The sequence below is a fragment of the Lemur catta genome, chromosome 1 (genome assembly GCF_020740605.2).
Source record: "Lemur catta isolate mLemCat1 chromosome 1, mLemCat1.pri, whole genome shotgun sequence".
In the NCBI taxonomy this organism is placed as follows: domain Eukaryota; kingdom Metazoa; phylum Chordata; class Mammalia; order Primates; family Lemuridae; genus Lemur; species Lemur catta.
Window position 1 is genome coordinate 126,605,652 of NC_059128.1, and position 125,120 is coordinate 126,730,771.

A 125,120-nucleotide genomic window follows, 5' to 3' on the forward strand; every position below is an offset into this window, starting at 1 on the left:
CAGACCAGAGCAAAAGAAGATGCCCGTGGCCGAACAGGCCAAGGTTTGGCTCTGAGAAAACATCAGCAGTCTGATTAAAGGCATTTGGCACAGAGAGCCCCAGCCTCAGTTTACCCACCCGGCACTCATCTCATGTCCTTGGTGCCCAGCCTGTCCTGGATGGATTGTGGGCAGGAGGGGGGACTCCCCTTTAGAACGGAGTCACGAACACCAGGCACATGGGGGAGGGAGCCCAGGTCACCCCTTGTGAAAGCAGGTTGATCTCATCCACGGGATGCCAGGTTAATCTGATTAGCCCACATTGAGCAATTCCATATAGAAAGAAAATATCCTAGCGGAAGTGGATTTAGTTTTTAAGGCTCTGGGCACCAGGCCCCTTGGCCCCCCCAGAGCCTTGGCCAGAATCCGTTCTTCACGCTGGGGAAGCCACACTTGAACCTCTGCTCCAGGCTGAAGACGGGAGAGCTGGGGCTACTGCCCGGCTTCAGCCGGCAACTCCGCACCTGGCGCCATCCCCACGGGTGCACTGCGGGGCTCCTTTGGGTACGAGAAAGGGAAGCAGAGGCCGGCATGGGCAGCTCCTCCCGTTTTTCATAAACAGAAATTCGATGTCCTCTTCCCCAGGGTGGCCCCGTCACTTCCGGCAAAGGAAGCGAAGGTCCCCTGGTGGAGCCAGTGCACGCCCCCTCTGCATGTCCTGACACAGTGCTCCCTCCCCACTCTGCCTCCTCACACTCTGCAAAGTTTGCCTTTTCCTGAAACATTCCAGACCAAACACTGTTCAGTTTGTTTAAAAAAAAAAAAAATGTATGTATGTAATCCACCACTCTTTTTGGGGGGGATACCTGGTCCTACGTTGGGGCTGCAGGTCTTGCCTGACTTTTGCAAAAGGTGGTCCAATCCCTTCGATTTTCAGAATTGAAAATGTGGAGCTAGAAAAGCTGAACTGGGGAAACAGGTTCCTAAAAGGGAGGGCTTATTTCCTGAAGACTCCAAGGAAATTCGTGTGCAGATGAGTTTGCTTAACAACCTCAGCTGGGGAGAGTGGGCAGTTTGGAGAAAGAGGGCAATACGGACCCATGCCCCACTCTCCCGGCACCTTGGTGGTCCCAGTGCATGGCGGTCCACAGCCCCGGTGTGTGCAGGAGCCCAGCCCCACCGTGAAGTCTGCCCTGCATGCTGGCCGAGGCCCAGCCACCTCCCGATGCCTCCAGATGCAGCAGGAAGGAGTCAGCCCTTCCTGGACTCCCCTGCCACCTCCAGCGGAGCAGCTCAGCTCGTGGCTCTGGGGGGGCTCTGCTTTTGCAAATCCAAAAAGGCTGTGCATTTGGAAGCCAAACGCTCAGCATGTGGCTGCCAAGTCTGGTCTTGTGGACAAAGCAAACTGTGGAATGGCTTCTCGGTGTCTGTGTCCTTCTACACCAAAGGGACAAGCCGTTGCACTCACCCCTTTGTACTAACGCCGCTTCTGCACTCGCCGTTCCGTTTCTAACCTCGTCGCCGGAGAACTTCTCATACGATGATTATGTCTTCTGATGATTTGCCATGTTATTTTACTTACAGGTGATTTGATTTTCTTATGGACAGGAAAAAACAAAAAAGAGAGGAGTGTTTGAGGCTTCAGTCTTAGAGATAAGACCTCAGCAGGGACTCACGAGCCCCAAACACTAGTTAAATTGCTTCTCCAAGGAAAATCTCAGCCTGGACTGAGATTCCCCGGGCCCCCTGGAAGCCCCGTAATTTGGGGTGCAAGGGTCCTGGGGCATGGTTGGCAGCCAGGCTGCAAGTGAGCTAAGAGGGAACAAGAACATCAGCTCGGATGTGTGTCCCGCAGCCCTGACGCCTGCCACTGTCCTCCGGACACTTGGCCCTGTCAGTGGCACAAGACGCTGTCCAGCTGGCCACAGACATGCTGTGACTTTGTAGCAGCCTCTTTGTTTTGAAAGATGGGGCGGCATGTTTCAGAGAACATTTGTCTTAGTCCCATATTAAGGTGAGAAGACATCCAAGGTACACTCTGTCCACAATAAACATTGGAACAGTTTCTAAATTGTCTGTAGTCGCTACACATAATGTAACAGCCCTTCTTTCTACTCCCCCAACAGCGAGCATGTTTTCCAAAAATTACAATGTCAAAACCAGGAATGTCCCCGTGTCTACTATTACCAGGCTTGCAATTGGTTCAATTTTTCCATAAAAACATATTTGTCCAAAAGAAGGGAAACTGTGCATTTATTTCCATGCATGTAATAAACTCTGCAAGAAGTTTAACCCACAATAGGTTTGCGGCACTGCTTAATTGTTCATGGGTCTATGTAGCAAATGATTCTCTGCCTTGACAATCATGTATACATATCAAGATTTCTATCATAATGATAACGAGATTGATGACTTCTTGTTTTCCTCCAATAAAGACAATTAATCACCTTCAAGTGTACGTGGCCCGTTTCTTCCAGAATGAGCAGGAATGTGGAGTTTCGATCTCTTTCTCTTTCCTCCTTTCTCTGATGTTTGGATTTGAAGGAAGGAGATTGAATTGAGACCCTGGAAGTTCATGGGGTCTTCTTGGCTAGTTCATACCTCCTGTCCAGCAAGCAGGAAGTGGCAGGGATGGGGGATGGTGCTGTCTTTTGTGGGGAGAGGGAGGCGGGGGAAGGAACCACTGTCCATAGATCATCAGATATATTGTGAGGCTCGGTCGGGTCTGATGACCAGACAATTCCTCCAATCCAAACAGTGATTGTACAGGGAGGGAAAAAATGCACTGGATGTGTGTTACAGAAATGTAAAGGTAAAACTGTCCCATGAAGCCAGCATCCAATGAAATGACAACAGCATGGGCCTTAGCAAAAACAAGGCTATGAGCCCAAAAGAAACGTATACCCTGTCCGATGTCTTGCTTGTCTTAGCCCAGGCCGTAGCGAGGTGCATCGATAAAAAGGGATCCTTCAGTGGGCGAGTAGGTGACATGGTTAATGCAAATGTTGTGGAACAAAACAATTTTGGTAGCCTAACCACTGTGAAAGGGCTCGCCAACCAACTGAAAATCTAGCCCAATGAAATGCACAAAAAACATGAAACTGACCCTACTAGAAAGCTGGTATTTACACTGCACTCAGCATACAGAGAGCTTGGTAGCAAAAATGGGGTCCAAATCGTGTGTGCTGCTCCCAGCAAAGCCCTCATCGCTTCATCTCAAGTCATTCAGGTCTTCATGTGTTGGAGCTGTGGGCACCATTGGAAGAGCCGGGGTCACGAGGCCATCGTCCAGCTTGAAGATTCTTTCCTGGTTGAAGAAGCAGCAAGTGAGCGTCTACCCTCCAGAAGCAGGGCTGTGCAGTGTGGCTTTTCCCAGATGGGCGACTCCACGTATCTGTTGCCATGGAGCCCGCACAGACGCCCAGGTCAGTGTGCACAGGAAAGTTCTGTTAAGACACTTTCTGGGGTCATCCAACTGCAGACATAATCCAGAAACTCCCTGTGTCCCTCGAGGTGCCCCTCCCCCACACCAAAGACCAAGGGAGAGTCTTCAGGCCCAAGGAGTGTCAGGAGACCCGGCAGTAGTTCTGGATATGCCACTAACGAGCTATGGGATCCTAGGTGGCTCATCCTGATCTCTGTCTCTGTGTCCCGTTTATCCAATGATGGGTTTGACGAGACCCCTCAGGTAACTTCTTGCTCTTTAAAGCTCTCTGACTCCCAGACACAGCCCACGTCCCATGTCCCCATTGCTCTGGGTTCCATCACCCCTCTTGGGTTTTGCCGTTTGCCTGGAAAAGGGTGTTGCCACACCCGGCGCACCTTGTTTGTTTCCTGAGAAACATGGAGAAAAGTCTCAGCTGAACCTGTGAATTCCAGGTTTTTTCAGACTTGGATCCCAGCCCAGAGCAGGGAAGAGCATGCGGTAAAATTGCTCGAGGAGCCCTGAAATGCACACTCCCTGCTGTTTCTTCCCAAGTCTGGTGTGAAATGAACAAGCTCCGTGTGAACATTAACAGGGATGACTCAAGCTTCAAGAATGTAAGTAGCAGGACACTGGCTGTAAATAATAGCAAGGAAAGGACTTCTCTGATCCATTAGTTGACAAAAGACAGGAAGAGATCATTAATCTTTGCTCAGTGATCTCTAAACAGTTTTAATGGTGCATCCTTACCATGAAATATTTTTGAGCGTGTGTGTGTGCTCCTGTATATGAATATTTATATTGTTGGGAATTATAGGCATGTAACACTATACCTACTTGTGAAACATCCACAGCGTTAGAAAATTAAAAGGACAAGATCACAATAAAAGAAACTCTTTCCAGCAGAACAAAGCTTTTATCTTTGCTACATTGTCATCTGGTGGGTCTGGTTATTTTTTAAATCGTGATTTAGAGTATGTAATACAGCAATTTGAAAGCCTGATTTCAAGTCTTGTTTACCCAAATTCTTAGTTTTTAAATGCTGTAGAAGTTAGAATGCCGAACTATGGAGATCTAAATGGAAGAAGTCTGTTGTTAGGGGTGCTTGTAATTAGGTACGTGACCACATGCAAATTGGAAACTGACAGGACAGAAGGCTTCTTTCTCATCTCCTCCTCCTCCCCTTCCTGCTAAGGATACTTGTATCCCTCTAAATCATGTTCGTGAACTTGGACCTATGACCCAGGTACAAACAGTTCCCCCAAAGACACTGTTTCTCTGTATCACAATAGGTTAATGTCTACATTTAACTCTTAAAGATTTAAATTTTTTGAAAACTCACAACGGAATGGAAAGTATATACCAATATCTTTCTCTTGGTTCACCATTCAAAGAGAGCTTGGAGCTTCAGACCAGTAGAAATGGTTCCCAAATTCTTGAAGAATGTGGCCCCTTTTACCAGAACCCAGCATTCCAGTGAATGGAATAGATTAAGAAAAGACACGGTGCAAAAAGCTTTTAAAATGAATTTGTATTCATAGTTTATTAATCAGAGTGGCATCTATGCCTTTGTAATAATTGAGGAATAGTGACACACGTATGAGATGTATTTCATCAATCCACAGGCAAGGCTTGGAGCGCTGAGGACTTAGGTGACCCTTGCAACCAGTTTACAACCCTAAACCATAGACAAAACCCCTGCAGACACTCCCCTAGTGGGACAGAATGTACTTAGGAATAGAATCTAGACTTCTTCATGATTGTCTTGAAAACCCAAATCTATCACTTGGTGACAACCTTATATTAACCCTGGTAACGCAGGCATCATGAAATTGGAAGTCCTTTTCCAGTCTGGTCTGTATGCCAACTGATGTTCATGAGCTCATGGGGACAAAAAGTAAAATGGAGAGAGAGGAAGATAAAATGCTTGCGGAGAAAGAGAACCAGCTGTAAGGATGTCCCCTAGTGCAGGGCTTCTCAAACCTGAACGTGCATGTTGTGAAGCACGGTGGGCATCTTGTTAAAATGCAAATGGTTCACTTGGTTTCGGGGTGGGGCTTGAGGTCTGGGGGTGGGGCCTGATGTCTGGGGGTGGGGCTTGAGGTCTGGGGGTGGGGCCTGATGTCTGGGGGTGGGGTCTGATGTCTGGGGGTGGGGCCTGAGGTCTGGGGTGGGGACTTAGGTCTGGGGGTGGGGCTTGAGGTGCTGCACTAGTAGCAAGCTCCCAGGAGCGGCCAACGCTGCTAGTGCAAGACCACATACCGAGTGACAAGGCTCTAGCCCAGGTGTGTCACCAGGCAGTCCAGTCTTTCATGAGCCTATCTCAGTTTGCTGACAGCAGCCAACAGGTGTGGAATCCAAGCGGAGGCTGGCTTGGGTGAGCTACGTACAAAGCGCAGGAGCTACAGGTAGTGAGCAGTCACCAGCAGGCTGGCTGTCCCACGGATCAACAACACCTCAGTACTACTTCCAGCCAAGTGGCACCCAAAGGAGTGGCACCTTTGAGTTAAACTTCTTTCCATCCCACCCCCTCCGAGCGGTGGATGCAGCGATCCAGGTGAGGGGAGCAGTGCTCCTGGGTACCACGGCGCCCCCTGCTGGCAGGAGGAAGCTCCGCAGGGAGACCGGACCCTCTTTAGGGAAGAGGCGGCAGCTGAGTCTCTGGCAGAAGGTGAGGGGGGCTAGAGCAGGTGAAGCGGGGGAGGAAGCCCCTCTGCTCGGCACACAGCCCGTTCACTGCGGCTCTCCATGCAGGCCCTCTGTGGCCTGGGCCACCAATGTCACAGCTCTGGCAGGAACCAGCAGCTCAGGAGCGTGGGCAGGACTACTTCCAGCATCACCCTGCACCTGGCAGGTAAGACCCTGCAGCCATGCAGCCCTTTCTTTCTCTGGGGACCAATGTGTCTTCTCCCATCATTTTCCTTTCTGGGAGACTCTACCCTTCCCCTGTGATTCCAAGGTGATCCCCTGGTACCCATCACAACTTGAAAGTAGTTGAAAATAGCCGGCAGCCTCTATGGTCTTAAAAAAAAAAAAAAAAAAGCCCACTTTCCAAAAGGAAGAGTGGGGATCCCCTCCCCTGCAGACATTGAACTTGGTTAAAGCACAGCAAGGTGCACCCGCACCCCACTTACTAGCTATGTGAGTCAAGGGAATTTAGCCTGTCTGACCTCTGTTTTCCTCATCTGTAAAATGGGGCTTCGTTTTATATTTGTAAAATTCTTGCTCCAGGCCAGTTGTGAAGATTCAATAAGACGACACAAGAAAAACACTTAACCCAGAGTCTGGTGCAGAGTAAATTCAGCCCAGGACCTCACATTGGTGGGGCTCCCTCCACATGGGTCAAAGCCATTAGACACGGTTCTGTAGTCATGACACTTGTCTGGCAGTCATTGAAGAGTCAGAGTGCAGCTCTTCAATGATGCTGAACATCTTTTCAATAACATGGGATTTAGACCGTGCCAACCTTATTCCAGCCTTCACTTTCTCCTACAGGACTCCTTTAAGGAAAGAACTACTTGGCAGTATCAAACAACCAGCTGCCCTAAATTAAGATTTTTAAACATTTAATTTAGTTCTGGTTTGAAAAGGACCAAATGTCTCCCAAGAGTTCTCTGATTGCAATGCCTGGGGGTTGGCTATTCATGAGATGTTGATTTTTGCTTAAATAATTGAAATCTAGGCTCTGTTCAGATGGTACAACAGGGATCCCTACTCCTTGTCTCTAAGATGACGTGTCTCCTTGGGATGTGAAGCCCATTTCTACTGAGAGTACCACATCTCCTGAGAAAGGAAATGAGTTTCAACTTCTGCTGTATTGGCATCATTTTTAAGGATAATTAATTCAATATAAGACATTGCTTTTGTGGTTCTAGGGAAAAGGCCTCTGATTTAGGACCTTCTGTCCATCCAGGTTCATTGGGATTGTCACGCAGAAATGCTAACACCTGGAGACCAATGAAGAGGGCTGAGGGAAATGGATGGGTTTGGAGTCAGCAAATGTGGCACAAGTGATCTGCAGACCCTCACCATGTAAAATTGATCCCGGTCACTATGGACCGAGTACCTACTAAAGGTCAGGTGCATGGGAGGTTCTTTCCATTCGTGACTAGGTAACTGGGCGGCTACCATCCTTTCTCTTTCACAGATTCCATTCTAGGGCTGTCTGATCCCACAGCCTTGCCCTTTGAGGGCAATCATGGAAGCCAGGGTATGTGTAGAAGGTTATTACACTAGTACAGATGTTAAATTTGGACCATGGCAGTGACCTCGGAGGAGGAGCAGAGCATATGGACCCTGAATACATGTTGGTGATCGAGTCAGCAGGGCTTGCCGATGTGAGAGAAGGGGGTGGAAGAATCAAGACTGACTCTGAGTGTTCTTGGCTTGTGCAACTGGGTAGATGTTGGTGCATTTGCTGAGGGAAGGGAGTCTCAGACAGGAAGCCAAGAGCTCTGTGTTTGACTTGCTAAATTTGACATGCCTGTGAGACAAGCATGTGCACATGTCATGTATGCAACTGGATGTAAGAGTCTGGAGCTCAGGAGCAAGATCAAGGCTGAAGATGTAAGGGAATGTCCACAGCAGTGTAAAGTGTACTGCTGTTACCTCTCTTTGCATAGTGGAGCCACCACTGCGCTCATCTCCCTCCAAGCTATTATATATAGTCCATTCTCCCTAGGTGCCTACAGGGGTTGGGGTGACGGGTGGGAGCCCAAGTGTGGGGGCAGGAAAGGGAGGCTAGCACAGGGGTGGCTTTCAGTAGGCATGACAGCCAATCACCATGCTCCAATGACGAGTTCCTTTTCCTGAGGGGTCATCTGTATTCACAGCTCCTTCTAACTCATTCTCATTGTTCAGTTTTCATCTTAAAGGCCACTTTCTCAGAGAGACCTTCTCTGGCCATCCTATCCAAAATGGGTCTCCTCCCTTGGTTTCCCCATCCATGGTAGCATTTCCTTGACCAGTGTGCTGTTGGTTTCATTCAAAGCACTCATTTATTATGATTAGTTCAAGTTCATTACTTCTCTCTTCCATTAGAGTCTGACTCCCTGCTGAAGGAATGATGCTTGTTGTGTTTACCATTGTCAGCCAGAGCTAACACAGTGCTTAGCACATAGTGGGTGCTCACTAAATATCTGTCAAAGCACTTAATGATCTTTCTCTGAGATATCAGGGTTCAGAGTGGATTAATTGATGCTCTAAGCATGGGCTTGTGGCAACCTTATTCCAGATCCACCAAGCCCTCAGCTCAAGACAGGGAATGGATTTTTAAAGACAGCACAGGGAACAATTATCATGGTGTGTGGGAGCCAAGACCATGGCAAATTTCCAAGCCCCACCGGGCACTGGGCGCCATTTGCATTAATCACCAAGCACCATGGCATATGCAACCCTGTTAGCAGAATCATGAGCCAGAGGTAGATGGATCTGCTCCAACCTCCTGTTAAGCTCCTGAAATGAAAGGTTTTTGTAAGCATTTTGAGTCGTTCTCATGAGATGTCATGGCCAGCAAGGTGAAAATCCATGTGGCTATTTGCCAGCTGCCTGGTTTTAAATCTAGTCCCTTCCATGGAAAATGGAATTGAGAAAGAATTTTAGATTTCTAATCAGTATCTGTCCGCTGCAGGGGAGAAGGCTACTTTTATGTTCCATCCCAGTACGCTGGAGAATTCCGGAAATACAGCATGTATTCAACTTCTGCGAGGGACGCTGAAATGAAAAGCTGAGTGCTAGCTCTCCACCGAAAGCGGAAGCCGAAAATATCACTCAGGTCTCTCGTTCTCAGCAAAGTTGATCCCCCCAATCTATTGAAAGATAGCAAGAAAGGATAGGATGGGTCAGTTAAGAAAGTTAGCAAGGAAGTGGCAGAAAAATTCCAAGGGGGACTTGAGATACTGAAGGCTTTTGTTATCTTGAAATATGGGCCCCCTTCCACTCTGAAGAGTATTAATTTATGCATGTGCATGAGCCAATAGGGAGGCACAAAGGCAAAGGGAAAATCTGGACAATTTCCATCACTGCAGAAGAGGTCAGAGTTCACACACCCGGAGAAGTCATGATGTATGTACGCAGGGAGATGCTAGAACTTGTTTCTCTTTGAAATATTATTTATGCCTCTTCTTAGTGAGATGAAAAATATGTCTCTCCCTCAGTAAACAGTTAGTGTGATAAAGTGCTGGTGACATCTGAATGTGTCAACCACAGTATTCTGGAAGGAGCAGCAGACAAGGGAGGAGTTAAATGTTTGCAGCCCAAGGAAACAGGAAAGAGAAGCTAGTGGTTGTCCCAGCCCCAAACCTCACTGATACAAGATTATTTGAAAGCCAGAAAAGAATGTGCACAACCCGTGGTCTGGTCAGTACTTGGTGTCTGACACCAAAACAGTCAAAATGAGTTGTGGCTAGAGCCCTGTGCTCAGAGATTTAGAACAGTTCTTTGTGAAATGCTGTGTAGTTAAAGTACTTTTTGAGTGCTCTGATTTGTGGGTTATAATGTTTCTATTTACTGTCACTACCCCAAAAATAAAGGACAACAATGTAATCTTTGCAAGTCTCACTGCAAAAGTTAAATGAAAAAGGGACCAATGGCATGGGTTGAAAACATGGAACCAAAAGCGACATAGGATTTTTAAAGCGGAAATAGGTCCTGTGTGGTGTAAGTCAGGACCGTGGGAGAATCCCGCCATTGCTTTATGCTCTTCCTAAGCTGAAAACCAGTGTAGCTTCCTCATATCCCCTGCCCCACCCGTGACCTGGTGCACGCCATGGGTGGGGGGGGACATCAGTCATGGCATGGAGGTGAGGAACGGGTATGGGAGCCCCTTGCTTGCTGGAGCAAAGGGTGGATGGGATGGAAATTCTGTAGTGAAGTCAGGACAAATGTTCTCCTACTCATCACCACCAGTGCTCATAGGTCAAAACAAGAAAAATTTATGGAAAGTCAAAAAACCTATTTTGCTCACATTGATGTGTTGCTTTCCTCTCTGACACCCCCTGTGCAGTATAAAAATAGATCTCGGCAGGTAGGCAGCCGGGGCGGATCTGTGCCTCTGGGACACTGATGGGGACACCCGGTCGAGAGCTGCGAAAGGGCCAGGCCAGCCCCTCCCTCCAGCTGACGCTTAGAAAACTTTGCACTTGGCCTTGGATTGTGTCACCCAAAGCTGTGTGACAACCCACCTCTTCCAAACCAAACACTTGCGTTGGAGTTATCAATTCCAACTAAAGGAATGGCCCTGGGAAATCCAAAGCAAGATGAAACTTACAAAGAAAACTGATTTTAAACACAGGGTGCAAATGACAATGTGGGATTTAGGTGAAGCTGCTCCTTGGAAGAGATCCGTGCACTTGAGCAAATGTTAAAAAAAAAAATCAATCTTCTCAAATTATTTTCAGGGGCCATGGAAAAACAACATAGACACAAAGATGATAAGTAGGTAGGTAGGTACGTAGGTAGATGGATTCATTTTAAATTTACTGGTGAGGAAACCAGTACAGACCAGTGGTCCCCAACCTTTTTGTCACCAGGGACCGTTTTCATGGAAGACAATTTTTCCATGGGCTGGGGACGGGGTGGGGGGATGGTTTCAGGGTGATTCAAACGCATTACTTTTATTGTACACTTTATTTCTATTATTATTACATTGTAACATATAACGAAATAATTATACAACTCACAATAGGTTGGAGACCCCTGAGCTGAATCATCTCCACAGCATCCTAGAGAAAGCGTTTCTGAGGAACAAGACTAAAACAGGAATAAAACTTCTGCTTGGAAGTATTTTTCCATCATTGGACATTTCCCCATGGAGCCTGGACAGCCAGCAGAGAGAGGGGTGCTGTAGTCTGCATGTTTGTGTCCCCCCCAGACTCCTATGATGAAGCCCTGAATCCCACTGTGATGGTATTGGAGGTGGGGTCTTTCGGAGGTGATTGGGTCATGAGAGTGGAGCCCTCCCACTGGGACCAGTGTCCTTAGAAGAAGAGACACAAGAAAGCTTGCTGCTTCCCCTCCGCCTGCTCAGTGTCACATGAAGACACAACGAGAAGATGCCATCTGCCAACCAGATCTTGGACTTATGGGCTCCAGATCTGTGCAAAATAAATGTTTGTCGTTGAAGCTCCCCAGCCTCTGGTGTTCTGTTATGGTGGTCTACACTGACCAAAACAGAGGGTTACTTAAAGGAGGGATTGGAGTTGGCCTACAGAATCTTTCGAGTTCTTTTTATTCCTGGATTGCTCTGTGCTTTTAATTGAGTTTTATAGACTGTGTGTTGGAGGTTGGACTACACCAAGGAGACGATGGGTGACATACCAGTGCTTCGGTGCCTCTCAGCTACCTCCAGGGTTGCCAGTTGTCCCCCATAAAAATACCAAGCTGCTAGTGGTGGTGGCATGGACATAGTGGAGACAGTGATCAAAATGTGTCTATAGGGATGTTCTCTTCTCACCACAGAACATGCTTTTATACTATCAAGTTGAATTCTGAAAGCCCCATTGTGGCCAACTCTAAGCTGCTCCCAGCGGTCCCCAATTCCTAGCATTCATGTCTTCATGTGTTGTCCTCCCTTTGGGTAGATATGGGACCTGTGACTTGCTTCTAACCAACAGAATATGGCCAAGGTGATGGGATGTCACTTCCCTCATTAGGTTACCTAAGATCGTGACTTACACCTTGTAGACTTTGTCTGTTGCCCTCTCAGTGGGCAAGCTCTGATGGGGCAGGTGGCCATGCTGGGGAGGCCCACCTGGCGAGGACCTGAGAGCAGCCAACAGCCAGCAAGGCACTGAGAGCTCCCATTCAACAGCCTGCAAGAAGCTAAACCCTGCCAGCAATCACGCAAGCTTGGAAATGGCTCCTTCCCAGTCAAGCCTTCAGATAAGACCCCAGCCGCCATGGCCAATACCTTGATTGCAGCCTTGAGACCGAGAACCAGATGCAGAGAACGCAGCTGAGCTGTGCCTAGCCTCCCAAACCACAGAAACCGTGAGATGATGACTGTGTATTGTTTTAAAACCACTGAGTTGGTAGTAATGTGTTCCATAGCAATAGATAATATATCCATCTAAAGAATTTGCATTTAGATCAGTGTACCAATATTCAGAGCTACTCCAAATACCTTAACTTAGATCTTCTTACCATGGGGACTCGCCAAAATGATTTCTCCTAGATAAAGTGTTTATTCCAAAAGGAAATAATGTCTTTTACCGTCAGAGTGGTGATTTTTCAACTTTGGCTATATATTATCATCATGTAGAAGGTGTTTTGTTCTGCATAGATTTGCTTTGTTTTGTTTTATTTTTTAATGCCTATGTTGGAGTCCCATGAAGATGGGGAGGGGTGGTGGCAGGTACCCTTTTATTATATCTACAGATCCCAGTTGTTCCTGATAGGCAGAGCCAGGGTTGAGAACCAGTGATTTAGAGTCACATTATGTAATAGTCTGGCTCTTTTACGGCAGCAGTTTTGTCTGTGTTTCCAGCACTCAAAAGTTCAGAAATATTGAAGTCCACTCCCAGAGTATCCAGCTACACAAGAAAGACATGTTTTTAATAAAAGAAAAGGACATTTCTCTGTCTGGTTTAAATATTCTCCCTTTGTTGGACAGGAAGACACGAAATGCCAGGCCATCCAGTTCATGCCCAACCGTCTGGCAACTGGAGAGTCATCTCACAGGAATACAGTAGTGCTGCCAACTCATAATCCCTTAATGGGAAGCAGGATTAATTGGGGGGAAAAAACCCAGGTAATCAAAAAAGTTTCATTTTAGTTCTCTTTTTCGGCTCTTCCCTTAGCCCTTAGCAAAAGCCAAGGAAGGCCGCAGACAAGCTAATTAGAGTTTTACCCCTTTGCTATGGGAAGGTTCCAGGGCCAAAGCCAACAAGCTCTGCAGACACCCCAGCGGTGGCAGCAGGAGGGCGAAGGGAGGACAAAGGCAAGGGGCTTTCTAACCCCCTCCCTAGAGAAATACCGTCTGGGCAACCAAGAAGTGACTTTACCACCTAGCCATCTTCTTGTGTGTTGGTGGTACGAGGTGGGCATCTTGGAGGATGCATGATCCTATAGTTGGAGAGAGTTGAAAGTTAAAAAGAGGTAGAATCTTTATAGACAGAACACATAGCTCTGAATCATGGCAGTTCAGCTGCTGGAGGACTCAGCCATGGGAGACACTGTTCTGGAGTAGGATTTGTCTTGAGACCAGCAACTGCTAAGACCCCAGAGCCTGAAGAGTAGTCCCCCTGGCCCCTGCTGTTGGCCAGGGCTGAGGCAGGATGCTAGGCCAGCATGCAGAGGAAGAGGAGGACATCTGAATGGTGAAGAAAGTCCATGCGAGCATCTTCCAAATGCCAAGAATGCGTGTTCTAACTACCTACTCAGAAGCTGGGGAAAATAGTCACAAAATGGGTTTACAGATCTATGAGATTTAATTTGAGGTGGGTTTGTGCCAGAACACAACTACCTGGCCCCCATGTGCATGCCCTCTGACTGTGTCCCAGGGCTAGCTCAGCAGCAGTCTCAGTAACCTCACAAACAGAAGGTCTTAGGATTTCCCTTGCTCTGGTGCACATTTACACTGGTGAGCACCTGAAGCTCGCTTTGTAAAAGTCTAGGGAGATTTACAACATCCTATAAGGGTCTCTCTTCAAGGGTTCCCTCCCTTTAATCAAGGGGCTCTATGAACTGTCTTGGGTCTTAGAATTTGTTGAAGGGTTATGACTCTCCCATAAATGGAAACTCAGGCTTCTGTTTGCCAGATCTAGATTTCTTTCTTTTTTTCCTTCTTTCTCTTTTGTTCTTCCTTTCTTTTTTTCTTTTTGTTTCTTTTCTTTTATTTTTCTTTTATTTTTTATTTATGTTTTTTTGAGGCTATCCTGCTCTGTTGCCTGGGCTATAGTGCAATGGCATTATCATAGCTCACTGCAACATTAAAGTCCTGGGCTCAAGTCATCCTCCTGCCTCAGCCTCTCGAGTAGCTGGGACTACAGGGGCACACCACCATGCCCAGCTAATTTCTCTATTTTTCTTAGAGACAGGGTCTTGCTATGTTGCTCAGGCTGGTCTCGAACTCCTGGCCTCAATTGATCCTCCCATCTCAGCCTCCCAAAGTGCTAGGAATTACAGATGTGAGTCACTGCACCTGTCCTCCCTCCCTCCCCTCTCTCTCCCTCTCTTTCTCCTTTCTTCTCTCTCTCCCATTTCTCTCTGCCACTCTTTTCCACCTCTCTTCCTTCTTTCCTTCTTTCCTTCCTTCCTTCCTTCCTTCCTTCCTTCCTTCCTTCCTTCCTTCTTCAAATCAGTCTGGTCTTTACTGTGATGTCCATCTATTTTTCAATCCTGGGGACCTCATGATCAATCATTTAGATGACTTCTTTTGCCCTACTTTCTATTACAGTTAACACACCCCCTTTGTCTGGAAGTTGAGCCCTACTACATGATGTTTGTACCCTGGGGCCCCATTATTCACAATGAGACCCATAAAATGGGACCCATTTTAATGGCAGCATCTCCCACATTCATCTGTGATTTTCAGAGGATGACTACCTCTGTGCTTTTCACGAATGCCAACACTTGACACTTTTAAAGTGCATGTGTTCCTGGTCTTCTCAGGGGCCACATTAGGAACTAGGTAACTAGACTACAATTTGAACCTTTTTATCTTCCTGCAATTTCTGGCATCTCATTTTAATTCATCCCAGGTTGCCAATGAGTCCATATTTCAAGTTACTGAGCAAACGTGTAGACCCACTTCCAGCTGCTCGAGTTTGCTAGCACACTGAATCCAGAAGCTCTCTCAAATGCACCCATATAAATACATTCTGCACAATCTAAAATTAGGTTTCCCCTTCTCTAATCTAGGAGAGACACTAAATGTCCATTCCCACCATATAATTCCTAGGCTTTAACCAATATAAATTAGCAAAATATTGAAATTATTTTGGTGAGCAGTCTTCTGACTGTGACTTGGTGATGTTTCCCTATGTGCAATTAATTATAGGTCCAAAGGTAAAGATGGAATGGTAGCGTGGGCAGGGCCAGTTTCATGGGCCTATAACCAGTGCAGACACCACAGCTTCATCCTTGGAAGGGTCCCACACTTTGTTTCATGCTCTGTTAAAAAGGGGTCATTTTGCACTGGGGTCCCACAAATCATGCAACTATACATGATGCTGAGATAGGGAACCAGCAGGCCTTACTCAATGAAAAGTCATAAGCTCTGAAACTAAGTCTCTGCTAAAACAGGAAACAGCAGAGAAACTGGTTGGTGACTTCAGGTCACCATCACTGCTTATTTTACACTAGTTATAATACATTAGCATACTAAAAGAAACTCCCACCAGCTCCATGACAGTTTACAAATGCCATGGCAACTCCCAGACATTGCCCTATATGGTTTAAATGGGAGGGGAACCTCTGGTCCCAGAAATTCTCTACCCCACTCCCAAGAAACTCAGGGACAATCCTCCCTTTGTTTAACACACAGCCAAAAAATAACCATAAAAACAGGCAGCTGGCAGCACACAAGTGCTGCTCTGTCTATGGGGCAGCCACTTTTTCTTTCTTTCCTCCTCAGTAAACTTGCTTTCGCCTTACTCTGTCGGGCTTGCTCTTGAATTCTTTCTTGTGCGAAACCAAGGACCCACTTGCCTTCAAGTGGATCCCAGTTTTGGGGTCCACTTTCCTGTATCAACGGTGAGCCATGAAGAGGAGAACTGGGCTCTTGGTGCAAAGTAACTGTCTCACCAAGGCCAGGAGCTTACGTATGGTCCTTAAGCAAAACAGGACCACCTTTATCGGACAGGGAAGAAATTGCTACTTCTGCTAGCAGGGAAGCTGGATAGCGTTTATGAGTTCTGGGTGATTGGACTTAATGTATCCATTAAGAATTTTGAGGTTCCCTTCATTTCTAATTACTAAGATTTTTGTGTGAGTTCTGGCAAGACTGTGACTTCAGCTGAAGTTTCTCTGGGTCTGATTTTTGGCTATGTCAGCTTTGTGATTAGATAAATGGAATTTCTTGTTGTTTGATCATGGTTTAGATCGAAAATTTGAAACCTTGAGCCTGTTCTTTGCTTTTTAAAAAACAAAACAAAACAAAACAAAAAAAACCTTTAGTACAGTTAGAAGAAACCATTCAGCCCCACAGTTTTTATATTCCTTGTGCTCTCTATTATGGTTTATCAGAATAGCAATGCAATCTACCAAAGCCCTGCCTTCAGTAGAAATTTCTTTCCAGGAACCCCACGTGGTAACTTACGTAAATGTTTTTTAGCATCATGTGTTGTGGACTTTTAACATCCTGCCCTCTAACGCTAACCAGAACTTAACTACTTCCAAAACCAAGTTAGAAACCACATGCTAAACTGCTTTGAAAGTATGTTATTTGCAACAACTTCTGGTTTCAATTACTGAATCATTAGTGACAGAGCCCAAAATAACAATGACTTAAACGGGGAAGAGGTTTTTCTCTCACAGATCATGGAGTTTGGAGGGAGGTGTTTTGAGGCTGGTAAGGCAGCTGCACATTGTCCCCACGGACCTAGCTCCTTCCTTTATCTTTCTTCTCTATCATACGTAGTATATAGTTCCTGCTGCCAAGGTTGCTTCATGTCACAATATGCCTGCTAGTGCTCCAGCCATCAAATGTAAGTTCCAGAAATAAAGAAAAAGGAAAAGAGAAAAGGGCACAAGGCATATCTCTCAACAGAGTAAATATGCTCTAAAGAGCTATCCTGTGACTATTACCTATGTCTTCCTAGATACCCAGTGAAAGGCTCAAAAATGTAGGCTGGGAAATGTAGTTCTATAACTGGGCCCATTGTCAACCACAGCATCACAGGGCTCCTGTTAGTAAAAAGAAGCAGAGAATAGATATTGAGAAAGAACTTAAAAGGTGAAAGCATTTTCTAGATCTGTACTACCCAGTGTGGCCATGAGCCTTATGTGGTTGTGTAAATTTAAAGTAATTAAAATAAAACTTTAGTTCTTCAGTCACACGAATCACATTTTAAGAGCCAGTAGCTCCCACAATGGACAGTGAATCTCCCTCATTGCAGAAAGTTCTATTGGCAACTGCTGGTCCAGACTTGCCATAACTACACACATGGCCATTTCGTGATTGGTGTTTTTATTATTTTTACAATTGGTAAATTTACGAATTGGATGAAGAAACCTGGTGAAGCATATTAACAGTGGCCAGGGAGATGGGAGGGAGGAGGAGGGATGGGAAAAGGGAAGAAGAGAGTTTTAATGGAAACTGATGAAGAGTGTCCAATGCTTCAGATTTGCAGATTGATAAGACTAGGGAGAAAGTGGATTTGGCAGTCTGAGCCCTTGAGAGCGGTGTGGACCAACACCCAGTTCCGATGGGCGAGGAGGCACAGTAGTATTACTGAGCAACAAGCTCACAGCCCAATGTGCATAGAAATCAATACTTGGTATCGGTTTTTGAAAAAAAGAAAAAGCTTTATTGCAAGATCGACCAGCAAGGAGACAGGAGGAAGGCTCAAATCTGCCTCCCTGATTTGGAGTCTGGGGCAAGTTTTAAGGGGTTGGAGAGCAAGGGAAAAAGTATTAGAGATGCTGGCTTGGCGGGGTCTGATCAGACCTCTCTGAATCAGTCCATTTATGGCATGCGGAGTGGTGGGTACCAGATCGTCCTCATTGTGGGAACTTTCCCTTTGGCATAGGCTCCAGTGGTGAAGTTCTGGTTATGTGTTGACTTCTTGGTTCCATGGAGAGGGAACATCAGTTCCAAGTGCTATTTGAGGTCAAAGTTTCTCTCCTCTGCGCATGCCTGGGCTATCTGATTTGCAGTTTCAGCCCTACCGGATCTGCAAAACAACTTAAGAAACATTAGGCAACAGGGTAGAATCTGTTTGAGCTGGTCCTGTGGTTATAGGAGGAGGTGAGAAAATGGAAGTCAGCGCTTAGCCATGATGCCTGAAGAATTTCTGTGGTAGATTAGGGAACGGGGCCAAGGCAGTAACCAGCAAGAATCAAGGGCAGTGGATGCCTGTTCTTGTGCTTGTGGTTTGTGTGTTTGCTTCTGGCTTTTTTCCCTGGGATGAGTAGATCAGAGTGTGGCTGGAGGATTATAACAGGGATCCCCAAAGAGGAAAAGGTTTATGATAAACGGGGAATATTGGGGAGCCCAGTTTGGTGGAAAGCAGTCTGAACTTGTAACAGGGAAAGATCATCCAGTTGACACTGGGTGTGGTCAGTGGGGACATGCTGTCCTTTGGCTTGGGGGCAGGAGAGAAGGAAGGGAAGGACAAGACTGGGTGAGTAGGCAAGGGAGTTTACGTTTCTGATGGACCATATTTTCTTGGTAAATGTGGAGGAACAGCTAACTGCTGAGTGTGAAAGACAAGGAGGTGGCTTGGGAATAAGGAACATGAAAAAGAGCTGGAAAAGTTGTACAGTAAATGGAAAAGAGGTCAGAGTTCCAGATAAAGATTGACAAGAAAATTTTATGAAATCCCACCAAATACTCTCGTATTCTGATATGCATTGTGCCTTTCTGGTGCACATTAATAATTGTAAGTAACATCTATATATGGAATACTTGCAGAGTGTCAGGTACCATGCTATGTATTTAATTGCATAGTTCCATTCAATCCTCCTAACAGCCTTTGGGGAAGGAGATTGCAATTATCATGCCCATTTTACAGATGAGTAAGTACAGAGAGAAACAAAGGCAGAGTTGGATCCCAGTTTGACCACCTGTAGAGTTGTGTACCTTGGACAATTTATGTGACCTCTCAAGGCCTCAGATTCCTCTTGGAGCATAGGGATTGAGGTCTCTATTTCATGAAATTATTAGGAATATTCAGTGAGATAGTATGTGTGAAAGAGCCTAATACACGCTGGGTGTTTGATTTTTTTTTAAGCCATCCTAGACTATGAATTGGCTGCTGAGCTGACAATTTGATTCAAAGTCATTGTGACAAGAGTTTGTATTCTCTCTTCCCAAAGAAAGACGTGGCCTTATAGCACAGAGGTGAGGATCCCTGTTAACTCCCTCTGCCAAGCAGGTATCAAAAAGGTGCGATGCAGACTGGTGTAAAAAATAATAATAATAATTTAAAAAAAAAACAGAAACAGTAGCAATAGAGGTGGTGGGCTGAACTGGAGCTCACCAAAGGTGTCATATTCAGACAGTGTAAAAAGTTCATCCCCATGCAAGTTGTGGTCCACAGCCTGCTGACTTCTGGGGACTATAGTTTAAAGATTCTAGATTCGAACAAGGTCTTGTTTACTATGTGACTTTGGAAGTCACTTGGCCTCCTTGTACCACGAAGGGAAACTGAACACTGGCCTGCATCTCAGAGAAAGTGCTCAGACAGGCTGGCGACTGTGTGTCATGAAAAAATTCCTACTAGTGCAATTAACAGGTGGCAAGGGCTGTGCGATTACAATGCATTAGATGATAACAGGGGCCCGGAGGGTTCCCCTTGGCAACAGATCTCCGTGAGCTCTGAGGACGCTGATTAACAGCACTGCTTGTCCCTTGCCAGGAGCAAGGCAGAACCCTGCTTTGCTGCAGGTGTGTTGAGAGCTGGAAACCCGGGCAGAGGCAGGGTCAGGCCACATCCAAGCAGAGCAGCTTGACCTCAAGTCTCCCGCATGCCCCAGCCACTCACAGGTGTTCCCCCAAAAGATCTAAATCCCTTTTCCAGGCCAAAGCTGGAAATCCTGAAATCTCCCTGACCCAAAAGAAACACTCATTGCCTCATTGTCGTGGTTGAAATCGCTGCTCGTATTTATTAGAAAAGCAGAACAAATGCATCTGTCCAAGCACTGGCTGTAAATCAGCCAGCCTAAGGCTCTCCATTCCCTTGGGTGGGAGCAACACTGCTTTAATGAAATGTCCCCAGGAAGCAAAAACTAGAAGATGCACCTTCTACTGTGCCATACTATGAAGAACAGCTAGCAAAGTGGTGGCAGAAGCTGGGCGGTGTGAGTGCCCGTGGGCAAAAGTCCCCATGTTGTCCAGGCCAGAGCATAGATGTCTTCCCCTCGGGCAGCAGACTGCCACCGGGACACAGCGACAGAAGATTCATCCCCAGACTGGCTGCCACACCTGGCTTCCCTAAAGGAGGAAGAGTGGAGATCTGACCGTACCAGCCGCTTGCAATGGAGAAGACAGCAACCAGGCCTTGCGGTGTCTGGGGGGCTGGGGGGTGTACCCCAACGAGGGGCCAGCAGCCACGGAACAGCAGGGAAGGCACTTGCTGGCCTGGGGGGCCACTGTCAGAAGATAACTAAGAGACCACTCAGCTGACTTCTTAATGTCACCACTGGGACTCAGTCACACGTGCCCCAGTGATAAGTACAGTGAATACTCACCCTTGACTTATACCATCTTACAGGGTTTCTTTCCAAAGAGTGCGGAGTGCTTTGATCATGTAGGAACCGATGTAACAAGTGCACTGATGTGCAAATATTCCCATTGGGGTATAGACAGGCCTCGTGTGTGTGTGTGTGTGTGTGTGTGTGTGTGTGTGTGTGTGTTAGGAAGGGATGTTTGCATAAAGCAACAGAGATTGGAATGCCTGGAACAAGCCCTGTGGGAGCCTGGATGGGAAGGAGGTCAAGTCACCTGATCCCAGCAGGTAGGGAGGTGTCTTTGCAGAAGCTGTTCGAGGAGTACTGGGGCAGCTCACCTCGAATTCAGACGTTAGAAGCAATCACCGAGCAAACAAGAAGTTAGAATTTAGCAGTGGCTGAGATATTGCTCAGGTTCTCCCAGTTTAGCGACACCCAGATGAAACATGGCGTGCCCATGAAGGCAGTGGCCCTCCATGTTAAAGAGGCCCATGGGTGACAGCGTTAACTCTGGGTAGCTGGTGTTGGAAATGAGGTGTAATTCATCCTGTTTAATTACCTGCTGCCCTGCTCCCGACTGAATTCCCTCACCTGTGATGAGCTTGTTAGGTCATAACCTGTTAGGAAGGAAATGCTGGCTGGCTGGGGACGCCCTGCACGTGTCTGCAGGCATCCTCCTTCCAAAGATGTGGATAAAAAGGCACCAGAAGGTTCTAGGACCCGGAAGCTGAGAACTGCACTGGCTCGCTTCTGAAATAAAGGCTGGGCCCCTTGATGTTTTTGCACCTAGAGATTCTAAAATGTCCCCTTCCCAATCAGGGAAGTTTCCAGGCTGCTCCCAGAGCCGAGGCTGGACCGCAGGTGCTCTGGAACCTCCCCCCTGTCCCCCGCCGCACAGTGTCTGGGGCCAGGCTGGGAGGGCAGCGCGTGGGGTCGGATGCCGCCGAGCCAGCCGGGTGAGCACCCAAGGAGAAAGCAAGGCTGGCCGTTGCATCCACTTAGACTCTACCAAATGCACGATGAGAGTGTCTCGTGCACGGTTTGGGGCCGGTGCACGCACCGAGCCCCCCGCAGGCCCCGCGCCTGCTACCCGCGCAAGTAGGGGGCGCGCGCGGGCTGGGGGCCCGGGGCGTTGAGGTGCGGCCGCGCGCCGCTCGCCAGCTTCTCGCTGAGCTTGCGGTTCGCCAGCTCCAGGTGGCGGCCGTTCTTGCGCGCCTGCCGCAGGGACCGCTTGACCTTCTTCACCCGCTCGCGGAGCTGCCGGTTCCGCTTCTCCAGGGCCGCCACTTTCTGCTGCAGTTTCTTCACGTGGTCCTCCTCCTCGAACAGGGCCCTCTGCACCGAGGAGCACATGAGCTGGGGACACAAACACCGCGGAGGGAGAGGCAGGTGAGTCGCACGCCGTGCCCCGGGTGCACGCAGGGGAGCTGCAGAAGCGTCCACAGCGTTGCCGGGCGCCGCCCCCCATCGCCCCGGCCCCACGGTGAGGATGAACCTCGGGGCGTCCTTGACCGTGACCCGTCTCTGCCCTCCACCCTGGAATCCCGCAAACAGAACCCCTCTTTTGCTTTCTGTACTTGGCTTCCTTGGAGGATTTAGTTTTAACAAGATACTCTGAATATTTATCACCCATAGTAAAAAGGAAAGAGCTCCTGTGAATCACTAAAAGACCAAAACCCCAAACAGAAAAATGCGCAAAGAACATGGATAGTTCATAGGAAATGGAAATATCTCTTAAATATATGGAAATGCCTCTAAAAGCAAACTAAAGCCACAGTGAATTACTATTTGTCACATATTCGATGGGCAAAATCATGGAAAAGACAAGATTTGGGGAAGCAGGCACTGTCGTAAACTGTACGTAGAGCGTAAACCTCTATAAAGAGCAATTTGGTTCTATCAAAATGAAAACTGCATATAGTGGCCGGACGCGGTGGCTCACACCTGTAATCCTAGCACTCTGGGAAGCCGAGGTGGGTGGATGGATTGTTTGAGCTCAGGAGATTGAGACCAGCCTGAGCAAGAGTGAGACCCCATCTCTACTAAAAATAGAAAGAAATGATCTGGACAACTAACTATATATATATAGAAAAAATTAGCCGGGCATGGTGGCGCATGCCTGTAGTCCCAGCCACTCGGGAGGCTGAGACAGGAGGATCGCTTGAGCCCAGGAGTTTGAGGTTGCTGTGAGCTAGGCTGACACCACGGCACTCTGGCCTGGGCAACAGAGTGAGACTCTATCTCAAAAAAAAAAAAAAGAAAGAAAGAAAACTGCATATACCTTTTGATCTCATAATTCTGAGACCTTCTCATAAATGCTCATGTACAAAGTGGGACTGCAATATGTGTACTAACATAGTACAGCATTATATGTTACATTAAAAGATTGGAAACAATCTAAAAATACTCACCAAGAGAGGTCTGCTTAAATAAATGGTAGTAAATCCATACAATAGAAAGGTTTTCTGTCTTTAAAAGAACAAGGCAGCGCCATGTGAATGGCATTGTAGCAATATTAAGTGGCATTCGTATTAAAAGCGCATTACATTGTGTGCTAACCAAGTATCTGTATGTATCTATGTTTAAATGGGAATACACAAGAAACTGGCAAGGATAGCTAATATCCAGGCAGCAGAGGAGACTGGAGAGGAAAATTTATTTTCATTTGTGCACTTTTTGAATTTTGTATTATATGCTGGTATTACCTTTATAGTTGTGTGTCTGTATATAAAGAGGTCTTCTTATCGCTAGTCTTTTTCTTCTCCCATCTAGTCTACACTATTAAGAGCTAAGCTCACACAGAGTTTCTTGAGCCTCGACATTTCCTCTGCTTACAATTATCCAGCCCGCACCACTATGGTGCACTGCGATATGGTGATGATGGGGTTAAATGCCTGGACTCTGAGGCCAAGGCTGCCTTGGATTCAAGTCCTGCCTCTTCCTTGGGCAAGCGATGTGACCTTGGGCAAGTGGCGTGACCTTGGGCAAGTTTCCTAAGCTCAGGGTAGTGGACTCTTGGTGGAATTAGCCAGCCCCCCACTTTGGGACTGCAGGATCTGTCCTCCCCCATCCCCCCCCCCCGTCCCCCACCCTTGGAGTGCTGCAGGCTGACAGCCCTCAGCTGGGTATCTCCCCAGAAACTGCCACTCAAGGTCACACCCTATTCCTTGGGCCACCTGTATTCCATGACTGGTTGACACAGGGTTTGACAGCCAGGGCCCCTCACCCCAACAGGGAAGATTCTGAAGGACCATCCCAGCCTCAGAGTGTCCCCTGGTGGGCTACAGCCTGGGTGGAGACAGCATCGCAGGCCACCTCCTGCCTCTGCGCAATCCTCCCCTCCCCTCCCCTCCCAGGTGCAGTCTGTAGACCCCCTGCACACCACTCTCACCTGAGTCCACCTCGCAGAGACTCTGCCTGGCAACACTCAGTCTCCCCATGTGCACGATGGGATAATTACGATGGTTGGGAGGGTTTCATGAGTTTGACTTGAAAAGTGCTTAGAACCGTGCCCTGGTGCATAGTAAACGTTCACTGTTAGTCATTTTAGGACAGAGTCAAATCTCCTGAAGCTCTTAACCTCTGAGATGGGACTCAGCGTATGTCTCTGGCCTTACTGTTAAGTCTTCTGTTCACACTCTTTGCACCCAGAGCAAACTGGCGCCTGGTCCTTCATCCAACATATCTGTGCTTGCTCAGCTCAGGGGCTCTTGCTTCTGCCTGGAGATCTCAGAAGCCGCTGCGGGTCCCCTTCCACGTTGCTTTGCGCAGGGTCTCCCTCTGCACCCAGCATGCCCCCTCCCCGTCTGCATCACCCCCCAAGGCTGTTCATAACTGCAATGGCCAAGCAGCGCCAGGGAGCACGCGTCTCGGCACCCTTGACAGATTGCAAGCTTCTTAAGCCCTAGATCGCGTCGGTTTTTGTGTCCTTGTTGCCCTGGCCATTTTAGGCATACAGTTAAAAAAAAAAAAAAAAAGAGTCAAGTGAAGTGTTCCAAGAATACCTGTCTTTTTTTTTTTTTTTTTTTTTTGAGACAGAGTCTCACTCCGTTGCCTGGGCTAGAATGAGTGCCGTGGCATCAGCTTAGCTCACAGCAACCTCAAACTCCTGGGCTCAAGCGATCCTCCTGCCTCAGCCTCCCGAGTAGCTGGGACTACAGGCATGCGCCACCATGCCCGGCTAATTTTTTCTATATATATTTTTAGCTGTCCATATAATTTCTTTCTATTTTTTAGTAGAGATGGGGTCTCGCTCTTGCTCAGGCTGGTCTCGAACTCGTGAGCTCCAACGATCCGCCCGCCTCGGCCTCCCAGAGTGCTAGGATTACAGGCATGAGCCACCGTGCCCGGCCCCCTGTCCTTTAATAAGGAGCTTTGGGTTCCTGGGAACGCCACTGTTAGAGGGGAGACCACGCGTGCAACACTGCCCTCTTCTGGCCAAAATGAGACCCCTCAATTTGAGAAGGTGGGCGCAGGAAACTCCTGGGAGAACGCATGGGTATTCATATTTCCGTTGCATATGGATGGATGTTAGCTATATAACTTACTGAAGGTGTAATCTAGCCAAGCACTCGACTTTCTGTCTACCTTCTCGTTAAGTCATGGGCTTTCTATAAGTTACGGTAGATTCTTCAACCAAGAACGAGATAAAAGAGTCCAAGTGAAGTCCATTAAAACAAGAGGATTGGGTTTTTGCATGGCTGCATGTTCAGAGTTTGAAAGGGAAGAATCCAGCAGTGTGCTGGAACACATCAAAGAGGAGTTGGACACATGGTTTGCAATATTTTTCAATAGCTGCATTTAAAAGTAATAATAAAAAAAATAATGGCATGGTGGGACATAAGTAATCACCTGTTAATAGAGCTCTTTCTAAGACATGAAGAGTCTTCCTAGCAGCCCTCTGACCATGGGGCCAGAGCCCGAGGATGAACTTCACCTCCAGCAAGACTAATAGCCCAACCAAGAGGAAGAGTTTGATGATGCCCTGAAGAAACCAAGATGGGCTAGAGGGATGTCACACATGTCTGTGTGTGTGTCTGCAGGGGGAGGTGTCATTAAGAGGGAAAGATACCTTCCCAAATCAAGGCTGAGTGTGGAAGGAAGGGAGGAATTGGTGGAGTTCCTCAGTGAGTATGGCATTCTCTGGCCCTCACCGCCTCTCTTTAATAAGGGCAGGGTTTGAGTAGGAGCAAAAGGACACTGAAGGACTTTAGTAACTTGTCCAATATAACAACAGCACAGCCATGACCCGGGACTCCCTACCAGGCAGAAGGTCAGTGTCTCTGCAGCAAAGTGGGCTATGCCTCCATGCACGGGGGGCCCAGGCCGTGGGGACGAGGCTAACACTATATAGTAACGGAGCTGCTGTCAACGGTGTCTACAGGAGGCCACCTGAATCCTAAGTATCACCTCCAAAAAAATTGTTTTTCTTTTTAAGAAAGCAAGAATTTCTCAAGGAGAGCTGTGCTTTCAAATCTGTGGGTTTCTTTAAGAAACCGCCCCTTTTCTGGAATGCTTTGCAAATGAAATCAATCTCTTAAAAACTACCTTAAAAAAAAAAAAGTCCAGACATGATATTTGCTCATTTAGCTTTGTGGGTTTTTTAGTTAACAGAGAAGAGGAGGAGAAAGGCCTGGCCAAGCTGAAACAGGTACAGCCACGTTTTCTTTGAAGAAGAACCAAAGAGCAACAGTTTTATGGGGCAGCCCTGAAGCAATGGTTTCCCACCAGGCAGGCCCCTCCTCAGGCCCCCACGGGCTGGAGGAGTCACTGGCCTGCCACACGCTTAGGTACCTCCGGCATTCTCCTGCCGCAGAGTTTTCTCTGGAAGTTTCCATGTGGCCAACAGGATGCCTGCCTCACTGCGGTTGGGAAGATTGCCATAGGAGAGCCTGCTCTTTTATTTTCAAAAAGACCAAAGTTAGGCTGGGATATCCATTCTTCCTTGTCTTTTAAAAACACCACTTTTTTAAAAAATCAAAAACACCACTTTTTAAAACTATAAAAGCAATGCATGCTGATTGTAAAATAAACCTTTTTTTTTTTTTAAAAAAAAAAAAGGGACCAAAAAAAAAAGAGAAATTGATATCTGTGATTCTATTGTACAGAAATAGCCACTGTTGACATTTTAATATATTTCTTCCTACTATTGTTTCTACAGGTATAGAGATATAAATGTTTTCAATGAGATTGGAGTCATGCTGTTATGAGATTTTCTGTTCGCATTTTTTTCCACTTGACATTTTATCATGGCTATTGCCAGACCCTGGTCTGCACACTTCCACATCAGTGGAAACGGAGCGTGGCTGTGCCTAGCCACCACGAACTGCAAGCGCGGGTCAACAGTTGTTAATCGTCCCTAGCCACAGGCCAAGGGGGAGGGATGGTGAGATCGGTGTTCATGTGTCCATGAGGCTGAGTGATCTCAATGTGGCCTTTTTGGGCACCTGTCTCCAATGACAGGACAAATCTATACAGAGTTCCTCACCTGTTCTTCTACCCAAAGCCTTCCCTAAGTTTTCCTGTTCCCCCAGACAGCTCAGGTGCTGTGACAAAGTTTCCCAATCAAGATCTTGAGGGGTGACAGAAATGTATTCATGTCACCATCTAGAATCATCTCTGCTATGTCTAAGTCATTTTGGCTTCCCTGTGTTTATTCATTCTGGCGAGAAGGATGGATCGATTCTATGTCTGGCACTGTGCGGGACAGAAAGTTATTCTGCAAGGTACCAGTCAGCTTTGTCTCTGGCTAAACAAAAAGACAGTGTATTTACAAATTACTATTTCATGGTAGCAGACATCCCAAATACTCACTGAGAGGCTGCTTGCCTTCACAGCTGCTTTCAATTTAAATAACCACCTATAAAGACAAGACAAAGTGTACTTTCTAAAATGTAAAATATGAGCAAAGGGCAAGCCAAAAGCAACAACATAAATAGCTTGCCCTTTTAACACTTTGTTCCTGTTGTCGGGATTCAAAAATAAGAAAGAAGAAAAAAGGAGAGGAAATCTAGAGCAAGGATCAGCAAAGTATGGCTCGTGCACCAAATCTGGCCCACCACTTATTGTTGTGAATAAAGTTTTATTAGAACACAGCTACACCGGTATGTGTATGTATCGTCCGTGGTGGCTTTTGTACTACAGTGGCAGAGCTGGGTTGCTATGACAGAGACTGTGTGGTCCACAAAGCCTAAAATACTTAGTCTTTTTCCTCTAGAGGAAAAATTCTGAACCCTGACCTCAAGGGAGGCTCCAGGCAAATGGAGCTCAAAAGCACAGCTGACAGTGGGACAGGTTTGCAGGGCAGGCAGTCCACAGCCAGAGACTGGATGGAGGGCAAAGGGATGGAAGAAACACCAAAGTCTCCCAAAACTCTAGAGGCTCACACCTCACCCTTTTCACACCCTGATTTGTGGTGACTGCTTTGGGCTCCCAGGTCATAGGTCAGGTTTCAAAGATCCTTGTCAAGGAGGCTTTTGACTCTAACTCAGTGGACTCCTGCCCATTGCAAACCTCCAGGTGGAATTCAACAAAGTAGCTCTTTCCAACAGCCTCCCCCAGCGACATTGGAAAGGTGAGCTTTCTAGAACCTACACCTGTGCCCTGCTGGGGAACGTCAACTCTCAGTGTGGAGAAGTGCTCTGAAGGGGCTCGCTCTGGGCATACAGTAGGCCAGTTAGTTCTGAAGAGTTTGCAGTGCCCCGTGTTTTCTGACCCAGTGGAAGGCAGAGGCTGAGATTCCTTTGCCATCCGTGTGACTCTGGAACTCAGGGGAGGTTGACGGTGAGCCCACGGGCTGCTACCCAAGCCCTCTGCAGTCCTTTTTGGCCCTTTCTGTAGATGGGCTGGAAATGCAGCTTTGTTCGACCATCGTCTGAAAGCCTTCGGAGACAGAGATACATGAGGAGGTGGGTGGGAGGGCCACGTCGGTGCACAACGGTTTCCTGCATGACTCGCCAGGACCAGCCTGGATGACACCCAGGGCTGCTGAACAAACTCCCAAGCCTGGGAAGTGACAACAGGGCAGTTCTTCTGAGGACTCTCTGGAGGAACAACCTGAGATTCCTATGACTGTATTTGGCTTGGCAGCTGGTTCTCTGCTCCACCCAAAGTCAAAAGCGCTGTCTCCCTGGTGCCAGGAGCCCGACAGAAGGGAAGGCGTATGCCGGGACAGGCTGCAGCCAGAAGGGGAGGTGAATGGAGAAGAGGCAGGAGGTCTCTTCCCACCTGGCCTGGCCGGGCATGACCCTCCCTCCCAGACCTGGCGTCCTCCCCCACTGCCTCTCCCCCATGCTGCCCAAGGAGGTGGTAGCAGAGCAGTGCGGGGAAGAAGGAGTTTTGGGGTCAAGCAATGCTGGGATTGAATTTTGGCTCAAAGGATTCCACACCCCATGTACCCAGATACTTGCTAGAGCTCATGGGGCATGGGGCCCACTCTGCCCCAAGACCCCAAGACAGCAGTGGGGACTTGCTTAAGTCAGTGACCTCGTCTTAGCTCAGTCTCCTCATTTATACAGTGGCCATAATAATGCCTCTGCCACAGAACTGCTCCAAAGATTAAATCAGATAATATACATAAAGCACATGACATGGCGCCTGGAGTAGAGTGAACAGTACACAAAGCTTTTGCTGTTATTGTTCTTCCAGAGTTTGAGCTTTACTGAGCAGATCGCTCCTGCCCAACCACAGTAGATCCTCTAAGTGTCTACCTTTGAACTTGCAGTTCCTTCCGCATACAAAAGTCTCCACTTCCCACCTGCCATGCCTTTAACCAATGGATGAGATTCTACTTATGCTCTAAGTCTCGGTTCCAGAGTCACCTCCTCCGTGAAGCCTTCCTGATTCCTCCAGGCAGAGCCCTGTCATCTCCCCCTGGTTCCATTGTCAAGTTTATCACGTTGTGCTCCAACCCCTGGCCACCGTGACTCTCCCAGACCGGGTGCCCCTTGGGCACAGGGCTCCAAACTTTTCAACCTTGCATCTAACACCTAGCATGCAGCAAGCACTTAAAAAATAAAGGAAGGAAGGAAGGAAGGAAGGGATGCAGCTTGAAATAGAAATAAGTCATCATCAGTGACCCCAAACAGGCAGCTAATGGAGATGCTGGAAGTACCTTTTGAACGTCGGTGATGGGTTCACCACCGTTCCCGCGAAGCCCTGCTTCCCAAGAACAAAGTTCGCTTTCACTGTGTGTCCTGGTGAGGTCTGGAGCTGGCTGTCAGGATCCCTGAAATCCGTGCATGTTCCTTTTCTGATCCCTGCCACCCCTCCTCCCCCGACGTTGACTCTGTTATTTTGTACATCCTCGAACCAAATCCCACCAGAGCTGCGGGACGTGATGCAGGCGAGAAAAGAAAGTCCATTTCATGGGGGAGCTGCTGGATGACAGAAGACCCGGGTAAATTTAGAAGGGATCACATTTCAGGAAATGGAGCCTGAGCCAGCGCTGCCATGCGCTGGGAGCAGCAACAGCCGGATGTGAGGACAGGCCGGACGGGGTCTTCCGTGGCTAGGGCTGAAGTCCCGAATTGCCCATGATTAAAACCAGGAAAGACTTCGCTGTCCTGCATGAATTCCCTGCCATCGGAGGGAAGGGGAGTTTACTGGCTAAGCTCAGTTACAGAGATCATAAAGCTATATCTTCAGATGCTGCCACTGCAAAGTGTTTCCCAAAGTGGGGTCTACGGAACCCTCATCTCAGGAGATGCTGGTGCGGTAATCAAAGGGCTTGTTCTAGTCAAATAAGAAATGCTGCAGAGTGTGTCATTGTCTTTGACATAATACTCGTTAGCATAGCCACGCACATCTCTAACTCTGTTTCACCCCAAATTTCATCTGCCTCTGGCAGAACTCGCCAGGATACAACAATAGAGTAACAAGAGTGAGTGGCCAGGCCACTGAGCTGTGAGCAGCCTTCTGCATTTCCCCGGGGAGTTTTGCAAATATTTTCTCTTGTTTATGATGTGAACAAGAAACCACTGGGGAACCTCTAGTGCTTCCTAGAACTTCCAAGGGGAGGAAATATTGAAACCACAGATTCTTGGGTAGGAAGGCTACTGCCAGCTCTCATTTAGTGTCCATAGTGAGTGAAGAAAAGGCTCCCAGGTGAAGTGGGAAGGGGGATGTTTTGCTTTTTTTTTTTTTTTTAGGGTCCCAGAAATTCACTCCAGAAAACCCGCCACGTCACAGTGGATGGGGCACTGTTCTAGGTGCAGTCGTGTTCTGTGAGTTACAGACTCTGGAAGACGTCTTCCAACCTTTGATGTCTCTGAATGTTTAGTCAAAGCCACCTTGGGTACCTTAGTCCTCGGGCACCATAGTCATAGTCGTTAATTCTCTTCCATGAAAACACTTAGGGGACAATAAACCCTCTACAACAGACTGGCTGGTGCAGGCACTCCTTTGGGAAGGAATGGTGCCATTCATGGTCACTGGAATCGCAGGTTTTTATGAAGGTCAAGAATCTGACTATTGGCATCCTGGGCTGCAGGGGAGGAAGGGTGAACAGACCTGATACTGTAGCCTCCTCCCCAAACCCCAGCAGTTGACAGGCTTTCTACCCCTGGGACACAGGGGACCATGCTCATTCCTGTCCCAGCCCTGGGGGTGCCCACCCTGGCTGAGCGACATGTGTTGAGATTCCAGTGGGTTCTTTAACTCCCTATCTTGGGTCATTGCTGTTGCCCAAGGAAGGAGTAGGTCATGAGCCCAGTCAAACTTACCTCTTGCCTCTGGACCTCTGAACTTGGTCCAGGAAGAGCTCAAGGCAGCCCCTCCTGGGCACAGCAGTGAGGCTGCTGACCATGAACCCAAGGTCCAGGGCACCAGGTCCACCCAGGAGGGGGCATTCTGGACAGACGCTGGCCCAGGGCCACAGTGGCCTGCTCTGCCTGACCCATCTCTGCTCCGATGCTGTGTCACAGTCAAGGGTATCACGTGATTAGGGCTCAGTCTCCAGCCCTTCGACTGAGACAGCAGCAAAGCGCCAGGCTCTACGGTTCCTCCCGACGGCTGGTGTGTGTGCCCGGTACCGTCAGTACTGGCTGAAAACCCCAAGGGCTCCTGACCACCCGCCCTCCCGGGGAATGTGCTGGAAATTTACGAGCTGTGAGCGCATTCGTGTTTACTTCTCAGAGCCTGATGGCTTGTCCACGCAGCCACATGCAGGCTCTGATTCAGCAAACAGTCTGTTTATCTGGGAGAGTTTATCAATCCCAGACACAGGCTTTTCTGCTACTGAACCAAGACAGGTGGCCCTAGAGCTCTCTCCTTGGACTGGAAGGGGCCGGGGTGCAATTTAGCAAGAACTTGCTTCAAACGTGGCTCCGCCACTCGCCAGCTACATAGCTGTTTTCCTTCTTTCTGAAAGTGGAGACACTGTAATAGTGTCGTGGAAAGGCACAGCATGTTTGGTGAGCCTTAAAGCCACAAATGTTGACTGTGGTTATTGTTACGTACCACCGGGCTCACGTCCCACAATCAATTCTCAGTTAATATTCTATCTGGTGAAAATATGATTGGAAACCTGTAAACAACACACGACAAATCCACACTGAAGCACAATGATACATATTTCTGCCAATTCAAGGGTTGTCCTTTCTGGCTTGGTATCTCACGTAAGTCCTTGCAAACTTGTAAGTTTAAATAACATAGGGCAAAATTTATGGGCAGAAGGCAGTAAATTGCAGAATCCTCCCCAGTGCATGGTGGTGGCCAGATCTTGTGACAAATAAAATACATTGTATGTGTAAAGAAATTTTACATATGCCTCAATTAACTGTTCCACTACACAAACAACCTAAGTTATTCCTAGCTACCTCTTCAACAATTTGCTGTTCCATCTTCCTAGAATGCTGTTCCATGACTCTGCAGGGCAGGTTCATTCTCATCCTGGTTCCTGTGTCACCTCCTCAGATATCTTCCCTTGCCACCCTGTAAACGGCCTCTATCTCATCACCCTGCTTGTGTGCCTAACAGCATTACTGGGGACTTATTAATGGTTAATTGATTCTTTCTTCCACAACAGTATACAAGGTCTGTATCTCTCACTTTTTACTGCCATAGCCATAGGGCTTAATACTGTGCCCTGACACACAGGAGGTCCTCAAGAGAGTGACTTTTGAATGAAATAATGAATTATAAAATTATTACATGCTCATTATTTTATAAAATTGGAAACTACTATTGAAAAATAGAAATCTTGTCACCTCACCGCTCAAAGACAACTTTCATTTCTTTTTTAGTGGCATGAATTTTTTAACCTGGTTATAAACAGACTATATTGACTTTTTAAAAATTTTTTAATGTTTGAAAAATATTTATTTAAATGAAATACACAGACAAAAATTGTTGATCATGTACAACATAATGTTCTGAAATAATACATTGTGGAATACCTAAACTGATCTAATTATCATATGTATTGTCTCACATGCTTATTTTTTTTGGTAAGAACACTTAAAATCTACTCTTATAGCAATTTTCAAATATACAATATCTTAATTTCTTTCTTTCCAATTTGGATGCCCTTTATTTCTTTCTCTTGCCTAACTGCTCTGGCCAGGACCAGTACTATGTTGAGTACAAGTGGTGAGAGTGAATATCCTTGTCTTATTCCTGGTCTTAGAGGAAGAGCTTTCAACTATTCATCGTTAAGTATGATGTTAGCTGTGGGTTTGTCAGTGGTGGCTTTTGTTGTGTTGAGGTGTATTCCTTTTATACCTGATTTGCTGAGAATTTTTATCATGAAAGGAAGCTGAATTTTGTCAAATGCTCTTTCTGCATCTACTGCAATGATTGTAAAGTTGTTGTACTTCCTTCTGTTAATGTGGTGTGTCTTACATATAGATGTGCGTATGTTGCACCATGCTTACATTTCTGTGACAAATCCCACTTGATTGTGGTTAATGATTCTTTTCATGTGCTGTTGGATCCTGTGTGCTAGGATTTTGTTGAGAATTTTTGCATCTATGTTCATCAGATTTTGGCCTATAATTTTTTTTTTTTGGTAGTGTTTTCATCTGGCTTTGGTAACAAGGTAATGCTAGCCATGTATAATGATTTTGGAAGTATTCCCACTTCTTCAATTTTTTTTGGAAGAATTTGGGAAGGACTGGTATTAATTCTTTTTAAAATGTTTGGTGGAATTCAGCAGTGACATCATCAGGTCCTGGGATTGTCTTTGATGGGAGACTTTTTATTGCCAATTCAATCTCCTTACTTAGTGGTCTCCGCAGATTTTCTGTTTCTTCATGGTAGTTTCTGTGTGTCCAGGATTTTATCCATTTCTTCTGGGTTATCCAATTTGTGGGCAAATGATTCTTCATGGTAGTCTCTTAGAGTTATTTGTGTTTCTGTGGTATCAGTGTAATGTCTCCTGTTTTTTGATTTTATGTATTTTGAGTCTTCTTTTTTTTTTTTAGTGTAGCTAAAAGTTTGTCAATTTTATCTTTTAAAAAAACAAACTGTCTTATTTTTTCATATTTTTCTGGTATCTCTTTCAATTATTTCTGCTCTGATTTTATTATTTCCTTTCTTCTAATAACTCTGAGCTTAGTTTGTTCTTTTTGTAGTTCCTTGAGAGGTAACATTTCTGCTTGAGCAATTCTGCTGTTGGTGTTTTCTACTGTATTTTTCATTTCCCTCATTGTATTTTTCAGCTCTAGAATTTGTGTTTGAATTTTTTAAATACAATTTGGATGTCAGTTAAATTTCTTCTTTTGGTCATTTATTGTTTTCCTGATTTATTCAATTGTTTCTCTGTAAGGGGTGGGGGTGGAGGGGTAGGTCACTGAACTTCCTTAAAACAATTATTTAAAATTCTTTGTCAGGCCGTTCATAAATCTTCATTTCTTTAAAGTCAGTTACTGGTGCTTTATTCTTTTGGTGGTGTCATGTTTCATTGATCCTTGATCCTTGTAGCCATGGGTTGGTATCTGCATATTTGAGGAACTAGAGACCTATTCCAGTCACTGCAGACTGGCTTTGTTTGGGGAAGCCCTTCAGCAGTAGCCTGCCCAGAGATTCTGGGCAGGCCAGGTGGTGTGGTCCATGGATGAGTTTGCTGCTGCAGTCATTGGGCAGGCTGGCCTGGTACTTGGTTCCATGGAGTTAAGCCTGGAACCTGAATCCACTAGGGTGGTTCTGTTCATTGGGTCTGTGGAAGCCGTCCTAAACCCTAGGTCTACAGGGACTGACTTGGCACTGGGGTGAATCTTGAGCCTGGGTCTTTAGGGGCTGACCAGGTACTGGGATGGGTGTTGAGCCTTGGTCCGTGGGAACCAGCCTGGTTCTGGGGCAGGTGTGAAGCCTGAGTCCATGAGGGCTGGCCTGTGTTTGGAGCCATAGGGACCAGCCTAGAGGCTGGTGTATGGGCACTTGTCTAGAGGTTAAGCACATGAGAGCTGGCCTGAAGCCCAGGTCTGTGAGGGCTGGCCCAGTGCTGGGACATGCCTAAACCCTGGGTCTGCTGGACCATAGCACTGTAGGTGCTAGCCTAGTGCCTGAGGCCTGGGGCTCTGTGGACCAACCTGACTCAAGTCTGGTCTAGAACCTGGGGTAAGCCTGGAGTCTGGGGCCATGAGGACTGGACTGGCCTAAAAGCTGGGTCTGTGGGTGCTGGCCTGCTGACTAGGGCTACAGGGGCCTCTCTGGTATTGGGGTGAACCCCAAGCCTGGAGCAGTGAGGGCTATCTCAGAGCTGGGGCTGGTCTAGAACCCGGGGCTACAGGAGCAGGCCTTTATGTTCAGTTCAGAGGTACCAGGCTGGAGTCCATGGGGCCCTGCATGGCACTGGGCTTTTCTGGGGGCAGGCCCAGGGTTAGGATCTGAGACAAAATCCAGTGCTCACTTCCCTCACCTTCCGCCAAATGGAGAGTATCTCTCTCCATGCTGTGCTGCCCGGAGGTGCGGGAGAGGTGATGTGGGTCACGTAAAACTGTTTTTCCTGCTCTCTTCAATGTGTCTTTTCTTATTTTTGTGCTACAACCTGATGCTGGGATTTCTCATCTGGTTTCCTAAGCTCTTGTGAAGGTGTTTTCATGGGTGGATAGTTGTTCAAATTGATTTTCTGCATAGGAGGTGAGTGCTGCAAAGCCCTATTTCCACCATCTTGCTGACATCTTATTTCTTAAACCACACCGTGTCTTTTATGGTGAATTTTGCTTTTTTTTTTTTTTTTTAATTGACATTGCATGAAAACATTACAACCCATGGGTTTCATTATTCCTTAATTTATTAGCCATATTCCTTTTGTTGAGTACTTGGGCTGTTTCTAAATTTTGTACTGTTTTAAAGGATGTTGAAGAATTTGACACAGCACATTTTTCTTTATCAGGATTATTTCTTTAGGATTGACACTTGAAAGTGAAATCATTAGATTGGAAGTAATGAATGTTTCTTAGAATTGTGCTTTATGTTGCCAACTTGCTTGCTAAAAATGTACTGATTTAAGGTTTAATTTTTTATATTTTATTGACCCAGAATGTACTTGGGTATAGTATGAAGTGAATATATAAATAAAACTTTTCCAAATAGCAAATCCATTATTCTCCCATATTGTATAAAAATACTCCTCTCTTCCCCTCACCCACCCCAATTTGTATTACTTCCTCCGTTAGAAGTGGACCTATTTATCTATGGGTTAGTACTCCAACACCATATGGTTTTTATTAAATTATAATATATTATGTGATAGGATATTCCCTTTTTTAAAAAAAAATTCTTGGCCAAAATTTTTAAAATAACAGAAGGAGGATTCTATAAAGATCTTAAAATAGAGTAAGTAACCAATGCAGTTCATATACATTTGAATGGATCAAAATCTATAGACTAATATTAGATTATTACAAAGTTATACTTTATTTATGTTTTTACACACGGTCTCGCTCTGTCACCTGGGCCAGAGTACAATGTTGTCATCATAGCTCACTACAGCCTTGAACTCCTGGGCTCAATTGAGCCTCTCTGCCCATTATTTTTCTTAAGTACATTCTTTTCTTTTTTTGCCTGCGTCTGCTTGCTAGGGAATTAAGTACACTCTTGATGTTATTTTTCTCTTATTCCTAATCGGGGAATAAAGCCATAAAATTGTATGCTTCATTCTGGATTTAACCTATTGCCTCTTCTCTTCTCATTACCTATGAAGAAAAATATGCACAGATGTTCACAAGGGGGATAAACAAGGCTGATCACTGTAGAATTGTTTATTATAAGAGTGAAAACGTAGGAATAACGTTAACGCCCATCCATAAGAGAACCGCTACACAAACTACAGCCCACCCACCCACCCTACGTAATACTATGTGCAATTGAAAAGATGAAGGGGGAAGATCTCCAACATCCCAAGTGGGGGTAAAAAAAAAACACTAAATTTTAGCACCATTAATATGATGCCATTCATAGCCCCAAAATGCCCCCATATCTATATTTTTAAGGGTCCATGTGTATGTGTATAAAGGCCTAGTCAGAGGTCTGGATGAATCTTTACTGTTAGCGTGGATGTCTCTGGGGAGGGGTCTGGAACTCGGCGTGTGAAGGAAGCTGTGTTTTTAAGAGTCACGCGCCGCGAAGGGGCCGTGTTTCTCCTGCGTTCACCTTGGTGCCGTAGCACCTTGCTGTTCCTTCCGAACACGCTTGGCACAAACTTGCTCTACAGAGGGCCCCGGGCACTAGCACGACATGGCATTCGGCTCCCAGGGAGATGTGCTAGGACTCAGTCCTCACCCTGCAGGGATCACAGAGACTTTGCTGATGCCATTTTAGGTAAGAGCTGTGCTCAGAGGAGAGGGCGTTTGACCAGAGATGGATAGTGACTTGGAAACCCTGTCACGAGTAGAATCCAGGCTTCCCTGGCTACAAGTCACAAGTTCCATCCGGTGGGCCAGGAAGGGTCCCCAGCAGTGGGTTCCGTCAGGTGAAAAGCATGGGAAGGCTCTGGGGCATCAAACTCGGACAGTGCAGGGCTTGTTTGTGGCTGTGGGCAGGCGCAGTTAATTTATGCAGGGCAGAAAGCTCACTAGCCTGGGGACTTGGTCTTCGCTGTGTTCTAGTGTGGGAGAAAGCATTTACTGAGCATTCGCTGTGTACCAGGCACTGTGCTAGGAGTTTTGGACACATTCTCTTACTAAATTCTGACCTTCAACCCATATGGGAGGTTGTCCTATTTGCCCTATGTATAGATTATAAAAATAAAGCTCAGAAAGCTGGAGTCACTTGCCTAAGGCCCTGTGACAAGTGATGGAGCTTGAGCTTGAACTTGAAATCAGACCATCTGTCTTAAAAGGTGGTGCTCCCCTGCTTGTTCCTCCATGCCAGCCTGACTATGTTACCTACAGGAATAGGTAAAATAAGGAGATTGAATTTGCAAAGCAGGGGCTCAGGGGCTGATTTGAGTGGCCCTGGGCTGCACGTGACAGCACTGTCCTTAGGGGACAGCCACCTCCCAACTGCTCTCAGGAAAAACACAGGCAAACTACATGCTACGATACTTGCCTGGGACAGAGTGGTTTTAGTTACCAAAAAAAAAAATCAAACTGAAAACCACAATTCCAGATGACTGCCTTCTTACCCGCTTCCATAATCCCACTTGCGAGCAGTCTGGGTATTCAATTTAAAATGAATTAAGGAGGCAACTTCAGGAGGACATCGGTCCCTGCTTTGAAAACCCACAGTTAATGAACATCAAATTCCATTCGAGTCTGTGAGAAGGTGACCCTTTGCGACTTGTAAACTTTATACACGCTCTGTGGCCAGAGTCTCCTCTGCACTGTGTCCACATCTGTGGGGAGGGTGTGCCCGGGGCTCAGAGTCCAGCCTGTGCAGCCTCAGCAGCTGCCCCCCCGCCCCCGTCATCCCAACAGTGCCCTCTGATGAACTTGAACCAGGGAGTCCTGCCCACTGCCAGACTACACTGACCAGTGGAAAAGCCAGGAACCAGGCCCTACTGGTTTTTTTAAGAATGATTCTTTTTATCATAGTAAAATACAAATAACATAAAACTTATCATCTTTATCAATTTTTATTTTTGAGACAAGGTCCCACTGTCGCCCAGGCTGCAGTGGCACAATCACAACTCACTGCAGCTCAAAATCCTGGGCTTCTGTGATCCTCCCACCTCAGCCTCCCGAGTAGCTAGGACTACAGGCACGCACCACCACCCCTGGCTGATGTTTTAAAACTATGTTTTGTAGACACAGCTCACTGTGTTGCCCAGGCTGGTCTTGAACTCCCGGGCTCAAGTGATCCTCCTGCCTCCCAAAGTGCTAGGACTACAGATGTGAGCCACCGTGCCCAGCCCACAGTAACTGCTTCCAAGCGTACACTTCAGTGGCACTAAGTGCGTTCACACTGTCACCACCATGCAGCTTTCCAGCCTTATCTCTGGCTCTCTAAGCATCTCCCCCCCACTCTAATTCCTGCTGTCATCTGTTCGGCTTCTGCCCTGACAAATCGCCTTCCACGTCTCCACGTGGTCCTTTGCTTTTGTGCAGAGCTGCCGTGTTTGTGAACGCAGCCTGCAGCGTGGCCTGGCTGGGAGCTCCCTGCTCAGAGGGGTCGAGAGCTGCCTTCTGTGCCAGCTCCTGAAGCCACCTGCTCCCCCGGGGCCCTGCTTTGCACCCTCCCATCAGTGTCAGGAGATGCTTGGAACCATAGGTCCTGGGTTAGAACCCAGCCAGCGCCTCCTTGGAAGCCATGTGTCCTTGAGCAGTTGACCAGACCTTAAGCAGCCTGTTCTGTCCTCCAAAAATGGGGCCACCAATGTCTGGTGGTTGTGAGGGCCTGGCCCTTGGAAGGCCGTGTTTGATGGTGACTGTCGTGCTCTGCTCTAGAAGATGCCCTGACCTGCCATCCCCCACCGCAGCCCCCTCCCCAAAGATCCTCTCCCCATCCGCCACCCTGTCACTTGTACCTGCAGCGGGACCCCAGGAAGTTTGTCATCCCAGCATGTGACACAACGTAGTCTGGACCCCAATAATCTTCAGTTTCCAACCTCTTCCCTTTGGCCAAGGCCGGCAGCAAATGCCCACTTAGATGTTGCATCTCATAGTACGAAATGTGCAGAAAGTGACTTCCCCAAGTGCCAGTTTAGTTCCCTGAACATGTCCCCAAGCATCGCTTCTGTGTCTTTATCCCTGATGCCGCTTCCGGCCACTCCATCCTCACCCCCAGCTGCCTACGTGGGGGGCCCTCTCCAAGGCCAGCTGGATGCCACCTTCTTCACAAAGCCATTCCCGGACCGCCTCAAATGCACGAAATCAACCCCCTCTGGCCTCCGTGGTGCTTGGAACCCCCCTTTTGCATTTACCTTGCAGAGGCAAGAAATTAGCACCAATTATATTTTGTTATAACATCCAGGGGTGGGTTTTCCTCTGGGACATGCATCACAGTCATTTATAGCCTCGATTTCTCTTTTCTGCACCAGGGTCAGCTCTATGAAGGCAGCATCCGTGTTTGACTCCCCTGACCCCAGCTCCACGCCTGGAACGCGGTGAGTACCCAGTAAACTGTAGTCTGTTACGCGTCACAGGTCAGTGCTGCCACTGTGGGCACGAGGCCTTGCACACAACCTCCTCGGCCCTGTGTATCTTTGCAAGTGTTGTAAGGACACCTTTGCAGTGAAACCAAGGGCGAGATTTTCCTTTTCTGGCAGATTAATAAAATGCTAGGTTTGCTGTGAGAATCATTTGTGAGCTCAGTTTTGTGCCTTGAAGCAGACTGGTTTCAGATGCTATAGAATTGCCAGGACCTCAATTTTGGCTTTAAGCCCCCCGCTTTCTAAGCGAAGCTCTGGGTTTGCAGGACCTTTCCCCAACTCCCGGCAAGCTGTAGCTGAGACTAAGAGCTGGACATTCCGCATTTCCAATTCTGTGTCCAGCCACCCTGCCGCGCGGTGTGCTTTAGGACCCAGAGAGCATCGCCCTGTTAGGCTGCCACCGTTTCCCAGCAGAAACGAGTTTGTCACATTCTTCTGTTATGTTTTGGGAAATTCTGCGCCTGTGGGTTGAGGGAGAAATCCTAGAATGCCTTCCGAAGAGAATGTTCGTTGCCAAAACAGAATTTATATCTGCGTTGCCATGGCAGCCAATATGTCACGTTTCCCTCAGCCTAAGAATATCTAAAGCCTGATGATGCTGAGAGTAGCCTAAGTGGAGCGGCCAGGTGTGCTCCACAGGGGGCTGGGATTAATACCCATCTTCTGGCTCCTAATCCACTGCCTTTCTATGGATCCCCGAAAATCCCTGACTCTCACTCAGAATGTCACCGTGGGGACACGGGCTTTCAGACTGGAGCATCCTGCTGCAACCCCCATTTTTTCCTCCCATCCAAGTACTAGCCAGGCCCGACCCTGCTTAGCTTCCAAGGTTAGAGGAGATCAGGCGTGTGCAGGGGGGTGTGGCCGTGGACTCCTTTCCTTCTGTGCTATATCTAGTGCATGTGAGACTCTCCAGGACACGTGGTCAGCTTGGGTCTCATGAGTTTGGGGGACAGTGAAAAAATGTAGGGAACATGGAATGGTTAGAGATTTTCAAGGAAGACCTGCAGTTCTGTAAAGCGAGAATGGCATGTGGCAGTGGTGAGCAGTCCTAGGTGACACTGAGCACAGCTGTAGATGGTGGATTGAGCCTGAAGTTCCAGAAGCTTCTGTGTGTTGAAGGAGAAGGAGCCACCAATATCCTTCAGGGGTGAAGGCAGAGATGTCCTGAATGAAGCATGTGGTCCTGGGAGAGCCCAATTGGGGGGCAACAACCCTGGATCACGGTGGGCCGCCCTTGGCAAGCAGGTGGGAGGAGGGGAGTCCAGAGAGAGGTGCCGCGAGGTCCAGCCCGTGGGACAGCTTGTTCAGGTCCCCAAACGGGGTGTACACTTGGCCTCTTTGGCTTATTATATCCAATAGGTAACCAATCATAGTCAAAAAATAATCAAGATCTCCTTAACATCCTTTGTGGCCGCTGTTCATCAAGAACACATTCAAAACCCAGACCTGCTGAGTCACTTTTTGAGGTGCTGTAGGCAGCCTGTCACCCAGTGAGGTCAAACCCTCTGCCACTCCTCCCGCTGGTCTGCTGCCACCTGAATCCCAGGGCAGGATGCTCTGACCACACCAGGCACCCGGTCATTTCTTTCCTTCCTTCCTTCATTTATATTTCAGCATATTATGGGGGTACAAATGTTTAGGTTGCGGATATTGCCTTTGCCCTGCCCGAGTCAGGGCTTCAAGTGTATCCATCCCCCCATTAGGTGTGAATATACCCATCCCCTCCTCCCTCTCCCACCTGCCTGACACCCGATGAATGTTAATTATATGTGCACATAAGTGTTGATCAGTTAATACCAATTTGATGGTGAATACATGTGGTTTGTTTTTTCCATTCTTGTGATACTTCACTTAGTCGAATGGGCTCCAGCTCTATCCAGGATAATACAAAGGTGCTAGATCACCCTTGTTGTTTGTGGCTGAGTGGTACTCCATGGTATACACATACCACATTTATTACTCCACTCATGTATTGATGGGCACTTGGGTGGTTTCCACATCTTTGCAATTGTGAATTGTGCTACTATAAATATTCTAGTGCAGATGTCTTTTTTATAGAATGTCTTTTGTTCTTTTGGGTAGATGCCCAGTAATGGGAATGCTGGATCAAATGGTAGATCTACTTGTAGCTCTTTGAGGTATCTCCATATTGCTTTCCACAGAGGTTGCACTAGTTTGCAGTCCCACCAGCAGTGTATGAGTGTTCCTATCTCTCTGCATCCACGCCAACATGTATTGTTTTGGGACTTTTTGATAAAGGCCATTCTCACTGGAGACAACTAATATCTCACTGTGGTTTTGATTTGCATTTCTCTGATGATTGGAGATGTTGAGCATTTTTTCATGTTTGTTGGCCATTCTTCCGTCGTCTTTTGAAAAGTTCATGTCCTTTGCCCCCTTTTTGATAGGGTTGTTTGATCTTTTCTTGCTGATTTTCTTGAGTTCTACATAGATTCTAGTTCTCAGCCCTTGCAGACAGGGCACCAGCCTCCCAGCTCCCTCAGGGCACCTCCTATTTTTTCCTTAAAGCACAACTGCCTATCCCCAAGATAAACCCATCTGTGTATCTTATTACAAGATGTAACTTACATGGTTTCTCTCTTGCCTCTGGAGTCACACAGAGTCAGTCCATTTCCTCTTTTATGGGGTGGCATGCCAAAGCCTCGAATGCAGCCATCGCATCTTCTCTAAGTCCTCTCTGTCCCAGGGTAGGCGTCGCTGGATCCTTGCTTATATTACATTCTTCCAAGACCCCTCCATGGTCTGTCCACAGCTCACAAAATTCTCCTGTCCACCCTATTGTGATGCCCAGGGCTGAGCCCTGTGCTGAGGGATGGTCTGACCAGGGCTGTTACAGCTCAAACTTTCTGTATGACGCAGAGGAAGAAGAGCTGGGGACTTGCATGTGGACAGCTCACCAGGTGGGACAGGTCTTACCAGACCACAGAGGTGGAATCTGTAGGGTAGAGGGGTATCTGAGGTGCTATGCCCAAGAGAAGAGGTTGGGCAGGAGCAGAGAAGGACGGCTGGCCACCTGCCAACCTCAGCTGGAGGGCAGGACCGTGGTACCAACCTGGATAGGGCCTAGGATGCCAGGTAGAGTGATAGATGGTCAGGGGGACAGTGAGAAGCAGAAACCAAACAAGAGCATCAGTGCATGGTGTGGCCTGGGAAACACAGGTGGGGTGTGAAGACAATGTGGATTTAGTGATAACTGGCTGGCCTCTACTCGGTGGACTTGGTTGTATGGAACTGGTTGTGATCTTCAAATTCTCAGCCACAGAGGATGCCATGCGTATAAGCCAATTATATATTTCTCAGGTCGGCCAAGAACTGTGGCTGTGCTGAACCTAAGGATGGCAGGCAACAGTGGCCTTAGCTATGAGGGCCAGAGACAAATGGGCAGGGCTGGCCTGATGCCCACCCTAGGGTGCCTTGTTCCTGATGTATTGGATTTGTGTCCTGGGAACATTATTTTCAAAGAATGTAATGGAATGATATATCTTAGAATTCTGCATTTATCCATACTGAGAGGGCCCGCTTTCCTTGCTGCTGGATCACGTGTGCTGCAAAAGGGCTCTTTTTGACTTAAAGCTCTGTTCTAGAAATGATTATGACCACTACATCAATAAAGAATAATGTAGAGGATTAGGAATAAATTCTCTGATACATGCTTGTCCCAAAACACTCCAAAGGGATTGTATCTCATTTCGCAATGACTATGAGGAACCTATTTAGGCTATTTAGCCACATCAGAGTCCCATGGGCCCTGCTGGAATCATCTGGAACAGAAACTTTTTCAATCGATTTCAAGCAAATTCAATCTGCATTTCAAAAGCACTAACAAGATGCATAGGTTCTATCCATCTCAAACTACACACGTAATCCAGAAAAAGAACTGCAGTGGGGAGAGGACTGCAGAAGCCCTCTAGGTCTGTAAGAAATGAACACTGCCAAGTCTAAGTAGCTAACCTAATTTTCTTCTAACCTCAAGGCGCGCTGGGGCGTATGGGAGTTGTCCAGGAATGCAGGTGTGCACACCCAGAGCCTCAGCATGTTAAGACACAGCTAAGCACACAGCATCGCAGTGCTATTCAAATAAAACTTAATATAGACATCCTCAGAGTTTAGAGGAGGTGGTTATGACAAGTGTGGCCCAAGGCAGAGGAGCTTAGTCAGCCAGTCCCACAGAAAGTCATTTCCAACTTTGCCCACACCAAACCCAGATCTTGCTATGCCTTAGAAAGCTTGGAAAGCTCACATTTGGGGAAGAAAAAGCTCAAAAAGCCCCAGGTACAAGAGAGAAGGCTACAATAAAAATACAATAAAAAGAAAAAGCATGAAATGATTCCTTTTGATCAGTGCTCTTCTGTGAAATTTCCCTCCTGCCCCTTTTAGGAATGACAATACTCGTCATCCTCATTAGGATGAAGGGGTTTGTTTTTGTTTTTTTTTTTAGTCTGTGTTCATGAGAGATGTGGGTCCATAATTTTGTTTTCTTGTCATGTCTTTGGTTTAGTTACTAGGGGAACGCTGGCCTTGAAGAATGAATTAGAAGCATTGCCTCTGCTTCTGTCGGGGCCTGGTGCTTATTAATTATTGGTTCCTTTAATAGTTATAGGCCTATTCCTATTTCTCTTCTTGTGTGAGTTTTGGCAAATTGTGCCTTTCGAGGAATTGGTCCATTGCATTGAGGTTATCAAAGTTGTGGGCATAGAGTTGTTCAGAACATTCCTTCGTCCTTTTACTGCGCATGGGCTCTGCAGTGATATCCTCTTTCATTTTTGATAGTAGTAGTTTGTACCCTCTTTTTCCTTAGTTAACCTGGGTAGAGGCTTGTAGATTTTAGTGATCTTTAGAAAGAACCAGTTTTTGGTTTTGTTGATTTTTCTCTATTGATTTCCTGTTTTCAATTGCATTGATTTCTGCTCTAATTTTTACTATTTTTCTTCTGCTTGCTTTGGATTTAATTTACCCTTGTTTTTGTAGTTTCCAAAGATGTAAGTTTCCCTCTAAGCACACTGCTTTCACTGCAGCCCATGAATTTTGATCAAAATATTTAATTTCTCTTGAGATTTCTTCTTTGACCTATGTGGTATTATTTAGAAATGTCTTGTATAATCACCACATATTTGGTGATTATTCAACTCTATTTCTGTTATTCATTTCTAGTTTAATTTCTTTCTGGACTGAGAATAAGTATCATATAATTTCTGTCCTTTTAATCTCGTTAAGGTGTTTTGTGGTTTAGAATGGTCTTTATCTTGGTAAATGCTCCATGTGAGCTTGAGAAGAAGACACGTTCTGCGGCTGTTGGATGATTCTACAGTTGACAGTTGGTTATGCTGAGGTCTAGGATGTCCTTATTGATTTTCTGCCTGCTGGATCTAGTGAATTAATCTATTTTCCTTGCCTCACATATCTTGATGCTCTGTTCAGCCCATAACAGCACGCTGCTCCCACTGCTGGGTGGAGCTTTCTCATCTCAGGGTTCTGAGGACTTCCCAAGTCACGGATCATTCTTTGCTCAAACTCTATTAAATTTAACAGTTTTTGGCATCAGAAATGTTATCCAAAGGAGACCTCCAGTGACCCTGTGCCTGTTGCTTTCTTGCCACAACTGGCAGTTATGGGTGAGTTTCCTCTCAAATGCAAGCTCTGTGAATTTGCATTTTGAGCTCTCAGACTTTATTTGAGCAATGTCTTTGACTGGACTTGGTCTAGAATTGGATTGGATCCAATAAAGAAACTAGACTGCGTCCAGCAGGTAAGGCTACTAGAAGACAGGGGATCATGGATTAATCTGGATCCAAGCTGCCTAGAACTCCAATTTCATTATAAGAACTATAGACCCAAATCCTGTGCTTTTTGAGAAATGGGCAAACCTTACCAAAAACAATTTAGAAGTACAGTGGCTGCAATGGGGAAACTCCTTACAAAAGGCAAACATGTGCATGAATTTACAGCTACAGGAACCAAGAGGGCCTTCCTGTATGTATTTTAAACCAAAACATAGGTGTCCCAAACTAAAAAAAAAAAAAAAAAAAAAAAATCACCCTGTGCCCCAAGATGTTTGCCTTTATTGTAAACAGCCAGAAATCATTCACTTTTACACACCAGCCATCTGATGGACCCACTCCCTTTGGCCTAGACTGTTTCCCCGTCAGAGGAAGCCCCCAAGGACTTGACTTTCTGGGCAGTACTCAACTAATCCCTCTGAGAAAGAGAACATTTATGTTGGGGGAGTTTCAAAGCACATCCCAAAGGTCCCCATGTCCAAACCTGTCCAACTGACATTTGGACCATTTTCAGAAAGACATTTGAGAATTAGTTGTGTTTTCTCTCTTCAATCCTGCTTCTCCCATGGGAACCTCTCAGTTGACCTTCAACACTTCTCAAACCCCTGCTGACAATACACACCGCCAGTTCCAGCTCCCTCTTTCTTGTTGTCATGATATTTGTTATGCCCCAGAACTCCTTGAGGTAGGAAAAAAAACTCCTGGTCTGTCATTTAATCTTGAAAACAAATTTGAAAAGAATGAACCAATCTCTGACTATAAGGTGAGATTAGAAGTATCCATGCTGTGTCTGGCCATAGAAAATGTCAATGTCCTATTCTTCACTGGTCTGCACCCTGAACTCAGTCATTAACTAAAAAACATAAACTGAGTTGGGAAACCAATCTAACCAGATTGGTCTCTAAAATATGCCTTTCTGGCATAAGAATTATTTTCAGCGGGTTATTTTGAGACCTCTTTGTAAGAGCAATTTCCATCTATAAAGGAAAGAAATCTCCATTTGTAAGAGCACCTCCCTCTCTGCATCAAGAGGAAAAGGAGCAATAAATCACTAAAGAAGGGAGAAGGCATTGAATTAAATCTACATCACAAAACTTACCTTTGCTCAAGGTGCTTTTCCTGGCCATCTTGTCCTTATAGGCCTTCACCTATACCTTCTTTCTTTGTTTCCACAAATGGTGGTAATTAAACCTGAAGTTTAACTGTGTAAATTTTCTACCCTGCCATCTCTAGGACCCGATAGCTATCCCTTTAAAGTGGAAATTTAGGGCAGACGGACTCGGAAGAAGAAAAGAGATATTTGGAAATATGGCCTGATGAAAAATCTTAAAAGTCTTTTCCACAAATATTAGTAAAAACCTCTGGCTACCTGTTCAAGTAATCTGAACGTGTTCCATCTGCCAGAACACAATTTGGATTCATACATTTTATAAACTAGTGAGATTGCTGTCACTGTACCCTAGTCCATGGCTAAATTTTAGAATGAAATCTGTAATATGCTTATGTCTATGTGTGTATATGTATGTGTGATATTTTTCTATCTCCAAATGGTATTACCAAAATTGCATTGTAAAAGAGCTCTATTTAAGTATTCCTTCAACTCTTAGAAAGATAGAAACTAACCCAACATGTTTTTCAAGTTCATGTGATCTGGGCTAATCTGCGGTAAATACTGCTGATTAAAGTTTGTGCATGTTATTAAAACAGGCGTGTCTTCAGAAACACAGACACAGCTTTTCCTGCCTATGATCATTCTAAAACAAGCTCATGTTATCTCTACATTACAAAGAAAAAAACTTAAGCAATCAAAGCATAATTCTTAAAAACAAGTTAGTTAAATAGACAAAGTAAAATTTCCATGTGAAATTCGTCCTCCCTGTACTAGAAAGGTTTTTGCATTCTTATCAAAGATGGAAGTTGAGGCTGAGAAAAATCTGAACAATTTGAATTCTCGGGTGTAGCCAAAGAATCCAAGGGGGATACAAATAAAATTCTGCCTTATTACAGAGATACTAAAGATAACTAGGTCTGATAGTAAACATGTTCTGTGTCACAGTGAAAATTATTCTATGAGAAAGTACATGCTTCTAGAAATTATGATTCACAGCTTTGCCACTCTATAGAATGCTGATATGATAGAGTTCACAATTGCTTGCTTCCTAATTTTTACTGGAAATTAAGGTTACTTAGGGTTAAGAATGCTAATAGATTAATATTAATATAATAACTAAAATTACAAGAAATAATGGTGAAGACAACTGTATATGAAAGTATATAGGTATGAAAAAAAAGTAATTTTTGGCCTAAAATAGAATGACTGGATGTTCCACCATAAGGAAGAAGAAAAGTATAGGAGAAAAAAGCAAAGGAATACAGGAAAGCTGTAGAAGGTTTGTGGAAACAGGATCTTGGGAGGGGAATCATATGTGTGCTTAAGCTGGTTAATATTTGAGGGCAATTAAGTTGGACTTTTAAAAAATTGAACATTAATATCAAAACTACACTGATGCAAAACTAGAACTTGGTCCTGTTAAAATAACAAAGTTTTCTTAGAGTATTGGTCTGCTCTTAAAGAAAAAATTTTCACAATTTCTTGTTATCTGCCTTTAGAAACAAAGACTCTGTTTTATCAAGGTAATTTCTCATGCTTCATGTTGTCTTTATTAAGAAAACTGAGTCTGTTCTATTAAGAGGTAAGGTTTTTTCTACAACTGTGTATTTGCCTTTGAAGTCTTTTAATTATCACTCTAGTTAAATGAATAAGTGACCTGTGATCCTATTTTAATCAAGTGTTTTAAACCTTTTGATATTTTGACAACTTCCCAAGATTGAATTCTTAAATCAGACTTTTTGACCTCAAACTAACGTTGCGAGTTTCCAGTTAGGCCCTTGGGATATCTCAAAAGAATGTCTTTCTCCTTATAGAAAAGAGAGTTCTTAAAATATTTAGGCTTATTTGATATGTTAAATTACATGGGAAGCATTGTCAATATGTGATGCTTAACCTTTTCAAGTCACATTGTATGCACGGTATGTTAATGTCTTGCAGAAATTGTATGAAATTCCTTGAAATCTGGTAGTCCTGGTATAACCCTATTAGTCATAATTCTAGTTATTATTTGAAAATATTGTATGCAGAAATATCAGTTTCCTTGCCAATTGCATTACAATGAATTCTCATCAGATCTTTAACCATGACCCTTTTCAGTCTTTTCATTCCTGACAGTTTGTTTTTTCACTCTGATACTTTCCTGAAAGCTATTGCAACCAACTATAAACCTACAGTGTTTTGTCTTTAAGGAGATTCATAGAAAGGACCCTGACAAGTACAGGTTTCTAATAACTGTAAGATCACCATTGGACTGGGTAAGAATTTCTGGAACTGTAATGAAGAAACATTAATCATAAAACTGCTAACCTAACATCAAGCAGGACAAGAATTTATTGAATAGCAAGGAAATGCCTTGGTGAATTTTAATGCTAAGTCCACTAGTACTGAAACATTTATGAAATTTGAATGAACTCCCTAAGATTGATTTGAGTCAAATTAACTTATTTAATAAACAGTACTGTGCACCTGAATTGGAGAAACTAAGCTGATGTTTAAAAAAATTTCAATTAAATATTAAGCATGGACTCATGGAGGGCCCAAGTGACCACCTGGTCCTTCCTGAGTCCTTAAAGCCCCATTTTAAAGCTCTATACTCTGTAGCTCATCATGGAGTAAAATGATATAAATTATGAAAAAATATTGGTATGCTAACTGTTCTAAAAATTGCTAAAATGGTCTATAACCAATGCTTTATTTGTCAAACCCATAATGCTAGTAAGACAAAAAGAAAAGGCCTCAGATATACATTTCTACCACCTGCTGGACCACGTGAACACTTACAGATGGATTTCATTGAATTGCCACCCTCTATGGAATATCAAAAAGTTCTTCTAAGGGTGTCTATGCACTCTGGTTAGATAGAAGCTTTCCCGTGCAGGAAGAACAGTGCTGTAACAGTAGCTGAAAGGTTATTCAGAACTGTGTTCCCATTCTGGGGCATTCCTAGAGAAATTTCTAGTTATAGAGATACTTACTTTATTGGACAAGTTGTAAACCAGGTAAATAAGGTGTTACAAACACGGCAGCAATGCTTTGACCAGAAATATTACCGTTGGCCTTGTTGGCAATCAGATCTACTCCTACTGGAAAACACAGATTGACCCCTTATGAAATAATTACTGAAGACCTATAACCCTAATAATAAAACTTCATGTATATTCTGCTATTATAAACTCTGATAGGACTTAATATTGCAAGGCTTTAGTGCATTATGCCAACGTATATTTGCACCAGGTAAATAAAGCCCTTTGTGGCTCACCATCTGATGACAAAAAGACCTTTCATAATCTAGAACCCAAAGATTGGTTCTTTTGGAAACACCACCAGAGCAGGAGTGCCCTTGAACTCTATTGGAAGGGATCATATCAAGTTCTTATGATCTATGATAAGGCAAAACTTCAGTACTTTGAGTCCACATCTCTCTAGAGCCCCCCTCCAGACACGTGGGACTGTACACCCATTGGAAACCTCAAAGTAAAACTGACCAGGGAGGTTTCTCATCAGAAGAAAACAACATCCTAGATGTGGATAGCTTTCCCAGGATCACAGATCAAGACTTCTCCTCGGTCACATCATGAAGCCTTTGTTCCTCTTCCCATTTCCCTCGGGCATCTTTCTGTTTACACATAGCAAGACAATGCTATCGTTAGCATTTTACAACAGATAGCTTCTGCAGGAAACTAAACCGAATGCTGATCTGTCATGTCAAACCTAAATCCCTACATGACCTTAGAGATCTAGTTCACCCTAAACAAATTTCACTGATATTGCAAGTGTGACTCCCTATTCAAATTGCACATCTGGTCCTTTCTATAGGGCGAGGCTTTTGGATTCATACATTCACATTCCTTGTTTACATCTAAGAGTAGGAAAAACCTACAGTGAGGGTTTTGCAGTTAAATTATGCCAGAAACTAAATAAGAAAGCCAAAGGAAAAAATAACAGTTTATAGATAAATTCATAACCCTAATTCTCCGATTGTCAGTGTCTTCCAACCATGTACTTATTCAATACTGAGCCTTGGACACATACTACCAGTGCTTCCCTACTAGTGACCCCCTAATGCACAAGGCATCCCACAGGAAACTGTTTTGACCCTCCAAGATCTATTTTTTTCTAGCTCTATGTCATTCAAAAAAAAAAAAACAAGATGTATACTTTTTATCTATGGAGAATTTAATTTTCAGCCATATACATTGGGCACTCCATGACTCTGTAGGTGGGAAATGAGGTTGAGGTGGATTAGGGATTCTAACGGTACCACTCTCACTCCATAACCAATTGGAAAGTAAACATTAGTCTGTGCCTCTTACTTTGCACTACAGAATAAAGAAGAGTTTTTCAGAAGGTGTAAAACCCTCTACATGGGCATCTCTTGATAGAATGTTCTTTCTCTGGCTTGACACAAATGTAAATGACGTTATAATTAGAAATGTCTGTCAAACACTAGCTACTAGAGCCAACTTTACTGCAAGGGCTACTATTGCTCAACAAACTTCTCTAACCTACCTCCTAAAGTTGGTTAAGAGAAGAGGATTGCCTTGGACTATCCTGTGGCTGGACAGGGGAATGTGTGTGACAGCTCTCACCTCCTGATTGAACTTGAAAAAATATGTCTGATATTGTAGAAACTCAGTTACAAAGACATTAACAAATAGGCTACTTTGTTCAAAACATGTAGGTTCCTCTTCTGGCTCATTTGATTTTAATTGGTTTGGTTCATAGGTGCAATGGTCAAAGAGCATATTTCAGTCTCTGATAGTTATCACAGTGGTATCCCTGGGGCACTGTATCTCCTCAAGAGTCTGAAATGCTTATATCCAGCCATTGACTGTGCACCAGATGGTCTCACTCTGGTTACAGCAACAAAACCACAAAGAGAACATAAACAAGTCATTCAACTGACCTGACATCACGACCTGTGAATTCTGCACCAAGCTGAAACAAATCCATTATGACGGTGACAGACAGTGGCATCAATGCCACAGATTTTGGTCAGTCTCTCAAGATTGAGAGGCTGATCGAAAGAGGAAATTGTTACATTAAATCAGCAGGAAGCCATCGGCCTAAGGCTGTCTCTTTGAGTTCCTACACAGCAAACTGCAACCTCAATTGGTACCTTTCCCCCAGCCTATTCACTACTTGGGAATTATTACCTTATTTGGGGATGGGTCAACTTGCTTCCTCTCATCCTGTGCTCCCTACCTCGACCTCTGCTCCTTCCTAAAGTCCCTTGTTGGGCCCCCCCAGTACATTCTTCCCCTCCCCCACTGTGATAAGGGATGACAGAAGCCAAGAGAAGGAAACAGGTCACAGAAAACCAAACAGAAAAGCACAAGACAGAGGCCACCTCTCTCACTGCTGGTTTTCCTTCCCGCTTCTACCTCCAGAGTTGATTTTCAGCCAATCAAAAATTCTGCGCTCGCCCTGAGTTTTGAAAGGGAAAGCACAGTTCTGCCTCTGTGTAGTTTTTGTCACTCTGTGACAACATCACAGGTGATTTTTAGGGCTCCTGAGAGGGAAGATGCTGCCAAGTAGCTGAATATGAAGAGCCAGGCACCACTGCCAGGGGCTCCTCAGTATTGGTTCCCCTTTTTCCTCAAGAATAGAGACCTCCTAAGAGAACTGGGTAACTGGGCACACAGCTGCCCAGAATAAAGACCACATATCCCAGCCTGCCTTGAGCCAGATGTGACCAGGTAAGTTTTGGCCATGGGATGTAAGCAGAAGTGGTGTGCACAGCTTCTGGGAAGAGCTTCATCAATGTTCTTCTCTTACCCTTTTTTCCTTCCTGCTGGCTAGAATGCAGATGTGATGGCTGGAGCTGGAACAGCTGTTTTGGACCATGAGCTGAACTTAACTCGGGAGGCCATGCATTGTGGAGCAACCAGATGGAAGGACCTTAACGCCATGGGGGTTTCATCCCAGCCTAAAATGCCCACCTGACTTTCACATGGAAGAGAAATAAACTACCTGAGCCAGTATTATTTTGGTTAACTGATCCTTGAGCTGAACCTACTCCTAAAGAATACACACCAATTTCCCCAATGACTGTTTTGCTTGCTCACCAAGGGAGGATTTATAACCACAGACTCCCTGTTCTACATCAGTGGAAGTAATATGCAGGCCTGGCTCTCTTAAGGAGGTCCCATCACATTCTTAGACAAAACACTAATTCCATGAATATCACTATAGCTGGGTTTTCTGCACAGAAGAAAGTATAACCATGGCTTCTAAGGAAACAGATCATGATGGGTGCAGAGACAGTCAAGAAATTAGGTGGTAAAATTATGCTGAGGTCATGGAGGTTTGGTGGCTGCAGATGTATGTATCAAAATACTGGGGTGAATGGATTAGGAACCACGCCACACACTCTTCTCCATGCACTTGCTTCGGGTGCACACCTGTGTTCTCTTTGAGCTGGTGCCATGCAGGTCATCACCTCCTGTGCTAATCTCTGCTGTCTCCTGTCTGGGCCTTCACTCTGGCCATGCCTCAGTTTCCCCTTTCCATTCCTGCATCTACTATTCTCTTTTTCACCAACCAGTCCTGGCTGCATGGGTTCTTTTCTCATTCAGTCCACTACAGAAGTGCTCACCTGTGCGCTGGGGACCCCGAGAGCTTACTCTGATAGGCTGAAGCTTAATAAGTACTTACTGAATGCACGAATAAGCTATTAACAAATATCCACAAGGCCTCGGGTCTAAGAGTTCCAGATAACAGAAAACTCTCTCCAAAGCACCCACTGGAAGCCAAAAAGCAGTATATTTTTAAGAGAAAGAGACAGTCCACCTGAAAAGGCACCAGGCTTCTCTGCCCAAGGGGCTGTTTGAATTAAAAATAGGGACACCACCCTGCTGGAACGGAAAGCAAGAGTCTGAAGGAAGGAATTCATCCACCAGATTCTCGCTGTTGCAACCGAGGTCAGTTCAGGTGCAAAGTGCAGAACAAGGTAATGTTCTCTACTAACACAAACAACACGAAATATATTCACACGCTGGGCTTGGTGAACCTTAGAAAGAATCGTATTTGATTGTCATTTTCTTCTCCTTATCCTGGATTTTCTGACTAAATCCACTGCACACCATTAGAATAGAGAAGACAAACATTTCTACATTTCCCACCTCCTCGCCCATGTCAGAAGCCCGTAAAGAACCCATGCACCACACAAGCTCAGACCTGTGGGCTTCTCCAGACAAAGGTGCCGTGACATGATCGTTTATTCCGTACTGACAGCGCAACCTTCCATGAGGAAGGTGAGGCAGGTGGCTTCTCCCCGACACACGTGACTACATTTCACGCCCACCTGGAGTAATGCTGACCGGCCAGCCTGCATCATCTCAGGGGGGCAGAGTATGGAGAGGGGGGTACACGACTGGGTTTCCTTGATAACACCAAGGCTGAATTACCTGCGGCTCAATTTGGGCACAGTAGCCTGGGTTCTAACGGGCCAAGCAGAAGTTGAAATGATCCATCCACAAGTATTTAGTAAGCACCGTGAGAAATGAAAGGAAGTTTAAAACCCATTGAAGGAATGTTTGATTTAATGCAAAGTTTCATAATCTGGAAGGCGCAATGCAGTAGCAGTGGGCTGTGAAATCCACTGAGCAGATCTCTACCGGCATTTGTAAATAAAGCAGGCTAGAATGGGCACCGCTTTTGGAATTTTGTGACACTTTTGGTTATAAAATATTCTTTTGGCTGGGCATGGCGGCTCACACCTGTAATCCCAGCACTTTGGGAGGCTGAGGCAGGAGGCTTGCCTAAGGCCAGGAGTTTAAGACCAGCCTGGGAAACATATCGAGACCCCGTCTCTGCAAAAAATAATTTTTAAGAAGTTAGCCAGGTGTGGTGGTGTGTACCTGTAGTCCCAGCTACTCGGGAGGCTGAGGCAGGAGGATTGCTTGAGCCCAGGAGTTGGAGGCTGCAGTGAGCTACGATGACACCACTGCACTCCAGCCTGTGCAACAGAGCAAGACTCTGTCTCAAAAAATTAATTTATAACAAAGCAACAACAAAAGATTCGCTTTTGTGTGAGCCACAGCCAAAAGTGTCTGGAAGCCACTGATTTAATACAAGACAGTTTCTGTTCTCATGGTAACTCCTCCTTACGTCTCTGACCATTGGACTTCCGTGGAACTCAGCTCCCATGTGCACTGTGTCTGACTCATGCTTCTGCTGTTTTCATCAAAAATGGCCACAATTATACCCTCTGGACAGATAAAGAAACAAAAGTGCAACATAGAAACAACTTCTTGTGGCCACACAGAGAACAGAGGCAAAATAATCATGCCTCCCCCAAATCAGGTAAGACCAAAAGATGGGCTCGTGTGGCTCTCCCTAAATGTTCTATGTCACCAGGAGGCCACAGCTGCCCAGTGGGCACCAGACTTTGTTGTGTTCACTGCTCCATCCTCAGTCTCTAGAATAGTCTCCAGCACAAGGCAGGCCCTCAGTAAATATTAGTGGAATGAATAATCTGATGAAGGAATGAATTAGGACAATCTTCAAACTCCAAAATAACTACTCATGGACAGGGACAATGTACTCAACCCATTAAAGACATCATGTTTCACTGAGGCGAAATAAACATATTCAGCTGGACTCGGAGAACTGGTCAAACAGAACCAAGAATACATTTCTCTCCAGCTTGACATGTTCTCATGGCATCCCATCATCTAGAACAAACACTAGGCTGGCCCATGACGTCTCTGCACATCTGAGTTCCCACCTTCCTTTCTAGTGGCACCTTTTTCCTCCTTCTCACCCTGTTTTGAAAGTCATTCTTGGGCAGTGAGGAACACATTCAAATTCTCCAAATGCACATGGCTATTTTATGACTTGGTAACTGACACTGCACGTTCAGGGTTCTCTGTTGAGATTCCAGAAATTTATCACCACCCTCCTTAAGCCCCAGGCCAGGTGGTGTGTCCCATACTCCAAGCCCTTCCTGACCACATGCCCTTACCCCTGACCTCTGCAGAGTAAATGGAGTTCTCATCCATGTTACGTCCACTGTTGTGTTTCTATTATCCTGTTGCAATTTGGTGAGATGTTTTACCCCTCGACTGGGTGCCGAGCTCCTGAAGGCCATGGCCGATCTTGTACGATACACGCTTATTGGAGGTATGAATGAATGTGTGATCCCGTCAGTGCTCTCTTGGACCCCTTTGCTGACCTTAGTGCATCTCATTACGTCCCTCTACACCACATCTATACAGTGAAGAAATTAAACAAAAAGATTAAGATACAGACACACAAGATATAGATATGATTGGAAGCAAAAGGAAGACAGGAGGTCCGAGGTTGGCCAGGCGTACCATGGACAAGGTGTTAGTCTACTGCTTGGGCATGAGCCATTTCAGCACAGGAGGGAAAACTCCACGCGCAATCTCCCTACTGCCTTGCTGAGGGGCAGCTGGAGGTTGGGGGGTTGAAGGAGTGGGGTTGGTGATCGAGGGCTCGTTCAGCTTTCCCCGGTGGAGCCGAGACTTCGGAAGAGCCACAGGGAGCTCCGAGGCACTCGGCTTCAGGGAACACTCAGACGCCTTGATCTCTAAGGACCTTTTATGTGGGAAAAAGATATAGCAGAAGTCTTTGGAAGGGTCTAGAACAGGCATCAGCAAGCTTTCCCAGGAAAGGGCCAGACATAAACGTTTCTGCTTTGGGGGCCATCCAGTCTCTGTCTCAAACACTCCTCTCCACCTACAGCACAGAGTTAGCACAGTTAGCACATGGCTGAGCGCGGCCGCGATCCAGCACAAACTTTACATGCACTGAAATCTGCATTTCATACCTTTCTGTGCTTCACAAAATATTCATTTATTTTAACCATTTAAAAACCAAAAAACTATACTTAGCTCAGGGGCCAGACAGAAACAGGCCACAGGCCAGCTGTAAGCAGCTCACCAGCTATGGCCCTGGGGCTAGAGCGTGCCAGCCTCTCTCTAGTGGAGAAGTCACGCCATGTAACCTCTAAAAGTCTTCACTCAGAAAATAAATACTAGCCGGCGCGGTGGCTCACACCTGTAATCCTAGCACTCTGGGAGGCCGAGGCGGGTGGATCGTTTGAGCTCAGGAGTTCAAGACCAGCCTGAGCAAGAGCGAGACCCCGTCTCTACTAAAAAATAGAAAAATTATCTGGACAACTAAACATATATACAGAAAAAATTAGCCCGGCATGGTGGTGGCACGCCTGTAGTCCCAGCTACTCAGGAGGCTGAGGCAGGAGGATCGCTTGAGCCCAGGGGTTTGAGGTTGCTGTGAGCTAGGCTGACGCCACGGCACTCACTCTACCCCAGGCAACAGAGTGAGACTCTATCTCAAAAAAAATAAAATAAAAAATAAAATAAATAAATACTCCAGTGTTAATAGTTTACCTGGAACGCCCGCTGTCTGACCTATTCCAAATTACTGGTCTTTCTAGAATTTGGGTACTTTAAATCCAAACTCAGTGTTCATAAAGACTTTATTCAAAGCAAACAGTTCTGATTTTGATGGATCCTGGTTTCCTTTCCAGGACATGGTTTACTGAATGGCATAGAACATACATGGTTTAATATAATATATAAGCCCAGCTATCCTCCAGCGATCCAAAATGACTTAGCCATGAAAGCATCCAAGGGACCCGCACAGTCACGGTGCACGTGACACCCATGAGGCTGCACGGTAGCCTTGCAGACATCCAGGGCCATCTGCTCCTCCATTTTTAGCGTGTGCACTGGCCCACCTAGCCGTCACCAGTTGTCACTCACAGCCTAGCGTTTCACACAATCGCCATGCACCACCCATAAGAGCAAACTGTGCTTCAAAGTTTTTGCGATAAATAATCCTTTATTTTTAAAATGTTTAGAATGATTCTGCTGCTTGATGTGTCTGGCGTTTAGACTCCTTAGTATAGCCAACGGAGTGATGAATCACGCACAATTGTTTACTTCCATTTCCTTAAAGATTCACTATCAGATTCCTTTAAAGACCAAGCTCTCCTGAGGCAAATGGAACATGATTTTGTCACCTTTTCAAGGCCACGTTGCAGTTAGGCAACCTGCAGGATTTTGCATAAGAAAATCCTACTATTTGCTCTCCAGTTAGGATTCTACTCCAACTCTTCAGATTGGGATTCCTGTCTGAAGATATCACCTTTCTGGGGCAAATTCAGGTCATTTCCAGGCCTGCCCATGGCTATTACCAGGCAAGGTGTCAGGAGTAAAGAAAGGGGACAGGTTCAGCATGGGCCCCATGGATCACCTGGTTTGTAACTAAGCCCTGGATTCAATAACGTCATCCTTGTTTCGGTGACATGTGACCACTGCATTGCTGTTCGGCCAGACACCAACCCCACAGTTATGAAAAAAAATAAAAAAGGAAAACTTTCTTATCCCATCATTCTATGCCTTTCAAAATATGCCAGACTATCCCTGAAGCAATTAAGCAAATTCTGTCCTTCAGACCCATCTTCCTCTATCTGGCCTCCCTGTGGAGCAGGAGTATGGTCCAGATGAGGTTAAGGGCCCTTTCCCTGTCACTGCTGGGGAGCCGGCACACGGGGACCCAGCGGCCGACCCAGCGGCCACTTCCTGCCCCCCTTTTCCTGCCCACGGAACCTTCATTTCGTGCTCAGGGAAGAGGCCCTTCCCCACCTCCAGGAGATGAACCTTTATAAGTCCACAGTTAGACTGTATGCTAATAACGGAAATTATATTTCTTCTGCCTGGACTCATGGTGGCTTATCATGGGCAGGTCACACCATTCTGGCCAAGGAAAGTGGCAGAGACTCTCTCCTTGACCAAACTAGTGGAGCTCCTGTGAGCTCTCCTCCTGACGAGGCCTCAACCTTGGCCTGTGAGACTACAGCTGTCAACACAAATGATTTCCCCACCACACACACACACACACACACACACACACACACACACACACACACACACACACACACGCGCAGAGACTTAAGCTCTAACGTGGCTCCTAGCAGCCTAAGGTCATGTTCCTGGAATGAGCCAGACTCCCCTGAGTTCTGTCTGAAAAATATCAAGGCTGCCAAAAGAATTTACCATTTTTTTTTATTTTATGGGGGGTTTTTTTGTTTTTTGTTTTGTTTTGTTTTGTTTGAGACAGAGTCTCACTCTGTTGCCCGAGCTAGAGTGAGTGCCGCGGCGTCAGCCTAGCTCACAGCAACCTCAAACTCCTGGGCTCAAGCGATCCTCCTGCCTCAGCCTCCTGAGTAGCTGGGACTACAGGCATGCGCCACCATGCCCGGCTAATTTTTTCTATATATATTTTTTAGATGTCCAGCTAATTTATTTCTATTTTTAGTAGAGACGAGGTCTCGCTCTTGCTCAGGCTGGTCTCGAACTCCTGAGCTCAAATGATCCGCCTGCCTCGGCCTCCCAGAGTGTTAGGATTACAGGCGTGAGCCACCGAGCCTGGCCTGGCTTTGCTTTTTAACAGAAACGTAAGTATATATCTGCGAAAGGGTTCATAGTGGAATGTTTTCTCTGTGATTTTAAACAAACAAAAAAACAAACAAGAAAAATAACCCAGCAAGCCAAGACCATGAAAAAACTTGGGGGAGACACTTCCATTTGGGATAAAGCAGCCATGTGAGGTGGCAATTTCTATAGCTGCAACCTTGCACCATCAAGGGACAAACTTAAGGGCCAGGCCAGCAGCTGTGGCTACTGGAACCCAGACAGCCAGAGCCACCAATGATGCTAAATGACCAATCCCAGACCAATCCCACACCACCTGGGCTTCCTGTCACAGGAGATCAATAAACCCCTCTCCCGTTTAAGCTGCTTTGGGTGTGGTGTTGGAGCCAAACACATCCTTACTGATTCACCCCCATCAGGTAGAGACCTAAACAGGATGCAGCAAAAGGCAGCAGAGCCTGCAGAGCAGTGCTGGTCTCGACTCGACTGTAGGGGGCAGGAACTGAGCCCAAAACTGTAGCCGAGAAAAAGAGATCTATTGGTCTACACACCTGGCAAGGCCAAGCCCAATTCCAGATGCTGGCAGAGCTGGAGGGAGACAGGAGAACTAACGATGCCGTCTAAGGCCCTTCTCTTCTCTGCTCTACGTTTCCCAGCTGTCAGCATCCCCCTTGGCAGATGCATCCCTGTTGTACTGAATTGGTCACCAGCAGGGCCAGGCTTGCACTCCTGCAGCCTGCCGAGCCCCGTGGGAACAGAGCGGCTCTTTCCCGATAGTTCCAGCAAAGTCTCACTGGCCCAGCTTAGGTCTCTATCCCTTTTTTTTTTTTTTTTTTTTTTTTGGGAGAAAGGGTCACACTCTGTCACCCAAGGTGGCGTCATCATAGCTCACTCCAACTTCAAACTCCAGGGTTGAAGCAACCCCGTGGCCTCAGCCTCCCCAAAGTGCTAGGATTACAGGTGTGAGCCACCAGTGTGCCTGGCCACTGCCCATTTTTTAACCACTCCCAATGGCCTGGAGACAGGAGAAGTTCCAATTGGCCAGGCCTAGATCCCAGAGATGTGATCAACCCAGTGGGAAAGAAGGCTGAAGAAAAGTCGGGGTGCCACCGCCAAGAGCCAGAGGCAGGCAGAAACAGCAGGTGTCGCCAAGTGGGGGGAGGAAGGGCCTAGATCTCAGGCCCTCACCATTAGATTACAACTGCCCTTGTCCCCTGGGGACCAGAGGGGGCCCTCACTCCCACCTCACCACTCTCACTGTTTCACAAGCTACGAAGTTTAGGAAAATGCTTCATTGTTCCTTAGCACAGCGCCTGGCTTATAATAGACACCGGCAAACACGAATCAGCCAAATGTTCTTCCATTTGTGTTGTCAGGGTCGGGGGAGCCCAGGATCGGTGCATAGCAACCATCGTTAAGGACACAGCAGCTCCAAATGACAGAATGTCAGCGCCGGAAGGAACCTCACAACCATCTACCCCAAACACTTCCACTTACAGTCCAACGACTGGAGGCCCAGAGGGGGCCCCGACCTCACGGCTGGACAGCCCGGCACTCAACCACTGCGTCCCAGAGAAGATTACAGTTTTCTCTCCTTTCTTGAGGGTTTCCTCAGCATAAGTGTATCATCCTTGAGGGCCAAAGTGATGAAAAGCAGAGACACAAACTTCTGAATATCCTTTGTGTTTTTATCCTGCAGTTCTACACACCTTTGGGATTATTCTATTGTCTTTTAGTGTTTCCTTTGTGCGTGTTTGGGAAGAGGTGGGGAGAGGAGCCACAGGGACAAAGACAGAGCTGGGACAGATCACCGGGACCCAGAGAGACGTGTCTGAGCCCTGGTGCCTCCGAGGATGGAAATTCCCCATCCCCTGGGTTCAAGGTTTATCTGTGCGCTGGCCACAGAAGGCAGCTGCCAGGCAGAGATTTATAACCTGACATTCCAGCCCTGAGCCTGTTGAACAAACAGACTGAACCCCGGCGATACTGGACCTGCCCCGGTGCTTCTGAACTGGGCTCAAGCCGCTTTGCCACCACAATGACAGATTACACGGAGACAAAGCGCGGGTGCGGCAGGGTGCAGCCTGCAGCGGGGAGAGGCGAGGAACATGGAACACGGCCAGAGGGCCCCGAGGGCTCCAGGCTGCACAACCCACCCTCTCTAGAGCCAAAGGCTGGGACAAGCCAGCACAGACTCAGGATGATGCGGCCGCCTGGGCTTCGCCTGCCAGATAGCGAGCTGGGGATTCTGCCCCGACACCCAGAACCAGCCGTCCAGACAGCGCCAGGCAGGGTAACACGCGGGGAAGCGTCCTGCAGATCGTAAAGCACTCTGCACAGGCATGGGGACTGTGCGGGGACCTCCAGGCTTTCCTACCCTTTCCGGTCTGAGTTGGTATATTCTTAGGATATCGTATCTCAGTGGGAGGGCATGCAGGCAAGAGGCAGAGAGGAGCCTAGAAATGCACCTGCCCCACCCATAGCGACTTGGATGGGCTCTCAGGGCTGGGCAGGGAACACCTCCAACAGAAACAGCTCGGGACGGTCCCCTGGGAGCCTGGGCTTGGAATCTCACAGCCCTGAGCCCCAGCCCACTTGTTGCCCAGTTCAGTGGCTTGGCTGATGGCCTAACCCCAGCATGTCCCAATGTCCTCATCTGTGACATGGAGGTAGATAACAGTGTGCACCCTACAGGGTGGGTTGCTGTGAAAATCTAGTGTCCCCAGAGCCTCCCAAGCAACCGCTACCTACTAAATCTGCTCTTCCCGAGAATGTGTCAGGCAAGAAACAGGCAGGTGGGTCAACTCCTTGCTAAAGGCAAGTATTCTTTTAAAGCCAAATAATAATGGATCTAAGTAGCATTAAAAGTGGAAAAAAGGAAAAAAAAAAAAAAAAGCTTCCATCAGTCTTAAATTATCTGAGCCACAGTCTATGTAGCAAGGCTATTTATAGAAATGGTCATCATGAGCCCTTGAAAGGATTTTGGCATAAACAGTTTTGAGTGTTTTTTTTTTTTTCTGTGACTTCTTCCCCGAGGCGCTGGGACCACTGGATAAATGTACCCAAGCCCCCTGTGCGTGTTTGCTCATAAGCCTAGAGCAACTCAAGGCAGCTGCTGCCGTCCGTGAGCCTGATCTTCAAAGGAAAGCTCTGCATGAGGAAGCTAATGGAGCTGAAACTCATCTCGTGGTGAAAACAGAAAGCATCTCCCTGCCCTAAGCAATCAGATGAAATCAGCACAATTTCCACTTCAACCCTCTCCTTGGTGACCCAGGTTTGCACTCATCAACCCCTCGTGAGGCTTCTGAATAGCAAAGCTGCAGTCTGAACTTAAAAGAATACACTGCGGAAATGTAGAGAAACACCCTTTGACCCATTTTGGAAGGGTATGCGTGGGAGGAAACATAAACCTCTGATAAAGGAAGAAATGATTATTGGGACTTGTATACGCTAAGTACCAAACTGGATAGACTGGCAGACATCAAATTTTATGAGGTTGATCATACGTAATGGAAAGTTGCTCTCTGAGAAGACAAAGTAAAATTTGCTAAAAGGCCAAGACTAGTAAAAACAGAAACTGCTATTTTCACGCCAGGGTAAGAGCTCCAAATTTTTGCCCTGCCTTCTTTGGCTTCCCTGATGTGAAAGGATTTGATACGACAAATTCTACTATCAGACAGACACCCTCCCCTTTAAAGTACTTTGCTTTGCGTTCAAGAAAAATGTATAACAATCAGCAAAGCCCCCAAACCTCTTCAAGGCTGCAAGAGTAAAACTTGATGCATTAACATGAAATGGGCTTTTATATTTAAAACTGCTGTTTTCCCCTTTTTTCTTTTAAAGACACAAATGGTAGTTTTACAGTTGTCACCAGTAAGTTTAAAATGTCACATCAAGTGGTCAAAACAAAAAGTTAAGTCCCAAATGGTATAAAATGCCATCATTTATAATTAGGGACCTTCTTTAAGTCAGACAGTATACAAAAAAAAAAAGAAGAAGAACACTTAACATCCTTCAGGATTCAAAAATTATTCTTGACTGATGTATCAAACATAGACTGGGAAGATTATTTGTAGATGCAGCTGAAAGCTTGGGAAGCCTGTTTTCTTCTGTTCCTTTTGCCGAGGATTGCGAGAGCTTTTATATAGTTTCTTCCCAGAGTTACATGTGTTTTTCATAAAGAGATATTTGAATTTACATACTTTTATCCACAATATAGCATTTAGCACCTCCATTCTTCTCTCACCAAGAATAATTTTATTTGATTAAGAGACCTCAGCTGCTTTAAAAATACTTCTGCAGTTAAACGCCACTTTCAACTAGTGAAAGAAAATAGCTGTGGGACAGACCTGGCAACGGAGGCTGGCTTTTATTACTACGTCAGGCAATTGTATTTTTCCTTTCTTTAGAAGACTGGTCTAACTCCTCCCAATATAACCGATGATGGCAAAACTTATCAAAGCCATCTATTAATTCCAATACTACTAATGAACACATATATAGCACTTCCCATGTCTCAGGCACTGTTTGAGGAGTTTTATAGATACTAACTTATTAAATCCTATGTTCCGTCATCTGTTCCTGGTAATAATCTTACAGGGTTCATTATGTTGGGTGCTTAAATCCTTCATCCCTTCCTACTGGACCCCAGTTTTGTTCAATTCCACTCTTTTTCATATGGCTGTTACTCCAGGATGGGCTATCCCAGGAGTTGGGTCCTTAATGGTCTAAACTAATTAAAGAGACCCTCTAGGTACAGACAGGTGACACTTGTGAAAAACAGCCTGCTGGCTGTAGGGAGGGCAAAGTTGTGTATGAGAACAATATTGTTTGTTCATAATAAAAGTCACACAGGAAGAGAGAATGTCTTTGGACCTTGTTAGGTCTGGAAGTGATGCCTGGAACTGCTGCAGCCTTTTTGCAACCATGAGGGAAGGCAGCCTGAGGACAAACTAGCACAAAGAGAGAATGCCAAGCATGTCACCAAGAGGGGACGACCCAGAGCCCTGACTATCCTGTGTGTGGAGCCACTGTAGCTTTTGCTTTCTCACCTTATGTGATGATGCATTTCCCGTGTTAAACTGAGTCCAGATTTCTCTTACTTGCAGCCAAAGGCATCCTTAACAATATGATCGGCTCTACTTTACAGATAAAGACTCAAAGGGCAAGTGACTTACCTAAAATCACACCACTAGTAAATGTACCAAGATCATACAGACATTAGGGGATAAAACTTGTACATAAAATTAAAAAGGAATATGAAGAAGTTCAGGTCAAACCACCCTAAAATATGCTGCTTTGGTATATTGACTACTTTGAGTTGGAAGCACTTGAAAAACAGCACACACAGCATGAGGTGTTTGTTCTGGAAAGATGGATCCTCCAAAAGCAACTCAGTTGTTATCAATCCCTTCCCCAGAAGTTTCAGCAACCAGGAAAAATTAACTCTTATCACAGGAGAAGAAACAATGTTGATACCACCCCTGGACAGACTTTGTCACAGGTTGTCATCTATTCTTCTAAGGGCCCATCCACCTTTCCCCAAAATCATTCACTGTCCCCCAAGTTGCCTACATCCTCTCTCCACTTCCCCCTATAAAAAGGGTACAGAGTCTTCCAGATCTCGCTGTTGTCTGGGTTATGCATTTTTTTTCCTGTGATGCCCCTATGCACATAATAAATTTGTATACATTTTCTCCTGTTAACCTATGGTCAGTTTATTTCATAGACCCAGTTATTGAACCTCAGAGATCAAGGTCTTCTTCCAGTCCCCAACAGTGCATCTTAGAAAAACCAAGTGATTAGCCATGACATTCCAAGTACAAACAAGGCCACCATTTGTTGTTCATTTTCAATGCTGATTCTCTCATGTAATCACGAGTCATTAACTTTTGAACACCAAAAGTTTGGAGTTTTTATCCATATGGAGACATCACGCAGAACAGAACCCCAAGATGGCTCACCCCTAAAGAGAAGGCTCATTCTATACACAAACTATAACATGGTAGGTGGAAAAGATGTCTGCACCCAAGTGGGCAGTGAACAGGATTCAGAATGTAATTCACTTTGGAGGACAAACCATGGAGTTCTATGAAAGTGAATACAGACTTCATTTCTAATGACCACAAACCATTAAGCATCGGCCTACACAGAAAGTGAATCCTCTATCCCAGGCATCTTACTTTGGTCCCCTTTGTAAGCCATTCTCCAGATGTTCCCAGGGATGGCCCTCACTGCATGTCATAGTCTGGGGACAGTGAGCACCTGGCAGTAATAGGTTGTACTGAACTCGGAGCCCACAGCATCAGCTCTAGTTCCTCATCCTTGGGTGCTGAGTTACTCTAAATCGTATTGTCTACTGGGGGGAAGCTCCTGTCTGCAGCCCTCTAGTTTTGTGCAGAGGGTCTCCCGTTAGGGGTACATTCCCGGCCTCTCCCTCATACCCTCCTGGGGACAGGAGTGAATCTTGATTCTTGCTAAGCATGCCTAGCTCAGTGCAATTCCCTCCCCTGCTCCTCTTGGGAGCAAGCTGACCACAGAGAAGTCCCAGTCTAGTCTTCTCATCAAAGCTGAAAATTTTAGAGCATCCGACCCCACAGACACGGGCCATGGCTTTCCAAGGCCACCTGTGACCATCTGTGTGTGTACACCCATATCTAATCCCGAGGCTAGGAAGTAGCCCTCTTGATACAAGCCACATTTTCCAACATCATCTTGATCAGTTAAGGAAAAAAAAGTAATCCTTGACCTGGTTAAATCAGAACTTGGGTGAGAAAGCCAATAGCTATTTATTGGGTTCCCTAAAACCCCAACATTTTCTAGAATAGAGAGCTTTAAACATACCTTACTCTGTATAGTAGTTGATGGTGTTCAAAGCACTTTGTCACATCTCATCCCTTTGGGCCTCCTCTGTAAACCCGAAGGCAAGCAAGGTTGGTTATCTCGGGGGAGCCCAGTGTGGAAGCTGCTCCTGCGTGTGCTGGAGTCCCTGCCCCTCCAGGACTCACCAGCTCTCCAAGGAGCTAAGTCAGCTGAGTGACTCGGCCAGGGTGGGGCAGGCTGTGAACCCAGGCCCTTCTCCAACCTTCCCCCCAACAAAGCAGTTCTGCCTTTCAAAGGCTGCTTAAATACCCCACACACTGTGTTGACTTTTGTGCCATTTAATAAATAGCCGAATGTACTGGAAGCCCTAGCTTTAATTTTTTCTAACTTCAGAGGCTTCAACTGAGCAAAGAAGGTAAGTAATCCTTTTGTTATTTTAATGACTGATTTTTCATTCTTATGCTGGGTGTCTCTACCCACATTTTTCCTTTAAAGTCACTCCAGGAGAGTGACACCACACCAAGATGGTGGAGTAGGAGCTACCAGCCTCCATCCCGCACTGCACGCACACAAACCCGAATATCGATGGCTGTTCACAAACCAGAGAGGGCTCAAGGGCCCATTAAAGAATCTTCAGCGACACAATAGGACAAAAAACAAGAGAATGCCCATATAGAAAGGACGGCTGGTGACATCAGCACACCTGGAACACCAGGAGGCGGTGAGGAACAAGGAAGAAAGGCAGAGGCCATCGGTGTCAGCCACATGGTGGGAACCACCAGGTCCCCAGTGGTCTGCTAAGCAGAGGACAGCGGCATTTCTTGCCACTGAGGTAACCAACAGCCATTTCCACCGGGGAACCTCAGAGAGGGGGACATAGAGGTGCACACGACCTGCCCCTACCCCTACGCAGCTCCCACCTCTCCCAACCCTGCACGTGCCCTGACCCTGCAGCCTCGCCCACTAGGCAATGCCCACACTCCAGCCCTGGGCTCGGTGGCTGCCTTGGGTCCACCCCCATCTCGGACACTAGAGCCACCGCCAAAGCAGGCTAGGTCACACTCCCAGTGTGGGACACAAGAGGTGATAGACAGAGAACCCCAAAAGACAAGACCCATAATGAAAAATGCTGGCTAGGAAAGGCCTGCTGGGCACAGTGAGGAAAAGCTTATTCCATGCAGAGGTCAGGGCCAGACGTGCAAACTTCCATCTGGACTTTCCATCTGCGAGGTGGGCTGCTGCCTGAACCTGGCCACGCGGGTCAGGGTGTTCCACCCAAGGCGTCATCAACAGAACACAGGCACAGGGCAGTCCAGTGCCGGCCAGAGGTTTCCCCTGTCCTGCTGGCAGGGACAGCCCACATTCCTGTCCTGTTTTTCTCTCCAAGTGTTTTTTCCCAGTTGTTATTTCCATGAGCAGAGGATGGGGCTGACTTGGGTAGAGTGAGATATTTAAGTGATATCAACTATATGGAGTTTGGAAACCATACATGTGACCATTCTGTCCACCTAAACACCACCTCCCACTGGCCTCGGAAAGGCAGGGGATGGGCGGGGCGGGCAGGGTGGAAAGGGAATTATTGCCAGCAGGAACATGAAGTGCAGGGAAGTGCAGGGCGTGGGCACAGCACTGGCTGAGTTCAAGTTCAAAGCCACTGTACAGCGGAGAGCTGAGCTCACACCCAGCGAGACCCACGTTGGGCTGTATCACCCAGGCCAACATGCCACCCCCATCTTCGTAGAGGAAACAAAGGATGGGTGACACAGTCAAGAAGATAGGCAAGTTCTTCCTCCTGATAGATCCCCCCTGGAATCCCAAAATGGGAATCAGGAGAGTGTCTTATAAAGTTCTCCCCGGCAGCCCAGGGAAGGCCTGTGAACACCCAGGACCAATGCTGTGCTCACCTCCGCCCTGCCCCAGCGGCTCATCCTTCAGGGTCCAATGAGGATACGCTCCTGTCAGCTCCTGAAATGGCAGCACGCATCCTTAGAGAGCAAGACCCGATCTGTGCCAGGCACACAGAAGGAAGCTGGGCTGCATCGATGTGTTGGAACCAAGGTGGGTGGGTGGGAGGTCGGGGGTAGGAGAACACAGTTCCCACATCATTAATCCCGGCCATTCCCTCCTCTCTTTTTGTAGTGAAGGGCACTTCTTGAAGCCAGAATTGAAGGTAGTGGGGCCAAGTACAGTGGCTCACACCTGTAATCGCAGCACTTTGGGAGGCTGAGGCAGGAGGATCACTTGAGGCCAGGATTTGAGACCAGACTGGGCAATATAGCAAGACCCCATTCTCTACCAAAAAATAACTAGCCAGGCGTGGTGGTGTACACCTGTAGACCCAGCTACTCACAAGGCTGAGGCAGGAGGATCACTTGAGCCCAGAAGTTCAAAGCTACAGTGAGCTGTGATGACACCACTGCACTCCAGCCTAGGCGACAGAGTGAGACCCTGTCTACAAACAAAAGGCAGGGAGGGGATGGAAAGAGGATGGAGTAGTAGGGAGAAAAAAAAGGTAGAAGATAGAACGATGACAGAAATAGTAGGAGCCAATATTCATCGAGCCCTTCCTATAAATGCATTCAGTGTACTAACATGAGTTAACACCCTGTGAGGTAGGTTCTATTATTATCCCTTTTTTTTTTTTTTAAGATGAAGAATCTGACCCCACAGCTGGTATTACAGTTCACATTCAGGCTGAGTGTTTGAAGAATTCCTCCAGGCCCCCAAGACGCAGTTAACTGTCACTCTGCCGAGTGGACAAGAAGATGGTGGCATGTCTGGGTAGTGGCCTTCTGTGCTGAAAAGCCATAACGAGATGCCACTTCACACCCATTAGGGTGCTACTATAAAAAAAAAAGCCCCAGAAAGTAAAAAGCATTGCAAAGATGTAGAGAAATCAGGATCCTTGTGCATTTAATGTCAAATGGCACTGCTGCTGTGGGGAAGAGTATGGTAGATCTTCAAACATTAAAAATAGAACGACTGTATGATCCAGCAATTCCACTTCTGGGCATGCACTCAGGAACTGGAAGTAGGATCTCAAAGAGATATTTTGTACCACCATGCTCATAGCAGTATGATTCGCAGTGGCCAAGAGGTAGAAGCAACTCAAACATGCATCAATGGATAAAGCAAGAAAACATGGTCTATGCACACAAAGGAATGTTACTCAGACTTAGAAAGGAAGGCAATCCTGACACATGTTACCACATAGATGACCCTTGAGGACATCACACTAAGTGAAATAAGCCAGTCACAAAAAGACAAACACTGCATGATTCCACTTGTCCGAGGTGCCTAGCGTAGTCAAATCCATAGAGACGGAAAACAGACTGGCATTTGCTACTAGCTAGGGGGAGAAGGGGGAGGGGGTTTTTGATTGGGTACAAAGTTTCAATTTTGCAAGATAAAAAAGTTTATCTTGTTGCACAAAATCTCTTGCACAACGATGTGAATATACTTAACACTACTAAACTATATACTTAAAATTTTATGTTACATGTTTTCATCACAATTAAAAATAAAAGTAAAAAGAAGCTTATCATCCTGCTGATGAGTGTTTTTTTGTGAGAGTTTAAGGAAGAGAAGTAGATCCAGCCCTGAGATTCCCTCGGGCACCCTTTGGTACTGACGTAGCAGTGGAAGTGCCCGACTTTCTCAATAGCTGGATCTCTGCTGCCTGCTACAAGACAGGTTTGCAACATCCTACATCCCTGCCTGACCCAGAGGGTTTTCTGGGAGTGTTTGGTCTTTCAACATCTTGGATTCTTTGCTCAGTCTTTTAAAATTTATTTTTTACCTCCAAACAGACAGGGTCTTGCTCTGTTGCCCAGGCTGGAGTGCAGTGGCCCGATCATAACTCACTGCAGCCTCCAACTCCTGGGCTCAAAGGATCCTCCTGCCTCGGCCTCCACAGTAGCTGGGACCACAGGCATGCACTACCATTCCAGCTAACCTTTTTATTTTTTGTAGAGACACAAGGTCTCACTATGTTGCCCAGGCTGGTCTCAAACTCCTGGCCTTGAGCAATCCTCCCGCCCCAGCCTCCCAAAATGCTGGGATTACAAGCATGAGCCACTACCCCTGGCCTTGATGGGTCTTCTTACAGCACAGGCACAAAATTCTTGAATTCCATCCACGGATGAAGGTTTGATGACCAGATTTGGACCTCCCTAGGATTTCATTACAACACAGTCTCCCCAGTGACATATTCCCCCAGTTTCATAATTGGTAGTTACTATTTTTAACCCCCTGCTATGTCCCAGAGACTTATAGTACCTGGTGTTTTATAAACATTATCTCATGAAATCCTTTGAGGTATCCTCAAATACCCCTTTGAGGCAGGTATTGTCACACCTACCTCGTATGTCCTGTGACAAATGAAGACTCCAAGGCTCCCAAGGTTAAGGGATTTCCAAAGGTCACACAGCTGGCAAAGCCAGGAGTCCAGTCCCTGCCTAACCAACTCTGCTCTAGTTGCTCTGCGGGGTTCTCTAGTTGATGCCATTCCTAGGTTTAAGTTAGCATCGTGGGCTTGGATCCCAGCACTCACACGTTCTTCCCAAGCCCCTGACCCAGCAAGAACGGGGGCCACCTCCCTCCACAAGGGGTCTTCCAGGCCTCTGCCCATCTTAAAGGACTTGGTGGGGACCCACCACAATCTCCCCCACACATACACCCCAGGCCTCCCCACTGCCCTCCAATGGAAACAAACCAAGGTGCCCCTGGGGCCTAGTACCCAGCCCAAGTTCTGGACAGGCAGGAACCTTCCAGAGTTCTGCTCAGCCCTTGCTGCACCTGCTGGGCATCAATTTGGCCTTATAAAGGAACACGAACATGGCGAGTTTCAGCAGCAGTTAAAGAGAAGGCAAATCCACCAACTCAATTCACCCCTGGTTGCTTTTCCACCATTGCAAGGATGGGCCAATCCATATGGGACCAGCCCTTTTATGGTCTTGGGACTGGAGAGACTCCCTTTTGTGCAGGTGGCTCTGAACAGGCAGGTGCCCACCTGCCGGGAATTAGGTGGGCAAGTCCTGCCAACAGTCATTCTTCTGCCGCCAGCACCCGCTGCCACATGAAGGGTAGCCCTGATATTTGCTGGAGGAAATGTACACAGTGTGCACTTAACCAGCAACTTCTACAGAAAGGCCTCAAAGCATTTCACCCCTACCAGGCTTTCAGCAAGTCAGCAAGGGCGGCAGAGTTAGGCCAGCCCTAATGTGCAGGTGTAAGATCTAAGTTCCCCTGGCTTCAATGAGTTGAAATGAGCCAGGCTGGAAATTCAGGACCCAGCCCAGCCATGACCCTGGGCCCCAAGACATGTCCTTCTACTTCTCCTTCGACTGTCTTAAAGGCAGGAGATGCAAATCCATGCGTAGGTAAGATTTTTTGGTATTGGCCTTTTAAGCCCCGTGCCTCCCAGATCAGATCCAGACCCCGGAGCAACACGATCTCAACCAGCTCTCACCCTTGCTCTCTCTGCCCAGAGCGACGCGCCCAGGTGGGCCGAGACACAAAATCCCCATGTCTCTGGACACGCCATCTGGCCCTGTCTCCCTCAGGGGGGCGGGCAGGGGCAGCAGCAGCAAGGGAAGGGAGACAAGCTTGGAGCAGTAGGCACAAAAAGGAGTGGGGTTTTAGGACCTGGTAGCTGAGCATGGTTACGCGTTTTTACCACGATGAAAAATAAAAAGTTTGTCATCCTGCTGGCGACAACGCATGCACGCACATGCATTCATTCATTCACAGAGCGTCTGCCGAGCTATCGCTACTGCATGTTGGGCTCCAGGATACAGAAGTCCCTACTTTACAAGATCGCCTGGAACAACAGGAAGTGAGCGTGTGTTGGGGGTGGCAGGGATGGGGAGCGGGTGGCCAGGAATTCCGAGGCGGGGGACTCCACCACACAGGGTCGAGTCATCAGGGCAAGAATCCACAGCCGGGAGGAGAGGTATTTACAGAATTTACTGTTCTCCATCTGATCCGTGAACCACACTTGACTCAGGGTTTGACAACACAAATAGATTTAAAAAAACACGTGAACCTCTAAGTCGGCCCTGTCCGCATGCAAAATAGTTTAATTCTTGCTGAAAATCCAGTAAGATGAGAGGAGGAGGAGGGAATCGGGGGAGCGAAGGGGATTCCTAGGGCGGTGGGACTGCTCTGTATGGGCACGTGTCACCGTGCATTTGTCCAAACCCACAGAAGTGGGTGAACCTCATCACCAACTGTGGACTCAGGGTAACAATGTGTCACTGCAGATTCGCAGACTGTAACACGTATCACTCTTGTTGGGGATGTTCACACCACAGGTGGCTGTATCGTGTGGGGACCGGGCAGGGTGGGTCTATGGGGAACTACCTTCTGCTCAATTTTGCTGTGAACCTACTTAAAAAATAAAGTCTATTAAAAAAAAAAAAAAAAGCAACAACAATACCCCTGGATAATGGTATTGGCGGTTGTGGGCATCACAGTATGGCATTCACCACTGGAAAGCTTTTGTAAGAGAATGAGCAGAGCCTTCTCAGTCTTTCCTTAGTGGCCCTAAATGCATGTCAGTACCAGTGTCCACAAAGCTTCTCACAGGAAGAGAGCAACTCCACCACCCCGCGGGGCTGGCAGCCGATTGCAGTGCTGACAACTATAGCATCTAAAGCCAACTTCCTTGCATGGGTCTCTCCAGAAAAGACGAGACCCCAGGCATGAGAGAAACATGTTTTCAACACAGATCGGCTACAGGCTACAGAAGTGACCTTCATGGAGGGTTTCAATCAATCAGTTATGTGGGGGCAGGGAGCCCGCAGCCTTGGGGCCACATGTGGCCTTTCTGGATCCTTGAGTATGGCCTTTGACCGAATCCAAATTTTACAGGACAAATCCTTTTCATGAAGGGATTTAATCAAGTTCAGATTCGGTCAAGCGGCTGCACTTGGGGGTCTGGAGGACCACGTGTGGCCTTGAGGCTGCAGGTTCCCCACCCCTTAAGCACTCACAGGGCCTTTCCAATAGGACTTCATAGCAGTTTTCAACTAATAGGAAAGAAAGATTTATTGCTAACTCCCTCAACCATATTAATATTTCATCATTAGCAGGCTCATAAAGTTCCTACTGTTCACGTTTAGATGTGAAAGACAGGATTCCTGTTCATTAGCAGTTTCAGATAAATACTCCTTAAAGACACACCTAGAGTACAAATAGGTTTCATCTTCCTCTAGAACAACAGGGCAGAGGACGATCAGGTCTGGGCTTGTGCACAGATGGTGTCAGCTCTGTGGTTTCAGGGACCCAATGTGTCATCCAGGAAAGAGAAGTTCTTTTCCCTGCTCGTGCTTGAAGTGCCTGTTCCACTCACGTCTTTGGGTTAAGGGATCAAAGCTTTCAAATGTAAATGGCGATGGGGAGAGAATGAATTAAGCTATTAGTACCAGTACCCTTTAAGACGGTTAATTCGAGTTATTCTGTCCAATCAGCTTCGACTATCCAACAGAGCCTTTGGATTGCACGACACAGTCAGGAAGGTGTTTGGGACACAGAAGAAACCGTGGGGACTGGAGATGGGACAGAGAGAGATGAGGCGGGGCTGGGTGCAGAAAGGCAGGCGCCCACCTGGGGTCTGAAGGGGAGAACCAGAGAGGAACCAGCCAGACAGACAGACAAAGGACATATGACAGCACCCAGGCCAATCTGGTCTCCAGGCACAATGACACCCATTTCCCTAAAAACTGGGAAATCCACCCTTCTCTCCAGCCTCAGAATAAGGAAACAGAAGAGGATGCTTTCATAGAGCAAATAAACAATTTAGAGAGCCCCTCAAGAGTTACCGTCTGGTACCATGCAAGAATGTCCCTTTCTTTTGTGTATGTGCTGTACACATCCACCTGTTCAGTTCAATGGACTTTCAGTGTGACAGTTTTGCTTCACTATAAAGCTGTGACAAAGGCCTGTGCACCTTTGGAACCCTGTGTTAGTTTCTGCTAATATTTTTAATAGTTTTATCATTGAAATGATTATTGCATTCAAAGTCAAAACAGCATCAGGAGGCCACGTGTTAATAGTTACAGCTGTGAGCTGGGCTTTGTTTCCCTATAAAATTCTTTTGTGATGTTACACGAAGCGGTTGGACTAGACAACCCCTCAGGTCCCTTCTAGGCCCGACATTCTTCATCCTGTGTCTGTGCAAAATAAACTGACTGGCCTCAAGTGCACTGGGTGATCTCTGGGGCCCCGAGCCCCCGGAACATGCTGGAAGCATCTGGGTTTGCTTAGACGCCCAGGGGAAGCATGGCTCTGCCAGGTGTCACAGCTGATTTAACTAAAAGAAAGATGAGAGGAACTGAAGCTTGACAGCACCCCCGAGGGTCTGCCGGGCGACAGCTAAACTAGTCTGGGGAAGACAGGAGGAGATCCCCTCTGGCCCCAGAGTCCCAGGCAGTGTTTGTTCTAACCACTGCGATGGAGCCCCAGAAATGTCCGCAGGGGTCTGTGCGACCTCAGTGCGTGCATGAGAATGGGGAGAGCTCAGCCTGCTGGTCACCTGCCCGACGGGTGATGGGGTGAGGCAGAAATGAAGGGCCCCCGGGGAGGGGAGGTGGAGGAAGGAGAAAGGGTAAAAGCAAAGACACTGTCCCTTTCCCCAGGGAAGTCTGCATGAGCCGAGATGTCCACAGGGAGAGCTCAGATGGCAGCACAGTTTCTGCTTCCAAGGCAGCGGGGAAATAAATGATCATTTCTTACTTAAAAACACAGCTTTGTGGCTAAAGAGCCTATGAGCCTCTCATTCCTCTCTGGGCAGCCCCTGCAAGGACATTCCCCACATTCAGACCCCATGTCCCCGTGGGGACAATGAGACCCGAAGGAGGATTTAATGACATAAGCAACTGCAAGAGACTTTGGGAACAGAAGTCAGAACTCTATTTCTTAGCCCACAAGACTCTTGGAATACTGTTTCCTTCCTCTCAAGGTTAAGTTCTCAGGCTGCGGTCCATCTCCCTGGTAACAGCCTGAGAATAAGGTACCTTATTAAGGGCTAATCGAAGCGTGCGTTTATCGTGCACGCGAGCGCCTGTGCAACTAGCACCATAGGAACAAGCTCTGTGGATTTTACCAACGTCATTACCTGGTTTTGATATTGAACCACAGTTACACAAGACACTAACAGTAGGAAGAATGGAACAGGGGTTCCCAGGACCTGTCTGTACCTTTCTTTACAAATGCCTGTGAATCTGTAATTATTCCAATGATTTTTTTTAAAAAAGTAATAACCATAAAAATGTAAACCAAAAACCTATATAATGTAGCATGAGTCAATGTTTCAGATAAAATAATTGTTTCAAATAAAACTTATTTCATGGCCAAAAATGAAAAAAGAAACGACAGCCCGCATGGTGTAGTCACGAACCCTCACCACGCCATGTGGGAGGACATCTCCTTTTAGCGTGAGCTGCCCACACTCAGAAACAAGTTGGAGCGTGGGCCACCTGCCACGCAGCTCTCCTGTCCTTTGACACGCACGCACACGCTCGCCTCTGTGCCTGTTTGTACGCATCCCTCCCCCATCCGAACTCACTGCCTTCTCTAACAAATCCTTCCCCTCCAGGCCTGGCAGGAATATCCGTCTTTCCATGTGGGTTGACTGTACGAGTCACTTGAGTTCAGTTCTGCTACATTCCCCATAACACAGTGCTCAGGACGCAGGGGTACTCAAAAGTCCCCGTGGATGGAACAGAGGCCCATCTGCCTCGAGATCTTGTGGGTACATAAGGGGACACGAGAGCCACAACATGACGTTTCGCACATACCCAGTACTCTATCCTTTTTAACATGTTACCTCAATTGCTTTTGTTTTTATTGCGGTGCTATGAACGCGGCGAAGTAGGCACAATTAGATCCATTTTACAGCTAAAGAAACTAAGCATAGAGCGGTCAGGCGACATCCAAAGTCATGAAGTCAGTCCGAGTCAGGGCCTAGAACTCCATTTTCAAGCCCCGCCCAGATGTAGATGATTGCCTTAAAACTGTAAGTTCAACCAGGCAGATTATGGATGAATTAAGGCACAAATATTCCCAAAGGAAGCATAACATTGTGTGGCACAAAACGTGGCAGTGGCCAACACACTGGGGGTGGCCAAGGCCCTGTAGGAAGAGGACATAGCAAGAGTCTTAAAAAGTGGGGACAGAAGAGTGGGCTGTGGTCAAGGACAAATTAGTCACAAGGACACAGGGAAAGCTCCGCTTCTAAAACGCATCTGAATCCAGCCATTTCTCTCCAGAGCCACCGGCCACCCCCTCATCCAAGCCTCTGTCACTCTTGCCTGGATAGTCTCCTAAATGGCCTCCCAGTCTCCACCTTTGTCCCCACTCCATTGGTCCCTGCTTCACTCGGCAGCCAGAGTGTTAACTTCCCTGAGATGTCGATCAGACTCACCACTCCGTACAGCCAGCGTCCCCAAAGCACACAGACCTAAACTTCTCGCCTTGCTCACCCCTCCAAACTCAGCTCGCTGCATGCCCCGCCATGGTGCTCGTTCACTTTCCCACCTGTCAAGAAGGCCAAGCTCTTTCCATCCTGGGGGCCAATCACACCAGCTCCTTCTCCCCCCTGGAATGCTTTTCCTCCTCATCTTTGCATTGCTGGCCCCAGGCCATTCAGACTTCAGTGTAGACATCATCGCCTCAATCTAAAGTAACTAGCAGACCCTCTCCACCATATAGCCCTCTTCTAATTCTTGGCCAAACCCCTATCATTCTGCTAGTTTTCCTATTGACTAACACTTTAATTGATATAGTGACCATCTCCCACCCCACCCAACTATAACAAGCTCCAGGAGAGAATGCAGCTCTCTTGTTCCTTTTTGCATTCCCAGGGCCTGACACATAGTAGGTGTTTAACAAATACGTACAATGAAGGTATGAGTGAATAAGAAAACCCCCAACCCCACCTACTTCACAGCTTTGGCTCTATGTGGCAAGCAAATGACCTGGTAATAGTAATCTGACAGTGTGTTAGCAGCCTTCACCCAGGGGGTAGTGAGTAGCATGACCCTACATAGCTCAAAAGCACTTTGAAAGCAGTATATTCTGGGTACAAAGTCCAAATTGAAACCCCTTCTCTCCTCTGAAACCTTCCTGCAATACTCAAGGTCTCACGGATCTCTCCTTTCTGACTTTCCAAGGCATTTCTTGCCCACACCACTCACGTGACACTTAATAATCCCCTTCTTCTTGGTGACACTGTCACTCATCTCCATGAGTACCTACTAGGTGCAGGTCCTACAAATATGACAATGAATCAGGAGGAGTTTACATGGAGTTTGTATCCTGTAAACCATGGGGGACGTGGATATTAAACCAATACGGTCACAAATCATTACTTATGGTTGTGATAAGTGCTACAAAGAAAACTAAAGCGTGAGGCCGGGCGCGGTGGCTCACGCCTGTAATCCTAGCACTCTGGGAGGCCGAGGCGGGTGGATCGCTCAAGGTCAGGAGTTCGAGACCAGCCTGAGCAAGAGTGAGACCCCGTCTCTACTAAAAATAGAAATAAATTATCTGGACAACTAAAAATATATATAGAAAAAATTAGCCGGGCGTGGTGGTGCATGCCTGTAGTCCCAGCTACTCGGGAGGCTGAGGCAGTAGGATCGCTTAAGCCCAGGAGTTTGAGGTGGCTGTGAGCTAGGCTGATGCCACGGCACTCACTCTAGCCAGGGCAACAAAGCGACACTCTGTCTCAACAAAAAAAAGAAAACTAAAGCGTGCATTAACAGCATCATTAGAGGACAAAACCAAACTAGGTGGGTACATAAGGAAGGTAGGTAGACAGCGGGTCAGGGAAGCAATGATTACTCTGTAAGCAGAAAGTCTCTCTGCTTTGGGAGGGAGGGGAGCAGAACAGGTACAGTCAGGAGACACCGTCTCACTTCCAACTCTCACTCACCACCCACATTCCACTTAACCGGTCTGGGCCTCAGCTGACTCGACTGATAGGAAGGACAGCATGGATGTGTTGTGTTTATAGAACATTCAGAGAAATAAAATAAAACCCCTTCATTTTCCAGGGACAAAGGCTACTTCAATGAATAAAGTATTTGTTGAGCATTACAGTATTAATTATGTATTGAGCACAAAGATCAAAAAAGATGAATTGATCTGCCTAAGATCACCAATAGCTAGATGGCACAGTCCAGACTGGAACCCACCTCCCTGAATCTCCACCCTGGATTCTTTATAAAAGTGTTTACAGCCCTCCACGACCTGGCCCAACCCTACCTGTGCAACCTCCTACCATTAGCAGGGCCAGAGCCTGACTGCTGAAATCGTTCCAAGCTCAGTGTTTACTCCAGGTCTTCTGAGATTCTGGGCCCCACATTGAGGTCACGCACCTCCCTGTGCTCAGACCCTGAAATGCACACTTCCAGCACTTGGCTCGGTCAACACCTCCTCTTCTACCATTCTCCACCACCACGGTAGAGCAGCAGTGTTCAAAGTCTGCAAATTCTTAGGGTCCCCAGAACTCTTTGAAGAGATCCGTAAGATCAAAACTATTTTGGGAATACTACTAAGATGTTATTTGTCTTTTTCACTGTGTTCACACTTGTACCGCTCGTGCGACAGCAAAGCTGAGTTAAAGTGCTGGCCACTCAGTGCAAATCAAAGCTGTGACACCAAATCACACCAGGAGTCATTGTATTTCTTCAATGCTGCGTGCTGGCATAATAAGGAAAAAAAGCCAGTTTAATTTAGAAATGTCCTTCATGAAGTAGTAAAAATTATTAATTTTATTAAATCCTGACCCTTAAGCACATATTTTTCATGCACACTCTGAAGAAGTATGTCATACACATAAAGCACTTCTGCTACCTACCAAAGATAGTTGTCTCAAGTTCTGAGCTGAACTGATGGCTTTCTTCATGAAACGCTTTCTGCTTGAAAGAATGAAGTGACAAACTATATTTAATTCAGATTTGAGTATTTGATAGACATTTTCTTGAAAATGAAAAAAGTAAGCCTGTCACTTCAAAGGAGACAGTGTTTGTTGTCAGTGATGGAATTCGAACTCTCAAACAAAAATTAGAATTTTAGGAAATTTTCCCCTGTGAGTTTGACAGCTTCCCAATACTTTCCTCATGTGATCAATGGTGATATTAACGACTAGGGTTTTGTATATAATAAAATCTTACCACTTTTGGAAGATCTGTGCAACTCAGTAACTAGTATTTTCCAAATGGTCAATGCATCATGTTACAAAATCAGCATGGTAATAAAAAAAAAGTCATTCAAAGTACAAGACAGACTGATGGACTTTCATGTAAGAACACAAAAAGTTCATTGATAAAGTTTCAGATTCTACGTTGCAACTAACTTTTAAGAAACTAACACGTTTGAGTTTGGGTGCAGCATCAATGGAGAATAAATATAGAGGAGGGGGCGCTTAACAGGTGATCAAACACTTGCTGAACAGAAGCAATACTCCTCCTTCCCTACGGAGTGAATATCTTTGTTCTTGTCCCAATGATCTGTGACACCCGCCTACCTCAGCACACTTGCAGGGACACCTTTACATGAAATTGTTCTAGGGCTCTTAATGGAGTATCTGGATGAACCGAGTTCCGATTTTCTTGATCTATTTGGCGTTCAAATCTCACTTTTGAAACTACAGATGCTCTCTCCCATTCCTCGTTGCTCTCAATCATCAGAAAATAAATATGGTTCATTTATGTTTGTCCCTTCTGTATGTTCCACCCAAGCTTGACTGTATGTTCTTAACAGGTCCAGGCAGACAGAAACATCAGTTTCCGATGCCAATCAAGGGAGCTTAGGACTCCTATTGATTATAACTAAAAATCTCTGCACATAATACAAAAGTAACGACCTGAACTCTGAACACTAAACAATTAAAGGTAATGGGGAACCTAACCCAAGGGGGGCTGAGTCATGGAGCTACGTGGCAGAAACTGTAGGAGAAATCCCTTGTTTCTATCCAGAAGACTGAGTTTCTATCCAGTGTACGGAGAAAGCTCTTGGTTTTCATCTCTTTTTTCCTCCACCCAGTCTAGCCCTCAAGCCATATATATGGAAATGATATGGAAAGATCTTCAAGACCTACTTGTGCATAAAGCCAAGTATAGCAAAGTGTGCACAGTGTGTTGCCATTTGTGTCAAAGAGGATGGTAGTAACACAGGCTTGGATTATTATTGGATAAAAACACTCATTGCATGTTCACCCAAGAAACTATTAACAGCAACTACTTGTTTGGAGGGTGGGCAGGAACCGAGTGGCTGGGTGTCAGGGGTGGGAGAGAGACTGCTGGCTGCCATTTTATATTTTTGGATTTGGGAACCCACAAATGTTGTGTTCTTATTCAATAAACTATTTCTTTTTTTTAAAATACGTTCCCTGCAAATAACCCAGTGAATTCTGTGGAATCAAATTGTGCACTTCCTTCTCCTCCATGCCTGTCTCCAACACATACCCCGTCATAATGCCATCACTCTGCCGTGGGATGTTGCAGGACTCCCCCTGGGAGGCCGCAGGAAGCTTATTTAAGTTTTAAAAATATGCAGTTTTTAATACTTCAAAATGCTCAATTGCCAGTAATAAGCCCTTGCATCACTGTTCACAAAGTGCTTTCACACATGTGCTCTAATTAGGTCCTTACAACAACCTTCGACAGTTTATCTAAGCCACATTTTATTTCATTTTATTTATTTATTTATTTATTTATTTATTTATTTTGAGACAGAGTCTCACTCTGTTGCCCAGGCTAGAGTTCAGTGGCATCAGCCTAGCTCACAGCAACCTCAAACTCCTGGGCTCAGGTGATCCTCCTGCCTCAGCCTCCCAAGTAGCTGGGACTACAGGCATGCGCCACCATGCCCAGCTAATTTTTTCTATATATATTTTTTTAGTTGTCCAGCTAATTTCTTTCTATTTTTAGTAGAGACAGGGTCTCGGCTCTTGCTCAGACTGGTCTTTAACTCCTGATCTCAAACGATCCACCCGCCTTGGCCTCTCAGAGTGCTGGGATTACAGGCATGAGCCACCGCACCCAGCCTAAGCTGCATTTTATAAATGCGAAAACTTAAGTTACAAGAAATTAAGGGACCTGCCCAAGGTCATTCCTCCAGAAACGGCAGAGCCAGTTGACATCTTCTAATGGTTTACATTCCTTCTAAGGCAGCTTAGAGGACAACTCCCCCCATCATTCTTCCCAACTCCAAAAGAGGAAAGAAGAAAACTATGGCAAGACCTTCACAGATTTTTTTTTTTCAGTCCCATGACATTTTTATGACAGCCTGATGTCAGCATGGGTTGGTCCGGGTCTTGGTCCTATGGGACAGTCCTGGCAGAGAGGGAAAAATATCCAACTTCTGTTTTGACTGTTCCACTCACCCAGTAGGAGAGAAACGAGGAGGGAAAAATGTCTTTGGCCGGCGTGGAGAGAATCCTGTCAGTAAATCTGGTGGACGCTCCAGCGTGCCAAAGATATCCCCAAGTCCTATTAACACCGTGACACCGAACCAGAGAGGCACTGAGCACTTAGCAACGCTGCTGACTTCTTGGCAACTTTTGAAAGCGAGATCGTGTTGCTATTTACTAATGTGTGGGTGGGACATTGGAAGACGGAGATACCCTGGAAAAGAACCAGAGTGTGGGAGGACTCTGCTCCCGGGGACCGAGTTGAACGTCACCCTGGGTGTGCATCGCAAAAGTTTCCCTACATAAGATTTTCCTCCTGTTCTATCTCTTCACCTCTGAATCGATTCCAGAGTCCTGGATTCATGTGATCCTCCAAGATGCATAAGGTTGAGAATTATCAGCCAAGAGAATGAAATGCTCCCTACATAACTAGTCTGCATCCACTGTGCGAGCTGAATGGAAGCTCCGAGAACAACAGCATCAGCGATAGAAAACACCAGAGCTCGCTAACATGCCTGCATGATCTGTAATCTAAGACACAGCACGAAACACAAGAAAGGCTTTTGGAAAAAGTCCAGGGCTGTTCATAGCTGCTCTCAGAACATTCGAAGGATTAACAAAACTCTAACACCTATTCCTACTGGAATTGATAAAAAGGTAACCTGAACAGCAATTCTGATCCCTCCTAAGGTTGGGGGGAAAATGTTAGCTGCTTCTGACATAATAGGATATACTTGTCCTGGGTAGGATACATAATTTGACGCTTACCTTTCCACAGAAAAAGAAACATTTTAGTTTTTCTTAAAGAAGGGAACAAGTAACTGTCAATAATACATCTGAGATCATCAATTCACAACTGCTTTAATCACTCCAAAGAATGTAAAAGAAAATAAATAACTCAGGGAACATCACAAAATTCTTAAAAGTAAATTTAATTTTAGTTTCAAATCAAGTTATAAACGAATGAGCTAATTTTATTTAGCTCTTATGTGGTCCCTTTCCAAGCAAGGAATAAAAATGGAATGAGCAAAGGTCTGGAAAACCGCAGGGAACCTCAGATGGAACTTCTATATTTGGCTACATGGAAGCTCCACAATCTGGAACAATTATTTTCCTACCCCCAAGTTTTGACTCTTCCTTGGAGCGTGGAGCACTCCCACACTTTGTTATCTAAGACATCAGGGTGAGCAAAGGGAGAGGGAAAAAGGATTTCTCCCCAAGATCAACATCTGACCAACAAAAATAGATCTGCCTTCACACTGGAACAATTCTCCACGGTCCTATTGTTCTATTTTTTTTTGCCAAAGGATGGAAAAATCTAATTCCAGAAAAATGTTAATAGCGTGATTATGTGACCATAGGGGTAACAAGTTATGTAGCTTAAGATTTGGGGGACTACGCTACTCAAGTGTTTTTGGAATAATATCTACTCTCTTGACATAAATCTGCTGTTATCAAGGGTCTAGTTATACAGACAAAGCTCCCTCAGTATGGAGAGCCAAAGGGCCAAGCCTAAAAAGGTTGCATTTAGAATATACTAGGTGTGACTCAGGCTTGAGATACTCAGGCTAAGACTTGGTGGGTCCAGTTCAGCATATTCCTGTCGGTAACAGCAAAGATTAAGAAGTAGGGGGTCGGTGGGGGGAACCATGTTGGGAGCAAAATGTAGGACACATGTTCAGAAAATTCTGGCAAACCATGGGGGAGGGGTTAGAAGAGTCTAGATTGCTGTCAGTAGGGAAGAGCTAAGGAAGAAACTTCTCCACAATAATCAAAGAAAAATAAAAAATTTCCCTTAGTTGACTGTACCTGCTGGTTACACATGCACAAGTATGAACAAGGGCTCCAGGGGCCAGGGAGCCCTGGGCAGAAGATGAGGACATTTGGCAGAACGAGGCAGCTACCCTGGGTCAACCCACCAGACAAGAGAAAGACACTTCCCTCAAGTCCTTTGCACATGAGTGCAAAAAGGGAGCCACCTAATATATGCAAATTGGCTCATTAACACACACACTTAAAGTCCTTCATGCGCTACACACATCAGAGCTTTCCCAGCAGTCTGTCACATAGCCCTGAAAATGTCCCTGATGGGGGACTTGGAAAGATGGACCATGAATGATCCCACTCACGGGCTTAGACTGACCTGGCCCCGCTGTCATCCCGCCTCTGTATGGCAATGCCATCGCTTTGGAAAACTTCCCCGCCAACTCTGGCATTTGGCCCAGACTGGAAGATCCTTTTATATCTTCATATCCCAAATAACCCTGACCCCTACACGTTCTACAGCCACCTTCGCCACCCTGTACCCCTACATCTTAACAACCATAGTCAGGAATCGCAGAAGTGTTTGCTAGGATAGCTATTTTATTTCATTTCCTTGGGGACTTTTTCTTTCCTCGAAGACAATTCCTCAGAGCTCTGACAATACTGTCAGTGACAGTAATCAGAACAGTCATAGTGGCCCGCAGGTATTGCATGCTCACTACTCTTCCAAGCACTATGCTAAGGGATTTACATATTTTGCATATTTAAATCACATTACACCAGCCCTGTGATATAGATGCTAGTACTTTCCCAAAGAGGAAACTGAGGCATAGTGTGCAAAGCTTCATCCCATCTTGTTCCCACACTTTGTGAAGAACCCCTTATCAAAGAAAGAGTAAAGCTTCAGGAATCCAAAGTTTATGAGCAGTGTCTTATAACAGCTGGGAAGGAAGGAGGGAGAGAGAAAGAGAGGATAATACTCTTTGGTCTGGGCTTTTGGAAGAGTATTCTCAACTCCTTTGGTCACAAAATTCATACAAGATATAGCTATTCTATTGTTTTGCTTTGGCACAGGGTCCAGTCAATTCTTACCCTATTGTCTTCCTGGATCTCCCAATCACTGGAGAAAGTCACTAGTTGCTGCCCTTGAGAACAGTTCGAAAACTGGAAGAGGCTGGAAAACATTCTTCTGTTTTCTTGAGTGTCTGCAAAGATGGCATCTTGGAAATTGACACCGTGAGGCAAGAGGTTATAATTTTCATCCATCCTAATGGGGGAGAGAAAAAAAAAAAAAGCAGAGATGTAGACCAGACAGCCAGGGGTGTACCAGCTTCGATAGACTCACAGACCACCGTGATGGGCTTGCCAATCTCACATCAATGTTTCGCATCGCTGTCATTAGGGGAGTTACTACAGTTACTATCTCTGTTTCTCTGTCTCACCCTACCTGAGTCTATCCTAAAGGTTTTCAAAAAGATGTGTTTGAGCAAAGTAGGGGCACAGTGTGTATGTGCATGCCTGTTTGTCTATTTGTGTCTATTCCAAGTCACTCAAGTGGCCTTCCTTCTCATAAACAGTGTCCCTTACTTTCTGGTGAAAGAAAGCCTAGCTATAATGACCTGGGTTTAAGTTCTACCACTGCTACTTATCTTCTATAAGACACAAAAGTAATTTCTTCATTCATAAATTTTAATCTGTAAAAAGATGATTATAATAGTATCTACTTCCTTGGTGATACCATAAGGATTGCAACAGAAAATGTAAGTAAATAAAACACCAGGGCTGGGCACAGTGGGTCATGCCTGTAATCCTAGCATTCTGGGAGGCCAAGGCAGGAGGATCGCTCGAGGTCAAGAGTTCGAGACCAGCCTGAGCAAGAGTGAGACTCTGTGTCTACTAACAATAGAAAGAAATTATATGGACAGCTAAAAATATATAGGAAAAATTAGCTGGGCATGGTGGCGCATGCCTGTAGTCCCAGCTACTCGGGAGGCTGAGGCAGGAGGATCGCTTGAGCGCAGGAGTTTGAGGTTGCTGTGAGCTAGGCTGACGCCATGGCACTCTAGCCTGGGCAACAGAGTGAGACTGGGGGTGGGGGGTGGCCGGGGGGAACCCTTGGCACAAAGCAAATGCAGTATAAACACTAGTGCACATGTTTACAGAGCCCAGTGTGAATCACTTGTTAGACTGATCAAGTCATCAGGAAAAGGAGAGATGGGAGTTACACCCCAGTCCAAAGGGGGCACGTAGGGCCCACCAGGAAGTCTCCACTGCCACTCTCCATCCCCTGACATTGACCAGAGCCTCAGTGGTCCCAGAGTAACAGCGGAGGAATGCTTTATATGCAGTTGTTAACACACTGCAGGGCAAGACAGCCCCGTGAAATGGAAACCCATCAGACTACTGTTTGCCTCTGTAAATCTGCCCTAACTTTTTGTAAATAATGTTAGAGCAAAAGATGAACGAGTTGGCTGACCACCACAGAGCCATGGGACAAAAATAATATTTCATGATAAAAAAATTTAAAAAAAATGTTTGTTCAAGTACTTAGGCTTCTTTTTTTTTTTTTAATGAAGTTTGTTGTTGAATAGTTTTATAGCTGTGTCCTCAGAATTTCTCCCAAATAAAAACATGAAAAAATCTGAGTTTCAGTTTCTCTGTAGCAAGAAGAGCACTCTCTGTCTTTGCTGACTGTATTTAGAAACTATACTTCCCCGGCAATTAAAAAAAGAAAAAAAAAAACTTAGCTTAGCTAAACCACTCAAGTCAACACAAAGCAGGACGTGTATTCTAAACTTAGATATTCTGGCTTCAATATGGAAAACATGTGTTGCCACGAGCTTACGAACACCCCTCTGTGGAACTAACTGTTTTCTTTCCCAGAGCGACATGAGCTAAAAGTGGATCTGCAGACCCAGGGCAGATCATTCCAAATATCCTCAGTGTCGCTTCATGAAAAGGCAAAACTGAAACTATTACCAATTGCAACAGCTTTGGGCTGGTTCACTGGCTATCTTGATCTACAGGTTAGATTCCATTGTGATGTTTCTCAGTTGCCCTGTATCACCTGATTCAATTGAAAACAGCCAATGAATTCAGGGTTCTACCTGCTGTTCTCTATTTCAAATTTCAGTAGAATTCAGTAGTCGATAAGAATTGACGGAATTCTTACGCAAATGTGTTCCATCTTGACCACAGGCCAACTTGCATGGAACTTCACAAGACTGCAGGGGCCTGGAGTGAGGACTTCCTGCACGATTCACTTCTGCACTCTCCAAATCACTGTCACCCAGGGTCTCACCCCCAGCAGAAACCTCCCCCTCACCAGAAACCTTTGCTGTTTGGAATAGCCCGGCAGCTGGCATGGGACAATGAGGCGAGAGGACAGCCGGGCTGCATTCCACACCATTCGCGTCTTTCGCATTTAAGTGGTTGGGGAGAGGAGCTAGTGGAGGGTCGCCCCGCATCTACCCTACACCAGATGCTTCGCATGAGTGACTGCGCTTTGGTCTCAATCAGCCCCACTTGTTACTTTACGCAGGTTCTACAGAAGGCGAGAAGGAACTCGCTCAAAATCACAGTTAGGAAGGGCAGAGCCAGAGTGCCAGGGACAGACTGATTTCCAAGACTGTTTTTCTCACCGTCCCAAACCACTCCCAGCCAGGTTTTAGAAAGATGAGTCGAACGGGTCGTTGCAAAGCGCTTTGGGCTTTTACCTGCGACCCCGTTCTGCGCGCACAGCACAGGGGTCGTCCTTGTCATCAGCCTTGGCCAGGGCTAGCCAGGGTGTTTGCAGAGACAGGGGGACCGAGCAGGGAGAGGGTAAAGACGGGCAAGGGGAGGAGCCTAAGGCACATTGTCACTCCCGCAGCCGCAGCCACGGGGACTCCCCACCTGGCTCCAGGTGACGGCGGCCTCGGGAGGTCGCGCCGAGGGGCGGACGAGGAGGTGGCGGTGCCGGGCTCACCTGAGGAAGAAGAAATAGGAGTAGTCGGGCACCACGGTGTGGGAGTGGCACGAGAAGTAGCCCAGGCCAGTGAGGTTGAGCCTGGAGCCGGCGGGCACTTCCAGCATGCTGCCCCACGCCTGGTCGCACAGCATCTCCACCTCGGCCGCGTAGAAGAGCCCCCCCTGGCCGGCGTGGGGCTGCCAGGGCAGGTGGTTGTAGAGGCCGGGCGCCTCGGGGTGCAGCGCCAGCACCTTGGCGTACACGATGGTCTCGGCCAGCTCGGCGCGGCAGCCCTCGCTCAGCGGCCGCCACTCGGAGGGCAGCTGGCAGGCGCGCGCGGCCAGGCAGAGCGCGGCGAGCAGCAGCGGACGCAGCATGCCGGCGACGCGCTAGCCGGGGCGCATGGCGGGGACCCGGGGGCCCGCGGCGCCGGCCCGGGAAGCGCAGCCCCGGCGGGCCTGGCGCGCCGCGCTTTAAAACAGCCACGGCCACGGGACCCGCCGCGCGCCCGCCCCCTGCCCGGCCCCCCGCGCGCGCCGGGGCGGGGACCCAGTCCGGGCTGCCCGGCCGCCGCCGCCGCCCGGCCCTTCCCGCCCCTGGCGCCCCGCTGCGGCCGCGTCCCAGCTCGCCCGGCGCAAACCGGGCTCCGAGCGCCCCGCACCCTTAAAGTAATTACCCCTAATTTGCATGGTTACTCTGCATGGGTTTTCTGTGCTGTCCATTTCGCGTCAAAAGACACAGACATCAAATCTGACTTTATCTTCCCGGAGATGAACTAGGAAATTCAGTGACTTCACTATGAGCTAAAAAACTTTTTAACTTTGTTGGATCTCTCTCTCTCATTTTGCTTATTATTTAGTGATGACATTAGAAAAACTTTCATAAAAGATTGAAAAAGCATGTTTCTCCAGTTTTCCTAAAGTGAGATGATTTGCATAATCTTCTTTTCCATTTTCTGAATACTCTGCACCTGAGAACAAATTCAGAGGTAAATTCCAAACAGCTTTCACAGGCCGGTGAATGCATTGGAGGAGACCTGATCTCAATTGAGAGGTCTGTCTTTATCCCCAAACTCAACAGTTCTTTTCATCTCTAAATTGCCTTTATTATTCCTCGTGTAGTAAGAAGAAGAAACAAGAAGACGTTTGTTTTTTATAAATATGTTAATAATATATTTGTTCATTAAGTCATGTACATATCATGTATATCATGCATATAATGTACATATCATACATATTGTATATATTTATAATAAATGTATAAGCAAAATGGCCTTAGAATGGAAGATTCTTTGTTCTGCAAGTATCTTACTTATTTGAGTTTCTACAATTTCAGGCCTTGGAAGCCGGTTGAATTCTACACACCAGAGGGAAGAGAGTTCCTGGGAAAGTCTAGAATCTAGAAGGAGGGTAAGGAGAAGCAGAGTGCACACGTGGGAGGGAAATTCCAAGACAGAGCCTCACCTCCCCATCAGCCCTAAATTTTCTCCCTGGGAGCCCTACATTTGCAGTTAGGATGACCACATTCACGAATGCTTGTTGTAAATGCAGTTTTTTGTTTTTTGTTTTTTGGGTTTTTTTTGAGACAGTCTCCCCCTGTTGCCCGGGCTAGAGTGCCGTGGCATCAACCTAGCTCACAGCAACCTCAAACTCCTGGACTCAAGCAATCCTCCTGCCTCAGCCTCCGGAGTAGCTGGGACTACAGGCATGCGCCACCATGCCCAGCTAATATTTTCTGTATATATTTTTAGCTTTCCATATAATTTCTTTCTATTTTTAGTAGAGACAGGGTCTCGCTCTTGCTCAGGCTGGTCTCAAACTCCTGAGCTCAAGCAATTCACCCACCTCGGCCTCCCAGAGTGCTAGGATTACAGGCGTGAGCCACTGCGCCTGGCCAATAAATGCAGGTTTTGAAAGGCAGTTCTGGGTGCAAATCCAGCCCTGCAGGACAGGAACTCAGGAGGGCCAGCACCCAAGGAATCCGAAGAAATCCAAGGAAGGGCTTCGGACATTCCCAAAGAAATGAGCGGGACTCCAGGCGGCATCACCCAGACCTCGAGGTAATAGAAGGCCACAGCTGACATGAGGGTCACACTAGTCCAGGATCTCATCAGTGACCGAATGGGATTCTTATGCTTACAGAACCTTCTGTGATGGGCCCAAAAGCAGAAAGAAGAGTGACAGCTCCCCAAGGACAACAACTAATCCTGCCTATCTAGTGTGTACATCTAGCCTCAAGTCTCAATAAATTAGTTATCACAGAGTGATTCGAGTGGATGGCAGTCCCAATGGCATATTTGAGTCCCCCTCTGTGACCTGCCATGGTAGATACAGAAGTGCTATTCCAGGATGACATCAGAGACTGTTTATCAGCACTGCTAATCTGTCCCTTACTGAATGTTTTAATTATGGAATTTCATAATGTTATTAGTCTGCTATAATAAAATACCATAGACTGGGTGGCTTAAGCAACAGACATTTATTGTCCCATAATTCTGGAGGCTGGAAGTTCAAGATCAAGATGCCAGGGTTGGCTTTTGGTGAGGCCCCTCTTCCTGGCTTCCTGGTTTGTAGATGGCTATCCTCTTACCATGTCCCCATATGGCCTTTGCTTTCTGTGTCGTAGAGAGGGTGAGCTCTGGTGTCTCCTCTTATTCTTATAAAGTCTCCAGTCCTATGGGATTATCACCCCAATCTTATAACATTAACTACCTCCCCAAAGGGCCATCTCCAAAAATATAGTCACATTAGGGAGTGAGATTCAACATGTGAAGTGGGGGGGTGACACAATTCAGTCCATGACAGTTATTTCACAGGTGTCTGCAGGTTTGCTGGCAAGAGAAGGGGGAAGTCAAAGCTGTATATTCCTGGCAAGCCCCGTTAGAGCAAACATTGCCAAGTTATACCATTAACAATTACTAACATTCACTCATTGTCTACATGGGCCAAGCACTGTTGTAAGAACATTACATACATCATCCTAATTAATTCTCCATGCAACATTCTGGAGTAGACATTACTACTATCCTCATTTTACAGAAAGGAAACTTAGGCACAGAGAGGTTAATTGAATTACTCAAGGTCACAGAGCTAGAAAGTGACTGAGCCAGAATTCATCTGCTAACAATCAGAGTCCATGTACTGAACTACAACACTAGAATAGGGGTGAAAACAGGAAATCTTTTAAAGGCACAAGTGGGCTCTGTGTCTGGGATGTATGTAGAGTATATGAACACAATCACCAGTGATGGCTCAATGAGTGTGCAACAGACATCACATTCATTTTGCATGACCCGGCATCCCTGCTGTATTTTAGTCCTGTGCTACAATTCATGCAGACAAGACAGTAAGAACGTTTTTCCTTTTGATTGCATCTTCAAATGCCTCAGAGGCCTGGAAAAGATCTGTCGATTGCTACAGACCGGAAAACCCCAATTTTTCTTTCCATGTAGACGAACAAATAAATAAAAATCAGCATGCATGACTGTTTTCTCTCTTCTTGAACAAACTTGACAGAATCAAAACTCTTCCAACACTCCCCGGAATGTATTTTCCAGAAGTGAGCACTCTCCAGAGATCATCTTTCTTGTGGATTCTTCAGACACATCAGTCATGATTTCCTCCTCTGTAGGAGCTGGCAGAATGCCTCGCTGATTGGGGTTCTTTCTCCAGTGGAGTCATTGGTATGTCCCCTGGTGAGCACTTACCCTTGGGGTACTAAGACCTCCAAACAAGCAGAGCTCAAGGTAGCCAGGGTGGAAAATGGAGATATATACCTCTTTTCATAGGCCAGGAGACTCAATATTGTTAAGCCTAACCAAACTGATGTACGAATTGAATGCAATCCCAATAAAAATCCCAGTGGGCTTTTTGGTAGAAGCTGACAAGCATATTCAAAATTTCATATGGAATAAAAAAAAAAAAACTGAGAATGCCCAAAACAACTTAACAAGTAAAGAACAAAATGAGAAGGCTAACAGAACCTGATTTCAAGACCTATTATAAAGCTATAGAAAGCAATGAAGTGTGATTTGATGCAAACACAGACACATAGGTCGATGGAATAGAATGGATTCCAGAAATAAATCCACATATCTATGGAGAACTGATGTTCTACAAAGCTGCAGAGGCAATTCATTGGGAAAAGGATAGTCTTTTGAACAAACGGTGCTAGAACAAGCAAGGAAAAAAAGAATTTTGGTCTATACCTTGCATCATATACAAAAATTAACTAAAAATATAAAACCTCAAACTATAAAACTTCTAGGCAAAAACCTCTGCTAATTGGAGTTAGACATAACTTAGACATCATCAAAATTTAAAATCTCCACTCCTCAAAAGACATTGTTAAGAGAATGAAATGTCAAGCCACAGACTGGAAGAAAATATTTGGAAAGCATATGTCTGATAAAGAATATATATCCAGAATACACAAAGAACCCTCGAAACTCAATGATAAGAAAACAAACAACCCCATATAAAAATGGTCAAAAGATTTAAAAAGACACTTCACCAAAGAAGATACAAGAATGGCAAATAAGTGCATGAAAAGATGCTCAAAGTTATTAGGGAAATGCAAATTAAAACCAGTATGAGATACCCCTACACACATATTAGAATGGCAAAAATTAAAGAGACTGACCACACCAAGTGTTGTCAAGAATGTAGAGGAATTAGAACTCTCGTGCACTGCCGGTGGGGACATAAATGGTAAAACCACTTCGGAAAACAATTCAACAGTTGCTTGAAAAGTTAAACGTATGATCAAGCCATTCCACTCCCAGGTATTTACTCAAGAGAATTAAAGTATATTCCTTATAAAGACTTGCATATGAATGTCCATGATGACTTTATTTGTATTAGCCAAAACCCAGAAACAACCCAAAGTTCGATCCACAGGTAAACGAATAAATAAACTGTAATACACAATGAAATACTACTCACCAATAAAAACCAATGAACTATTAACACGCACCAAAACACGAGCAAATACACTGCAGAGTCGCCGAGCAAGAAGACTCTCTACCAATTCACTGGCCTCAGAAATTCTCATCTATAAAACTGTCACAAAGAAAAACTTTAAATTTTAGTGTTTAAAAGTCACAAAATTAAGTGTAAAGAAGTATAAATAACTTTCCAAGAATTTTTTGGTGAATTTCCCAAGAACTTTTTGGTGAACTTATAGCCTTTATACTTCCGAAGTTATTAAAACCTCCAGATTAAAACTGCACTAAGACTTATGGGACAACCTGATACACACACATACACACACACACACACACACACTCCCTAGGTCTATCCTCCAAGCGGGTCTAGAAGCAGTAATACTCCAGTAGCAATGAGAGTACCCAGCACCCAGATCTTGGTTCATCTGAGAATTTTCATGTCCGCTCACCACTCATTCTCTAGAATCATCTATTTCTCCAAAGAGCCCTGGTTCCTTTTAGTAGAGAATGATATTGAGAAACCAAGATCTGGGTGCTGGGTCCTCTCTTGAGCAGCTACAATGCTTGAAACAGAGTGGTGATTGTGCAAGAATCAACGGTCATAGCAAGGGACCAAAACAGGGACTCAGTAGAGTACGTAGGAGCAACTCAAATTACCAACAGTCAGGGAGCGACTTATAAATTGTAGCACATTCACATATTTGAATATTTTATCACAAAGATAATTTTAAACATTCTAAATGGCATGCACGTGATAGGACGTCAAGTGAAAGAAGAGTATCAATGATCTGTGGGCACGTTACGTGCTCTCTTGGGCTGCTGGCCACATTCCGTGGATTGACCTCCGTAGTAGTCATATGGTCATTCATTTTGCTTCGTAGATACATTTTATGTATTTTCCTGATGTAGTTACAATAAGATATTTTTAAAGGACACACAAAGCCCTTTATCCTAGTGGACTATATTCTACAGATTGAGCTAGTGAGTAGATCAAATTCTATCACCCTATTATACAGATAAGGAACTGAATTCCAAAAAGGCGAAATCACTGCTGTCTAGGAGCTGATATCCAACGAGGCCAGGACATGTATCCATCCTTGCTCTAGCTACAGCCCTGGGTCCCCAGCATTAATGAGGGGAGAGCTAACAGTCATCACAACAGTTACTGGGATTTTGTGTCAGCGTGCGGGGCACTGCACACACGACAGCCCTGCAAAGATGGTGTTATCACCCCCAATTTGCAATGAAAGAAAGGGGACACATAGCCAGAAGCTGCAGTTCAGATCCTCAATAATTCATTCATTACATAAACATAAACTGAGTAGCAGCTGCATGTCAGGCAATGGAAAGATATGAAAGACATGTAAGACAAAATTCCTGCCTCCAGGAGCTTGCCATCCTGATGGGAGGTAGCTATGCCTACCTCTGGTCTTTAATAGGAGAGCCCATCGGCTATTGTCCAAAGCACAGACTTCTCCCAGTAGCAACTAAGTTACCCCCTAAGTACTCCTCCCCCAAAGTTAACAAATGAATAAACTAGGAAAAGCTCCAGCCGCAATGATTCAGAGTTATCCACCTTAAGTTCAAATCTTCCTTTCACATTTGCCTGCTATTTTAATACTGTTATGTAGGAAATAGGCCGAGAAAACCTAAACAGAGACAAACAACTCAAAAATAAAAGACATTCATTCCTACGATATCGTATTTCCTACTCATGCAGGGTCTTCCTTGGAGGCTCCCAACGCAATGTAAATGTTAACTCGTTCTTCCTTCTGGCATCCTTGGGAGGCAGGAAGCCAATGTTATTTCACAGATAAGGAAGCTGGAGTCCCAGAGGTTGCGTGCCTTGCCCGGGGTCACACAACTATAGGCATTTGGGGTGCTGGGAATGGGGCTTGGGGTTAGGACTCCCTGCCTGTGGCCCTGGCTCCCAAATGGAGCCTCCTTCCTAAGAGATAACTTTGTAAGTTAAAACTCCACTGGAGTCTTGTTCTATAAAAGGAATGTTATGGGAATCCTGAGACAAAACATACATTTTCCTTCCCCTGTACGTGGTACATTTTCAGGAGGTGGTTTAGCACATGTAACCACTGTCTACAACAGTTCCAAATTCATCCCTTTGGGGGACTCATATTTAGCCTAAGTGACCCTTCCAGCCATGAGTCCATGACAATTCTGTTGGGACAGGACAAAAACGAGGGAATGAACTCTTGACAGACATCATAATTCCTGCCACTTTAAGCATCTGCCGTTCAGAGAAGGAATGAGCTAGGCATGGAGTTGACAAGCTCCTCACAGAAATGGGTCTCTCTTCGTGAGGTGTCGCAAGTACTTTCTTAAGCAATAAGGTTGCATCCCCACTCGATGAAGACACTGCCAAAGGCTTTTTCACAGTTGGCAAAGTGGACACAGGGAGACCAGCTGATTGCTCCAGTGAGATGAAGTTCTAAGAATTTCTGTTTTAATTTTCAGTCCATCCCCAACCAAATTCACAACATTCTCTTGTTTAAATTTTTACATGCTAAATGGAGACACTAGGCATGGCACGAGCATTTGGACACTCTGTACTCATCCTCCAACATTTATGTTTCAACAAATAACTTTCAATATTTATCTTTAAAGTACAGTGTGTTGGGCGTCATTCCAGGCACTGGGAGTCCGCGATGGCTAAAACAAAGAGACCTCCATCGGGAGTCCAGTCGATAGGATTGATAAGGAAGGGAGGGAAAAACTAGCCTTTGAAGATACAACCTTTACCTGGGAAAGGAGAGTTTGAAAATCGTATTCAACTTCTTCTGAAACACCTTCATTTAAAGGTCTGTGTAACTAACAAAACTAAGATTAGACATGCGAGGGTCTCAGGAGAGTCTCTAAGAAGCCGAGCTCCTCTCTATATCTTAGAGCATAACGATCCCTTGAACTGAGAACAACATGGGTTTCACTGACTTTCCTTTCACATCTACGTCCTTGTAGCAAAATGAAAAAAAAAATAAGGCAGAGAGGTGGAGAGAAGGAATATGTGCGGTTATTATAAAGCTGAGCTTCCCTGAGATGTTGTCAGCAAGAGCCTCTTTCCCATAGGAAGTGAATTCTCCCAGGGAAGTGGTGAAAACGAGGCCCGTGGAAGCGTGGAACACAGTTCTTGAAAGGGCAGAGTCTTCCTGCAGAAGGGGAGACCCACAGCTGGGCCCACTCAGTAGACCGTAAACACACAAGCTGTGCATCGTAGACCAATTTTCGCCTGTAACATACTTGCACGATCGCTCATTGGTATCTCCTCGGGGAGTGTGTGAAGCAGATAGAATAGCATACATGGGAAAGTTTACAAAGGCTCCCAGTATACATAGCACTGTGTGTTTTCAATTTGCTAGAGGAATGTTTCTGCCAGCTGCACAGAAAACTTAAAATCCGGTTGAAAAGCTTACTGGAGAAACAGTTTCTCACTCTGGAGGAAGAAGGATCTCATGGGATTTTCTGCTTGGTAGGACACTGGGATGGACAGTTGAGAAATGGAGAGAAAATGTAGGAAGAAGTTTGGGTATTCTTATGTTGCGTAGGAAAGCATTGCATTCAAGGGTTAATAAAGGTTGTTCTGAAACATGAACAAAATTAGTGCTGATTTCAGCATGTTTTTGGCATCAGGAATAAGTCCAACTAGATCATTAATAACAAAACCCTAAAGACATCACAATGAGTATTTTTCCCCTAAGTATTATTATTCACTTGCACTCAGCATTTATTAACCTTTCTGTCTGTGCTCTCATTGCAAAGGCTTAAGGTGATCAGTATTTCAGCAACTTCTATCCCTAAAGTACTTTGCTTTTTCTGAATTTTCCATTACTACTGACTTTGCTCTATTTAAAAATAATATAACTTAGCGCTGGTGACCCCCTTCATCACTTCATTGTAACTTCTTTTTTTTTTTTTTTTTTTGAGAGACAGGGTCTCCTTCTGTCCCCCTGGCTAGAGTGCAGTGGTGTGATCACAGCTCACTGCAGCCTTGAACTCCTGGGCTCAAGCAACCCTCCTGCCGCAGCCTCCTCAGCTGGGACTACAGGTGCATGTCACCACACCTGGCTAATTTTATTTTTTTGTAGAGATGAGGTCTCGCTATGTTGCCCAAGCTGGTCTTGAACACCTGGCCTCAAGCAATCCTTCTGCCTTTGCCTCTGAAAGTAATGGAAGTAATAGGCATGAGCCACCTCACTCAGCTCATTACAACTTTTAAATATAAGTTTTCTAAGCCTGCATTAATAATATGAACACAGGTTGGGCACAGATAGGCAAGACCCCATCTCTACAAAAAAAGAAAAAAAAGAAAAAAAGGAGCCAGGGTGTTGTGGTACACCTGTAATCCCAGCTACTTGGGAGGTTGAGATGAGAGGATCACTTGAGCCCAGGAGTTTGAGACTGCAGTGAGCTATGATCAGGCCACTGTACTTCAGCCTGGGTGACAGAATGAGACTGTCTCTAAAAATAAATAAATAAATAAACATGAACACAAATATACAGTAATGACTGGCACTGAGCAGGCAGGCAAATGTTTGTTGAATGAATGAATGAATGAACACATGAATGAATCAATATGTCCTAGACCTATGAATGTACAACTTCAGCTTTTTGGAGGTTCATTCAGCACAAAAACTGCTTATTCAATTTAAGTGATCCCTTATTATGAATGTAATTTGTGTGTTCAAACTCAAAAACATAGGCTTTGAAGGGTGGAGTATAGCTGAGGGCCACAGAATTCTATCACATTCTTGAAATCGACACTTGATTTATTTTTGGTTGAGCAAATGATTTAGGGCACAATTATCATTATAATATAATTTTGTTAATTAGAAGACAAACTCATTTTATAAAGTTGCCTTTTATTTATCAAAAAACATACCTACCAAACCTATTTCATGTCATCTACTATGACATTTTGGTCCCCACTTTCAGCTGATTCCGTTTAAGTGGCCTTTTTCTAGTATCAGTTGTCCTCAGTTATAAAGAGTCCTGTATTTTGTTTTCCACTTAGCTTTTGCACCTTGATTCTCAGTTTCAGGTCAAGAATACTTTGCAGAAAAGGAGTAAGTCACAAAACAGAATTTGGGCATTGCTGGTCCCTGGAAATAGCACCATCATGATAGCACCAAACTCTCCCACCAGTTTTATAACTGGGTACTGATAATTAGGAGTGACTTGGAATTATATGCAATAGTACTTTTTTTGTCATATCTTAATAACCCACTGCTTTTACAAATGGCTTTAGTAGGCGAGTCCTGCAGAAATTAATTCTAAAAGGCCTGCAGCCTTTACGTAGAACATTTTGAATAAAGTCGTAGTTTTTAAATACAGGTTTCATTTTCTTCTCTGCTACATGTTCAAGCTTTAAATGAAAGTTTAAAGAATAAGAGTACTTCACATTTTATAATGCTGTACAGTCTACACTTAGCTTTGAATACCTGGGCTATGTCTTTTTCACATAGCAATAGGGAAATCTTGAGGTGACTAAATTCACTAAAATTTAGGAAACACTCTCCATTTTTATCTAATCCTTGGCGAAACTATGGGTAATTTCTTTAAAAGGGATTTAACCAGCCAAGAAGTACATATGTTGACCATTTCGTTTTTCTCCCCGGAGATTTGCAATTTAATCTTATAATAGTCAATGTAACATAAGCTTTTTTTATTTTTTTTTCCCACTCCAGCATGAATCTGAGAGGTACTGGGAGTAAAATTCTCTAATCAAAACGCTGCACAGAGCCAGTATTTCAACAGTGGTGGTTGGGGCCCCGCCCCCGAGGGTGTTGTTACCTATGATTCCATTTCCTTGTCTTGAACAGATCTGTCATTTTACCAGACCTGGAATTTCCTTTCCTTTCACTTGTCTTCATAAGCAATTAAGCAAATTATAACCTCTCCCCTTGGGGTTTTGTCATTGTGCCTTAGTTTCCATGGCGATCTTGGTCATTTGTAAAGGACCTATAAATGCTGCTTTTGTGATAGTTCTGCGTCTGTCCAGCGTGAAAACAAAACTGCCGAAGGACGGTGAGTTTGCCCATCAGCAAGGTGGAAGGAGGGGCTGTTATGCTTATGCAGAGGGTCAGTGTACAGGTTCATGGGTGAATACCGACAGCAATTCCTCTGCGAAAAGACATTTCCCAGAGCCGAAAGCAGCTCAGGAAGTAACCCCCTCTACAACCAACTCTTTCAACAAGCGGATGCCGTCTTCTTTTAAAGAATCTAATAAGAAAGAGATTTGATAGCTTCCTTCGGAAATGGTTCCCATGCGTCATGATGGATCAGGAATTTCTGCACATCCATAATAATATGAAGTCTTTCCCTTTGTCCCTTCCTCTCTGACTTCTCATTGCACTGAGATGCTAATGAAGATACTAGTCATTAATTCAAATATAGTTCCCGTTCCCTGAGCAGACACACATGTCCTTATCATTTATCAACAATCGACTGGTTACTTTCTGTGCCTGAGCTCGTTTAATCACTACAACCTCATAAGGTGACTACTATTGGCCCCATTTTATTGATAATGAACCAAAGTGCTAGCTGACAGAGGTTATGTTATTAACTTGTCCCAAGTTCTTATAGTCACACATAGGAAATGTTTGAGCCGGAATATAAACTCCACATTCTATCTCCTCAATTAATGATGGAAACCAAGATTAATGCTCCTCTCAGGGAACATTATTATTCTGCAGTAGTTGTGTTTACTACATACTTGACCAAGACCCTTTGGTTTACAGCGGCCAGGCTGACACAACACAGACTGTCGCAAAGTCAAAAAGTCAGTGACGCAACCCAGAACAGAATTTAGAACGTGAGTCCACCAGACCACCCAAAGAGTTGAGCAACTTCATTGCAATTTCAAGTTCATTTTTTTCTCCTGTGAGAAGTACTCAATTCTCAGTTCGTAGAACACCCACAGACGACATGGCAGAATCAAAAATCTAGGGATTTCAGTGGATTATCCTTTTTCACCAGGAAAAAAATAGTATTGGAGGGAATCTGTGGACTATTTCCAGTGCCTTCGCCCCACACACTAAGCACCTGGTTTGGGATGGAGTCCTAGGAGGACGAACTCACGGCGTACAAGTACACACATTCAGGAAACAGGGAGACTGCAGTGGTAAACGCAAACGATACTGTTTCTCTAATACTCACACCCATCAAAACCAAGGTTCTGCCTCTTGAAAAATAAGGAATCACTCCAGACTCTGCTGCACCGTGACCGACAGGAGGACAGGAGCACGGTGCCTCCCTCCCTACCATCCCACAGCACGTGCAAAGTGACGGCTGCGTCGCGAGCTCTCAGCAGAGACTCACTGGATCGGGGAGTGATCTGACCGTGTGTGCAATTTCCCTCCAATGTAGGGTAGCCTGAGCCACAGCCACACAGGGGGTGATCAGGGTGCAGGGATGCCAGCCTCTGCCCCGGGCCCCTGCCGTGTCCTTGCCAATTCCTCTGTCACCTACACAGATTCCACCACCAAGTCCCAGACTTCCCGTTCCTAAGGAAAGCTGTTTTGACACTGTCTCAGAAACCCATTTCCTATTGTCCAGCTGGGTTCAAAATAGGGATAGAGGAAATCACTATAAAACCCCGTCCTGGCATCATTTCAGGATGCCCAAGTAGAAATCGCTGTTTCTCTCTCCGTTTGTGGGTGGCAGCCTCACAGCCGGGGGCTGTCCTTGGTGGAAGCCACCTCTTCATGGCCGCAGTGCATTTTTCTCCTGTTTTTGCTCCAGCATGCCTCACGTTATTTTTTCTGCTAACTTCCTGAAAGCTAGACAAAAGAAATTCTCACTTTTTGGCATGACTGCAATCATAGCTCTCATAGGTCAGCAGTTGTACAGTAGACATTAGAGACCAAAAAAAAAAAATGAATGCTACCTAGTCAAGAAGATAAATTAAGTCTCAACTTGGTTCTGGAATGAATGGCAACAGCCTTCAAACACACTTTGCCAGGGCAGGTCTCCTACCCTATGTGAATATCTCAAAAAAGTTTTAATGTTCCTGTGGTTCCAATGTTGTCTTTTTGGTTAAACCTGTGAGCCGGTTAAAGACAGGAGCCATATCGTGTTTATACATGTTTGGTTTTTTTCCACCAAGCATGTTCGGCTTGTTTGATTCATATTAGAGAAAGGACCATATTATCCCAAGGAGTTTTTTTAAATATCAAGAATACGCAGAGCGTACGGTCATCGTTTATGTACAATTCACGGTTTCTTGACTTAAGGAGCCCTGGAATTGGCACTGCTTGGGAAGACACTTCAGAAAATGGACCTGAATAGAAACAAACCAACAAAGAAACCCTTTTCCTCTAGGGAGAGAAACAAAATGAGCGGAAGTGTCCAACACCAAAGAAGTGGCTGTCCACCAGTGTGAACTAGTAAGAAAAAGAACATGGAAAAAATATCACATTGCAGGGTGAGAGATGTTGTCATGAATCCTGCCCTAGCTCTTTAGTACTGTTGGCATCACTGGATTTAGCAGTTTTTTCAAAATCTTTATAAAAATCCATAATATATATATATATTACACTTCAGTTAACTGTAGCAAGTAGAAACCTCTTTCCCAAAGAGCTTTCCAAACTTTGCAAATAGAAACTTCCTTCCCAAAGAGCTTAAATCAGACAGACTTCTAGAAAACCATGCTCTCTCTAAACTAGACAAAAAAGTGAAGGGCGGATGTATTTTGAGTATCTTCAGCACATAACTAATGCCCATATTTTCATAGAAAAATCTGTCTTCCTTGTTAATTTTTTAAATACAAATCTCTAAAATAGAATACAACAAACCCCAATCTTTAATAACTATTGACATTTTGACATAATTGCTGCATCTACACTAACTTTTTTTTTAAACTGGGATATTTTAAAGCAAATCCAAGTTTTCAAGTCATTTTATAATAAAACTATATACTTCATTAGGTATCTATAAGGAAGAAGCCTGGGTTTGGTGGCTCACGCCTGTAATCCCAGTGCTTTGGGAGGTCAAGGTGGGATGATCACTTGAGTCCAGGAGTTCAAGACCAGCCTGAGCGACACAGCAAGACCCTGTGTCTACAAAAATATTTAAAACTTAGCTAGGTGTGGTAACATGCACCTGTAGTCCCATCTATTTGAGAGGCTGAGGGAGGAGGATCGCTTGAGCCCAGGAGTTCAAGGCTGCAGTGAGCTATGATCAGACCACTGCATTCGAGACTGGGCAACAGAGCAAGACCTTGGCTCTAAAAATATAAAAATAAAGAGAATACTGTATTACATAACCATAATGCCACTAACACACCCAACAAAATTAATCATCTGATACTTGATCTTTCATCAAAATTCCCAGATATCTAAAATCATCTCTTTGCCATAGGTTTATTCGAAACATTGTATAAGGTTATCATGTCTCTTAAGTCTCTTTCACATTTGTTTCACACTAGAATCACAAGAACTATCCTCTCCCTCCTCTCTCTTTCTCCCTTTCAGATTGGGTAGTTGAAGAAACTAGGTCCATTGTCTTGAAGGACTTGTCACCCTCTGAATTTGGTTGCAAAGTCATTTCTTAAGCTTTGAACACCTTGGCCAGCTAAGATTTGCAGAGGAGCGTCCTTTGGCCTTGTGGGCATTGCCTTCGTGAACCCGGCAGGCAGATACGCTGAGTGTCCACGTAACACTATTCCTCCCTGGGGCCTACGGTGGGGGCGGGAAAGTCACGACTTAGAACCCTAAGAAACAGCTTCTCTCCCAACAGATTTCAAAGGGGAGCTGGAGGATTCATGGAGTGTCCCCAGCGCTCAGCAAAGAGAAAGAGCAGCCTTAGGGCTGGGTAGGAGCTCTGCTGAGAAAGAACAAAAGTTAATTGTTGAAGGAAAAAAAATAAACACCCCAACATTTATGTTCCAGAAGAGGAATCTCCTATCACAAATATATGGGACTTGCTGAGGCTTAGTGATAGGCGGTTAGTGTCTCTCCTTGGAAAGGCACAGAGCTAGAAGTCGCCTGGGGTGCTCAAAGGCTTTGGCTTCTGTCTGCCCAGCCCCATTCCTTTCTTTGTATTTGCAGACAGAGAGCCCAGGATCTGCAGTTAGAAGCAATAACAAGGACAATGCTTGTGCGGCACCTCGTTCCAGACAGCTCTGAGCCCTTGGCAGGCAGCATCTTGCTCAAGCCCCTGGAGCTCCAGGGAGGGAGAAGTTGGCAGGCTGGCGAGGGGCGTGTGTCCTATGCCACTCAGCCAGGTGGTACCTATGCCTTGTTTTGGCCACACCTTGCACACCTGCTCAGGTGGCTCCTTTAGCTCCCATGGGGCTACTTTTGAAGGTCCAGTTCCTTCCCTACAACCCAGAAGAACCCGATCAGAAGTCCCTGGTGTAGTTACAAATGACACTGCAGGAGAAGCCTGTTGACAAAACATCTGAGAGCGCAGCTCCAACGCCAGCCGCACAGGCTTAAGTTCAGATGAACGAACACTGGCCAGAGCTTGGTGCATGAAGAGAATACACCTGCTCCCGCCTTCCAGAAGCCAATTAATATTAGTAGGGGCACCTGTTGTGTTCATCTAGCCATCCCTGATCTGGCTTTCTGTTACAAAGTCCTTGCAGCTGGATTACCGTTTAAATGAGTATTCAGTCATTTACACTCAAATCGATAGTACTTTGAGCTATAACTAAATAATGAACAGCTGGGAGTCGTTATTTATTATCTTTTGCCTAGGACTTTAAAGCGTTTCACAAATATTGGCCATCTAGTAAATGAATTAGTATGTTATTTCCTGCTTTACAGAGCTGGGGTAGTTCCAGGAAGGAGATTACAGTCAGGAGACTTCAGAGGAAAATTCTGACTTCACTGTTAATTTGCATTATGACCTCAAGCAAGCTACTCCCTGTCCCCGGGTTGACCGTCGCTCCCTCTCCCCTAGGATTTGGACATGAGGGATAGGTGGGTTTTAGTTGTCACAATGACTGTGACGGATGTATCAGTGATTTGCAGTGAGAAGGATCTGGAATGCAGTTTGTGCTGCACAGAAAAGTTTCATGGAAAAAGATCTTCCTGCCTGAACTGCCAGAGGCACTTGGGGTGATCGTTGACACTGACATGATATCTAACATCTTCCCAATTAGATAGTCTATGAATACCGGTCTCTAAAAGTCCGGTCACAAAGAGATTAAGTTCTATGTTCAGGATGTCTATCCCATGCACGATGGGCATGGTGAGGGCATTTCAGACCCTGGGGTGACCATAGAGAATTGGGATGGAGGGTACCATTGGCACGTTTTTCACAATACCCAGATCCTCCTTGGCAAAGACCCCACTGTTTCAACATGGATTTCCTTTTAAATCCCACACAGAATTTTAACATTTGTAACACAGTCCACTTGCGTTAACACGTTTGCCAGCCCAAGATAGATAAAGGAAGTGGGTCCCAGCCATAAACGGAGGCTGACCAAGCAACAATGTGAGAAATAAATAGCTAGAGCCAACCGGTTGAGAGCAGGTGAGATAAGTTCCAGGTTAGTAAATCCTGGCCGTCTGCATACCTGAACTTCCCAGTGGCCTTGGAGAGTGACCTTGTACCCTGTACAACGCTGTAGTCCTTTCTTTAGTAAATTATTTCCTGTATGCATTAAGTCGACAAAGATTTTTTACTGTGCATCTTATCTCCAGATTCACTTCTTCAAGACCTAGAGAATCAATCCTTTTTAGACATCCCAACTGACTTTACAGTGTTCTCAAGAGCTCAGCGGCAAATGACATACCTCATACTGAGGAACAAAAATAAATCAAGCCCCAAGGACTGAGTAATTATTTTTCCAACATGTATGTCTAGCAGCCTTTTTAGTATAATAAATGCACTAAAAAAAAAAATCCTCCTTTAAAGTGTTCAAAAATAACACCTAAAGCATATAAAGTCAATTTATTCAGCCAGAAGTACCTATTCATTTGGGTTCTTTGAGGTAAGTTGAAACAGATTCAGTACTTCCCTTGGTTTCTACAAGTCTTTGTCTTCAGTTAACAATAAAAACTAAAGCGAGATGACTAGTATTTTGACAGCCAACCAATTCTTATTTCTGGTACAACTGTACAGTCTAAAACGCTGCTTAAGGCAAATCCTGCACATTTTTATGTGAATGTTTATTTATACTCGTCTTGGCGCCGCACCGTGATATCTTATTCCACGTCAAGTATCTGTATGTGTTGATTTCGCCTTCACGGTCTGTAAGTCCATTTCGAGTGTCTGGCAGAGAATCTTGGTGGAGGAGACCAGGATACCCACCTACCCCCATCTCCAGAGAGTAGGCTCCCTCAGGGTGCCGAGTGGGCTACCCAGACTCAGGAGACCCCAGTTGGTTTGCTTTGGCCTTGAACTAAAACAGGCTCCCTGGAAGCGATGACATGTCACGGATGAAATACTTGGTTTGACTGATGACCTGGACCCAAATATTGAGTGCCATTTCTTGCTGCGTGATCCCAGACAAATCACTTAAATGCTCCGAGCTCCATTTCTTCCTCTCTCATGGCAGGTTGGGGAAAGGAGGCAGTAAGATAATCTAGAGAGAAAGGTGCTTTGAAAATTGCAAATCTACAAATTATTGCTAATGGTTTTGAGATGGTTGGTGGGTGAACTAGGGCTTGGGAATCAGGACCGATCTCGTGCTTTCTATTCTCTAAGGCTTTCTGGGATTTGAGGCAAGAGTTGAGGCAGGGAGTGACAGGCAGGGGACAGTTTCCTTGAGGTGGTCCCAGGGCCCAGTTGATGAGGGTGACTATCAAGTGTGAAAGAAATATAAAAACAGCTCAAAGCCTGATTTAGGCCAAATGTTGCCCTCTCTGAATACCTACTTTTTCGTTCTTCTTATATGCTGTTGGGTGCAGAGACCTTCAACTTCTTGCTTGGTTACCCCCTGAAATAATTTTTGAAAACTGTGTGGCTCCCACACCCATTTAAGTTAACATCTAAAATGTTTCTTCATAAGTTTGCATAGTTGCAAAGGACATAACTTCTGGTGAACTGCAAATACTGAACATTTAAAAGAAAAACCCTTACATGACTTTTTAAACTAGTTCCTGTGGAATCTGAATATCATGGCAATTTGATATCGAATATAACTCATTTTAAATATACATGAACAAGCTCATATTTAATAGGCAAGAAATCATTCCATTTACTCTTTAAACTTGTATTTCCATTCCACTTTCCCCATATAATTTTATGTTAATGTGATATATTTTATGCTTGAAATTCTTTCATTGATCAACCACAATAATTACCTGCAACAAAAACATGCATATAAATTGAAATTAATTTTTAAAATTCCCTGTAACCATATGGCTTCAAGTATCAAAAGAAATATCTCTGGACTGAATTATCCTTCTAGGTACTATTAACATGCAGCTTATCAAAACAACATAAAGATATTTTTCAGAAATAATTATTAAACATAAAAAGTAGAATTTTATTGGAAAAACTACTCTTCATTTACTTCTTACGAAAACAGGTTCCACGTGAAATTATTCTCATATTACAATGATGGTTGTTGCCATCATTATAAGCATTATGAAAGCTTTTTCATATAAATAAGTAGATAAGAAAGGAAGGAATTCTATCATAGCAATGTCAATTATTCAAGTTCTTTCTGATATGGTGATCTATCATCAAAATTATTTAATGATCCAATTCTCTGACGACTCAATTCCGTCTTCCCTCAATTGTCATGAAAGCAAAGAATTAGAAACCACCTATCTGCAAAAGGATTATTCAATCAAGGGAGTCATTTACCTTCTCAAAAACCAAACCAAACTCACCCCAGCATTTTGTCTGACATCACAGAGAACTGTCTACCCTGGGTGGATCAACCTAGTGAGATGAAGGGGAGGGGGAGGGGTTCCTTGTGTTTATGAAGTGGCTGCTACAAAAGGGGAGTCTTCATGTATCCCCAAGAATGTGGGTAGCCAAATTTGAAGCCCCCTGGGTTGGAATGTGGGAACTGTCAGTGCCCAGTGGGCTACCCAGATTCGGGAGATCCCGGTTGGTTTGCTTTGGTCTTGGACTAAAACAAGCTCTCCGGAAGCAATGAGGTGTCATGGATAAAACACTGAGTTTGACGACCGATGACCTGGATCCAGATATTAAGTGCCATTTCTTGCTGTGTGATCCCAGACAAATCACTCAAATGCTCCAAGCTCCAATTTCGTCATCTCTCACAGCAGGCTGGGGAAAGGAGTCAATAAGATAATCTAGAGAGAAAGGAGCTTTGAAAATTGCAAAGCTACAAATTACTGCTAACAGTTGAAATGGTTGGTGGGTGAACTAGAGCTTGGGAATCAGGACCAAACCTTGTGCTGGGAGCTGTCAGCGGAGCCCAGGACTGCCAGCCCGACCCCCGCTGACGTCTCTGAATGGCATTCTCCAGGCTGAGTTTTGTAGCTCCTAGGGCCTGTTGAAATATTAGAGATTCCCAGTGAAAAGAAAAGGGATTCTCAAGACAGAGAAGTTAGAGAAAAGCTCCATGTTATTGCCTCCTCTTAGAGCGTCACGATAAAACCTGAATATTAAAGGCTAAAGAACCTGCTTGATTTTGTTTAATGCAAACTTTCCCAAACTAACTCAATTCTCCACACCCTGCCCTCTTTCCCATAAAATACGGAGCTATGTGTAAAGAGACACCGGCGATGTGCTCTGGAGCGTGGTAGGGTCCTGAGAGCTGCAGGCTGGATTTCCTGTGCCTTGCCTACGGGACCTGGGCTATTCGCCACAACTGTGGGCATCTCTAGAACATTCCAGCAGAATAAGACCTGAGATTGGTTTGTTTCCTTGCTCTTCATGGATTCTGTTACCTACAGAGAAAACGCTATCTTCTGCTCTAGCTTTCCTATGAACGTCACCCATTTTTAGATGGAGGCTCTAGTATAGCGGGAAGATTTCTGTAATATTGACATTGGGCAGCGCTCCCTGCAGCCATGAACTTGAAGGTGCATCCTAAATATTATGGTCAACTCTCAAATGGCCACAAGTGGATGGTCAACTTGAAGCTTCTGTAGCCATCCGCATGGGTCCCCTGGCCACTGACAGTATGGACCCAGCCAAGAGGAGATTATAATTAGAAGCAAAGATCCAGATACATAAAAGTGGGGAGTGTATGTGTAAGAGAGAGAAATTGCATCTGAGAGTATATGGCTGTCTTTCATTATACCCGGAGTCACACGGATTTTTTTTTTTTAACTATCTGGTTTGAATTTTCCATTTTTCATTATAACACACAAAGAGTTGGCTCTATAATAAGGATGCAGATGAGTGTACAAGTTTCGAGAGTCACAGCTGGGGGGAGAGGCCTCCTCTTGAGTTGTCTATTGCATAGAAATGAAGTGTCCTGACTTGGTAATTGGTCTGGGACTTCGTAGGCATCTGATTTCTCTAATCCACCAAAGAATCACAAAAGAATCCCCTGGTGTCTTTTCTCTGCATTTGTCAGGAAGATGGCAAGTTAGAAATGAGTCAAAATTCTCTGCACATATCGTGAACCTTTTGGTAAGGGAGGACATCTGATAAGACTCTCCATCTTTGAATGGAGCTCAAAATTCAAACAAATCCATCAGGACCTGCTGGGGAAAAAAAGTTGGGGAGAGGACCTGTAGAGCACCTTTTAATCTTGAAATACAGGAACCACAAGCATATCTACCTGTGTATTAGCTCTGTTCCCCTATACAGAATAAGCAAATTGGATAAAGCCAAAGGCTAACAACGTGGGGTCCTGGCTCTGCCCCAGCCAGAATCCATTTTGCTCTTTGGAAACCTCTATTCTCCCCTGCGAAGCTGGAAAATAACTAATGAATTTTTATAAGCCTCCACGAACCAAGGAAGGCCAAACAGAAAATAGCTGGAAGAAATGAGATGAAGCATGAAAACCAGCTTTTTCTTGTAGAACAACTTGAGATTTCTTGGAGAATTGTATATTTTTAAAATGCCTTTTCCGGGTACACAAAGGCAACAGAAATTAAATGGTTTACTTACAGTTAAAAGGGAGAGTTTGGCAGCTGAAATGGGACCGAAATAAGCTCTTGGCGCTCCAGGTCACAGAGAAAGCTGCCCCCTGGCCAGGCACGGTGGCTCATGCCTATAATCCCAGCACTCAGGGAGGTGGAGGTGGAGGATTCCTTGGGCTCAGGAGTTCGAGACCAGCCTGAGCAAGAGCAAAACCCCATCTCTACTAAAAATAGCAAAAAATTAGCCAGGCATGGCGGTGCATGCCTGTAGTCCCAGCTACTTGGGAGGCTGAGGCAAAAGGATTGCTTGAGCCCAGGAGTTTGAGGTTGCTGTGAGCTAGGCTGAGGCCACGGCACTCTAGCCCGGGCAACAGTCTCAAAAAAAAATAAAATAAAATAGAACGCTGCCCCAGAAGCACCCCAAGATAAACACCACCACAGACACTGTAGACCACCCTTCTTGGAGGGCCGGCGCATTAAGTTCCTGATTAAAAATGTATCCAGGTGTGGGGTACAGCTGTGGCTGATTCTTCAGCATGCCCCTGCTGATTTCCCAAAAAAGAGAAACAATATTTTCCTCTCCATCCGCTCTTCCAAGAAGTAGCGAAGGGTGGGGAGAAGCACAGAATGAAACATGTTGCTCGAGGGCATTTTCTGCTCCAAACCCACAGCGTTGTATAGATCTGTCATTCTGATGTCGCAGGAGAAGCGTCTGCACATCTGAAAAGTGGAATTAGCCCAGGTGTTAAGCTGAGTGTGAGGCGGTGAGGAGAGAAACATTCTTTGTCATGGCTGTGGGTGCGGATACGGGGTGGAGGGTGTCGGTTTGCAGCCTGGGTGTGCGTCTGTGCTGATGGAAGTCTTATTTACCCACAAGAGTCTTATTTATACGCACATCTCTCTCCTCTCTCCCGTGCTGGCTGGTGAAGCTGTCTGACTGCAGGAAATCCAACAGTGGGAGGCAGGTGTCTGTGTTGAAATGTCTAAATAAGCCACACCTATCCCAGGCGTGGGCCATTCATACTGAGGACTGAACCCTGATATTTTCCTTTGCCCCAAAAATTCATTGCTAAGGGGGCCTGGTGAGTCACACCTACAGACGATAAAATCTCAGTAAACAGGTTTTTATGATGTGGTTTATTTCCCAACCTGATTCTGGTACAGCATCACATAAAAGACAGAAGACCCTTATCTTAACTCAAGAATTCCTTTCTGCTGATTCCTGGTCTTTTGGACAAAGCCCAACTCTTTCAGCCAATTATCAACTAAAGAATTCCTAAACCCACCTATGACTTGTAAGCCCCCACTTTGAGATGTCCCACTTTTTTGGACCAAACCAATGTACGTCTTCCATGTATTGATTTATGACTTTACCTGTAATTCCTGCCTCCCCCCAACGTATAAAACCAAACTGTAACCCAGCTACCGCGAGTCCACTTGCTCAAGTTTTCTTGAGCGTGACTCCAGGCCATGGTCCTCAAATTTGGCTCAAAATAAACCTCCTTAAATTGTTTTACAGAGTTTGTCTTCTTTTCTGTTGACAATGGCCATTGAGCAAACCGATCATACTTAGCAGTGGATTAGACAAAACTCTAGACATTGGGATTCCTTTGTTATATTCTGATTCTGCCCCAAAGGAGCTTCTAGTATTTCCAACCAACTTATTATTTGTTTTGGTCACAGCCTGCAAATTATTATAGATTGTTTGCCGTGGGGAGGAAGAGGGATTACTGTTCACCCGGCAAGGCCATTCCAGTGCCGATCTGGCAGGAGCAGAAACTAACACCCACCACCCTGGGCCCTGCAGGGGTGGTAAGAAAGGCAGTGGAACATGGCAGAAAGATCCAGGCTTCGGTGGCAGGCAGCCCATTTGCATGCAAATCCCAGCTCAGGTTTTGAGCTTTAACTCTCAGCCTCAATTGTCTTGTCCCTAAAGTGGCACTCACCTTACAAAGCCATCGTGCACATTGCAGATTATCACATAAAGTGCAGAGCCTGCTAAAGACACGTATGTGGCAGCTGTCACCACTATTATTATTATATTAGCACTATTCCTTCAAAATCGGGGTGACACTGTCACGGGGTGGGATACCTGTCTATTAAGGATGAACTTTAGATGCTTCGTGGGGCAAGGTGGGCTGGAAGGGGAGGCAGACTGCCAGAGAGAGCCAGCAGGAAGGCCGAGGTGGTGTACCTGGGACAGGTAAGATTCAGCATCCCAGAACCGGGGTGAAGGGAAAGGGTACGCAGGATGGTGGAAGTGTCATGATGAAGCCAACAGAGGAGAGGGACAGATCTCAAGCAGCACGGGAGCAGACTTCGGGACTGAACAGCTCTGCATGGACAAGACAAAGCAGAGACAAGCTGGAGCCAGGGATTGTGCTACCGTGGTGAAGACTGGAGGGAACTCATTGCCCTGGGGGCCTCCTGCAGAAAGCGTCTATGCAGTCGCTCACATACAGAGGATACGAGGGTCCCTGTTGTGGGACTTTAAGAGGAACCTGGAAGGGGCAGACTACAAGGGCAGTATAATCTCCAACCTTTGTTGATTGCTTACCTGATCTGATCAGACACCTTCCGTACACATGTTTATTTATACCTTTTTTATATGCATTGATTATATATTAAGCCTGGCTTAGATTAAAAAACACACACAAAGAGATCTGCTGTACAACACCGTGAACATAGTTAACAATACTGTATTGTGCGTTTAAAATTTTGTTGAGGTAGATCTCAGGGTAAAAGTTCCTACCACAATTAAACATACACACAAATAGAAGTTCCAGTGTTTTCTTCCTGCCCCCTGCCAGGCGGTCTTCTTATACACCCAAGTGTGGATACTCCTGGCACCAAAAAACAGAAAGTGGGCTCAGAAAAAACGGTTTCTCCTCTCCACCTTCAGAAGAATAAGAAAACTCATTTTTCTTCCTCTAATACAAGCGGCTGAAAAGAGCAAGTAGAGTTACATGTTTGGGTTTTGTTGTCATTCTTATAGGTAGAAGAGTTAAAATTAGGGAGGTGAAAACATTTGACAACCATTGATTTATGTAATCAAAGCATGAAGAGCCCAAATTAATGCATTTTTTTTTTTGAGACAGAGTCACTCTGTCATCCCAGCTAGAGTGCAGTGGTGTCATCATAGCTCACTGCAGCCTCAAATTCCTGAGCTCAAGGGATCCTCCTGCCTCAGCCTCCCAAGCAGCTGGGACTACAGGTATGCACTACCACATTTGGCTATTTTTTTTTTATAGCCAGGGTTTTGCTATGTTGCCCAGGCTAGTCTTGAATTCCTGGCCTCAAGCAATCCTCCTGCCTCAGCCTCCCAAAGTGCTGGGATTACAGGCTTGAGCTTGGCCACTGGCCAGCTTTCAAGACAATCTTCCCACCTGAAGATTGTACTTAGTATGGCACCTTTATTGTGATTGAAAGATTTACTTCACTCCAAAATGCTTGACAACTTACTGCCCACCTGCTTTACTCATAAACAAACTTAACCCAGTGAGTTTGCATTCTCCCTGCTAGCTGCCTGCCTTTGAGTCTGCAGATCAAATCCTTCGCTTGCTGAAACAACCAGAGTGGGGATGTCTTTAAAACTCCCTTTGGCAGGGAACAGCCACTTCCTATGTGGAGTCTAATGTGGAGAAAAAGATCCGTATTGTGTGGACACATGGATACTTCCTATGCAACACCATTAAACACCTTCCCCAGGAATATTACACAGGACCTTAAAGTCTCACAGTTGATCTTTGTATCAGTTAGGGTGGTAGGCAAATTACTGCAACATCAACCCCCAACTTTCAGTGGCTTGCTCAGGTAACAGCCCAGTGTAGATCCAAGTCAATGGAGGCACTTGGCTCCACGCAGCCATTCGGGGACCCAGGATGGTGATAACTCTGCCATCTTCAACTCGTGACCTCTGAGGTCGTTCTGGGCATCAGCTGGTGGAGGAGAAAAAGCATGTGAGTTTTTAACAGGCCAGGGGCACTAGGCTAGACCTAGTGTGCCATCACTTCCTCAAATTGGCCATAGGGCCAAATCTAACCGTGCTGGAAACCGAGCAATGAAGTCCAGCTGTGTGCCCAGGCAGGCGTGGAAGCGAGCTCGGTGATGACCTAGCAGCCCTACGCCACCGCGTCCAGGACTGTATGACTTGCACACGCACAGACAGCATCACTTGTGCCTGTTCGCACACAGCTCACGCTCTTCAGGAACACACACACACCTGGGAGGGTGGGCACGTCTGTGAAAGCGAGGGCGTGTTTTGTAGGAAGCTTGAGCTCACGTCCTAGAGGACAGAAAACATCCTCCCAGACTTGTGCACAGCGCCACCTGCTGCTCAGAACGAAAAGCAGACGGGAGCTTGACTAGGCTCAAGGTCAGAACCGCCAGGTTAGAAAAATCAGAACTTAGTGCTCTAGAATCTTAATGGGTTTGGTGACCATAGGAAAGCCCAGGAGGTTCATAAAGTGGTCATTTCCACTTAACAGACACCAAACAAAAATCATAAGGATGAGGGGACAGGATCCCTTCCAGCTGGAGTCCCAATTCAGTGATACAGTGATAAACGCTCCGTTTTCAAGATGGCAGTTGAAGCCATATGAACACGTTGGATCCCTCAAAGGAAGTTTTTGTTTGTTTGTTTGTATTTTGTTTTTGTGTTTGTGTTTTTTTTTGAGACAGAGTCTCGCCTTGTCACCCAGGCTAGATTGCAGTGGCGTCATCACAGCTCACAGCAACCTCAAACTCCTGGGCTCAGGTGATCCTCCTGCCTCAGCCTCCCAAGTAGCTGGGACTACAGGTGCACACCACTATGTCTAGTTAATTTTTCTATTTTTGAGGTAGAGATGGGGTCTCGCTCTTTCTCAGGCTGGTCCTGAACTCCTGACCTCAAGCGATCCTCCCACCTCAGCCTCCCGGAGTCCTAGTGTTTTCTTTTTTAAAAGATCCAAATCGATGTTATGATTTCCATATCAGAAACATCTATGACTTGCATTTAAAGAAACATAAATATGTATGTATTTTTAAATTAGATAAGTAGGACTTGCTGATTGGAAGTTGATGATGAGGGAAGGGAGTTTCCCCGCTTGGCATCACTGGGTGGCTGATGCTCCAACTAATCAATAACAATGGTAGCTCATCAGCTATTGAGCATCACCTATGAGTCAGGCCCATTCTAATTGTTTTACATAGATTATCTCGATTTTCACAACCACCTCTGGGAAGAGGCCTTATTGTTAGCCCATTTTACAGAAGAGGAAACCAAAACACAGGGAATACTGGTGGGAGGACAAATTAGAGAAGGGGAGGGAAAGAGAGCGGCAGGTGAGTAACTGCCCATCAACGTGTGCTGCATGGCTCCCTCCCGAGGTGTAGGCTGATTATGGGACAGGAACACTCCTAACACGGGATGCTAAATGTGCCCTTTTGTGTCCTCTCTCCTGCTCCCTTCTCCCGTCTGGATGTTGATGCCAAGGCAACCTTGAAAGCCACCTACTGAGATGGCAGAGCTCCTTCAGTCTGGTTGCTAGGAAGCTCAGAGTTAAACATATCTCCCTCCCACCCCACCCCCACCCTTGCATTGCATGTACTGGATTTCTCTCTGGTCCTCTTTAATGTTCCTGCTCTTACTATACTCATATTTTAAATCTGTGCCACGTGACTTTGTGTTATGCATTCTTACAGACAGTTTTAAATGCTTTCTGTTACAAGGAAAGACATAAATAATTTTTCAGGGAGAGTCTTGATCATTTTTAGCCATATATGAGATTTGATTTTCAACTATATTAATACATCTACAGTCTACCTGTATATTCTACAAAACTGAAAGTGTCATGCCCTTGTGTTTGTTCTTTAACATCACAGCTCATGACAATAGCTATTAATAATATTGATTGAGACTTTGCAATCTAAGTGCTTTACGTGTATGGATGTATAGGGATGCATTATATCTTAATGATCCTTTTATGTCTGCTTTACAGATAAGGAAACCAAGTCATAGAAAGCTTCTATAACTTCACCAAAGCCCCACAGATATTAAGTGATAGGTCTAAGATTAAAAATCCAACTGACTGGCTCCAGGTTCTGTGCCACTATGCTATACCACCTCTCTGCAAGCTCAGTGAAAACTCTGGGACAAAATGGCTTAAATATTTTAGATTTGATGCTTTGTAGGATATTGACAAGATGAGCTGCGAAGGAGAACAAAGTAGCTGGGTTAAGGTTTCTTTGGTGTAATGAGATGGGCAAAATAAAGCTGAGAAAAATAGTACATCTAAGTAGAAGTCTTAAGAAATACACAGCTCTTTGTTAAATAAGAAGTGACTTTTAATCAGACTGATCTGCCTCTCTTGGTCTCCAACAGTCCTAATCTTCTTAGGGTGCTAATTGTGTATCCCCTGCATGTGTCTTACGGTCAGCATTTTAACTTTTTGGAAGTAGCTGGATGAAATACATACGGATCTAGGAGGAAAACAATATGTAAACATGTCATGTCCAAAAAAACCTACGATTTGTCAACATTTTAACACAAAAAATGATTCCATTGGCATCAGAATATTGAAAACACAGGAGATGATGGTGGTAGGTTGAGAACTTTTGGCTTCTCACCCTTTATTTCTCCTCTGAAGGTAGGGAAATGAGATTATCGTTTTAAGCCCCAGGCAGGCTTGGCGACTCTGCTATCTTTAGTACAGGCTTGTAGATATTAATAACGTTCTTGCTCAATAAGTACGATACAAAGCTAACGTTAGTGCTTCCTTGTCTCCAATATCCTCATCATTCCTCATCGGTCAGGGCCCAGGCAATGTCCCACCCCCTTCACGAAACAGCTCCAGCCCACTCCGGCCCACGTTGACACGACTTCCCTCCAAATCCCTGCCACACGCTCTGACTTCGCTGGATACATTCAATACTTCAGACTTGATGGTGGCATTCAGAGGTATATTAATATATATGTATCAGCCATTAGATATAAGTTCCTTTCAGGCAGGAACTGAGTCCCCTGTATTTACCATGTCCCCCGCCACTGAGTACAGTGCTAGGGCACCAGAAATATTTGTTGAATTAATGAGTTCAGGAGAGAGTCAATGAATGAATGAATGCAAAGTGAGTTTGAAGACCTCTGCCATTGACCAACTCTACCTTTGCTTAGAGCAGCGTTTCTCTGAGAGGTCTTTGGGTCTCCTGCATCTGAATCACCTGAAATGACTGTGTAAGATGCAAATTCCTGCGCACATCCCCAGCCTCTTTCATCAGAATGGCTGGAGGTGAGTCCGCAGCTCAATAAGCGCACCAGATGGTTCTTCGCGCACAAATTTCAGAGCTGGGTGTCAGCGTATGGTTAGTCCTTTGGCGCCACCTGGTAGACAAAATGAACAATCGCAGGCTGGAAAAATCACCCGATGCGTTGAGCGCCAGGTGCCCAATGGTAAACCTGGAGCTGTTAGGCACAAATGGTTTCCTGCTGAAACCATGTTTACTGTCCCCTGAAAACAAATCTCTCCAGCTTCTTATAAGCAGTTCAGAATCTAGGGAGTCTCTTCTATTTTTTTCCCATTTCCTCTGCAGTTTCATAAAGTGCCTTTGCTTTGTTTACTATCACAACCAAGCCACCAACAATTTTGGTTTTGTTTTGCTTGTCATTGTATCCCTAGTATCCAGCATGGCACATGCGAGGAGCTCCAAAATCGGTTTGTTTTGTTTCTGTGGCTTTTAAATGAAATAATAAGTGATTAACACCTGAGGTGGGAGAAGATATCCCTATTTTAATGAGAGAGCATTTTTCTAGACTTCCCAGCCTGGGTGAGTGGGTAATGGTTTAAAAGCTCCTAAGAACCTCTCCCCACCTGTAAATTATTGAATCTTTTAAGAATAAGGAAGGAAAGACTAAAAAGAAAAATAAATCAGTAACAAACTCTTGCGAGGAGGGAGGCAGGAAGGAATAAGTCTTTTACATTATAGATTCTCCATGAAACCTGGTCTAGAATTGGAAGAAACTTAGATGCTCAATATCGTTTTTTAAAGTTGATGATTAAGAGGTTTGCCCAGTGTGGTGGTTAATTTTATGTGTAAGCTTGGCTAGGTTATGGTGGCCAGTGTTTGGTCAAACACCAGTTAAGGTGCTGCTGTGAAGATATATTTTAGATGTGGTTACCATTTACAGGCAGTTGACTTTGGGTAAATGAGATGATCCTCCACAATGTGGGTGGGCCTCATCCAATCAGTTGAAAGCTTTGAGAGTAAGGACTGAGCTTTCCCAAAGTAGAAGGAATTTTCTTCAAGGCTGCAGCATAGAAACCCCATCTGAGCTTCCAGCCTGCGGCCCCGTGGAATTTGGACTCAAGACTGCAACATCAACTCTTGCCTGAAGTTCCAGCCTGCTGGCGTGTCCTATGCATCTCATCCCCCTGTCTCTCCCATTGGTTCCATTTCTCTGGAGAACCCTGGTACTGCACTTCGTTGTATGCTCCACATCACTGGTCCTCAAACTGTGGTGTGTGTCAGGATACAAGCCCTTTGAGTCATTGTCTCTGGGAGCACAGTTCAGGGCATGGGTATTCGTAATAAGTTCTACAGTTGGTACACTAAGTTTAGAAACATATGATGTGCTTCACCCCAGGTTTGATTAAAAGCTTTCTGATGCACATTATGTCCTTATAGTGGATAGCCCTACATGGGAAAGGAAGTAGCATTTATCAAACATCTGCAACGTGCCAGGTGCAAGACTAGGCTCTTCTAAGTGAGTTATATGGCACCCAATCCTTTTACTATTATAGATTAGGCCTAATTACCTCAACGAGCTTAGATCACTTGTTCAGGGTGTCTATTTCTTTGTTCATCAAATATTTGCAGAGCAGATGTGGTGGGTCCAGCACTTGGCATGGCCCTGGGGATTGAAAGGCAAATGAGAGACATGGTCCCCGTATGGAGCTGAAATTCTAGAAAGGATAACCAGTAACAGCCAAGTAAACAGGAAATGACATGTGAAGAGTGCAGGGAAGGAAATGAGTAGGGTGCAGTTACGGAGAATAACGTGCGATGGATCCCCCATCAAGAGGGTTAGAGGAGGTGACATTTAAGCTTACTGAGACCTGGAGGAGGACAGAAGAGCGGGGGATGGATGAGGGGGAGGGCATTGCAGGTTTGCTGGACAGAGACACAGAGCTGATTTTCTACAGGCACGTTTGATCTGCCTGCAGATCATCATAGCAGTGATCTCAGGAGGCAGATCAACACACTCGTGTGACATGCAAAGAAGCGGTCCTGTCTGGAGATGTGAGTTTGGGAGCCATCCGCAGGTAGATGGTCTTGAAAGGCACGGAAATGATAAGACCAACTTTAGGGAGACTGTGTAGACAGAGAGTAGAGCCCAGGACCAAGACTTGAGGAACTCCAGCAATCAGAGCAGCTGCGAAGGAAGCTGCGTGGGAGGGGTCACGGAAGGGGGTAGGAGGGGACCCAGAAGAGCTGAGTGTCACCGAAGCCAAGCTAGTCAGTGACAGGTCCAGAACTGAGAGCCAGATGTGTCTGGATCCAATGCCCACGCGCTACTAACCATATGCATCCAGTGTCTTTGGAGAGTTCAACGGTGGCATTTTGCGTTTGTACCTCATCCCCCAAATCACCGTGACATATGCTAGCTCAGCTGACCTTCACGACCGCAGAAAGCAAGCAAGTCAAGCACCATCACCTCTGTTTCAAAGAGGAGAACACTGATGCTCAGAGAAGTGAAGTCGCCAGTTGATGCTGGAGCTGGGACCTGAGCCCCGGTCTTTGAACCGCTGGCCACGTGTCCTTCCCCCATTTAGTTCAAACCCTCAAAGTTGCCAAACCCTTAAAGACAATTTTTACAGCTTTTCAAAAATCATCATCAAGCATTTTTTAAAAAGCATCTGTTGAAGGAAATAGTGTGCAAAAGAATTATTCGATTGTTGCAAATGACCGATGAAGAGGTTATCTGTGACAAACAGAGGGAAAGTAAAGAGTGATCTTTTGAATGTCAGAGATCAGACTTAGCAGAATCTGGAAAGATAACATTCATGGGTGTGTTCCCAAAAAACAATGATTTCTTCCCCACCCCAATAAGAAGCTTATAGACTAATAAGGAAAAGATGGAAAAAAACACACCCATAAATACAAGGTCACAAGTGCAGTGATAAAAGCATGCCAAGGTTATCACAGGCACACAGAGCTGGGCTGTCTAACCCGACCTGAAGAATGTTTGGAGGAGGTTTCAGCTGAGCTGAGTCTCAAAGCAAAAGACAGGGAGCAGGAGAGGAGGAAGGCAGGTGCGGTAGGGCAGACGGTACAAGGACACAGCCACAGTGTGGATGGGGGCAACCCCTTGGGGGACTAGAAATCACACTGACAAGGTAGGCAGGGGCATGTCACCCCCTGCCCAGGATGTGGGCGCAGGGGCCAGCCTGGGTGGATGAGTCTCAAAAATGCTGTAGCTCCCCAACAGATAAGCCATACCCTCCAACCAAGCATTTACCAGTCATTAAGGAATTTTTCAATCTTCCACCTGCCTTTGTCGGATTTCGTCTTATTTGTCATTTGTTCAGAACCCCAGCAGGAAAGAAAAAGGGCTATTTTCTGAGCGCCTTCAAAGACCCTGACAAAATAACAAAAAGGAAGGGTGGAAGCGTCCATATCTTTCGTCCCAGACAGCATGTTGGCTTCTAGGCGAAGTGCCTTGACCACTCCAGCAAGCTTGAGATGTGGGTGAAGGCACAGACTCTGCCCTTCCAACCCTGGGCCCAGCCCTGGCCAGGGGGAAGTTAAGTGAGCTGACCCCAGAAACATTATTGATCTCTAACCAAAAGGAGAAACCCAAGTGGTTCTTGCCAAAAAAAGGTCTGCTTCAGGATGACTCAGCGTCCCCACACCAGAAATAGAAATGGCTGGCAACGCTAAATGTCAGTTTCTTCTGCTAAAAACAACTCTACACCCTGTTACCCGGCCATTGATCTTAGCAACAGGAGATCCTTAGTGATCTTGGACAGAGCCAATGTGTTCTCAGTTTGAAACTTTCAGAAAATAACAAATTCGGTGTCTCACGATTAGGAGCTTCATCATCAGCCCATTAAAGTCCCTGGCAAGGAAAGGAATCTCCTACATTTTATTTTAACACAGGTATTTTGGATCCACAATCCTCCTTTTCAGGCAGAAAACCTATGACTATTTTATCAAACATTGGAAATTCAAGGGGCTGAATTTATTTTTAAAGTTTGGACGAAAAGAAAATGAATTGGAAAAGGTAGTCGTAAAAGAAGAAGTAGAGCCAAGAGAGGCCTTATTATTTAGAGGCTGAGTTATGTGTAGAATGGTAGAAACTTCCGTATGTTTGCAGGCCAAGGGAAGAGGGAAAGATGGCCAATAGGAGAAACAGAGTAATTCATGGAGCAAGTCTTTTAAGCAGTTTATAATCAAGTAGCTTTCTCTTGGGAAATACTTCTTATCGTAGTAACAAATGAAAGGAAGTGAAATCTGAAATGTATAAGTTTTAAATGAAAAATAAATGAATTATCACTCTTATCATCGATACTTAGGATTTAAGGCAACTGTCTGTGACACTTTGGGAGAGTGATGAATCCCTCTCCCTATGACAGGGTATCAGGGGACTCCCCGCCAGCTTTCAGGTTTGCCACCAAAGCTGTAATCCAGGGAGTCAGGAAGTTGTCACTGCCACCTGGAGGTCAGTAAAATGTAGAGAACCACTGGCAAAGGCCACAGATGCCCGCAGCCCCAGCTGACAACAGCCAAGGGGACACAAAAGGAGCTGCTGCAAGTTCATCTGTTGGAGCCCACACATTTGCTGCCACCTCCACTTTCCAAACCTGGCACAAGTGCATCTTCTAAGCTCTATCCTGAAGCTCTCTGGCAGGGGAGTCTCAGAAATACAGTTCCCAAGCTTCTAACTTCTGAGATCCAAGGGAGAACATAACAGGTGCTAGGTGGGACTGCAAACTAGTGCAACCTCTGTGGAAAGTAATATGGAGATACCTCAAAGAGCTACAAGTAGAACTACCATTTGATCCAGCAATCCCATTACTGGGCATCTACCCAAAGGAAAAAAAGACATTCTATAAAAAAGACATCTGCACTAGAATGTTTATAGCAGTACAATTCACAATTGCAAAGATGTGGAAACAACCCAAGTGCCCATCAATACATGAGTGGATTAATAAAATGTGGTATATGTATACCATGGAGTTCTACTCAGCTATAAGAAGTAATGGTGATCTAGCACCTCTTGTATTATCCTGGATGGAGCTGGAGCCCATTCTACTAAGTGAAGTATCACAAGAATGGAAAAACAAGCACCACATGTACTCACCATCAAATTGGTATTAACTGATCAACACTTATGTGCACATACAGTAATAACATTCATCGGTGTCAGGCAGGTGGGAGGGGGGCAGAGGGGATGGGTATATTCACACCTAATGGGTGCGGTGTGCACCATCTGGGGGATGGACACACTTGAAGCTCTGACTCAGGCAGGGCAAAGGCAATATACGTAACCTAAACATTTGTACCCCCATAATATGCTGAAATAAAAAAATTAAAAAATAATAATACCAGGTGCTAGGAACAAGGCTGACACCTCTTTGTCTCTCCCCCTCCTCCATGCCCACCCCTGCATACCTCACCATCAAGAACCCACAGCAGGGCACCTTGTAACAGAAGACCCAATGGAAGACTGAAAACTAGCAACAGAGAAGTCACACCCTGGAAGTGGGGGTGGGTGAGATCAAAGCACCTAAGGACTAAGGGGCACTGGGGGCTTGGAGTGGAAAATAGGAGGCCTGAAGGGGAAGAGGCGTTCCTCCCCACCACAAGCCATGTTGGAGCAAGAAGTGTGGTCTGAGGCAGCGGAGAACCCGGAGCAGAGACCTGGGGAACAGAGCAGAGAGGCTGTGGCTACAGCCACACTGTGTGATCTGTAAGGGGCTGAAACATACAACTAGAGCCTGAAGGTACAATGTCCGTGGTTTTACACACTTTCTGGATATGCTTGCATTGGGAACCTGCGGGCAAGAACTATACTTCCTCCTCCCTTTCCTGCTAGCATTGTAGGCTGAAGATCTATCTGAAGTCAAATCCAGGACTCCACTGGCTGACAAAGAGCCTTTGTGTGAATTAGAAAGAGTTGCTTCCCTGGGAAGATGCAGCTCCACAGCAAAGCGCATGGCTCAGCCAGGGCAGTGCCTGCGGAACTTCAGCCTGCATTCATCCTCTTAGCGATGCAGTGAACAGCCTGCACAACCGTCCACAGCAGCCCCAGTCAAATCCTAGCAAAAGACTAATCCGCAGTAAATGCATGTTAACAAATTTACATAGAGGAAGCTTGGGTAGTCTTATTCACCTTAGTCATTTTTCACTAGCATCGTTTTCGGTTATCATTAAAAAGACTCAACAGTTTGGAAAATGTTGAGAAGAAAAGAAAAAAAAATGTACATGCTTCTCCAAAGATAGAAAGATTCCACTTCCATGGGTGAGACATGCATCTTGGAATAAATGAAAAGGAAATATGAACTGAGCAAACCAGTGTTTACAAACACAAGAAAGGGATATCATAAGATGACATCCCCCCGGATCCAGCAGACTCAATATCAGCTATTAAATATAATTAGCACAAGTCTCCAAGGAGGATGAATCATTCTGAAAAATAGGTTTCTGATCTTGAAAGGTAACACGAGAACTAGAGAGGAAAACTAAGCTCCAGATCTCTGAGAGATGACATCCTGCAAAAACATCCAAGCTGCCTCGCGCCTGCCTGCCCTTGTCTCCAAAAACTTAGGCAAAAGAAGCAAACGAGGCATTGAGCAGCATTAAGGAAACAAGATGGGAAGGAGCAAAGCATTTTTTTTTTTTAACTAACTGAATACTGAGATACATGAATCTGATTCAGGTCCCAAAACTATACAGCTGACCATATAAAATATGTCTTGCAGCCCACATGTAGTAGCCAGCTCATTAGAAATAATCATTTAAAAATAATTATTGGGGGGGTACGAAAAATTACCTACGGGGTACAATGTACACTCTTCAGGTGATGAGTTCAAAAGCCCAGAATTCACCACTCTACAATATACACATGAAACGGAATTCAACTAGTACCCCCGAATTCTGTTAAAAATTTGTAAAAAGGGGTTAAAAAACAAAATAAGTTTTATCTATAAAGTACAGAGTAAAAAATAAAATGAAATAAAATAATGGCTTTATTTAACACTTATTGATGACCGCATTTAGTCATATAAAGAATGGAAATAAACTTAGCATTATTGTTTTATTCTTTGAAGTTGATGGGACTTTAGTCCTATCCGTTGACTAAAGGCTCCAAATCTTGAACTTGCTTTTCTGTCTCCACCCTCCGGAGACTTTGTGACCCTTGACATAGGCAATGGTTCCTCTTTCTTTGTTTTTTCCTCCTTTGACTTCTGGGACACAGCACTCTCCTAGTTTTCCTTCTTCCTCTCTGGCTGCTGCCCCTCTAATTTTTTGTTTCATTTGAGGCCCCCCTAAATTGCAGGGATTCTGTAGAATTCAGCCATCATAGATGAGATCTCTGAGGATGGTTCTTAAGGCCACATTTGCAAGCCTAATCTCTATCCAGAGGTTCAGACCCATTTTTCTAAATAGGTGTGGACATCTCCACTCACCTATCCTGCGGGTAATTCAAATTACTAATCATCGTCTTTCCAAAGCCACTGCCTGTCCTGGGTGCCCCATCTGCTGTGGTCTGAATGTTTGTGTCCTCCCAAAATTCATAAGTTGAAATCCTCTTTTTCCCAAGGTGATGATAGTAGGAGGTGGGGCCTTTTGGGAGGTGATTAGGTCGTGAGGGTGGAGCCCCATGAATGGGATTAGTGCCTTTATAAAGAAGACCCCAGAGAGCTGCCTGGCTCCTTCACCTCATCTGTGAACCAGGAAGCAGGCCCTCACCAGACACTGCTGGTATCTTGACCTTGGAATTCCCAGTCTTCAAAACTGTAAGAAATAAATTTCTGTTGTTTATAAGCCACCCTGTTTATGGTATTGTTTTTCCTGAGACAGGGTCTTGCTGTCACTCAGGCTAGAATGCAGTGGCACAATCATAGCTCACTGTAACCTCAAACTCCTGGGCTCAAGAGATCCTCTCACCTCAACCTCTCAAGTAGCTAGAACTACAGGTGTGCATCACCATATCTGGTTAATTTAAAAAAATTTTTTTTAGAGATGGGGTCTTGCTGTGTTGCCCAGGCTGGTCCCAAACTCCTGGCCTGAAGTGATCCTCCATTCCTTGGCCTCCCAAAGTGCTGGGATTACAGATGTGAGCCACCACACCCAGGCTATGATATTAAGACACCGTCTCAGCTAATATTTTTATCATCTACTCAATTACCTAAGGGAGAAATTTTCATCTTCAACAACTCTCTTCATCTCACCTGCTACATCGAATTATCCTGAAACTCTGTCCACTCCATCTGTTTAACAGCTCCCAAGTTCATCCCCTTTCTTATGACAGAATCAAATGCATGAACTTCCTTATAGCCAAGATGGACATTCCTTATATTTCTGATTGCAAGCTTACTAGAAAAGACCCAACCCTAAAAAATAATTCCTCCCTGCTGGCAGAGCAACGAAATTTCTTTAACAAAGTTTTTATTACAAAATTAGAAATAATCCTAAATGCCCAAGGCTCTGGAAAGGTAACACCCTGAATTGAAAGGTCACCAAAGTGTCAAGGTTGCATCGTACAGCCTGCCAGTGGAAAAGGTTGATGGTGGAAGGAGAGGGAAGAGTGAAAAATTGTAGGGAGGAGGATAAGAACGAGAAAGAAAGTGCAGGGTGCGGAGAGAGGCAGCTGGGGTGGAGGCACTTTATGAATATGCAGACAAAGGAAGTATGCTTAAGCCCACCCAAGCCAGAATCCACTAAAATATACTTTTGCCCTGAAGATGAATAAAACAATTCATGAGAATGGGAACCCAGGTAAACAGGAAATAGTTTTACAAATAGATTCACAGACTCTTCCCTTGTTTCTACAATAAACAGAACGGAGCCACTTCCCAGGATTATAAGAAGACACAATGAATGGGAAAGTTCCAAATTTATGGGAGATCAGCTTTTGAAGTCTCTGAAATCGCCGCAGTGGGAAATACTGCCTGGGCGCTTCCAAGTTCACAAATAGATCTTCCTCCTGGAGTTTTCTGAGCCAACTCTTCAAAACTTGGCCACCATTGCCGTAGCAGCCCATGAGTATCCAATTGTCTCTGCAGGAAGCCAGTTATGGCTGGCACTTCTTTCTGCCTCCCTGGGGTCAGATCGAATTAACTGGGTGAGAATCGCTTTGTGTGAAGACAACCCACATTGGAGTAACTCCCATGTAAACTAAGTCACTTTCTCCCTTAGTTCCCCAAGGATCCAGAAAGAGGAGTGGATGAGGTCAGGAATAACAAAGGGCTAACCAGTTGTAAAATTTAAAGATACAGCAGCTGCAGAATTGAACCAGGGGCCTTATGAAAGAAAGAAATGGTTTCCTGGCATCCAGTTCTGAAGAGGAGAATAGCCCCAGAGAAAGCTGTCTCCCTGCTCATGAAGGCAACATGTCTACAAATTTGACAACCATCCACTGGCCTATGACAGGGGAA

The 125,120-nt window shown here is 45.5% G+C and overlaps 1 protein-coding gene across 1 annotated transcript; it reads right to left on the reverse strand.

Moving 5' to 3' along the window:
- Positions 1-19,205: 19,205 nt before the first annotated feature.
- On the reverse strand, positions 19,206-87,938 carry CCDC3 (coiled-coil domain containing 3). Its single transcript, XM_045533499.1, has 3 exons — positions 87,580-87,938; positions 84,705-84,879; positions 19,206-22,090 (listed from the first exon to the last, which is right to left on the reverse strand). The coding sequence occupies exons 1-3, from the start codon at positions 87,936-87,938 to the stop codon at positions 21,821-21,823; spliced, it is 804 nt and encodes a 267-aa protein (XP_045389455.1). The 3' UTR covers positions 19,206-21,820.
- Between the last annotated feature and the right edge of the window lie 37,182 nt (positions 87,939-125,120).

Coding starts and splice junctions, on each gene's coding strand:
- CCDC3 (XM_045533499.1), bottom strand. CDS start 87,938: ATGCTGCGTCCGCTGCTGCTCGCCGCGCTCTGCCTGGCCGCGCGCGCC. Junction 84,880..87,579: donor TCCTATTTCTTCTTCCTCAG/GTGAGCCCGGCA, acceptor CTCCCCCATTAG/GATGGATGAAAATTATAACC. Junction 22,091..84,704: donor AGATCCAGGAAGACAATAGG/GTAAGAATTGAC, acceptor TTGTGTCCCCAG/CTCATGTGCTCCTCGGTGCA.